Below are 144,179 nucleotides of genomic sequence, written 5' to 3' on the forward strand. Positions count from 1 at the left end.
CCTCAGGACCGCATCAATGAATGCTGTGAAACAGATAATGATAATTTAGATGAACTAATAGTACTGTATGTTGCTAGAATTGGAAATTGTTTGCCTAGCATAATTCTCTGCACATGCTGATACATACGTAACTGTGCCTCCATTGCGACTCTTGCCACCTGCATGGATGAATGGCCAACCATCATGAACGTCTGAATGTATTCCCAGCCTGGCATCCCTTGTAGAAAATCAAATGCTGTACTGCTTAATCCGAAGATTCTGTAGGAGGGAAATGATAAATGGGTTGGATTTTAGGAGAAATCAGATTCCTTTTTTCATTCAGATCTCAGATGAACCAGCAGGAAGTGTCAGTGATAATAAACTAAAAAAAAGCTGTACAAGAACCTACGTTTTTATGACAAATACATTTAGGCTATAAAATATCTTGTTACGCCAGCAGTAACATGCAACTGCACCATGTTTGTTTGTTTATTTAATGCCATGCCAGCTTCTGTTGCTATATTTGGGAAAAAAATATGGTAAACTACATTAAAATCTTATATTTTTTTAAATCTATTTTTGATAAAAACTACTAGGTGCTCTATGGTATTCAAGCACAAAAATCCCTTCATCAAACCAGATATGGCAGATGCCTTGCATGCCTTTATCCTAAAAAAACAACCAAAACTATGCAGTATGCAAGAGAAAATACAACCCACACCTACAATAAATACTGGTTAGATACTTTGATGGGTCATCCCGTGACTCCCACCTACATAAAATATGGATCCTGAAGTAAAACTATTTGTTAAAGAAAACAGACGAGTTTCTCATTTCATTACTGCATCTAACTCCCTCTAAATAGATGCAAAGTCGACTAGGTAGACATACAATTGTTCCACTAGGCTCTGTGGCTGGGCGTCACTGCTGCGCTGCGACCTGCTGTGTTTGAGAACAGCCTCCATGCTCGATGGAGAGACTAGGCCCAGCAAGCTGCTGAACACGTCCTTAGTAAAGGCCAGGTCTGATGAGGCAGAGGTCTGACTCCAGGCCAACAGCACCTGCAGGCAGATGAGACATGAACATTTTACCATATTAAAACATCATGCATAATTGACAATTATGCAAAAGACATATGCAAGTGGGTTTGTTCCAAATATATCATCAACATATATTTATTTGTATAGCGCTTTTTAACAATATGCTGCTTATGTTCAAGCAAACTTTATAGGAAGTTATTCGGTCAACAAAAGTAGGTCAACTAGCCTCAAAACGTGTCTGCAATATTATTTGAATCACTCTAAATTAACATGATTAATTTAAAGTCCTTCTAAATACTCAGCATGGCATTTGTTATATGAACATGTCACATGCCTTTTGAATGTAAAATCCTGGTGATAGGATATTGTTGTGGATTCCCCTCTGTGGTGAGGGGAATATCTAATTGGGGCTCCCTGGAGGCTCGCTCCATATACATGCTTTTCATGCAATCATTCTCAGCGCGGTTAATGTGCTGTTTTTTTGTTTAGACGGAGCTGGTTTCCTAGGTAACATGCGCAGCTGATGTTTTTGTGTTTTCCCACAAGATAACAGGTAAGCCGGAGGAACCACAACTGAGAATTTCTCATCCTACAACAGGTTAGTAAATTCCAAGAAGATTATTTTATTTCAAATGGCTGACTTCTGAAAATCGAAAAGCAGATATATAAGTATCTGAGAAATGTACCTGTTCAACAACCTTCCACGTATTTATCCCTTGAAATATCTGTCCCACTTCCCAACTCCAACAATAGGAGGCGAGAATTTTCTGGTCACACAAAAAGGTACGAAAGTCTTCCTCGTTGAGCAGCACTAGAATCTGAGAAGGTCAAAATATGTGTGATTATGAATGATTGTGTAGTTATTTGTGTGTATTTATATAAACTCATAATCTTCACACAAATTAAAACAGTTGGTCTCTCCCAAAACCTAGCCTATGTAAGCAACAGGAGGGAATGATACGAAACATCCCGATATGAAAGATGTTCCAAAAGACAGTATATTCACATAACTTTCTTTTGTACAAATTCCATGGCAGCATTATATTTATCCTTCGTAAAGCAGGTATACCCATAATGAACTGCGACATACTCAGTGAAAAAAAAATGTATGGATTAAACCCGTTTCAAGTTAAGGTGTGGTCACATTTACTGTTATTTGCGAATTTTTGTGAGTGAAATCCATTTTAATTGGAATCCATGCAATAGGAAATTTCACGTGAGGGCGCAAGATTTCCCCATGCAGATTTCACAAAAAGTTCAAGTTGATCACTCAAATTTGCCTGCTTTGACCAACAGAAAGTGGCTTCTGTGTGAGCTGTGCTTCATAGGTCACTACACTATTGGCATTAAACAAAAGACCTTATTTTGTCAAATTTTAGCTAATGTGACTGCATCTTTAGAGTGTCACGTTGTTGCTGGACTCCAAATTCTACTCAAACTGAAACACAAACTGAATAAAGATTTGTGCAAAGTTGTCAATTTATTAAAAAACTGTGAAATATCCATGAGATATGAATAAATACTAAAAAGTCATACAGAAGTTTCAAGATGAAACAAATTAAATACAAAATGATTAAGCATTACTTCTGTGCATAATTTATGCAAACAGTGTGAAAAAAAATGTATTCCAAAATTTTTTTAAATGTTATTTCAATCTCTGTCATTGCCACCACAGAATAACACACACATCATTTGAGATGTGGTGGACGGGACACTGTGGTGAAAATGTTCATAACTTCTAGAGGCAAAAATAAGACAATTCTCTTTTAATACATTCATATACAATGGAGACATTAGTGGACGAATTAAACATTAGTGTTCACAAGTGTTCTATAGAGATATATTTTCTAAAAGTCCACAGGGCTCTATGCCCATAGACAATCATATTTTGAACACAGAACCTGCATTGAGAAATTAAGAGAGGTCTACCTTGTCAAGAGGAATGTGGGTTTGGTTGATAAGGTCCTTTACGTCTGAGCTGACATTGCTGTTTGGGCTCAAAACATCACTCAATTTGACGTACACATCTATGTAAAACAAGAGAAATATGTGAATGCACTTTTTACCACTTTTTTGCGAGTAACATGCAGGCAGAAAAAACTTGAAAGTTGAACGTTAATCCACGTTTTGGGGAATATGCTGGTTCAAACATAGATTTGTAAAAATGTACTGTTTTCAAACAGGTTTCCTAAACATTCCTGCCAGTAGTCAAACAACCAAGCCCAAAACTCATGCCTTTGATGCCTTTCATACATTTGGATGGCTCTATCTGTGCATGTTAAACAGGGATCAAAATAATAAATTTTTCACTTAACTTCCTTCTATGACAACATAATTGTAACGTGATGAAAATGTATCACAATGCACTTTCACCTTTTTTTATGACAGGGTGTGGTGCACATACAACAAGCAGTCAAAACAGGTTTTGACAATAGGCCATTGGTCTCTAAATCCCCTAATAATCAACATCTCCCCCAAGATAGTAAGGAACCTGGCGGCAAGCAACCTGGGGTTATGTACCTTGCTCAATGGCACATTGGTAATAACCTTGCAATAGTTCAAACCAGCAAAATATTCTGTTTAACAACCTTTTCTGTTTATCCTTATCCAATGAAAAAACGAATCCAACCTTCTACAAATCTGACACGTACAGAGTCACTTTACTGGCATTTGATGTCAATGATACCAAATGCTGTGTATATATATTTACAGCCTGTGGATGTGAGTGCCAATACAAGCGGAAAAACATTTGAAACCACCTTCAACTTAAGTTATACTTTTATACTCACTATTAGCAGTTGTGCAAAGAGTACTACTTAAGAAATAATTTACTTGAGTGCAAGTAGCACTGAAAAATAATATGACCCAAGTAAGAGTAAAAACTACAAGTTACTACGTTACAAAGTAACTTTATTTTTCTATTTTTACCCAAAATGAGGTGATGTGAGCAATATGGAGTGTTAAATACTCTCATGTAATTTCTGTTTTATTCATACTTGAAGCCCTCGCGCAGAAGGTCCACAAGTGAGAGATTCATAGCATGTGTCGCATTTGAAGGCGGACTCATTTAAGAAAAGTAACCATTAGATTGCAAAAAAAGAAAGAAATTACAGTAGGCTATTTTACACCTCATGAGGAATAACATTCAATTTTATTACGATTACTTTTCTTCAATAAGACGCATTTAGCCTTCAAACGTGACCTCTGGAATGAGATGCAACTCAGAGAGTATTTTAATAGAAGTATTAATAATATCAATAATATTTAATAGAAGTATTAAACTTATGACTTTCCAGGAAATCCCTTATATGGACATCACATATGGCTACAGATGAATAACATGCAGATAGAGATATTTTTGATGAAACATGAAGACAATAAACACACAAATGCGATGATATATCTGTGTTTATCTGCAATTTTCAAACTATATTGGGCATTTTCATAAGAATGATGTATATGCTATCTTTAAAGCAATGCTAATTGACATAGCCTGTGTCATAGAATTGTATAAAATAATATATTTTTGTCTCACTTGGAACCACAATAGTTCATCAGAGTGACATATTTATAGTTATTTTGGAGCAAAATTTTGCATAAATTGCATTTTGCATTAAATAGGTTACCACTAATGTCATGCATGCAGCTCACAAAACATGTTCAGCATACCTCTCCCTTTCCAAGCACCCATGTAGTTCAGAAAGCCAATGCCTTTATTGATGACTGGGTTTGTGACAGCAGTAGAGATGTTGGCCTGTGGGAAAGTTCTCTGGAGGAATGTCAAGGCCCTAAATGGAAATAAATAAAGAGAGGCTGAGATTCTTTGAAACAAGTCAAGTCAAAACAACAAACATTACATGCACGTAAGTCACACATAGTGGGAACATGCAGTGATTTGGATATACACATCAAAATTAATTTCAAAATCTAGGCAGCACACCTACATATCAAAATAGATACGGAATTTCCAGAACCACAAAAAAAACAAAAACAAATTTGCACAAGAACACACTAATTGCATTCACAAATGCAAAACTGAATTCACTCATCCATTCTCACGTGTGGCATTAATATCATATATTGCCTAAACTAACATATTTTATCACTTGCAAAATGATGGTGAGTCTTAATTTACACAATCATTTGGGGTCAAATTTTGGGGAATTTATAGCCTGGATGCCAGCCGAACTTAGCCCCGCCCACAAAATTTTTACTTGGGCAGTTCGGTCTGGACTTGATCGGTAGAGAAGTTATTATGCCTGAACAGAAACTGTTCGGACCAATGAAATTGTCAGGGCGGGCTTTAGACGATGATGGACAGATGATCAACATTAACGTAATCAAAGGCGCTTGGGTTGAATTCGTTCTAATCCTAAACGGAGAACTTGTTCGGATATGCATTCACCTTTACTATTTCTGATGATGATCGTGTTGGTAAGTACTCTGTGTATCCTTAAATTCTTTTTTTACAACACCGGCAAAGATCGTTTACACTCATCTTTTTCTTCTAACGTTAGGCTACTTATTCCAGCGTACAGGGTTGCCAAGTTTTTACAACAAAACCCGCTCAATTGCTAACGTTCCTCAAAACTAGCCAAAAACAAGCCCAATAGCTTTCCAGGGGGGGGGGTTCTCTGGGAAAAAAAGGCATTTGGGGTAAAATAAGTGTTGTTTTGGCAGGGCTGGCAGCTAAAAATCGCATTCCTGGGTCTGTATATCACATAATTGGGGTCGCTTCAACCCGCGGACTTGGCAACACAGTGCTGTTGAGTTCTGTTGACATTTGACAACTAACGTTATGCGTCGCTCCGTTGCACTGATTGGTTGTAGGTCTATCCAATTGATGTCTTTCCTGGTTCGGTTGAAACACGCCCCATAATCACAGCCCAACGGAGCAGTATCAGACTCATATTCTGACTAGAATTGAGTATGACGACGTCAGGCTAGGGAATTTACAAAGGTTTGGGGTCGGTAAAAGTGTTAAATGCTTCAGAAAAAAGTCACTTATGCTCAATTAAATGCATCCTTGCTTAATAAAAGTATTAATATATTTAAAAATAGAAAGAAAGAAGAGTCTTGCTGTACTAATCCCAAACCTTTGAAAGAACTTATGTGCAATGTGAACACAGTTTTATTTGAAAACTAATTTCCTCAAAACTCACTTCTTAAGATTCTCCAATTCCCCTGCCCCGGATTTTAGTTTCTCTTCATCTGTGGGCTTCAGGAAAAGATCAGGCAGGCCAAGAAAGAAGTCCCAGACTGACGTCTCCTGTTGAAGTCCATCTAGGACCACCACAGTCCCTCCAATCATTTCCAAAAATTTTGCTGGGTTACTGAGCACCATTTCTGTCAGTACCTGGTGACAAGTAATCAGATAAACGTAAAAGCCATGATGTCTAATGATTCATTTAATGACATCATTAAATGATTCATTTAATGATGATTGATTTGTGGGCATAATGGGACTAGACTGATTATGAACCCCACCTGGTTAAGGGTTAGTAAGGATGCTTCTAGAACCGTGTCATTAGAGCTGCAGAAGTTTATCAAGCCTTGTTTGAAGGGATCCTGGGTATCGGCTGATGTGTTGATGGTAGTCATGGAGACGCTGCATAAGGATTTTTTCAGAATGTTCACTGACTCCCAAACAGATTCCATTGTCTACAATAAAAGAATGAAAAGAAAAAAGAAAGAAAGAAAGAAAAAAAAACAATAAGCAGCCATTTCCCTGGTTCTTGTTGCATGACTCAAGCCAAGATAACCATATTGCATGTAAAATATACAGAAACATATAAACTTTAATGATTACTTTTTAATGGACCATCACATAAAATAAGAAAAAAGGGAGGTTTAATTTTGCTTCATTTTGAGGCTTTCAGGTTTTAAATAACACAACAAACATTGAATATTACTTTTTTGTATAGACTGTATAGCTATAAAATACTAAAAGGTAATTAAACTTTTACATATTCTTTCAATAAAAAAAAATAATAAATGGATACACAAACCTGATCAGCCAGTACAGTGCTGTTAAAAGTTTGCACAACTGAAGTCACATTCGGAAAGTTTTGAAGGCTGGAATCTTTAAAAAAAATTGTTTAAACAATATAGTTAAAAATAGATATAAAATGATTAATAACCCATTTTATTTTTTAACTGAGTGGCATTGTATTAAAAGACTGAAGATACTGCACATACTGAGCATTCTGTCCCATATCTCCAAGAGCTCTGGATGATCTGATGTATCCCTTTTCAGGATTGAGTGAACCAGTCCTCCCTTCTGTAGATGGGCCAGTGGAGGTAAACCATGGAGCAGTCCTGGTAGACTGAAATAAAACGAGAACCATGGATATTTACGAGAACTATAATTCTTTTTGTTTTGTATAGGACAAACTATAGTTTTGTTACTAAAAGTGTAGCATTATATTATATTTTCCTATGATAAATGTTATATAACATCTGATTATGCACATTTAAGAAAGACAGCTTATGTAAATGCTGAAGTTTTTGCTCAAGCCTATACATAAAAGAAAGAGGATTGACATTTAAAAAGCACGTCATAGTGAGATAAGCACTAGGTGAAGGATCACACAAACAAGTCATATGAATTTAAACCCTCCTACAAAGTATGAGCTAATAATGAGTTTGTTGAGAGTACACAAAGAAATTCCATTAATAAAAGTAAGTAGAAAAAGAGGAACAGGAGTTTCTGCCCTACCTCCCTCTTTTTTTTAAATATATGGAATTTTTTTATTCACTCATGAAATCTTCTGTGGTTTATGTTAAGGAAAGTAGTGTCTTAGAGCCTTGTATACATTTCTTCAACTATGAACTAGCTAAACTATCAAACCTTATTGTTAAAGAGTATTTTATTTTACTTTATTGAGGCGTGCCACTGACAAATGTACGGTTTTTTTTTTCATTCTTTAACTTAATACTTGCTTTTAAATTCGATTCACTAACATGTATTATTTTTTTATCTGGAAGCAAGAGAACCAAATGTTAACTTACATGTATGGAAAAGAGCAGCTTTGACGTTTTTAATCCTTTTGTGTTTCACAGAAAACTTTTTATCAAAAATATTTTTAAGTAGCAGGATTCAAAAATCTAAAGAGGCACACTGTCTTTACAGTGTATTTTTGTGTTAAAGTAAAATAGCACGTAAAAATGTCCAGTTCACCAAACAAACATTTGCAACAATGACTCATATTTACTGACTGTAAATATTTTGACTGTTGACTCAACCTGGACATTATACACACTGCAACAAAGAACTGACGTGGAACAATGGGTTTAGTAAATATCCCTCCATTAAATACCCAAACACTTTTGCAAGTCATCTGAAAAAATAAGGGTATTCTTAGCTTTATGAATACTGAATACACTATACTTTATGAATACTGAGGTAAAGGGAACAGTGATGTCACAGGAGGTGCAGTGTTTTGCCATGAGATTCATTATTATTGCATCAATGATGCATTAAAAAACAGGTGAACATCTTTATCAGACATCTAAGGCATCTTTTTCAGACATCTAAGGCACATGGCATTAAGGTGCTGGGTCAGAAATATCACCATTAATGTACACATCTGATCATCATAACACACTCAATATGGAATTCAAAACAAAAACAGACTCAGACTTTCCAATAATGTGGTGCTACATGAAACAAAGTTGTTTGTTTCTGGAAAAGTGTTATTTTACACAGAAGCAAGACATGCATTACCTGTGAGATTCAACATCCCTGCGGCGACGATGACCTGTGTACCAGTTCGATTTGGACAGCGGTTGTGTAAGGTAGGATTTGCCGGTGCATGAACTGTCGGTGCTACACATGAGCGTCTGCAGGAAAGGGAAGAATCCGGTGCTCGGAAGGTTTTTCGGTGCCACATAGCCTGAAAGAAACAGAGCAGAGTTCAATTTCTCAGGGGTTTGTTATTTTCAATGTTAAGGATATCCCATGACATGGCTTGTTGAGCACAGTTTTACTACTTCAGGATTGGCTCGTCTGGCCTGTCATTTTCTCAAAGGCAGAGAAAGACAGCCAGAACTCGGGTTTACACCGATCAACATTTCTATCCACTTGGGGACAATATTCAGGCTAGGGGAACTCATATTAATGTTGAAAAACCTCATAAAATGAAAATTTCATGCCATGGGACCTTTAAGATATTTCCTACTGAAACAGGACATTTGGACAGGACATATCAAATTGCCACTTGCTATTGCTAGTCAATGGCAGGTGGTATACGTGGGGACACTCTTATTCTAGAAGACATTTAATTGGAGAGAAATGTGTATACGCCCCTGTGGACAAGATGAGTCATCAATATTTTTGGTCTGCTTTCCAGGAAGAGAAAGACTGTACATTTGAAATGCATCTATATGTGCCAAAAGTTTATTAAATCGACTTTTATAGGTACACTAGTACAGATGACCTCAAATCTAATAGGATTCGGACTAAAATGTTTCTCTTAAAATTCCTTAGGAGAAATAAAAATGTGATGAGACACTGACATTTGTAAGAATATAGACAATAAAATAAATGAATGCAGGTGGTATCCACCCTGCTTTGCAAAATGATGGGAGAAACTTCCATTCAAATGAAAACAATCAGTAACTACAATAAACTTGTTTAAAGGTTTGATCTATGAATGCAATAATAAGCATATCTATAAGCAATAGATAATCAAAATTAAACTTAAAAGTGTGAAAGTATTAAAAAATTACTATCAGCAGCCCATGAAATGATCCCCAAAAGCTCAAACGAATCTTTCTGCAGCATTGTTACAGCTATCCAGATAATACGGATTAAGAAAAATATATACTGTATTAATATATGTAAGTCTATATTACGTAACATACATGTATGTTGTGTCAATGACAATGGTAACATTTTAGTTTAGGGTCGGATTCTCACTATTAACTAGTTGTTTATAAGCATGCATATTACTAAGATATTGGCTGTTCATTAGTACTTATAAAGCACATTTGAATGCCTTATTCTGCATGACCATCTTCTACATCCCTTAATTCTATCCAGTGGATTAACAACTAACTATTAATTAGGAGTTTATTGAGGCAAAAGTCGTAGTTAGTAGTGAGAATTGGACCCTAATATAAAGTGTGACCCAAATATTGTATTTCTCTGCTTTAGAAACACTGCTGAAAAGAATTCATGGAATTGACACCAATAATTTAAAATGGAGTCTTTCGGAAAAAGGTTGATATTGATAGTGTAATATTTACTTGTGGGTGTTCTCTGGGCTTATTTAAACTTTTTCTCTCTTTATTAACTTATATTCACAAATATTCACAATATAACATCAGCTTTCATCTTTTACATAATGTGCTAAACTTTTACTCTTACAATAGCTCACATAATTTTGTCTTGAAGTAAAGCTCATATTGAAATATTTGATATCTTATATACGGTCTCTTGGCAACTCTGAGCAGAGATTGTGGCACTGTTTGTCCTCTGAAACTCTAAGAGGAGACACATTAATAGGTACTTTTTCTCAGGAGAAAAAATCCAGCAAACGTTCATTCTCAATTTAATCGCATTTCTGTCTGGGGGGAAGGAATTGAGATCTCAATCGTGTTTTTCTCAACCTGGGTTGGTTTTTCTTTTCCAGGGGAGGGAGAATGTTTGATTGTCCTGTCTGGTTTTATGGTATAGGTCTTTCAATGGCAATACCCCATGTTTGATTTAGTCCGTTTTTAGAAAGAAAAACACAATGCCATGAGACAAAACATACATTACTGTAGACTAAGAGTGACCACTTAAAAGGATTCGTACTGTAGGATTTTTGACCTTATGCAATGTTTGTCAAGCAAATAGTGTTTGAATGAACCAAAACCATAGAGAAACCATAGAGATTGATATAAAATAAACATGACAAGCTTGGGGTGTGACAAGCATGTTGTGTTTGATCACTGCAACTTCCTGAAATAGAAGAGAAAGTATTATTATAGGGTTAGTTCACCCAAAAAATTTTAATTAGCCCATGATTTACTTACCCTCAAGCCATCCTGGGTGTCTATGACATTCTTCTTTCAGACGAATACAATCTGAGTTATATTAAAAATGTCCTGGGCTGCGTTTCCCAAAAGCATCGTAAGCCTAAATTGATCGTAAAAACGATCGTACGAGTGATCTTAATATTAAGGTCTGTTTCCCAAAAGCATCGTAACTTAAGTAGCACTTGAAAATGATCGTAGATCTACGAGTGCTCTGGAGTAATCGTAAAGCTCTAAGTGTATCGTAAGAAGACAGAGTTATGAGGTCACCTACGGGACAACCGGCAGATTACACCTTTAACTTTATTCAAGTGCATTGGGATAATACTATAAGGTTTTGATTGTACTTTATTGTACACTTTTTTATTATTATTTTTATTTTAATATTCTCATTATTATCAATGTTGATAAAAAAAAAAAAACAGTTCTGCTGCTTAATATTTTTGTGGAAACTGACTTTATGATCACTGGAATTTTTTATTTTTTATTTAAGAGGGCAGGTAACAAACAAAAAAAATTATAAATACACATCTGAATTAAATGAGGATATTTATTTCGTCTTTTTGAAAGGTATCTTTTCTTGTTCAGCCATTTTGTCAGTGCCTCAGCCTGTAGGTAGTTGCTTTATATAGACGTGTTTTGATTGCTAATCCACATCAGATGACAATTATTAGGTGAAACGTTCAGAGGAAACGATTCCATATAAGGTTATATTTCAGCACTTCGCAAATGGACAGCGACTCTTAAGTAGCACTTAGAGCGCGTTCTCGCGCGTTCATGTTAAGTACATTTTTGGGAAACGCACGTGGAATTGCTGCGAGTGATCGTAACTTTGCTCGTAGAACATGCTCTTTAGAGCTAAGATACATCGTTATTGGGAAACCCGGCCCTGGTTCTTCCAAGCTTTAATATTGCGGTGACTGTTTTTGAAGTCGATAAAAGTGCATCTGTCCGTCATGGATACTGGGGGAGGGGGGGGGGGGTCAATAAAGGCCTTCTGAAGCGAATCGATGCGTTTGCATACGGATTCAACTTATGTAAAAATGTAGCGCCCGCGCCTCTCGCAGTTCACAGTCACTGGAAGAGCCAGGACATTTTTAATATAACTCTGATTGTGTTCGTCTGAAAGAAGAATGTCATATACCTAGGATGGCTTTAGGGTGAGTAAATCATGGGCTAATTTTCATTTTTGGGTGACCTAACCCTTTAAAGGGATAGTTCATCCAAAAATGAAAATGATGTCATCATTTACTCACCCTCAAGATGTTTCAACCCTGTATGAATTCCTTACTTCTACTTCTGAAGAATATGAGTATTGACTTCAGTTGACTTCCGTAGCCGTCAACTGTCTGGTTACTGACATTCTTTAAAATATATTCTTTTGTGTTCAACAGAAAAAAGGAGACTCATACATGTTTGGAACAACTTAAGGGTGAGTAAGTAATGACAACATTTTTGAGTGAACTATCCCTTTAACATGAGGAAATATTAACAAGGACTGTTGCATTAACCCTCTGGTGATGCTCGCATGGCGGTCAAAAATTCAGAATTTTTTTTTTTTTCAATTAAATAATTGTTTCACTATATTTCATCTGGTAAAGATTTTTTTTTAAATATTTTGTATTTCTAGGAAATGTTATGGTACTAAAATATATTTATGGAATAGTTATGATCAATTTATTACCTGTTAATCACTTTTTGGGCATGAATTTGAAAATTCTAAATAGTGGATTTTTTTTTTTATATATATATATATAGAAGTTTGAGTTTATTATTATGAAAAATGCATAAAAATACAATTTAACATTTTTATATGAAATATATATTTTCCAAAACATATTTTACTTAAACTGAGAAAATCAGCGTCATAAATATTAACAAGTTGTGTTTGTGTTGTGATTAGACCGTTAGCATCTCGCTCAAAAATGACCAAGGACTTTAGATATTTTTCCTATTTAAAACTTGACTCTTCTGTAGTTACATCTTGTACTAAGACTGACAGAAAATGAAAAGTTGTGATTTTCTAGGCCGATATGGCTAGAAACTATACTCTCATTCCTGCGTAATAATCAAGGAACTTTGAGCCGTCACATGAGTGCAGCGGCACAATGATATTACACAGCGCCTGAAAATAGTCCCCAGCATGCCCAGCAACTTTTCATTTTCCGTCATAGTACGCGATGTAACTACAGAAGAGTCAACAGATGTGATATTATATATTCAGCCATTACAGATTTTTACAGGTATACTATGCTTTGGCCAAAATGCATCATATTTCATTCATTTACTCTTTATATGGAAAAGAGTGGCCAGGATATACACCTAAATATGAATCTCATATTCAGACAGAATATTAGTTCGTTTTTCTTCTAACAATAAAAATATCACCTAAAAAATATATTGTTTTGTTTAATTATAATCCATATATCTCTCCTCTATTCAAAAATGAATGAAAACACACCAACTAGAATTAGTGGAGGTCAGAGTGTTTTACTGCTGAGATTAAGCACTTGTTTTCTCACATTATCAAATGAGTTTCTTATGGATGCATATACAATTAGACAGACACTTGAGTCTGCCTGTGCAGAACATTGCAAGGCATGAGGGAGCTACTTATGGGAAAGACCAGGCCTAACAACCCAATCCTCAAAAGAGAGATGTGAAATAACACAAAACTCCCAAAGGACAGTCAGCTTAGAGGGAAAGATTACATCAAAGTCAGAGAATATGTCTTTTTACCAGTTCATCCCATATCGTATTTAAAGGAACCTTGAGGCAGATGGATAATGTAAAACATTAAACAAGAATAATGTAGATTGAGAGATTAGCTGCTGGGCATCCATTACGTAAATATAAGACACTAGTCGAGAACATTCCCAAGCAAGACGTAGTGGATAACATCAAATGTTCTCAAGAGATCTGTAGCATCAGCCTGCTTAAGATCTGCATCATATTACACATATTTAAATAGGAAGTAAAATATTTTCAGCTGCATATCTCCATCAAACCATGAATCAAAGCATCAACCGTGCTACTGTTCCTTGCAGATGAGCAGACACGCTTCAAAGTATGGAAGTTACAGTACACTAAGTGCAATGACAGTCCCCATGGGCTAACCTGAGGATAAGTGTGTTTCTCAAGGACATAACAGTAATAAAGCAGGATTTTGATCTCTGTAACTCCACAACTTCTCAGGATTGAAACCACAACCCAGAACCTAAACTATCTTTAAACAACATATAATGCCTTCAATCACTGTCATGTCACTGATCCCCCTACAAACTGTATTTAGTTGACTTCCTTTTGCAATCTACATACATATACTGTAGGATGTTGTGCAATAGAGGTACATACAGGTATCTTTGAGTTTCGGAGGGAACTGTGAACGGGTGACCGCCAAGATGATAAAGATCACAAGTGGCCAGACAAGGAGAGCCAGTGACCAGGCCTGAAAACATCAACAAACAAATGTCCCGTCAGATTTCAGTGTTGGTTATATTGTACTGAACATATCATAAGACATGTATACTAAAATCTTCTGAAACATTTAAAAAACGATAATAAATAAAAACAATATTAAAGCAACAACGCACAGGTAATCTAAAAACTACTGTACAACACAGCAAGTAATTTCTCTGATAGAAATCACTCCATAGTTAAGTGTTTTTAACTTGATTTTTATAGCAATAATGCAACCAAATCAGCTAACAAGATGACAAAAGGTGTGTAGAACTTACTCTTACATTTTAACATTCAATATGCAAATACAGTATGTGTTATGCAAAGTCTGTATATTATATTTAGGCAGAAACCCACAGAACTCCACAGAATCTATGCTCAGTGCAGGCATCATTTAACTTTTTAATCCGGGCATCAAGTTTTTTTGGAAACCATAGATATAAATCAATTTAATTTACTTCTATAGACATAAATAAAGAATGAGAATCTCCAATTGCACAATTTGAGTTTACTCACTGGCTGCCGGATGACACCGAGGCCATTTTTCCAGAGAAGAAGTCTCAACTGTTGTACGAAGGAGGCCATCAGAGATGTTCTGATAGAAACAAAAGAAAAATGCAGATTATGTTAAAGATATTCAGGAATTCCAGCATTGATTCAGATGCAAAGTAGCCTATTTATGGGGTATATTAACATATTGTTATGACATGATAAGCAAAAGTGAGACATCAGGTAAAGAGGTAAAGCTACTGTATGTTTCAGGATCAATTGCACTTTAATATCAATAAGAAATCAAACATAAAAGGCATTAATAATTTCCCTAAAGTAACATCAACATCTAACTATCAACTGATCCTCTGCCAAATGAGAATGTCATTCTTTAACAGCCTCTGGTTCTGGTTTGTTGAGCAAAAATTCCAACTTTATAATATAATGACATTTTTTATTTAAATAGATTCTGTTTACATTAATATCAATACATTTAGTAAAATAACTAACAAATACACATAAACATAAACATATATTTTTAAAAGGCTGATTTAAAAAAAAAAAAAACCTAGTCCCTCCTGGCCCTTTACTTGCCCGCTTCTGGCTAGTACAACTGTTGAAAATAATTTTTCTTAACTAATCCCCACTGAATTCCATGTATACATCATATTTAATGGCAACTAATATTTCACTGCTGACATTTAGTCTATGATTGAATCTCAGTTACTCACTTTTATTATCGTAGCCTACAAAAGTGATAAATCTGTACCAGGTAGACTTCACTAGATCTATATCAGAAATGAATATAAATGGATATAAGTTATATAAATAGTTATATTTACCTTGTTTAGTCTGACTCTGGGTTGAATTTTGCGTATCGTTATTGGGTCCGATGCGTTTGATATAATGAAGGCATTTTGCTAGGTTTTTCCTAGCAAAGAGCTCTTTCCATGTGATATTCAACCAGCTGAATAAAAATTAATAATAACAACGTAAATCAAGTATATGCTGCTGTTAATGACGCGGCGAATAAGAACCGTTTTTTCCTCTCGGCCGGTGTACGTCAGTGATATCCAGTAATATACTTTCTCTCTGTTATGCTCACGACTCCACAGGTGAGAGGCGGGTGTTTCACACACAGCTTGTATGACCGGTTTGAAGATGCCGTGCCACTCCAGTGTGTGTGTGTGTGTGTGTACGTGCGTGTGTGTGTGTGTGTGTGTGGGCATGTTTTTGTGAAATATCAGGACACAAATGTGTATAATGACATGGGTATGACACAGGTATTACAAAAAGAGGGTGAAATATGAGGACGTTCCCCATGTCCTCACTTTTCAAAATGCTTATAAATCATACAGAACAAGTTTTTTTTCACAGAAAGTGAACTGCACAGTCTCCTGTGAGGGCTAGGTTTAGGGGCAGGGGCAGTGTAAGGGGATAGAAAATACGGTTTGTACGGACGGTATAAAAACCTTACGCCTATGGAATGTCCTCACATTTCACAAAAACAAACATGTGTGTGTGTGTGTGTGTGTGTGTGTGTGTGTGTGTGTGCGTGTTAGAGAGAGAGAGCAGAAATACACAATCGGGGAAAATTCATATTTGAGACTACAAGTAGGCCTAGATTGTAGATGTCTGAATGGATAACTCAACAATACCAGCGTTGCGCAATAGCGAAGGCATATCTTTAAAAATATATGAAAACTATTAATAAATGTCTCAGTGTAGATAGCGACTTTAAAAGTATGTAGCTAACTTAGTTGTTTAAACTTAGTATATTTCGCGAGGCGAGGTGGTAGCGCTATTTTTAAGTTATGCAGCTACGTTTTTAGTTGCGAGGCGGTATACCGTCGCTATTTTGTTAATCATGTATTTTTACAGTAATGAAAGTATTCCACATTTCTCAGTAGGGAGGTGGTGGGCACTGTTGGCGCTGTTAGTTTTTAAATCATGTGACTTTTCAGCAGATATTCTATTCGTTTTTAAAATGCAGCGAATAAATTATGATTCAACTCGAATCGGTTCTTTACAGTGAGGGTTTACAAATCAGTCGGAGTCATCATATCTGAATCGGTTTGCGATTCAGTTCGAATCAAAACCGCTTGGAAGAAGTCTCTCTCTACAACAGTACGGCATGTAGCCTAGGCACAGAGAACAAAAACATACTGTAAGTGGATCAAGGAAATAAATACCTACAGTGAATTGAAACAAGATATGAGTATTATTTCTATCGTTTGCCATTGATAAGCTCTTTATTTTAAAGTTCAACACTTGTGCAGCACTATTTAAACTGCAGGTCAAGACATTCCCCAAACAGAACAGAAGTCAACACACTAACAATTCACTAAAGCACATAAAGAACTATACAATTGAAGTAGGCTAGATCTACTCTTCCATAAAATAGCCTACATGAATAGGCATATGGTAAGCCTATTTCACATACAATTAGCCTATATCAATATTTACATTTACATTGAGTCATTTAGCAGGCACTTTTATCTAAAGTGACTTACAAATGAGAGCAATAGAAGCAACTAGAACAGTCAAGGGCAACAGTATGCAAGTGCTGTAACAAGTCTCAGTTAATCTAGCACAGAACACACAGAACAGAAGTTTTTTTTTTAATATAAATTAGACAGACAGAAAATGAATAGAAGGATAAGTGCTATTCTTGATTGGTCAGGTGCTGCTGGAAGAGATGTGTCTTTAGATATTTTTTGAAAATGGCTACAGACTCGGCCGCACGAACTGAGATAGGCAAATCATTCCACCAAGTGGGGGCGATCCAGGAAAAGGTCCGTGAGAGCGATTTCATGCCTCTCTGGTATGGCACCACAAGGTGTCGTTCACTGGCAGAACGTAAGCTCCTGGAGGGTGTGTAAGTCTGAACAAGCGAGTTTAGGTATATTGGTGCAGAGCCAGTGGTTGCTTTGAAGGCGAGCACCAGTGCCTTGAATTTGATGCGAGCGGCTACTGGCAGCCAGTGCAGACTGATGAAGAGAGGCGTGACGTGCGCTCTCTTCGGCTCGTTAAAGACCAGCCTCGCCGCTGCATTCTGGATCAGTTGCAAGGGTTTGATAGTGCATGCCGGAAGGCCCGCTAGAAGAGCATTACAGTAGTCCAGTCTGGAGAGAACAAGAGCTTGGACCAGGAGTTGTGTGGCCTGCTCTGATAGGAATGGTCTAATCTTCCTAATGTTGTATAATGCAAATCTGCAGGACCGGGTTGTTGCATTAATATGGTCAGGGAATTTTAGCTGATCATCAATCACAATTCCAAGGTTCCTGGCTGTCCTGGACGGAGTTATGGTTGATGATCCTAGCTGAATGGAGAGATTGTGATGAAGTTCTGGGTTGGCTGAGACCACAAGCAGTTCTGTCTTTGCAAGGTTGAGTTGCAGGTGATGTTCCTTCATCCAGGCAGAAATGTCTGTTAGGCAGGCAGCGATACGAACACCAACCGTGGGATCATCTGGTTGAAATGAGAAGTAGAGTTGAGTGTCATCAGCATAGCAGTGATAGGAAAAGCCATGTTTCTGAATGACAGATCCCAGTGATGAAATGTAGATGGAGAAGAGAAGTGGTCCAAGCACTGAGCCCTGGGGAACTCCAGTAGCTAGATGATGTGACTTAGACACTTCACCTCTCCATGACACCCTGAAGGACGAACCTGAGAGGTAAGACTTGAACCACTGGAGAGCAGTTCCTGAGATGCCCATCTTCATGAGAGTTGACAGGAGGATCTGGTGATTAACTGTGTCAAAAGCAGCAGACAAATCCAGTAAGATAAGTACTGTGGATTTGGAAGCTGCTCTTGCCTGTCTCAGTGCCTCCGTAACCGAGAGCAGGGCAGTCTCAGTTGAGTGGCCACTTTTGAAGCCAGATTGGTTGATGTCCAGGAGGTTGTTCTGTTCAAGAAACGTAGAGAGCTGGTTAAACACAACTCGCTGAAGTGTCTTTACAATTATCTATTTAAAAATGAAGTTGCTTAAATTAACTGTAAATGGACATAAATTAACTTGAATTCATTGAGTAAAGTTCCATGTAGCAGCAAGTAGCTTTCTTCCTCTAATTGGTAAACTTATTTACTTATTAATATTTCAGTAGAGTGGTTGGTATAGCTTAGCTAACTAGTAATGTTATAGCACTTGAGACTGGTCTCGAGACCATTTTTGGAAGGTGTTGGTCTTGTCTCAGTCTTGGGATTTTATTTCAAGACCGGTGAAGACCACAACTGTGGGAATATCACTAAATTGCTGGTGCTGGTCTTATTTGTTGTTAACATCATTAATGTGATTGAATGTAAAACTTCCTGCTTCGAATGCAAACAATAACTTGTTTCTAATTTGATTTCTTTAGAAACTGTTGTGCCGGGTCAGAAATCAGAGGGATTGTGTCAAACATGTCACCAAAGTTAACACAAATGCCCACAAAATTCCAGATATGCTTACAAAAAAGTATGAGATCTTGATTTTTATATTATAACATATGATATAATTAAGAAATATCACAAGAGAGCTGTTATATATATGCTAAATATATATATAAATATAAATAATAAAAAAAATATTAAAAAATTATAAATATATATATAATGTTAAATATAGGCATGACTGCAAATGGTTTCGTCTTGGACTGGGTGATCTTGACTACAATACTATTAACTAGTACCAAGTCTGAGACAGACAATAATACCTAACTAAAAATGTGACAATGCACGTCTTATCACTCTTGAGCTGTTCACATGGCTATTGTTATTAAGGAAATTAATATTCCTGTCAATCTGGGATGGTTTCATAAGAAGAGTGAAACCTAAAATTCCATGCTGTATCTTGAGTAGACAAGATTTTTTCGAACCATGTTCTCAGGTCGGTGTCAACAAATATTAATTACAATATTTAAAACAAAAAATTTGTAGCCAAAACTTGAAGTATGTGCCTCAAAGAAACTGAAGGGGGAAAAAAACCCTATCCTGAGAAATATTCACTTTAAAATGATCTTCTACAAAGGTTTTTTTCCCAGCCTATTCATGATTACATGAACGTAATGAAGGAACTGTGGTAAAGGACTGGTTGGAGAAAAACATATTTGATCTGGTTTCCATTGAAATGGAGATCACAGTCAGAGTTTTTGTGAAGTCATGATGGTTCTACAGATTAAGTTCATAAATATAAACCTTCCTTTGGTTAAACTCTAATAGGAAAAGGAAATAAATGTACATACATTATATTGTATATCACCTAACTTGTTATTCAGTTCCAAAGCTGATTGTAATTATAAACAGCCAAGATTAGGATTCACATAGCACGCTATTGTTATATTGACTTGGCTTGGATAGTTCCTTAAGTATCAACAGAACAAAAGACTGAAAAACACTTCATTCTGCCCTTTTTCTGTGAGAATAAGTAACAAAGCATTGTCTCCACCCACAAGTTGAGGTAAAATGATCGGTATAGCTTTGAGCTGGACAGATTGGCATCATATGAATCCAGATTCAACCCTCAGGAGAGAGATTGCAAAAAACAGTATGAATGAACAAAACTTACAGGAAGTTTACTAATGTATCTGGCGGATATATAATGGATTACAGTCCAAGGCACTGATTATAATTAAAATCCTTATAAGAAAACTCTGTTCACAGAGTTCATCAACTGATGTGATCATTACAATTTCATTTTAATTTAAAAAAAACTTCCAAGAAAACATTTATAGAAAGAGCACATATACAGTACATTTCAGCAAGGTAATGGTAAACATACATTTGTATTTCCAAACAACATAAAAAAAATACACAAACGAAAACCTACCAATGAAAAACTGTTTGCCATCAAGTGATGAAAACAAAGATAATGTTGCCATACCAGATGCTTACCAGATGGTTTTGTCATACATATGATTGAACACCTCCAGGTATCTTTCTTTATGAAAGTAAAAAGCATGATGTGGTATTCAAATGAATTAGAACACGAGAAAACGTCACTACTGTAGTGTAAAAATACTGTATGGCCAAAGTCTGTGAAAGCACAATTTTTGTCCCCCCAAATAGCAGACACAATACTGGCAGACATATCAAATAAACACTAATACTGTATGTTTATACATTTGTCAAAGGCAGAAAATGTGGTAAGACAAAAATAACTGGCAAGTATCACATTACACAAAAAGCTAGACTTCTGGAGCAGTGGTGAAATATCATGTTGAATATTTCTTTTAAACCGGTTTGATCACAGTGTTATACACAGTTCATCTTTAGTATCAACAATCCTAATGAAAGAACTGAGAGAACAGAGCAGCATCATTCACAAATTCCATATCTGACACAAGATATGAGATAAAAGCCATTTGATGTATTCCTCTTACGGCTGCCCTTATCTAACAAAGGACTTATCTACATTTTACACAATCGGAATCCATGGGCTCTGCCTTTAAAGTTTTTGTGTATTTTCAACATTGTCAGCAAAAACATTAAAAAATATAGAGATTCCTCTTAAATCAACGGCAGTCTGTGTGACCAGCATCATGTTTTCTATGGTTTCTGTGTTATTAGTAGACAATTTTCCAGTGTGTTGGTTGCTCACATTCGTTCTCATCGTCACCACAGAATCGGTTATAGGTGGCTTTAGGATCGAAACCCAGGATTTCTCTTTCCTCATGTATTCTGAAAGAGAAGGTTGAAACTGATGTCCCAATGAAGTACCTGGCAAGAGAGACAACAGATGTGAGTGGGTGATGCATTATTGTTTCACAAAAGAAATACTATGGTTGTTGGTTGGTTGTCAGATCAAACAAAGAGAATTTTTTCCGGAAAAGCAAGTGCTTGAGTTGATTGAAAGGATTGTCATGCAAGCCATGACGTCATGGGACATGTGCCTTTTGCTTTTAATAGAAAGAATCTTTCAGAGTCACACCCAATTCAATGAAACAGCAATTAATCAAATTAAATTAGCAAGGATCCTTCTTCCGAAATAAACTTTTAAAATTAAGTTGATATTAAAATGCCAAGAGAAAAAAAGTGCAAAACAACACCTTTTGTCATTATTTTATTCTAAGTTCCCAACACTAAGTTTAAATAGAAACAAAATTCAAGTATTGTCTCTAATACTGACACTCTGTCAACTTAATAATCTAGGGACAGATTTAAAATTAAGCTATAGAAAGAAAGAATATAGCCAAAGAAAGAGATAAAGGAAAAAAGGACTAAAAGAAAAAAATCTTAACTGGCTTGAAAAGCTACTAAGTCTGACTTAAATTGGAGTAGATGATTCATTATTTAACAGTTGATAAAGAAGGTTTTGTACACGTACAGCATAAAAAATGCAATGTCATTTCATAACCTATTTGTTGCGACGGAAAAAAGCACAGCAGAGGGTGTGGTGGTTAGATACCTTGCATGGGCACAGATCCACTGGTCTATGATAGCCACCCCTCCATCTTTCAGGAGCTCAATGTCCTCCCAGGTGGGCTCGTAGCGAACCATCTCAGGAAGCATCCTTTTCAGTTTAGCAAGCTCTAAAAGAAGAAAAGGCCTGATGTCACATACAAATCCACAAACATACATACATACATACATAAAGTCTCTTATGCTCACCAGGCTGTATGAATTAATTAAAAAAAAATATATTATATTTATTCACTTATAATCTCTATGGAGCCCATAAAGGAATAGTTCACCCAAAAAGGAAAATTGTCATTATTTACTCACCCTCATGTTGTTCAAAACCTGTATGAGTTTTTTCTGCGGAACATTAAAAAAGATCTTTTAAAGATTTTCGGTAACCAGACAGTTAATAACCCATTTTTTTTTCCTACTATGGAAATCAATGGCTACCGTCAACTGTCTGGCTACCGACATTCTTTAAAGTATCTTCTTTTGTGTCCAACAGAAAAAAGAAACTCGTATAGGTTTGGAACAACTTGAGAGTGAGCAAGTAATGACAAAATTTTCATTTTTGGGTGAACTATTCCTTTAAGGACTCCATAGAGAAAATTACAAGTGAATAAATATAATAAAAAACCTTATACAAAGCTATCAAATGGCTAATATAATTGTAATATAAATAGCGCACAAGTCATATTAAAGGTAGGGCAGGACATTTTTTCTTAACACTTTTTGTTATTCTGGTTGAAACTCTCTTCACATCCTGATAATCAATAATAGAAGTGGTCTAAGTATTAAAAAATGTAATATATCGTCTATGGAAGTCTCAGGACCAAAAAGTGTCATTCGGTCCGAATTACCTGCCTGTCTACGTACTTATTTCCATACCTCCGCACACGCTACTCGCGCAGACATCACACATCATCAGTGTGTTCCGTAAGGCTATGCAGAGTTGTGGACAGACAGTCACTGGGCGCCGTAAACAAACAGCAGCCACCTTTTAGTTCCTCCTGAACCAAAACAACAAGCTTATGCTGCGTTCACACCATGTCATAAACGTAATTGACCTATCGGTAAGCCCCTCCCCTCGAACACAGATGAGCCAATAGCAGTTGAGTATCAGTTGCGCTGGGACCGGAACTCGGACATCTTTAGGTGTCAGCGCCATAGAGAAACATTGGAAGCTCTCATCGGTTTGATGGTGTTTATGCTACAAAAATGCTAAAACGTAGTGCCTGAGGTACTGTAACACTGACTCCAGGGATCCTGAGAGGATTTTCTGTTTGTCATACTCTCGTTAAGTTACGATTAAAGTCCCTGCTAATATACAAACCGAAATAACTAACTGTTCTCACGTCATGTAACGTTAACACTGTAGGTCAAAAACACGAAGGTCTACATTTCAGTGCCACTCCATATTAAACTGGTTATATGTAAATTAATTTAATTTTAGATATGTTTAAAGTCTACATTATCTGTCCTACTAAGGAGGACTCATATTTTGATGGGTATTATAGTCTCCGGGTAGTGAAAGGAAAGAGCTTGCACGCAGTTTATCGGAGTTGCAGATACAAAGTTTACCAGTTATTAACTGCACCCCCGAAAAGGCATACGGTCTGTGTATATGTTTGTTTACTGTTAGTTGTTTGAGTGTTTTTGTGAAATTTGCTGTTTATGTTAATGGTAATGCAACGGAGAGAGAGAGTTTGCGTATGAGACGTTAATGCGCACTTCTTATGCTTTGTTTGTTCAGCTCTTACGATGATTTTTTGGAGTGAAAAACGATGCAATAAACTTGATAAACCATCAGTTAAGTTTGGCCATCATTCAGACGGGATATACGCTACAATCTGTGTCCAAAAACATCTTGGGATAAGGTTTTCACACTGACAGCTGTACATTGTAAGATATAGCAACTCCGTTTGTTTGTCCGAGTTAACAACAGTAACTAAGGGGGGCGGGGCTTACCGATAGGTCAATTACGAGAAGGCTACCCGTCACGGAGCTGTTCACGTCCTCAGACTCGGATTTATGCCTTTCTATGTCAACACTATCAACGCCGAAATTAATCTGCAGCAGTCAAGAAAGAGAGCTCTGAAGGGAGGGTGAGATCTCATGCTTTCAAAGCTAGCTTGCTATTGCTAGCCACTCTGAAATTGCCTACCCTTCCTTTAACTACTTTTATGTCCTCTTTGAAGCTTGAGAGACATGCATGAATATTCTTTAAAATCGTATATTGTGCTGAACAACAAAACAAATCAGGTTTTGGAATGACATGAAGTTGAGTAAAAAATAACAAATATCAGAATTTTTTTTTGTAAATATTCCTTAAAACACCACAATATCATGTATGTTGCTGATTGGCGGGAAGTATGACCTCTACCTCTATTCAGTTAAAGTTTTGTAAAAAAGAAAACATCTCTGAATGGAAGCTTAAATCCGCTGTACGTTATTGATGTTTTACTCTTCTTCTTTTGATCTGTACCTTCTTCGTCTGCATCGGTGGCAACAAAGACTTGCTGAAGCTTGTGCTTCTTCATGAGGCTATAGATCTTCTTTACGGCACCTTTAAGGCTAGGCACATCTTCTCTGTGACCCCAGATGAAGTCCTTCCTACGTAAGTGGACTCCCAGGTAAGGGCCTCCCTTAGCACTGCCCAACCTGTTCTGGGTCCAAGAATTTACAAAAGTTACAAATATGACTGCTGTCACAATGAAATTAGTGTGGGTGTAAAGCACATTTCAAACATTCTAGAAACCCATTGTCTTGACATGTGATCTCAGATCCTTCATCTTGTTGCATAAATACCAGTTTGACTCTATCTATCATGCAGACAGCAGTGACACCAGCACTTTTTGTATTTGAACAATGAGAAGGGAGCATTAATGTACAGTAAACATACTTTTGTTCGGGTCCAGTCCTCGTTGTATGGTGTCTGGTCCTGTTTATCTGTGGAGTTGAGATACTTGGCCCTAAACTCGTCTCCTATGATACGCAAGTGTTTGGCAAACACCATACTTCGCCGTGTCTGTTATAAAAAAATGCAATCGAATCAAATATTTGGTTCAAATCAGGTTTCACAAATATTAATTACTACAATACTTAAGCTAAATTATTTCTAAAACATGAAAATATTTGTTGATGGACTTACATCCCAGTAGTCCTTCCCAGCATAGTGATCATGAAGGACAGTCTCAGCTCTGTCCAGCATTACTGACCTGTGGTTCAATGACAACAAATGTACAACACTCCCATTTGCCTTTCAAAGCAATTTTATTGCAAACTTATTTACAAAGTGACTTACGTGGCTGTTAAGTTGTTTTGTAGGGCAGAGGCCAAGATAGAGGCATGTCCTTGAGCAGATAAACAGGTGACATTCAATGCTCTGGTCTCCTCATAACCCCAAAACCAACCTCTGGAGAAAGAGAAACTATATTAAATTAGGGAAATAGTTTGAAAATTAAACTTCTGGCATCATTTACTTTGTTCAAGTCCTTTGCATTTCTTTCTTCTGTGGAACACAAAAGAAGGTCCCGTGTTGTATTGTTTGGACTTTTATTGTATGGACAAAACGGTTTAAAATATATTCTTTTGAAATCACACACTAGAACAGCATGAGGGCGAGTAAATGATGTCCCAAACTATCCCTTTTATTTCAGTTTGTTCCTCACACAAAGGCACTGTGTGGCTTCAGAAGTCTTGGAATATAAGACACAAGTTGTATGGACATACCATTCAAAAGAATCAATGCTTTAAAAATGTAACACTTTTATTCAGAAAGGATGCATTAAATTAATCAAAAAAGACAGTAAATACTTTATAATATTACAAAAGCTTTCTATTTCAAATAAGTGCTGTTCTTTTGAACTTTCCATTCATCAAAGAATTCTAAAAAACATGATTAATGGTTTCCCACAACAATATTAAGCAGTACAACTTTTATTAATAGTTAAATGTTTTTGAGCACCAAATCAACATGTGAGATTGACTTCTGAAGGCGCTAATTTGCGCTGCTCCCATCTGTGTTTTGGAATTGGGCTCTCATGCTAATTGCGGTAAAATGCGGTTATATGGAAAAGAGCTGCATTAAAATTTCTCATTTTGTGTTCCACAGAGAAAAAAAAAGAATTTGGAATGACATGACTGGGAGTCTAAAAATGACCGTAATTTAAAAAAAATAAAATAATAAAATAATAATAATAATAATAATAATAATATAATTTTTAAAGATCATTTTAAACCTTTACAAATGCCTTTTTATTAAAATTAATACATTTGAATACATTTAGAATATATTATATATTAAACGTATGGCTTAAAAAGACGCATAAACATTCCTTGCATCCTCCTTTTATGTCAAGAACACCTAAATTGGATGAACCTCTGAATTTAAAGCAGTACCTGTAATAGCCCTGTTTGTCTTTTGAGTACATCAGTCTTTCAATGCATGGTCGTTCATCCACCTTCTCCTCCCATTTCCCATCTGTCCAGCCCTCTGCATAGCTCTGCAGCACAAGGATCTGGTCAATAAAGGGACCCCCAGCCTCTGAGACCAATAATAGAGACAGAATGGGAATTATAATTCAGTCTCAGCTTTTATTGTTTGGAAATGCAATGTTCCTACTTATATTTAAATACAATATGACTAACTCGACAGTTACGCAAGACTGAGTCACCATATGGAATTGCAAATATTTTTAACCCTTACGCTGTGTTGACACCCTGTAACACCTCTGGTGTTCCCGGTCAAAAATGACGGTCCTTTTAAGAATTGCTTGTAAATCACTCGCTTTGCTATATTATCACCAAATATTGGATTCAATATTTTTGTCAATTTGTTTTCATATCAGTTAAAACATTTTTTGTATTTATTTTGGGAACTGATTGATCGTAGCCCTCATTGGTCTGAGGGGGGGGTTATCTTATCCAAGTTGTCTGCAGTCAGCTGGATCCGGGCCGTATCCAGATGGTGGACCTGCGCCTAGACATGACCAATGCATCCCTGAAGTGTCAGCAGAGGCCGTGTCAATTAGACTCCCCCTGAAATTGCCTCATCGACACGTCATCCTCAATAAACCCGTCTCCGGCGTGATGACTGTGATCTTTCGAATATTCCTATTTAATAATTGTTTAAATCGACACGTCATCCTCAATAAACCCGTCTCCGGAGTGATGACTCTGATCTTTCGAATATTCCTATTTAATAGGGGTGTAACGATTCGTTTTAACAACGATACGATTCATATCACGATTTGAGGTTGTCGATACGATTCAAGGACGATATTGGTTCATTTAGAACGATACGATCCGAAACGATTCAGTGACTTGAAATCGATTCAGTAACTTTTTAGCCTAAAATTGTGTGACTGAAATAAATATCTGGATACTGGTCAGTGCAGGCGAAGTTTCCTAGATTCCTGTTGTTTCTTGTAAGGGAATCCGGTATATCAATTAATTATGGATATAAACAAACAAGTAAACAACAATTAATGGCAAATGCATTCAAATTTTATTTGAATAAAGTGCAACCAACAGTTTAGGTTGAATTAACAGGAAGTTAACCTTTTCTGCTCTCATTTTCAATATTCAATACATTTTCAATAAAAGCACAGTAAGTGCAACCAACATTTCAACAGTAGGTTAACCTGCTACTTCTGCTTTTGTTATCCAACATAATAATATTACAATATTAATATCAAAAATAAAGTGCAACTAACTTCTCTTCAGGTTTAATTAATTGTAGGTTTACCTGATACTTTTGCTGTTGTTTTTCAACATTAAAATAATACAAATACAATATTAATATCAAAAATAAAGTGTAACTAACTTCTCTTCAGATTTAATTAATAGTAGGTTTACCTGCTACTTTTGCTGTTGTTTTTCAACATTAAAATAATACAAATACAATATTAATATCAAAAATAAAGTGCAACCAACATTTCTTCAGGTTGAATAAACTGGCTGAACCTGCTACTACTCTCAGTTTAATAAACAAACAATATTTAACAAAAGATAAAATGTAACCAACTACTCTTCAATGACTCTACAGATTTCTTTTTCAACAATATCAACCTGATCTGACCGCAGAACACTTCTCTGTGCGTTCACTATGTCGCCAGCAGTACTAAAAACTCGCTCTGCTGGCACACTGGTCTCAGGAATGCACAGGTAACAAGCAAGGGTTGAAAGTACAGGTAGCTCTTTCTCTTGGTGGCTTGATAATTTCTCGCTCGTTGGCTTCTCCTCTGCCATGCGCCATGCTATGTTTTGTTTTCTCAAGCCCCGTTCACACCGCCAGCGACACGCAGCGACAAAGCGACACAATCCCATTCATTTCAATGAGCGCTGCTGCTGGTGCGTTGCGATGATGTCACAGATAGGCAGACTGAATCGAGTAACGTTTAACGCCTTTATCATTAAAAGTGCTAAGAAAAAACATCCATATAAAGTCTGACGTGCTTAAATCCAATGCGTTATTTTCTATGATCGATACAATCGATTGATTACCTTTTAAAACGATGTTAGATCGATATATGTCGTCCGGAAGGCCAACTTGCCGAGCACAGATCGATGTAGTTAGATCATAAGAAAATAAATCGATACATCGATGTAGTAGATGAATCGTTACACCCCTACTATTTAATAATTGTTTAATCGACACGTCATCCTCAATAAACCCGTCTCCGGCGTGATGACTCTGATCTTTCGTATATTCCGATCTAATATGACCTCTGACCTGTAAAGTTGGCAGAATAATAATCATACACTGTTTGTTAATTGGAGAACTGGCACCCCAACTGAGCCTGGTTTCTCCCAAGGTTTATTTTTCTCCATTAGGACACCTGATGGAGTTTTGGTTCCTTGCCACTGTCGCCTTTGGCTTGGCTTGCTCAGTTAGGGACACTAAATTTTCAACTAAATATCCAAATAAATGTAATTACTAAACTAAATTAAATACATCAACTAAATAACTGATCTGCCCACATTGTCACTGTATGATAATTGAAATGAGCTGATGACATCACCGTTTTCTCCAGAGAGGCTGCACGGCCAAATCAAATTCTGTTGCATTATTTTCCTGTTTAACACTGTGAAGCTGCTTTGAAACAATCTGCATTGTAAAAAGCGCTATATAAATAAAGGTGACCTGACTTGACTTATCCGTCAACCATACATATTAACCCAAAACATACTTTTTGTTTAATAATCTTTAAAGTGTTTGTTTGGTGCTATTTATATAATTTAAAAAAAGACTGATTAAACTAAATAACAGTCTGTGCTTGCTTGCAAAGATAACATGGCTATAAATTAGTGGTGGGTCGTTATCGGCGTTAACGTGCTGCGTTAACTCTTGACTCTTATCGGGCGATAAAAAAATATCGCCGTTAATCTATTCTCAAAGTTGGGTTGGGAGCTGGGTCTATACTACGCAAGCTATGATGACTTTCACCTTGATATTTTAGCGCGGATGTATACCTAGCCGAATTGCACTGTGGGGGCGCGAACCTGTGTGTATGCCTACTAGTGTTGTCAAAAATATCGATATTTCGCTATGTATCGATACTGAAACGATACAAAAGGCCTACTCATTTTCTACAGAATCGATATCAGCTGTGCTCTCCTCTCCGACCGACAGCGAGTTGACACGCACCCGCCTCCTCTCATTCAGTCCGTTTAAAGCAGCACTAGGTAACTTTTCAACCTTCATAATATATTTTCAAAACTCTTGTGATGATACATCGACTTACAATAGGTTGAATGACACGTCTGCCATAGCCTGACGGGGTCTGTATCGTTTTTAATCGTACTTTTAAACTTCGGGTTTCGGGTAGTAACCCGAGAACAAAAAGAACTACAAAATTAGACTGCTTTACGGCATATACGTCACTTCCACCACCATCCCCACTTCCTTAAATTCGGACGTGCGTGAAAAAAAATCGCTCGCAAATCATTTGTTTGCCGAATGTTATAGTCATGGCCGAAGCAGCACAGAAAAATAAGAAAGCAAAGGTTTTGTCTGAGGAAAGCAAAAAGAGAAAACGAGAAAGTGATCGGATTAAAGGCAGGACGAGGATCAACATTGGGCCAGCGTTTGCTCGTTGGCGTAAGCTGAAGGAGGAGGGGCTACATTCTTGCAAGTAAATACGTAATACATACAAAATCATATTTTAGGATACCTAACATGTCTGTGATATTGGTTTATTTGTCTTTCCTCAAGCTTTAATGCAAATCGATTTTTCAAATTTGCAGATTCATCTATGGTAGCTTGATATTATAATATTGACGATATATGGTTATTACCTACCACTCAAACATTGAATTGAAGTATCATATAGATTCTGTAAAACGGGAACCAATAGACTAGGCTACTATAATGACGCTGGCTTGTAAACGTGAGCATCGCGATCATTTGGCGTTTGAAAAAAATAAAACCCATGAAATTGTATTCATATGACATGCTGAAACATATGCCACTGTACCTGGGATGAAGACATTTCACACGCGACGCAAGCAGAACACCTGCATGTGAACTCCTGCAGTGTTCAGGGCTATCATAGTTGTCATGTCAACAAATGCACGTGCGATGCATCCCCTGATGTAGAGTGACCGTTTACGACAGTAGTAGAGGACAATACTGTTTCACAACTGTAGGGGGAGCCCGAGAGCAAAAGTTACCTAGTGCGGCTTTAATCCTCAGAACATTGCGAACGGGTGTTCTGCTGGAATTTTGTTAGTATTGGTGTGACCGGTCTGAATTTCACGTGGGGTTGCACATAACGTTAATTCTACTAATTCCCGCAGATTTCACGCTCGCATCTGAAGTGCACACACACATACCGTAATAAAGCTGCCTCTGACATTCAAGTGCAAAAATGAGCTCCTTTTTCCAGCTTATTGATGGTCAAATACACTCAAAAATGTCTCAATGCCCATCTTGGTCGTAACCAGCTCACAGGAATAGTGGGATCCATGCATGCGTCCGGTCTTAAAGGGACAGAAGTTATTTATTATTCAAACTACAAAAAGACACACGATCACTTACGAGCATACATATTCTGAATGCCTTCGGCAGAATTCAAATGAGCCATTTTAATCTAGATTAATCTTGGAATTAAAATAGAGATAAAAAATGAATCTATGCCCACCACTACTATAAATGTTTATTTTTTATGTTTAAGAATTTTGCTTCCACATTGCTTGAAAGGTAATATACATCACAAATGTTTTTTTTAATCATAGAAATACATTATAGCATAGAAAACGTCCTGTTAATTATAATAAATGAATGCAGATCAACGATGTGTGAGATGATAATTTACACACACACACACACACACACACACACACACACACACACACACACACACACACACACACACACACACACACACACACACACACACACACACACACACACACACACACACACACACACACACACACACACACACACTCCATAGATGTAATGGTTTTTATACTGTACAAACTGTACATTCTATCCCCTTACACTAACCCTACCCCTAAACCTACCCAATGCACAAAACTTTCTGCATTTTTAATTTAGAATTTAGTCCCCACCGGAATAGAAAAACATGTACACACACACACACACACACACACACACACGCATATATATAACATATGTAATACACATACTGTATATAATAAAATAAACATATACTTGTTTTAATAGTGCTTTAGCCTATATATCGATATAACTATACAGTATAGGCCTATAATATTGTGCAAAAGCTGTCACACCCACTGGAGCCTCATTAATTGGGCACGCATGCGCTGAACACCTCTGAAGTAAATTAACCTTGGACAAGAACCTGCTCTGGAGCAGGTTATGTTCAGAGAATAAGTTGCTATGGCTACTTACATACCGTGAAATGACCTCCATTACCTAAACATACCTGGGTATGTCACATAACCTGCTTTCTGGAATACACCCCAGGGATTTTGTTTTGAAATGCTTTTGTTTTGTACAAAATAAAAAAGTCACACTTCTCTAAATCACTATAAATCACTTATTATGTGCTATATTTTTCACCAAATATTGGAATCAATCTTTTTGTCAACTTCTTTTCTATCAATAAGGGCAGGTTTAGTATTTATTTTTGAAACTGATTGATTGTAGGCTTCATTAATCTGAGGATAAAGTTGAAAGTAAAAGGTTACGTGTGGCCAAGTATAGTGACACATACTTGGAATTTGTGCTCTGCATTTAACCCATCCAAGTGCACACACACAGTAGTGAACACACACACACACACACACACACACACACACACCGTGAACACACACCCGGAGCAGTGGGCAGCCATATTACTGTGGCGCCCGGGGAGCAGTTGGGGGTTCAGTGCCTTGCTCAACGGTCTCACCTCAGGTGTGGTATTGAGGGTGGAGGAGGGCGCTGGTTATTCACTCCCTCCACTGACAATTCCTGCCGGACCTGAGTATCGAAACCCGCAACTTTCAGGTTACAAGTCCGACTCTCTAACCATTAGGCCACGACTGTGTTTGTCTGTGTACATAAACATATGCGAGTATGTGCAGTAGTGCAAGTGTGCATGCATCTACGCATGCATAGGCCAAGGCCTTTATCTTTGCAAGCACACATGAACATATGTAAGGGAAAATGTATGTACCGCTGGATGTACATTATCCCGCTTATTGCACGGCTAAGTTACTTGTCTCAAGTAAATTAGACACGAAATATTGTCTCGAGTTTAAATATTTTATTAGCTCTTCTGCAAAGAAAAACAGTTCCAAACTGCTTTGAGCCTTTATCCGCTGCTGAAAAGATTTGTTTTTACAATATATGTTGAAATTAATGCTGAAGTCTTCCATTGTGGTTAAGTGGTGCAAGACAGTCGACGACAGCGGAGTGACACGTTAAGCATATAAGTAGTACCTGTAAAGATAACTTGTTTTACCCGGATGAGCGGTGTGTTATTCACTTTGGCGGTTGTTATCTGGGAATAACATACCGCTGGAATGCGCGATTGACCAATCAGAATCAAGTATTCCACAGAGCCGTGAAATAAGTGAAGATGAACGTAATGAACATGCTCCTGAACACTATATTTTCAATGGATGGTCCTACAATCAGTCAGTTTAAAAAATAAATACAAAACATGTCCTAATCGAAAGAAATCAAGCTGACAAAAAGATTTAATCCAATATACACAACATTCCCAAAAGTATTGGGACACCGCTCCACTGAAAACATAGTTATGTATATTATATTACATTTCTGTCAGATCCTCATAAATACTACACACTGCACCTTTAATAACGTTTTTACTACCTTTCTGGGCCTTGAAAGTGTTAATTAAATAGCTGTCTATGGAGGCGCCAGAGAGCTCTCGGATTTCATCAAAAATATCTTCATATGTGTTCCGAAGATGAAGGTCTTATGGGTTTGGAACGACATGAGGGTGAGGAATTAATGACAGAATTTTCCTTTTTGAGTGAACTAACCCATTAAGCATGTTTCTCCTGGTCTGTGACTGCCATGAAAAATCCTCAGGACCTCAGCAGTAGTGGGTGAAGCAAAGAAAGACCACAATGATCCATCCAAATCCATTCATAACTATGTTTGGAAACCTTAAGACTGATGTTAACTACACACATCCATTTCATACTTATTAAGAGAAATAAGTATTCTCAGTGACAGCTATTTGTAATGCAACATCTTACACAGATTCAGCTGATAATGAACAAATGAATGAATGCATGACAGTCCAATCTTTTTCCATCGTGTTTGGTGTCTATTTGTTTAGAATAGTGCCAAGGGTATTCTGATGGTGGTTTGGAAAGTGAGAAATGCATTGGTAAACTTTAAAGACACTTTAAAGACTTATAACTGTGTACAGTATTCAAATGAGTTCCACAGGGGAAAGAAGGGTGGGCCACACTGTGTGCCCTCTCTGATGCCAGCAGCCAATCGCAACACTGGAATGGAGAAGCGCCAAATTGCAATCTCCTCCTCATCGGAAAGGGATAAATGTACCCTTTCAACAGACACTCCTTGTTCTGAGTCTCACTTCAAGAGAGACAAACAGATCAACCAAGTTCTCGGCCTCTCCTCGAGAGAGACAAACAGTTCACCAAGTTCTGAGTCTGTCCACCAAGGATGAGACATATCATAATACACCCCAGGGATTTTGTTTTGAAATGCTTTTGTTTTGAACAAAATGGAAAAAGTCACACTTCTCTAAATCACTATAAATCACTTATTATGTGCTATATTTTCACCAAATATTGGAATCAATCTTTTTGTCAACTTCTTTTCTATCAATAAGGGCAGGTTTGGTATTTATTTTTGAAACTGATTGATTGTAGGCTTCATTAATCTGTGGATAAAGTTGAAAGTAAAAGGTTACGTGTGGCCAAGTATAGTGACACATACTTGGAATTTGTGCTCTGCATTTAACCCATCCAAGTGCACACACACAGTAGTGAACACACACACCGTGAACACACACCCGGAGCAGTGGGCAGCCATATTGCTGCGGCGCCCGGGGAGCAGTTGGGGGTTCGGTGCCTTGCTCAAGGGTCTCACCTCAGTCGTGGTATTGAGGGTGGAGGAGGGCGCTGGTTATTCACTCCCCCCACTGACAATTCCTGCCGGACCTGAGACTCGAACCCGCAACTTTCAGGTTACAAGTCCTCTCCTCATCGGAAAGGGATAAAGGTACCCTTTCAACAGACACTCCTTGTTCTGAGTCTCCCTTCAAGAGAGACAAACAGATCAACCAAGTTCTCGGCCTCTCCTCGAGAGAGACAAACAGTTCACCAAGTTCTGAGTCTGTCCACCAAGGATGAGACATATCAGATACACCGTAACATTCTGAGCCTCTGGTTAATCCAGAGAGACAATAAAAGATCCGAGGATCTGAGTCTACAGCTTGTGAGGCAGCAACAGATCCGACCATGTTCTGAGCCTCCAGTCTGTGAGGAAAGAGACATTAACAACCACTACGTTCAGAGTTTTAGTCCAGCGAGACGACTACAGCACGTCCCGAGTCTCCATGCCGGAGAGACCAAAGCGGATTGACCAAGTCCTGAGTGTCTGACCCAGAGAGGTAGAAGACACAGAGACATTTGCAACAAGGTTAAGCTCAGGAGAGCAAAACCTTCACTTCAAGGTTCCTTTGTCTGCGTGTTCCAGATTAAGGACCTTCTGCACCTACTTCCGGGCCTCATCTGCGTGTTCCAGGTTTTAGGACCCTTTGGTGCTCCAGGAGATCAGCATCCCACATATCTTCGTGTTCAAGACTGTTGAAACGGACTCCAGCTCCTTTCCCACTGCATTGTCACCCAGCACAACCAGTGGAAGAAGTCACCGCCATCGGACTGCTTACTCAACCAATTGGAACGTAAATATCACTTAACCAAACCTCTTTCCAGAAACCTTGGCATTATTGTATATTATCAGTATATGATTTTCTAATTTACATTAGAGGTGCTAGTTGATGCTAGTTCATAACAAATACTCTTTTGTTTATTTGTTTGATGCATAATAAGGTTCTTAACCTTAGTTTCAGAGAAAGAACAGTTTCTCTTTTCATAAGATAACGCAAATCATTCAACTTGATCACATGTATTTTATGCATCGTATGCACTTTATTCCTTTAGACTGCGTGTCCACCAAAGCGTTTTTTATCCAGCTGATAACGCTAGACGCTCTGCTGAAAACGCTAGGCGCTCTGCTGAAAACGCCTCGCTGTGGGCGCTTGAGAGCGTTTTGACAGCGCAGCGGGTTTTTTTCAGTTGAGACTCTTTGCTTGTTATTATACCGAATATCCGCGGAAGTGTTACTAGCATCTCATTTTACAGATAGTTTGTTTCTGTATTGATTCTATATAAAAATGCCAATTCAATGTAAAATATTTCTTCTGGCTCGTTTTAAATTATTTTGTTCCGTTATAATTCTTGTTGTTTTCATCTGTTGACGTTGTACAAGCAGAATGTGGCGGTTGGTCTGTCGGTGTTGTATTTGTCCCGCCCCTCCTCCACTCTGATTGGACAGCTGGGTGAAAAGTGACAGTGATGAGTGCTGCGTTTTACTCAAAGTTGAACATTCTTCAACTCTCTGCGACCAATAAAAAATGTGGCGCTCTCATTGAAAACAATTGGATACGACTTTTACTTGCGGCCTTATCGTTCATTGTATTCATTTAGTAGTTGTGTTAGTTATTTCTTGTTTATCTGTGTTAATAAAATGTAACACAGTCATAGTCTTCCTTGTGCTGATAATACAGAAGAGGCTCTACAAATTTCACCAGTCTTTCAGATAAATCAGCAGACCAACTCTCCCCACTTTACATTCATTATAAATGATTATATCCTGTTTGGAGTGTTCTCATATTACAGCCATGGTAAAAGGCCTTGACTAGTGTCCCAAACTAAGAGATGGGGAAGGTGGCCATCTGATGTCCTCATAACCTTAAGTGAAGTGTGATCCAAAAATCACAACATCAGCGGTGTACCAATCACTACCTTACTTAGCGTCCTTGGATGGACGAACGTAAAATCACTACACCCCTGTCTGAACAAATGAATGAAAGGCTAAATAAAAATGTGCATTTGCAAAACAACATTGCTCACCAGCAAGAAATTCCTCATACTCGATGACTGGTATGTTAGCCTGCAGGCTGGTGACGCTGAAGAATTCCCCCCAGGGGATGCGGACCTGATGTATATCAGGGCTCTGCCAGTGATACAGACGACCCCATGGAGGCAACACTAGCACCCAGTCGTTCTCTTTCCTCAGTGTCTTCAGCAACGAGGCCATGCGAATGTACACGAATATCCGCGGAAGTGTTACTAGCATCTCATTTTACAGATAGTTTGTTTCTGTATTGATTCTTTATAAAAATGCCAATTCAATGTAAAATATTTCTTCTGGCTCGTTTTAAATTATTTTGTTCCGTTATAATTCTTGTTGTTTTCATCTGTTGACGTTGTACAAGCAGAATGTGGCGGTTGGTCTGTCGGTGTTGTATTTGTCCCGCCCCTCCTCCACTCTGATTGGACAGCTGGGTGAAAAGTGACAGTGATGAGTGCTGCGTTTTACTCAAAGTTGAACATTCTTCAACTCTCTGCGACCAATAAAAAATGCGGCGCTCTCATTGAAAACAATTGGATACGACAGCCAGCCGCGTGAAAAAACGCTTTGGTGGACTTGCGGCCTTATCGTTCATTGTATTCATTTAGTAGTTGTGTTAGTTATTTCTTGTTTATCTGTGTTAATAAAATGTAACACAGTCATAGTCTTCCTTGTGCTGATAATACAGAAGAGGCTCTACAAATTTCACCAGTCTTTCAGATAAATCAGCAGACCAACTCTCCCCACTTTACATTCATTATAAATGATTCTATCCTGTTTGGAGTGTTCTCATATTACAGCCATGGTAAAAGGCCTTGACTAGTGTCCCAAACTAAGAGATGGGGAAGGTGGCCATCTGATGTCCTCATAACCTTAAGTGAAGTGTGATCCAAAAATCACAACATCAGCGGTGTACCAATCACTACCTTACTTAGCGTCCTTGGATGGACGAACGTAAAATCACTACACCCCTGTCTGAACAAATGAATGAAAGGCTAAATAAAAATGTGCATTTGCAAAACAACATTGCTCACCAGCAAGAAATTCCTCATACTCGATGACTGGTATGTTAGCCTGCAGGCTGGTGACGCTGAAGAATTCCCCCCAGGGGATGCGGACCTGATGTATATCAGGGCTCTGCCAGTGATACAGACGACCCCATGGAGGCAACACTAGCACCCAGTCGTTCTCTTTCCTCAGTGTCTTCAGCAACGAGGCCATGCGAATGTACACATCCCGTCGGAGATTAAATCCCTCAGGTGGATTCACATCATACAGGAGGTATCTGAGTATTACATAAAAACGATACTCGGTTACTTAACGTAACCTCGGTTCTCTCTAGAAGAGGGAACGAGTATTGCGTAAGTTTCCTTACGCATCGGGAAAGTATTCTTTCTTCGAGATTTCTGAAAAACCCAAAATTATCCTTAATTTTGTAACATTGTCAACGCAGTGCGGCAGCCTGGCAGACCATAGCAGGCTATTCCAGCGTGCTATTGGCTGCTCTGCTGGCAACTGCAGCAGCCTATCGGTGAGCCCGCGTGACGTGACGACCATTGAGGGCGCTTCGCGCCCACCTGGCTTCATTTGCCTACAGGTGGGGCGTGGCCACGTGTATATAAGCGGGGCTCACAGGCTGCGTATTCGGTTTTCGTAGTTCTGAAGCGTAAAAGACCGCGGGGCGCACGGCAAGGAACGCAATACTCGTTCCCTCTTCTAGAGAGAACCGAGGTTACGTTAAGTAACCGAGTATCGTTCTCTTACGAGAGGTTCTCTCGTATTGCGTAAGTTTCCTTACGCATCGGGAACACATTGTCAACGCCGTGCGCGCCTCACGTACAGCATATGTATCCCAGGGAACCGGGGACCATAACACTGCTCGGGCAGGGTGGCCGGTAAGGAAAACGGGCCACCACATATACAGACACTTCATTCGAACTGACGGGTGGTTACAACGGGTGGTTACAACACCCTGTCCTATGAATGAGGGAACGGCACCTGCCGGTCTCCTTCAAATTCGCCACACCTTGTCTCATGAATGAGGGAACGGCAACGCCGGTCGCCTTCAAATTCACAATATCTTGTTATATGAGTGAGGTAACGGCACCACCGGTCACCTTCAAACTCACAACAGCTTGTCTCGTAAATGAGGGAACGGCACCGCCGGTCTCCTTCAAATTCACATAAGCCTAGTACCGAACTTACTACCAGTATGTGAGCTATGTCTGCGCAGAATCACTGGGCAGAACCAACAGCCCTATTGAACTGATAACACTTTCGCCTGTAAGGCAGGAACTTCCAGATTGTAAAATCTCACGAACGTAGACGGGGAGGCCCAGCCTGCCGCCATACAGATATCGTGGATGGAAATCCCTCTGGCCCAAGCCCACGAAGAGGCCATGCCTCTAGTGGAGTGTGCTCTGACACCTAGCGGGCACTGCAGGTGTTTGGAAGCGTAAGCTGCTGCAATCGCGTCCACTATCCACCTGGACAGGGTCTGTTTCGAGGAGGCGAGACCTTTAGTGCGCCCTCCAAACGAAACAAATAGCTGCTCAGAGCGCCTGAAGGCGGCGGAGCGTGTGACGCAAATCCTCAATGCCCTGACAGGGCAGAGGACATTGCCACCGTCCCCCTCATCGGATGCTGGCAGAGCCGAGAGGGAGACAATCTGCGCCCTGAAGGGAGTGCCTATCGCTTTGGGGACATAACCATGCCTCGGCCTAAGAATGACCTTGGAGTCATTCAGGCCGAACTCCATACACGTCGGGCTCACTGAGAGCGCGTGTAGATCCCCCACGCGTTTTACTGAAGCCAGAGCTATCAGGAACGCGTTTTTTAGCGAAAGGAACCTTGGTTCCACAGTCTCGAGCGGTTCAAAGGGATGAGCCTTCAGGGCCTCTAGGACCAAGGCCAGATCCCATATAGGAACTGATGGGGGCCGCGGGGGATTCATCCGTCTGGCTCCTCTGAGGAAACGGATGATGAGCTCGTTCCTTCCTAGCGTGCTACCTAGCGTCGTCTGAGCGAACGCTGCTATAGCCGCCACATACACTTTGAGCGTGGAAGGGGACCTGCCCAGTTCCAACAGCTCCTAGAGGAAGGAGAGCACCCGCTGGACCCCACATTGCTGTGGGTCCAATCCCTTGGAAACACACCACTCAGTGAACACCGACCACTTACAACTATATAACCGCCTCGTCGAGGGGGCTCTAGAGTGTGAAATCGTGTTCATAACCCCTTTGGGCAGGTCAACGGGTATCCGTTGGTCACCCATACATGCAGAGACCATCGCTCTGGATGGGGATGCCAAACTGACCCTCCTGCTTGAGAGAGGAGGTCTGCTCTCAGCGGAACTGGCCAGGGGGGTGAGTGCGACAGCTTCACCAGCTCTGGGTACCAAATCTGGTTCTCCCAGCGCGGCGCTATAAGGAGCACCGGGCGGCGCGTCTCCCTGATTTTCGCTATGACCTGGGGCAATAGGGAAATCAGCGGGAAAGCATACAGCGGGAGGCTGGGCCAAGATTGGGACAGCGCATCCTCGCTTTTGGACAGAAACCTCGGGCAGCGGGCGTTCTCTTTTGTTGCAAAGAGGTCGAGCTCCTCTCTGCCGACTAGGCGCCATACCAGCTGGACTGTCTGAGGGTGCAGGGACCATTCTCCTGGGAGAATGAGGCCCCTGGACAGCTTGTCCGGGCCCACATTGAGGTGGCCCGGTACGTGCGCAGCTCTCAGCGAGCGCAGCGAGCTGTGTGCCCACACGAGCAGGCGTTCTGTCAGATTGCCCAGACACCTGGACCTGACACCGCCCTGCCGGTTCACGTAGGACACCACTGTGGTATTGTCCGACCGGACCAACACGTGGTGTCCTCGTATAAGCGGGAGAAACTGCTTGAGCGCGTTCTCTACCGCTATCATCTCCAAACAGTTTATGTGTAGGAGCTTTTCTCCGCTCGACCAGAGGCCCGAAGCCAATCTGCCCTCGAAAACGGCGCCCCAACCCGAGGTGGAGGCGTCCGTCGAGATGACCTTGCGGTGTGAGATGGCTCCCATCGTCACTCCCCGCTGGTACCAGTCGGCTACTAACCAGGGCTCTAGGGCTGAAACGCAGCCCTGAGTCACTCTGATCCTGAAGCCTCCGGACGCCCAGGCTCTGTGAGGCACTCGGGCGTTTAACCAGCATTGCAGCGGGCGCATGCGCATTAAGCCCAGCTGGAGCACAGCTGCAGCTGAGGCCATACGTCCCAGCATCCTCTGAAAGAGCTTGAGAGGTGCGATTTTGCCCGGCCGGAAGTACGCAGCCATGCGCCGAACTTGGCGCGCGCGTTGGGGTGACAGGCGGGCTGACATTGCCACAGTGTCCAGATTCAAACCCAGAAATGAGGTTGATTGCGTGGGCACTAATGAGCCCAGGCTGTCCAGATGGCTGAGCAGCATTGCCCTGTGGGCGAGGAGCTCGGCCTCTGACTGCGCCAGGATGAGCCAATCGTCCAGATAGTTCAATACTCGCATCCCTCGACTTCTCAGGGGAGCGAGGGCCGCGTCCATGCACTTCGTAAATGTACGGGGTGCTAGTGACAGGCCGAACGGAAGGACGGTGTATTGATAAGCCTGGCCGTCGAAGGCGAATCGTAAGAATGGCCTGTGACGCGGCGTTATCTTGATTTGAAAATATGCATCTTTCAAATCTAGGGAGATTAGCCAGTCTCTCGGGCGAATATGTGCGAGGATCTGCTTGGTCGTGAGCATCTTGAACGATCTTCTCATAAGAGCTTTGTTCAGACGCCTCAGATCCAGAATCGGTCTGAGCGACCCATCCCTTTTTGGCACGAGAAAATACCGGCTGTAAAAGCCTGACTCGCTCATAGAATGGGGAACCGGTTCTATAGCCCCTTTGCACAGCAGCGTGGCTATCTCTGCTCGAAGTAGATGTGCTACTTCCTCGCTCACTCTCGTCTCTGTACGTGCACAGAAGCGCGGAGGGCGGCGAGCGAACTGCAGAGTGTAGCCGTGCTTCACTGTTTTCAGCACCCATTCTGATACACCTGGAATGGCTTCCCACGCTCTCGCATGTGCCACACGGGATAGAACGGCCTCCGGGCTCAAAACGCCGCGCTTCGCGGGTTTGACGGCCTGTATAGGAGGGGCGGGCGCAGTGCGCGCGCTCTCTGTGCTGTGGGCCAGCCGATCGCTCGCGATGGCTGGCCGCCCTACACACTGTATCTCTGCCGCTTCGAGCGGGGAGTGGCTTGTGTGTGGCCCTACACTCATCGCTCCGGCCACCCTGGGCGGAGAACAAATGGTGTGTGGCGCGGCACGTGGCGCCTGAGGCATAATGTTCGGGAAAATGTGTGAGCGCGTTTGAGCGGGCACAACTCTTACGCGTGGAACATGGCCGGTTAAGAGTGGCTGTGTGACAGCGCGTGTGGTGGTTAGGCGTGGACGCAAACAAGCGGACACGTGACCTAACTCTAGCACTCGAGCGGCCGGTGGCCGCTTTATGTGAGTGAGAGACACGGGGTTTATAGTGCTTGTGTGCAGGGGTGAACACAGAAAAGTGGGCACATTTACTGCATTTGAAACACCTACGGCGTGAGCCGTGCAACCAGAAATAATGCAACTTTTGTGATTTCTCTGGTTCGCCGTAAAAACGGCGGTTATTGACAGGCGAGAGGGCAGTTTTGATGGCTCGTTGGCTGTGTGAAATCCATCTGCAGCAGCCACAGTGGTGGGGGCTGACAGGAAAGAGAGTTTTGACGGTGGTCCGGCCGCGGCGGGACTTAACCGTCGTTTCTCGCCTCTGGCTAGGAGGACTTTGAAGGCTCGGACTTCAGCGCGATCCTAGGCCGGGGACCCCGAGGGGGAGGCGGCTTACCACGGCTGGAAGAGTGCGATTTGGGGCGGCCGCTCGGTCATCGCTGAGACGAAGGGGGCCGCGCTGGGCGCTGCGCGGAGCTCGGTGCTGGCTGGTCACGAGGACGGCGAGCAACGGAGCTATTGCTAGCGCCGGGGCGTCGAGGCAGGAAGAGGTTCATGGCCTGAGTCGTCTTCTGCACTTCAGAGAAACGATCGACGATCCCCTTGACCGCTGGTCCGAAGAGCCCAGACGGGGAGAGCGGGGCGTTTAGAAAGGCCGCGCGCTCTGTTTCTCGCATATCCGCGAGCGTGAGCCAGAGGTGGCGCTCAGCTACCGTGAGGGAGGCCATAGAGCGTCCGAGGGCCTGTGCTGCGGTCTTGGTAGCGCGAAGGGCGAGATCCGTCGCGCTTCGCAAATCCGTGACCAACTCAGTGTCATAGCTTTTCTCGTCCAGGTCGCGGAGATTAGCTTGGAGGATTTGCAGCACGGCCATAGAGTGCAGAGCAGATGCCGCTTGACCGGAGGCAGCGAAAGCGCGGCCGATCAGCGATGACGTCACTCTGCAGGCCTTAGATGGGAGGGCAGCCTTTGAGCGCCAACCAGAAGGCGGGCAAAGGTGCGCTGCGACCGCCTCTTCCACCGGAGGGATAGCATTGTAGCCTTTCTCAGCGACGCCGTCAACTTGCGAGAGCGCCGAAGAAGCCTGAGACGAGACCCTCGCGGAGAATGGCGCGTTCCAGGACTTCGCGAGCTCCTCGTGAAGCTCTGGCAGAAAAGGTGCAGTCCTGGAGGTGGGCGCACGGCAGCGACTGTTTAGGAAGCATCCGTCAAGTCAATTCGGCGCTGCCACCTTGGGCAGGGCCCATTCGAGGCCTAGCTGCTCGACAGCCCGGGTGAGAAGGCGCAACAGTTCCGCGTCCTCACTCGCTCGAGAGCGTCCGGAGGCCCGGACTGAAGAGGTCGTGGAAGACCAGTCCTCGCTGTCGGAAGCCATGATGGAGCAGCTGTCGGTGCGTTCCGCGGCCACATCATCCCCGGAGGCGGCAACAGAAATGGCGGCCTGGGGTGGGGGCGGGGAAGGCGAGAGTGAAGCCTGCGGTAAGGGTTCCGGCGAGCTTCTCTCTGCGAACTCCGGAGTCCGCTGCGAGTGGCGCTTCTTTCTGCGCGGCTTAGCAGGGACTGGAGGGATGTCGTCATCGAACTGATTGAGTCGAGCCCGCAGGGTCGACATCGTCAGTTCCTCACACTCCGGGCATCCGCCGGCGAGTAGTGCGGCGGCGGCATGATCACGGCCCAGGCAGAGAGCGCAGATCACATGGCGGTCCCCGGAACTGAGCTGCGCGTGACACGAGCCGCAGGTGGAACGAGACATTTTGTATCAAACGCTCGGCTCTTTTTGAGAAAGTGTGACGCAGCGGCGACAACATTTGAGCGTAAAAGGATATGGGCTGCCGGATAGCAGAGCAGGCACGGATGGCTGAAGGTGGCGCGAAGCTGCCGGCTTCTTCAGGCGCTGTACTCTGCTTGCTCGTCTGCACGATCACGGCGGCGGGTTCCAGATCCAGCGATGCGAAGGGCTTCGCTGAAGAAAAGAAAATCGAATACGCAGCCCGTGAGCCCCGCTTATATACACGTGGCCACGCCCCACCTGTAGGCAAATGAAGCCAGGTGGGCGCGAAGCGCCCTCATTGGTCGCCACGTCACGCGGGCTCACCGATAGGCTGCTGCAGTTGCCAGCAGAGCAGCCAATAGCACGCTGGAATAGCCTGCTATGGTCTGCCAGGCTGTCGCACTGCGTTGATAATGTTACAAAATTAAGGATAATTTTGGGTTTTTCAGAAATCTCGAAGAAAGAATACTTTCCCGATGCGTAAGGAAACTTACGCAATACGAGAGAACCTCTCGTAAGAGAACATGGTCGTTCCTACAGTGCAGTATATTTATTTTTAGGCATTAATGTGTTGGTTAAAATGTTATATTGTATTTATAAGTATTTATTAATAATGTTTAATTAATCAAACTTTCAATACTTTGTTTTGCGCATTTATGCCTAAAATTAAATTTTTTAAATAAAATTAAGTGTGAAATATTCTGTGTTTTTCTTTTTTGTCCTCTCTCCAATTAAAATGCTTCAAACAAGGCATGTTTTATTATACAATTGTAATAATTTTTTCCAACTTTTCACTGCATATCAAACCAATACCAAACTAAATGCTTTTATAAAATAGCAGATTTCTTAGATTGCTATCACAAAGAAGTTAATAAAAATGAATGAAATGAACTTTCAATAAATTAGTTTGAACAATTTTGAGCAATTACATATTTCATTAAATTTGGTGTGAAATATTCCAGGGGATTTTTCTTTTTTTTTTTGTTTCAAAAAGGACAAGAATGATCAAAATGTTTAAAACAATACATTTTTATTGTACACTTATCTGTAAAAATTAGTTGTGCTTTTCCCTACTTGGAAATCAAATCATTTATAAAATGATTCAGTTTGAGAGAAACATACTTTTCGGTTTCTCACAGTATTGTTTGTTTTTATTTTAAAAGTGAATCATTGTAATAATAGATATTTTAATAATATATTAATGGTAACATAGTATAATGGTGACAAGTATAATAGTCAATATAAAACATTTCTGGTTGGGTGTTAATAAAGAGGTTATTGATGGTGGAGGTACACAAGACAAAAAGGAGAAGCCAAGTGCTTTACTTCTGAAAGTCTCTTATAACTCCATAATCATATTCGTTTATTTTAAAATTATGGGGTTCAAAGGGTACTACACAACATAAACAAACCAACACATGTGAATTTCGCAGCTGTGGACATTAGCAATGTAACGTATACGAGTCCTACCGAACATCCCGTGATGCTGCAGCCACCGGAGACAGCATCGACTGCCCGGCACGAAATGCATCGTCCTCTGAGGCCGAAGTTAATTTATAGGATAAAACAGTGAGAATTAACACTGAAATATATCGTAAAATTTGATGGAAGAGGACAGGCACAGCTGTTCCCCTCTTGTTCGCCATGTCTCTCACAGCCACGTACTTCCGGCGTTGGTACAGTTGCCTAGCAACTCAGGCTAGTGTTGGGCGCTCTCCAAAGACGCTTCGTGAAACTTCGAAACCTTTGTGAATCGTTTGTTTCGAACTAGTGATTCGGAGGGCGTAGTCCCGTGATTTCAATAAACGAGTCTTCGTTACGTCATAACTATGTTACGAAACGTTTCGAAATTTAACCAGAAACTGTACCTCATATTTTTTGGCATTGTCAATTTTCGAAGAGGTTATGGTGGGAAGTTTCTAAATGTATTAATGATACATTGGATTGCAATTTTCTTTTGTTATACGAACATGTAATATTTGTTTTTCTCAAATATGAAAATGAAAATATGAAATTAAGCTTATATTATTAATCTTGTGATTATATTTGTTAAGTTTCAAATTCATCTGTGTAAATTTAGTAATCAGAAACCTCTTTTTTTCTGTGGTATTGAAAGAATTAGATAATGATATGGTTTCAGTACAAACAAAAAAGCTGTTAAAACCATTCATTTATTGGATACATTTAAGATTTTGTGAAATGTCAAAGCCTTTTATTGTTTGTTTGGTCTATTATGTTTTTATTCACTTTCTTGTATTTTATATTTTTGTATCCTTAAACCTGGCATTTTATTTTATTAAAAAAAAAAAATTAGGTTTTTTTTTTGTTTTTGTCTTGTTTTATTTTATTTGTTCATGTTCTGTAAAAAATATATATGTATATTAGGAATCCATGAACAACATGTATACATTTGTAGACATTTTAATAACAGTATGAAAAAAGGGTTTTAGTTAATAGTTTTTTATTGGCCTGATAAATCAAGCTCTCCATAAAAAGTCCCACAATACAAAAAAACATATTATACAGACATTTAATATATAATGGTATTAGATGATTTGTTACTTGCATTTAATAGATAGACTTTCAATAAAGCTTTTGTAAATAGTTTATAAAAGGTATAGTTTATATGCATTTACAGTTTTGCCCAGCAGGCGGAACCAGCGGGTGTGGTTTCGAGCGCTTCGAAACAGTGAATCATTTTGTGAAGCAATTGATTCAATTGATTCAAAGTTTCGAAAAGCTTCGTTTCTCCCACGTTCTCCCATCACTAGTCACCTCTGTACGGAACCGGTTTATGTCGGTGTTTACTTTTCGTTATTATCAAAACCAGTAATTTAAAATTAATTATAATCTGAGTAATACGACAATTAATTAAACATCTCTAATCAAAAAAGAACATGTTGAATGACAAGACGCGGATGAAACTGTAGTGGGCAGTGTAGAAACTTTGATACATCGCGAGATTTCCTCGATGGTGTCGCGCCATCATGACATCATGAAGGAGAGCTAATGAACAGTGTGGATAGGGTGAAAGCGCTGTGTGTACATTGATCCAGAACATCAGCTGAATTGTCTGAGTTTTAGCCATGTCATTAATAATCTTAACATCAGCGCACAGGTGAGTGTTTCTGAAGTGTCACAGGTTTGATGCTATCATGCATTTCTTCCACGTATAGACTCCAGAGGTGAAATATTGCATACAATTTGATGTGCAGGACATTTGCAGACAGTGCAATACTATGGGTCACTTTTCCAAAATGAATGATTGAGAAAAAGTTTGGACGTTGTCTCTTAAGTATATAATATCTAATAATTTAAGAAAAAAGTAATTGAAATGACTGTAGAACGTATAGAAACAAACCAAACGTTTCTAATGCATCTACACTGTATGTCTTTGGGGATAGTCCATTTATTTGAAAAAAAAAAATGTTTATTTAAGAAAGTTGTGCGTTGTGTTCCATTTATTTATTTATTTATTTGTGTGTGTGTGTGTGTGTGTGTGTGTGTGTGTGTGTGTGTGTGTGAGAGAGAGAGAGAGACTTGATATATATTGTAGTGTGTTGTTATCTTGCCAATAATGAAATACCTACACGTTGATAAATTTAACTGAGGTTTCAGTTTCAAAATGTTCTGTTGCCTTTATTTTAAGAGATTAATTTTAATAGCAATAATACCCAGCAATATGTACTGTTTAACAATTCGATGTTATAAAAAACAGTAACACAAATATTGCTTGTATCCCATACAGACTACGATCAATCTTTAGATTGCAGAGAATACAAGGACACATGGTAAGTTTGATTTCTAAGCAGGGATGATGTGTGTGTGTGTGTGTATATATATATATATATATATATATGAGAGAGAGAGAGAGAGAGAGAGAGAAGATTAGAGAAGAGAAAAATCTTCTCTATGCTTAAATGCCCACAATTAGTTTGGCTGACACGTAAATTGTGCTTTGTTTTTGTTATGTTTTTTAATTAACTGAATGAGCTTCACTTGATAGAGAGAAAAAAAAAACAGCCAACAACTGTCAGCATACCAGTAAAATTATTTAGTTATAATAAAGATATGTGTATGTCTGTGTTTGCAAGCCTTGACTGTTAATGTACATGTTTTAGTGTAATAACATTTTGTTCTATATTTCTTCCATTAAATATTGTTCTATTACTGTATGTCTCTTTCCAGATGTCCAGTAAAGCTGGGTCTGAAGTTCTGTTTGAGAAAGTAGGGAATGCAGGTGTCATCACACTAAACAGACCCAAAGCTCTCAATGCTCTGAATCTCACCATGATCAGACACATCTACCCTCAGCTCAAGGTTAGGGGAAACTGGAAACATTTCTCACTCAACATCACTAAACCCTGAATTATTGGTATTCACCCAGTCTAACTCTAAATGATCATCTCTGATTGTTGACCTGTTTTGATCATTGTGGGTTTTTTTGTAGAAATGGGACAAAGACTCAGAAACAGATATTGTGATCATTAAAGGAGCGGGAGAGAAAGCATTCTGTGCTGGTGGGGATATCAGAGGTAATTATGTAAGATCGTTTTAATCGATAACTTTTATGGACCCGTGCACAGATCTGCCATTCACACTGAAATGCTAAAATTATTTCCCCAGCTGTCACAGAGGCTGGAAAATCAGGCGATTCCCTTGCTCAAGACTTTTTCCGCGAGGAATACATTCTGAACAACACTATTGGTATGTTTTCACACTTTTGTTGCCAGTTTTTTGGTTTGATAAACAGATTTATCTATTTATTATTTATTTTAACTTTTTAGGTACATATCAGAAACCTTACGTGGCCCTAATTGATGGAATTACAATGGGAGGAGTAAGTATTTATCTAAAGTTGTCGGCTTGCTGCACAAGTACACCAGCAGATGGTGCTGTCTGTTCTAATTTAGCAGAATATGGCATCAAAGGAACTAAGTCCAGAGGCAATGTGGGCCAGATTACCTTTGTGTTTACAAAATACAAAAAATAGATGAAGGACAAAGTGTCCTTCTCTATATTCTGTAAAGCTATACAGATAGCTGTGCTATTCATTTCACAGTGTCAACTTATGAATGTGTGCACTCACATTGCCATTAGTCTAGTGCTTAATTCAGAAACATATACTAGCATACTACTCCTACTATTTGTGCCATAGAAGGATATAGTAAAAGTAGTTAGAGTAGTATACTTGTATGTGTGGTTCCGAATTCAACATAAGTGTTCTCATTTGTGAACAAATGCATACAAATCCTAATTATAATCACAAGAACGCATGAGCTATTATCATATGTATTTTTAGTGCAATTTTTAATATCTTGCAGTCATGTTTGACTGTACGAGCTGCAAGAAAGCCGTGACGCACTATGAGTCATAAATCCCTCTTTTAATCCTCTTAATTAATCTATCCTGCACTGTGTATTTTATCCAGTAGGTGTCCGCAATGAGCTGCTCTTGCAAACTATCTTTGGGTTTCTTGTGAATCAGTTCTTTCCATTGTCTGTCCATTGATTAGTCTTGGATTGAGTAACACTTTATATCATTGTGTCCATGTTGCACGTATTAGATGTAGGCTTAAATGTCATTCATTTAATCAGTAATTAGCAATGCATCACAAACGATTTTTAATCAATCCACAAAAATTCATACTGAGGTGCTGATTATGGTGCTTAAAGGTGCTGTGTGTAGTTTTTTGGCTGTATAAAGCATAATAATACAGTAATATGTTCATAGATATTTAGGAAACATGTTAAAGGGATAGTTCACCCAAAAATTAAATTTATCCCATGATTTACTCACCTTCAAGCCATCTTAGGTGTATATTAGGGATGCAAGCGAAATAAAAATTCTGGGCTGAGACCGAAAATTCTGGATTCATTGTAACATTGGCTGAAAACCGAAAATGGCTTTTAAAATACGCACACACACACTGAGCAGTCGCTTCGAAGCTGTGCATCTTCGGAAGCAGAGCTGCTTGCAAAGTTACAAAACATCCTGCAGGAGAGTGAAACCTGATCATTGAACACAGAGGGGCAGAGCGGCATATTTTCTGCTCATATTTTCTGCCTTTTTTGTCTTTCGGCCAAAAACCGAAAATGCGATTTTCGGTCGATAATTTTCGTCGGCCGAAATTTCGGTGCATCCCTAGTATATATGGCTTTGTTCTTTCAGACGAACACAATCGGAGTTATATTTAAAAATATCCTGGCTCTTCCAAGCTTTATAATGCCGGTAAATGGTAAATGAGACAAGGTCAAAATAGCAAATCCATCCATTCTAAAAGTACTCCACAACAACACAAACGCAAATGACAACATCCAGAATCGACGCTGTTCATATACCGCAGGGTTAGAATAAATTCATTTACATTTCACCAGTTTAATATGGAGAGAGGCACTGAAATGTAGACCTTCATTTATGTGTTTTTGACCTACACTGTTACATGATGTGAGAACAGTTAGCTATTTTGGTTTGTACGTTAGCATGGATTCATTAACATTAATTGTAGTATAACAACCAGAAAATCCTCTCAGGATACCTGGAATCAGTGTTACAGTACCCCAGACACATCGTTTTACCTTTTTTGTAGCATAAACACCATCAAAACGATGAGAGCTTTGGATTTTCCAGTGTTTCTCAATGGCACTGAAACCTAAAGATGTCCGAGTTCTGGTCCCAGCACAACTGATACTCAACTGCCATTGGCTCATCTGCGTTTGAGGGGAGGGGCTTACCGATAGCTAAATTTCGCTTGTCCCTGTTGTGTTTCCTAAATCTGGCAACCTGTGGAGTCTGAGGAGGAGGGAGCCGGGAAACAACCCTCTCCAATATTTTGAATTTGGACTGCAGTACCCATTTCAACCACTAGCTGTCAATATTACATTAGATTAGATTAGATTCAACTTTATTGTCATTACACAAGTACAAGTACAAGGCAACGAAATGCAGTTTAGGTCTAACCAGAAGTGCAATAGCAGCAAGTGCAGGATATACAATGGATGCGTAAGTGCAGGACATGGATATGTACTGAATATGTATAAATATGTATAAATAGAGAGACGTTATTACTATAAACAGAACTGAATTTACAGGTGAATATGTACAGTGAATAAATATACAGATGGCTATTACTATAAACAGAATTTACAGGTGAATATGAACTATGAATACAATATACAGATGGCTATTACTATAAACAGAATTTTACAGATAGAGGTATACAATAATATGTTGTACATACTGCACCCAATGTTGTTTCCTGCGTAATTGGGCTACTTTTACACTGTTGCTGCGAATTGTTTAGTGCGTTTTTACTGGGGAACCCCCAGCGCCACCCCCGGAACACGATTCGGCTATAGTTTTGGCCGTGATTGGCAGGGTTTTGAATAGCAATTGGGCTGGTTTTGTTACGCAAACCTGACAACCCTGACTGCACCTTTAAGCAGCATATTCAGTAGATGTGGTTAATTTGTATCATAGTACTTTTAATTTAACATGAATGTATTCATGTACTAACGTTTTCAGTGCTTAACTGTAAACATATTTTAAACACTCTTTTACCATCTTAACGGTAAAGCAGTTGAAGCTGTTGAAATATTACTTGTGAAAAACTCATAGTTTCATGAGGTTCTGGCAGTAGGAAAGCAATGTCACGAGGTGAATCTGTTTGGTTAGTCAGGTCGAGGTACGTGGGTCGACCTCAGTGCCATCAATGTTTTGGTCATTTGATGCAGAGCTGCTGCGTGATGCGTGTCAGATGAGGACACTGGACTGTTATTTAAGAATAGAATGACCACGCAAGTTCACTGAGCCCATGCTGACGTCAGATGTCTCTAAGGTTTAGAAATGGATTTTTCCATTTACTCAGATATTTGAGAAAAAGAAATGGACAGTAGCTGCAGAAGCACAAATAATGTCATTATAGCGCTTGCAGGGAAGCCCTGTATTGATATTCCACTACCATTCTCGTTTTTTTTTTCTTCATCATTAAAGGGATTAAATCAAAAATGAAAAATGACTATACTATGACTATAAATGACTACTATATATTATTCAATGGAATAAAAAAAGGGGAAATTTTGTCATAATTTTTAAAACCTCTTTTATGTCTGTTTTCCCATGGTGGCTATGAGCTAGTTTTTGTTATTTTTGGTTCATTTCTTTTCTTTGCAGACTCTATTATGTTCAATATTTGTAGCGGTTTCTACTTTTTAATACATTTAATAAAAAACATTTACAATGCACCGATGTATCAGACGATTTTTGATCAATTTAAAACCAGCGCATTATCGGCTATAGCATGAAAAAGGCTGATATAATAAACTGATGGTTTATTAATTAACTGTGTAAAGGCACTGAGTTGTATTGCACAATCCAACGTTTTTCTCTTGGTAAAATAATGAAATGCTTGCTTAAACAAAAATAAATCTGTACAAAATACAGCAGGGCTTGACAACACGGATTGTCCGGTGCTGGCGTGAACGAAACTCCATTTACGGAACTATCACTGATCAGGCCAGTGCTACATCTTCACGAAAGTTTATCCTTTGCACATGTTTTTAAGGCTGGCGAAATAAAATATTCAAGCGCAAGAAGATGCAAAAGAGAACTCAATTCTACTCCCTGTGTGGGAAGTTTTGTGTGGGCACACATCCAAAGAATGCGCCCAGGAAAAACGCGTTTTAGACCGCCTGAATACTGAATACTGGTTTGGCGAGTATCCTTGTAAACATTGTCAGTTTTATCTAAAATAAATGTAAACAGTTTAGAAATAAAATGCTTGTATACCAGTATATTGGATCCGTGCATCTTTTAAAGTGACAGCAGCCTAATATTCCTGCTGCTCTGCTGTCTGTGTTTTTAATGTTAATCAAACAAAAAAATTGCTCACTACTCTTGACTAAAATACTTTCGTAACTTTTTAATATGAATTCATGTATATTAAATTATACAATGGAGAATATATTTTACATTTGATTAATTTATTTCTGTACCTGATAACTGTTATGGTGCGTTCACACCAGATGCGACTTGCACGAATAAATTGCGTTATTCACGCATAGTTGGGATTGAACATTTTGAGTTTACTTGCTCCATTCGCGCGTGAAATTCACTACACAACAGATGCGATTTCGCGTCATGGGAGGGGCATCTGCCAGCCGGCTACTCTCGTTGCGAATTGGCTGACATGGATTGTTTTAAAATGCGGCGAATAAGCTCAATTTGCTGTCTTTAACTAGCTTGTAGTCTTAATAGGGTGAATTCAGGGTGATTGGGACACTTTTTCCAAGTCATCTCAATGGCAACAAGTGTCCCAATCACCCTGAAATCACTAGCCTGGCGTGGCCATACTCAATTCTAGTCTGAATATGAGTCTGGTACCGCTCCATTGAGCTTTGATTATGGGGCGTGTTTCAACCGAGCCAGGAAAGACCAGGAAGATAGACCCACAGCCAATCAGAGCAACGGAGCGACGTGTAACGTTAGTTGTCAAATGTCAACAGAACTCAACTGCACTGTGTTGCCAAGTCCGTGTTTTTCTCCATGTCCGCGGGTTGAAGCGACCCCAATTATGTGATTATATAAACCCAGGAATGCGAATTTTAGCAGGCAACCTTGCCAAATAACATATTTTGCCAACCAAATGCCATTTTTTTTTCCGGAGAACCCCCCGGAAAGTTATTGTTTTGGGCTATAGTTTTGAGTAGCAATTGTGCGCGACATTGCAAAAACACTTGGCAACCCTATCTGCACGCACGCTGGATTAAGTAACGTTACAAGAAAAAGATGAGTGTAAACGATCTTTGCCAGTAATAAAAGAATTTAAGGATACACAGAGTACTTACCAACACGATCATCGTTTCTGAGAGAAATAGTGAAGGTGAATGCATATACGAACAAGTTCTCCGTTTAGGATAAGAGCAAATTGAACCCAAGAGCCTTCGATGACATGGATGATTACGTTACTGTTGATCATCTGTCCATCATCGTCTAAAGCCCGTCCTGACAATTTCATTGGTCCGAACAGTTTCTGTTCGGGCATAATTACTCCTCTATGGAGCGAGTCCAGACCGAATTGCCCGAGCAAACATTTTTGTGGGCGGGGCTAAATTCGGCTGGCATCCAGGCTATGAAATCACCCTATATATAGCTCAAATTGAGTAAAGAACTTTTTTACAACTTACCAGATTGTCTGACCTCCTCACTCACTTTCTTCCAAGCAAGATCCTTTTTATTCCCGTTTCTATAAAGTCGTACAGCTCCGGGTATCCACATATGATTTTGTCCTCATTGTTGTCACTACTAGAGCAAGCTCCTGATTGGTTAAAGCGGTGTGAATATCCGCCAAAGTTCATATTTTTCAACTCGCGCTAATCGCACCGTTCGTGCCGCAGAATGTCTTTTCGCGTTTTTACATTGACTTAACATGTAAATCACTCGCGCAAAACGCTTAATTCGAGTCTGGTGTGAACGCACCATTGACCCACCTGAAAAGCACTGTTTATTTCATATGTATCTTTGCTCTATAGTATTTATACGCACAAACGGCGCAACATCATAGAATGTCTCTGAACAGATTCACGCCCACTTTTAGGGGAAAATAAACTAGACGGCACAAAACAACGTCCGTACACAGCCGGCAGGCGTGAATAACTTAAGAAATCACTAAGATTAAACATGTCAAGTAATTATATGTCCAGCTTGCCTGCCAAGAGCGTGAAAGATACATCCACAAACTTAATTTGGTCAATTTAAAAAATAGACAGTTAAGTTCCCGGATGTGTCGGTAGTCCGTATGTTGGCCTGCTAAATGTTGAGTTGAGTTGGTTGAGTATTTTGTGCCAAATACACTCCTTCAGGATTCGTACACGTTTCAGAAAGAGTATGGCCCTGTATGAGGTCATAAAGGGCGGAATTCCTTATATGGGCACTTCTCCACGAGTTCGGCTGTTTTCAGAAAAAGAATCAGTACAGCGTATCTGTCTTTTATAAATATGATAAAACTAAAGACTCTTCAGAGATATGAAGGATGCAAAACTACTCTATAGGTACTCAAGATTACCATGAGACTTGCAGAAACTGTGTGTTATGTACCCTTTAAAATTTAATCACTAGCAAAGACGCAAGTATAATATTTGTGTACTTTTTTGTGATGGGTTCTCTTTCTTGCATTTTTTGTTTGTTGTCTTCATTTGTGGTTCTTACCGACTCCAAACGTTTGAACAGTAGTGTACGTCTACCTAAAAAATTTACCCAAACCTGTAATACTATTCTTTTGCTGCCTTGTAAGCACTGGTATTTCCTGAAATTTCAAATCTAGTTTTAGAAATGACACCATGAAGTGTCTAAATGCGATTCCCTCTCATGTACGTCTACCTAAAAAATGTACCCAAACCTGTAATACTATTCTTTTGCTGCCTTGTAAGCACTGGTATTTCCTGAAATTTCAAATCTAGTTTTAGAAATGACACCATGAAGTGTCTAAATGCGATTCCCTCTCATACTTTGTCTGAAGCAGCCTTCCAGAATCCCTATTTAGAGATGCACGGAAGATGACATATCATCCCGTCAACATAAGTGGTAGTAGATTATCCAATAAATCATCATGAACATCAAAATGATTTTCTTCAGTGGTCCAGCTGAATGGAACACATTTAGTAATGGAACAAATATGCAATCACTCACGATGGGCGTAACATAGCTCACACCTGCAGTGTCTCAGTGTGATCTATGAGCATCTCTTTGATCCCACACACTGGCCTGTCAGAGGGTGGCTGCGCCGCACCTTTAATACCTTCCTGACCGTCGTTCCTTTATCATTTATTCCTTGTATTTTTCTTCTCTGTATTTCCAGTATTTGTAAGAATGTTTTCTTTTTGCTTGGATTATATAGTCAGCATTTGTGGATCACTATAACAATGATCTTAGACTTTTGGACTCCACAGAATTCACATTATTATTAACTGATTATCTTGTGTCTGTGTTTAGTCCTTAAGCACTGCTTGTCTTTGGGACAGAGTTAAGTTGCAGTCACAGCAGCATGCAAACTTATTTTGGACCTGGCAACAAATATGGGCAGCAGGATGTGATGCCACACTTTTGGGCATCTGTTATGAATAAATCATACATTATAAATTACAAATAATACATTCAGTGTTACAGATGTTGGGAGAGCAGTTGGAATTAGGTCAGTTCAACTCAGATTCATTAAAGATCATTAAACACACAAAAAATATATTTTGTATGCCCTCTGTTGAGTTAATTTTGACCATCTCATTTATGTAATGAAAAAACACGCCTTTAGTACTTCTGTAGGTTGATTCTCACCATATGGTAAATCATAAGCAGGGCCACAGGACAGATGCAGTAATACAGAGGACCAGAAAGAGAAGGACAACTGTTATATAAAAAGACAGCTTGAATGCTTTAAGCTAAACAGAATTTTGGCATTGTTGCATTCTGAAACACAATTTATAATGCAAATGTGTAAACTTTGTATTCTCAATTGTGAACATGAGCATGAACTTCAGAAGGCTGGGGTCTATAAAATGTTGTGATGATTTCGAAAAAAAAGTACATTATGCTCACAGCAAAACTGCAAAATAGTAGTGTTGTAGTACTTAAGACCATTTTTTGAAGGTCTTGTCTCGGTCTCGACTGCATTTCTCCTCAGTCTTGTCTTGGTCTCAGACTAAGAGGACTCTGGATTTTATCTCAAGACCAGTAAAGACCACAACTGCAAGGATATCACTAAATTGCCGGTGCATTGTCTGATTTAACATCATTAATGTAATTTTATGTAAAACTTACTGCTTAATATGCAATAAATAACTTCTTTGTAATGTGATTTCTTTTGTTGCTGTGCTGCCGGGTTCAAAATCAATGCAGCATTGTCTCAAAAATGCCCAAAATGAATATGAATGCCCACAAAATTCTGAGATTTTGTTTTTTTTATAGAACATATAATTAAACAATATCACAAGAGCAAGAGAGCTGTTTTCATGAATATAAGCGTGATTGCAAATGATATTGATTTATACAAACGTTCAATAAACAAGAAGTTAATATTAAATGACAAGTCTCTTTGCTAATTCAGCAACGTTTCGTTATTAAATTAATCAGCTGCTTTGAACAAATCGGCTGAATAAATGATTCCATGACTGTTAAATAGTCTTTATGTTTTAATGTTAAATTAATCTGAACATTATTTATGGAGGTGTAATGTGTACCAATTCAGATGCAACTTCTGTGCCATAAATTGTATTGTTAGTGATTTGATTGGTGACAACGCTATAGTGTCTTACTGTTCTAATTTCTAAGACATTTCCCAGACAGTAGATAGGGATCTTTTAGATGAATTTAAGGAGTGCTGGTCTGGTCTTGGTCTTGTCTTGGTCTCAACCCCTGAACCCCACAAAGTCTTGGTCTCGGCACACGCTGGTCTTGGTCTTGGTCATGGTCTTGGTCATGACTACAACACTACAAAATGGTATACAATTCAAAAACAGTTTTCTATTTTATTACATTTTAAAATATAATTTATTCCTGTGAAACTGACAAAAGTAATAGGCATCCACTATTGTTTAGTCCATATTTAATAGAAATCAGACTTTGCTTTTGCTTTTTTATTTAACATAATATTGTAAATAATAAAACAATTGAAAATGCCATGGACAAAAATGATGGGACCCCTAACCTAATATTTTGTTGCACAACCTTTAGAGGCAATCACTGCAATCAAACGTTTTCTGTAGCTCTCAATGAGACTTCTGCGCCTGTTAACAGGTCGTTTGGCCCACTCTTTCCGAGCAAACTGCTCCAGCTGTCTCAGGTTTGATGGGTGCCTTCTCCAGACTGGAAGTTTCAGCTTTTTCCATAGATGTTCGATAGGATTCCGATCAGGACTCATAGAAGGCCACTTCAGAATAGTCCAATGTTTTGTTCTTATCCATTTTTGGGTGATATTAGCTGTGTGTTTTGGGTCATTATCTTGTTGGAGGACCCATGACCTGCGACTGGGACAGATATTTCTGACATTGGGCAGTACGTTTCACTCCAGAATGCCTTGATAGTCTTGAGATTTCATTGTGCCCTGCACAGATTTAAGGCACCCTGTGCCAGATGCAGCAAAGCAGCCCCAAAACATAACCAAGCCTCCTCCATGTTTCACTGTAGGTATGATGTTCTTTTCTTTGAAAGCTTGATTTTTTTCATCTGTGAACATAGAGCTGATGTGACTTGCCAAAAAGCTCCAGTTTTGACTCATCTGTCCACAGGACATTCTCCCAGAAGGATTGTGGCTTGTCAATATGTATTTTAGCAAATTCCAGTCTGGCTTTTTTATGTTTTTCTTTCAAAAGTGGAGTCCTCCTCGGTCTTCTTCCCACTTTTGCTCAAAAAGCGACGGATGGTGCGATCAGAAACTGATGTAACTTCACCTTGGAGTTCAGCTTGTATCTCTTTGGCAGTTATCCTTGGTTCTTTTTCTACCATTCGCACTATCCTTCTGTTCAATCTGGGGTCAATTTTCCTCTTGCGGCCATGCCCAGTGAGGTTGGCTACAGTTCCATGGACCTTAAACTTAATAATAATATTTGCAACTGTTGTCAGAGGAACATCAAGCTGCTTGGAGATGGTCTTGTAGCCTTTACCTTTACCATGCTTGTCTATTATTTTCTTTGAGCTCCTCAGACAACTCCTTTCCTTTGCTTTCTCTGGTCCATGTTCATTGTGGTGCACACAATGATACCAAACAGCACAATGACTACTTTTTCTCAATTTAAATAGACTTAATGACTGATTACAAGTTTGGAGACATGTGTGATACTAAATAAACAAATTAGTTTGAAATATCACTATAATCCAATTATTTATCATCTTTTCTTAGAGGTACCAACAATTGTGTCTAGGCCATTTTATAATATCTTTGTAGAATAAGCAATAATTTTTGCTTTATTCTATGACATACCAAAGAAATGCACATATACATGATAAAATAGCTTTTAATTTCATTACTTTTCTGGAGGAATGAAGCATTATTTCAATGAGCTGTAAGGGTACCAACACATTTGAGCACGTCTGTACATTAGATTAGAAGTTATTAAAAAAACAAAAAACAAAACTGTACTTTTACCTGTAGCTGCCTATGTTTAAGCGTGACATTGCTCTTTTAAGTTAACAGGAACTTTTATTTTTCCACCACTGGTGTTTTTAGATTCAGTGGTTTGCCAAATACTTTCAATAGTGCTTTCATGTCAGAAAACTACCAGTTTAAAAATGGTCTTTAAACATTCTTGGCTAAATTTATGTTCCATATTAGTCTCCTAAATTGGGGTTGATGCTGTTTTTGATAGGTACTGTTTTTCATCCTGGAGTTGATTTCTAAATTTAGATGCTGCCTACATTGCCTGCAAGTTTTCTGTCAGATTCCAGCCAAACATTTTGGAGAATGGATGAGAGTTTCCACCACTTCTTGGTAATTGATTTGATGCCTCCAGCTACACATGCTTCCCGTTTGAATACTTAAAAATTTGCCAAACGATTCCGGCAGCTTATTCCTATTGCTGCTTCTACCCTGACTATGTGATCGTTTGAGATAATCAACCTAATGAGTTTTCATGTAGGGACAAATGTGCTGCTCTGATCACAACAAGCTTCTCAAATCCTCCAGGAGAAGCTCATCATTATTGTATTTTAATGAGCAGCCCGTTGAGAATGCAGTCCCCAGGTGGTTTCGTAATAACTGATTTTATGATATGTATTTTGTTAAACTAGACAAGTCCATGTCAGTCATGTGCTGTGATCTGATGAGCCACATCCGCTAAATTTAATCAAGTGATGAAGACGATGCTTTGGATCTTCTTTATGCTTCATAACCCGTTATTAAGTTTTTGAGGATGATTCATCACTAGTGCTAATTAGTGGCAAATACTTAAGATATACAAAGATGGTGAATCTATGAATAAAGGGCAACCCACAATATGGTGGAATAAGTCCCACCTTCTGTATCAAAGAGCCAGTTGCTGATTGGTAAAGTATTTGCGTCACTGCAGCTGCTGTTAGATCAGGTTGCTGTAAAAACAGTCAGTGGCTGCATCCGAAAACTTAGGCAGCTGATATTTAATTACTTCAGTAGTAATTTCTCACTATAAATGACATCAGAAGTGGAAAACGTTGGTCAAAAACGTACATATACACACAAACTGCCCAGCAACCACAACTTTCAGATGCCATCTCTTTTTTTCTAGCTTAACTGTCACCGAATGGAACACATAGGATTGAGAGATATCAAAGGCAGTGAAGCCTTCAAAACTCGATCAAACAGATGAACTACTGTAGCTCAAATTGCTCAAGAAGTTAATGCAGCGGATGCAGTGTGATGCTTTGGGCAATGTTCTGCTGGGAAACCTTGGGTCCTGCCATCCATGTGGATGTTACTTTGACACGTACCACCTACCTAAGCATTGTTGCAGACCATGTACACCCTTTCATGGAAACTGTATTCCCTGGTGTCTGTGGCCTCTTTCAGCAGGATAATGCGCCCTGCCACAAAGCAAAGCGGGTCAGGGCTGTTTTGGCAGCAAAAGGGGGACCAACACAATATTATGAATATATAAGGTCATAATGTTATGCCTAATCATACACACACACACACACACACACACACACACACACTCACTCACGCACGCGCACACATCTATATTATATATTTACGAACTTTTATGTTAGGTGTGATTAATTGCAATTCATCGATTTGACAGTACTATTTTTTTAATGCTATTTGAGCATGAGAAACAACAAGATTTCATTGGTCAAATATGAAATTTAATCATAAGCTTGGTGAACAGCTTTGGAGAATTTGATGTTTCCCCATTCAAAGAGACAAGAGCTGTACTTGCATGACTGAAATAGCTGCCCAGGAGGCATTTCAAATATGGCCACCTAGTGAAATTACTTACCTTAAAAGGACTTGGTGTTAGTGGCCAACTACGGATATGATTTAAAATGTAGCAAAGTACAATACTTCAAACAAAACAATTCAGTAAAAATACAGATTTTAAAAACTTAAGTAGAAGTACACAAAAAAACCTACTCAATTACAGTAACACGAGTAAATGTTAATTTTTTTCTGTGGTGATGCCGATATTTAAAGCAAGGCAGTTAACGGTTGATATAATGCTAATATAGACTATCGTTCAAAAGTTTGGGGTCAGTATTTTATTTCTTTTTCTTTTTCTTTATTTTTGGAAATAAATTAATACTTTATCTATTCACAGTGCTGTCTAGTGATTTGGAACTGATAGACTGGCAGAAAGATATTCGGCCAGTTTCGGTAATCTAAACATTTCGGCCGATTAATTGGTCCGTCATTAGTGCTAAAATACCTGATAATCATTTAGCTGTGTCTGCAATGCACCAACAGTATCAGCTGTGTGCTAAGGTTTCCATTTGTTTCTAATCCTATGCGGTGTGTGAACAAGCTGTGGAGTTTCAGAGCACATAATGATACAGTGCGGTGTACATCAGTGTACTGTTTGTTATTCCGCTTCTGCATGAAGTCATGATGCATGGTCTCAAACACTACTAAATCACTAAACATGTTGTTGGTGCTTCACTATGGCAACAGTGCTTAGGGAGAGGCTTAAGTTCTGACACTGTGCATATGGTGCACAACGTTCCAAATTGACTTTGTCCACTCTTTTTCCACTGCTAAGTTCAGGAGTAGTTGCTCATTTCTGTTGTTGCAAACAAAGGTTTTTGACATCCTCACAGATCTTTTCCATAAAATGACAGTTTATAGTAACCATGTCAGTCTTCAAAAAACACTAAAATAAGTCTATATGAATTGTGCACTACACTCCCATTCAAAAGTGTCAGTAAGATAAAAAAAAATGTTTTAAGGAAATTAAAGGGATACTTCACCGCTGGAAAGATGAATGTGTATTTAAAATGGGTCATTTATGTAGTAGAAATGTGAAATTATTTTAAAAGTTGGTGCCTTCTAGACTGAGAAAGCCAGACAATGTATTTTTGGCTCATATAAAGACAACAAACCCCAGAATGCACTTGCTTCGCTGCCCTACGAGGCCACTCCCAAGCCACGCCTAGCGGTTACACCGTTTGTCCACCGCGGTACTGCCCCCACCGTCATTTTCCTTTTTATAGTCATAAAATAATTTAGTTCAGTTAGAGAACAGACACTACAATGAAAAACTGAACGTGTCTGACTAATACAGCATGAGCTGAACGAGAGTCGCAGCACAAACGAATCAGGAGTCGGATTTCATTCATCATGAGAGCAAACAGCTGACATTTGGTTTCAAAGTGAAATGCGCCTATTTAAGTGAGTTTGTCATTGTACCATTTTGTTGTTGTGTTTTTTAGAATAATAGGCACCCACAATTCAAGCAACCTGCCCCCGAATTGGCGCTAATTTTAAACCGAAACTAGAATGAGCACGGCCGCCCGGCATTCATTCACGGCCGCACAGTCATTCACGGTGCGTGTCCAGTCTGTGCGTTTTCAGTTCATGCCTATGGAAGCTTAACTTTCATAGGAATTCATTGAAAACACTCGCTTTGCTCCGCACCGCTCCGTTATGAATGCTCGAGCGACCGTGCGCATTTTATATTCTGGGTGTGAGATCCCACCACCCCCTATGGGCGGGTTGAAAACATGTGGAACTAGCTCCTACTACTGGCTGTAGTCTCTAGCCTCTGGCCAAAAAAGCCTCAGGTGAAGCTAAATGACGATTATTGCGTCATCTGAGTTTTTTTTCCAGACAAAAAATACAGAAATCTCTCGTCTCAGGGGTACATGAGGGAGGGAAGCACGGTCATTCGAATATACTACTGGGTTTCTACTGATACAAAGTTTAATGCTAATCTAATTTAGCAAGGATGCTTTAAATCATCAAGAGAAAAAGCCATTTATAAATTTTTTGCAATGACAATGGTTTGAAGATAGTTTTAGTGGCATTTGGTTGTACCAAATTTGATAACCAGAAAAACAGTATGTTTTGTCTTCATCTTGAAAAGATTTTTATTTTTATTTATTACAACCTTACAAATTTGGTAATTTGAGCTTATACTAATTATTTAAAACAAACTGTCTTTTACACTTTATCTAATGCAATTAATGTCCACATTTGTGTTTCTCACACAAAGGTATTGGATGGCTTTAGAAGTCTTGTAATATAGCATACAAGTCATATTGACCACACATACAGATTTGGTATGGCATGAGGATGAGTAATAAATAAAATATTTTTGAGTGAACTGTTCCTGCAGTAGATGGGTGTGAAGACTTTAACCCTCATTCTATAGCTTTTTTCATCTGGTCTGTGAGCATGGTATTGATCTGTACTGTTTTCTCTGTTTCTGCAGGGCGTGGGTCTTTCAGTTCATGGACGGTTTCGTGTGGCCACTGAGAAGACACTGTTTGCCATGCCAGAGACGGGCATCGGTAAGAGGCAGCCAGTGTTCCTCTCTCTCTCCCTGTGGGCTGTAACTGGGTTATAATCTGAGTTTTCATTAATAATGCAAGATGGCTTTGGTTTCACAGGAATCAATAGTACTTTGTCCCAAAAAATGGATGTAAAAAGTGAATGTGAAGCATCGTTTGCCAAAAAAGAAACTGTAATTTTGGCACATCTATTTAAGCAGCATTTATTTCCCTGGGGTTCACATGTAATTACAGAAAAGTTGTGTGTTTTGTTTTTTTCCTAAAAATTTTACACACTTAAAGGCAGGGTAGGCGATTTGTTCCAGAATTTTTTGTTATTCTGGTTGAAAGTCTTTCACATCCTGATAGTCACTAAGTCACAATCACTAAGTGATCTGAATGCATTTTATATATTTATTCATTAGGGATGCCACAATTCTCAATATAATATTGAACCGTTCGGTACGGCATTCACGGTTCAATACGCGCTTGTGAATTGCGTTTTTTTCGGTTTTGCATTTAATTAATTGTTTTTTTACAAATTCTATAATTTGCCTCCATCCCAATACTGAACAAGGTGACATACATTCACATCACACGTTAGTAGTAGAGTTATACTCACGGAACACTATAGTTATTCACAATCACGAAAGTTCATTATTTGCATGCGTTTTAAAGCCTTGCCGGTCTCATTCGCGTGCACGGTTTTAACATGTGCTTTTCAGAGCGCGCGCACTAAACGCCTGTCAAACACGTGATTGCAGGACTAAACAGTCGTCTTACTGCGCTAATACTGTCAAATACACACAAGGTTAACATAAACACAGTCGGTTATGTCTAAAGTGAAAGTAAAATCGTGTGTGTCTGTATATTAGATGCACGCAGGTCTTAAATTGACAACAGCGCAGTTGTGAACACGCTGTCCTTAAAGCTACACTGTGTAACTTTTTTAGTTTATTCTTAGCTAAAAACACTTAGTTCTTTAAAAAATATATGTGCTCATTAATGTATATTTACTTCTTTATAAAGTAATAAAGTATCCTCGTAAGTTTATAATATACCATTGAAAATACATACGGGTAAGGGGTTTGAATGCGGGTTGCCATGTTGCCCCTCCATCTTGAAAGTACATTAGCCAAAGAGGGACATACCCGTAAATTCAAGCTTCGCCTTTCGCGTTTTAACACTCGATGGCACCGTGTCGAATGTGGACGAGGTCGAACTGGAAGCCATATTAATCTTGGACTAAATCGGCCACCGTAGGAGTTAAAACGAAATCGGAATTGAGAGGAAGAGAAACTAATATTCACTGGATGGTCATATACCTTTTAACCGCTAGATGGGGGAAAATATCACAGTGTAGCTTTAAAGGGACAGTTCACCTCTAAAAGGATGTCATTATTTACTCACTCTATTATTGTTTCAAACCTGTATGCATTTCGATGACAGAATTTTCTTTTTTGAATGAACTATCCCTTTAATGTTAATACAACAACAAAAGACAAAGAGAAAATCACTCCCTGCTCTTGACTGAAAAACTAATACAGTAGCTAAGAATCAATGTATATTTTATAGTGAAGTCTATGTAGTGTTTTATTTTTACATTCATTCATTCAATTTCATACTTTAATGGTGCTGCACAGCTCTGAGCTGCCAGTGTAAATCTTTATATATTTATTTTATATTATGCAATACACTAGGAATACAAGTAAAGTTTAAGGTAGGTTTTTCAATTCTTTTAAGTAAAATAAAGAAAGAGTATTGCAATAAAAAATACTCTTTTTTTCTCCTTAACCTCTTGCTGTTCCCGTCGCCTACGAATAGAATAACAAAAAATTTATATGACAAGCCATCAGAACGTGGTTAAAAACCGATGTATGTATTGAACCGTGGACTAACTGTATTGTTGCATCCTTAAATTCATAGTTTTTACGTGACGTCACACCATTATAGGAACGCCTGGAGGCTTTCCTCCATTGCCCACCAGTCATTTTTACCAGGTTTGTAGTAAGTTTTAATGTAGTAAGACAGTGATATTACAAGACCAAATTCAATATACACATTATTGATGTTGCATACTTTGTACAGGCAAGCAAATGAACACATAATATTAATGCAACATGAGGTTTCTCGTTAAGTGTTTTCCCATTGAAAATAAATCTGCTTGCCTGTATATAGCATCATCATCAAAAAGGTGTAAACTGAATTTAATCTTTTATTATCACTGTTATAGTACATTAAGGCACTTTAAGGGTGGGTTGCACTAATAAGAATTCTTTAGCCTGGTGTCGGTTCATCCCGATCAGCCCTTTAATTCTAACAGTTTTACAGTCTACAGTTAATCTGTGTTTAAGTGGTGCAACACAACTCAATGTAAAATAAAACCCAGATCAACAAATAAATCCTTGATTACTGTTAAACGTAGCTTAATTTAATCCTTATTGGTGCAACCCTAAGTGTTTTTACGTTAAGCGTTTTAAAAACATCCCGCTGTTTTTAGTGATTGAAATACTGCAGCAGGTGCTGTATATGGATCACAAGTACCCAAAACTTGCATCTTGTTGTTCACTTATTTTTTTTAAATTGAGCTACAGTTCTATGGCTGTTTTGCCCTCCGGGGCTCCGCGACAGTCACGTGATCATTCATCATGTGTCCAATCATTGCATTCGGTCCGATGTCCTACTTGTCTGGCAAAGTATGTACTTTCATACATCCGCGCTCCCTGCTCGTGCAGACGTGACATCACACATCATCAGCGGGTTTCATGCTATGCAGAGTTAGCCATACGTCAGTCACCGAGCACCGCAACTGAAACGGCAGCCACCTTTTACGCTTCCTCCTGAACCAAAACAACAAGCTTATGCTGCGTTCACGCCATAACAACTGTAATTTGGAAGAGATGGAAACCTGTGACTTATACTCTGAGCGGTTCGTAGCTCGAATTTATACGTTTCAATGGCAACACTATCAACACTGAAATTAATCTGCATCAGTCATGGTACAGGTTAGTGCTCTTTAAGTTGTTTACGTTCATTATTATTGTAATGTTCTGTGCTTTTGAGACATGAGGTAGTTTAACGCCGTCTCTTGTCTCGTAACGCTTAGCAGACTCTGCTGTGTGAGTTCATGTGTTTTGAAGGAGGCGTGGCTTTGGAGAGAGAGCTCTGTACGGAGGATGGGATCTCATGCGTTCAAAGCTAGCTTGCTGTTGCTCGCCGCTCTGAAAATTGCCAGAAAATGTTACTTTGCATTTTGACTGGAAAATCGTGTCCTAACCAGATGTTATGCAATAAAAGGTATTTTTCCCATGTTAATCAGAGTTTTTGTCCTAACCAGTCGCGACGGGATTATATTATAGAAACGGTTTCAATTTCTGTGGCGTTGTGGCTGAAATAGCATGCAAACGGTTACAATGATAATCTTATATAATGATTATGTGCTCTATTTAATCTTAAAGTGTCTAATAATACCATACTGAAAGCGATGATAATTCACCTCAGATCTTGAAAATATATTATAGGGTTAGTTCACCGAAAAATGAAAATTCTGTCATTAATTACTCACCTTTGTGTCGTTCCAAAGCCGTTAGACCTTCGTTAATCTTCAGAATACAAATGAGAGCTTTCTGACCCCATAGACTGCAATGTTATTACTACTTTCAAGGCCTAGAAAGGTAGTAAAGACATCGTTAAAATAGTCCATGTGACTCCAGTGTTTCAACCTTAATGTTATGAAGTGACAAGAATACTTTTTTTGCGCAAACCCCCCCAAAAATAATGACTTTATACAACAATTTCTTCTCCTACACTGTTCACGTTGTAAACACAGTGCATCGCTTCCGGGTTCTACGTCAGAATACCGGCTCAGTATTGGCCAGCTCCTGTGTCAGCACCACACGTATGCATCATGGTGCTCATGTGAACCGTGTCAGAGACTGACACTGAGGAGAAGAAATGGTTGAATAATGGTGAAATGTTTTTTGTGCACAAAAAGTTTTCTCGTCGTAAAAGTAACGTTGCAGTCTATGGAGAGTTAGAAAGTTCTCGGATTTCATCAAAAACATCTTAATTTGTGTTCTAAGATGAACGAAGGGTAATGACAGAATTTTCATTTTTGGGTGAACTAACCCTTTAAAAGAAACAAGAATATTCAAACTGTGAACTCAATGAGAACAAACAACTGTACTGTATTCTGTGACAAAGATTGTTTCAGTCACTTAATGTTTATTTTTTCATAATGTTAATATGGTGAAAAATTTAATAATTAGATTATGTACTTATCCATTTCATTGCAAGCGCAGTGTGCCTGCAGAGCTCTTTCCACACACTCTTCTGATTGGCTGTGTGATATTTAATTGATTTTGTCACATCAAGCTGTGTCGCATCTAATTTGGACAGTCATATAACTTGTAGCATCGCATCTGGTTAAGGCAGGGTGTTAGATATACTACATAAATCTTTAAACTCATGACCAGCCAAACTGCAAGCAAGCCAACGTGAGCTGAAGATGTTACGTCTGCCTCTGAAACGACACAGCACTCACCTTTTATAACAAAAAAAAAAACATTAGGCCCAGCAATCTTTCATAGCAGATTGTTCAGATCATCAGCGTGAACCTCAGTTTCGCTCATGGAAGGAATTCTGGCGATGCAGGCGGCGTCCGATCAATCTGCCGCTGATATGTAAGTGAGTGGATCTTGTTCCAGTCGTGGAGCCAACAGATGATTCTTGCACTGCAGTATGCAGATTTAATTCCCTAAACTCTCATCTGGTCTAGGTTTGGTGGAACTCAAATGTGGACAGCTCAGTTCATGGTGACATTAATTGCATTTGATAACCAAGTATAAAAGCCAGTTTGTTTTAAATAACAAGTACAAGCACAAATTGCCATGTTGCACTAAATTTCAAACGTTTGGGGTCGGCACAATTTTTTTTATGTTTCTGAAATAAGTCAAGTGATACATTTTCCCAGGATATTTTGATGAATCGAAAGCTCAAAATAACAGCATTTATTTCAAATAGAAATATTTTGTGACATTTTAAATGGGCCAGCCCCTATCATACACCTGGTGCAATGCCTTGTTTAAATAGCGAATGCACTCGTACGCATCTGTTTGCCCACGGGCGTACTGGTCTGAAAACGAGGGGTGTTCAGGCGCGTTGTTGGCGCGTTGCTATTTTCAGGCAACTGAAAAAGACTGCGCCATTGACCAACAAAAACCTGGTCTAAAGTCAATAGCGCCGTATTTTTTTTGTTATTTAAAGGGTGGGTTAGTAATATGTGCCTATAGGTGGGTTCACAACGAGCGTACACTCGGCTTATTACACACACGGACATGCAGCAGCACAAAAACATTTTTAAAAATTACAAATGATTCCTTTCTGGAGAAGCGTTCAGTCTTTCCGCTTGCAAATTCCACCATGTTGCAAGCGCAACTGGCTTTTCACCTCTTAAGATCTGGGACCATTTTTGGGACTTCCGCCTGGATTTGGCCTACCCAAATTGAAAAGCAGACGGAAATTACATAAAAAAGGTCATATTCCTCCATTCAGATTCATTTGAATAAATCTTGCATGCATGATCCACACAAAAATCTATTTTACCAGTCTTTTCTGGAATCTAGTGGAAACATCCCAAACTGTCTGTAAGTGTTAAAAAGGCCCATTGGGACTTGTATTTTGAAAGTTGTGTCTGAGAGACTTGCTCTGGCAATCAGCCAATGTCAGAGCGCACTGTCTGAGCAGCAGACACTTTGCTCCGCCCATCTCCAGCAGGTGGCATTGATTAATGTTAGTGAATAGCTCAGCATGGCATGAGTGTTTCAAACAGACTCTGTGCTTGCTTCACCTTTGATGTGTGCGTATATAGTATGAAACCACACACATAGACCAACATATGGAACCAGCAATGTGCTGGAAATAAAGAGCAAAGAAATTGAACCCCTATTGCTTCTTCATGTCTCTAACCGGACATCAGTGGTGAACTAGTCCCCAACTGGCAACCCCAAACTGATTGAAATTAACAGTTTACTATATGGTCCTTCGAGCCGGAGCCAGAGTTTTCCACAGTTATGGAGAAGCAACCATCAGCTGAAGTCCTTGAGCGGCCCAGGAGACAATCATCTCTTCCAGCACACTTGCAGGATTATGACTTGACTGGTTATAACCTACCTAAACCCTTAACACCACCCAGCTATTCCCGAAATTCACCTTGTGCTCCATCAGCCGAAGAGGATGCCAGCATGGAGACCCCACAGGCAGCAGCATATCATGGTGATTATCACAGTCCACAAGGATGGTTTACTACAGATCGGTGGGACCAGCATGTGGAAGCACTACGTGAGGAAAATGCTGATTTAAGGAAACTCCATAGTGACCTGATTACCACAGTTCAGCAGCTGAAGGAGGAAAGAGATGATTTCAAGCAGGTCAACAGTAAGTTCACGTCACAGATGTCTCAACTACAAGCAGAGGTAAAACAGTTGTTAAGTTGGCAAACTCAGCAGCCACAACTCCCTCAAAGATTAATTTCACTTCCTGTACCCGGTCCATCAAAGACCCTAGACCGCCCTAAACCAGTACCAGCCCCACGGAGGCCAAAAGTAACGGGCCCGGGGTCGAATCCAAGCGATGCACAAGCCTCTCATGATACATCACAATGTAGTAGCTCAGTGGAAAGTTGGGGAAGCTCTGAGGATTCAAGCAGTCAAGAAAGTATTTTTTCTTCTATCGATGATGGCATGAGAAACCTGCACCTGAGCTCAACCAGGCAACAAAAGGTTAACCCCGGTCCACCAACTGGAAGAACGATTAGTAGGAGGCAGGATGGGGGACATGAAGCCAACATGGTTCAGAGAAGTCATGTCCGATCTCCGCCTCAACAATCTTCCTCCAGAAAACAGCATAAGCTATCATCTAAGAGTAGGAGAAGGCACCACCACTCTCCAAGTTCATTGGTTGACCAAGAAAGAGTATATCGTGGACCTACTCCTACGATTCCCGACCTGATTCACCCAAACCCCAGAGAGTTTGCAAGGCTTAAGATTGCTTTGGAAAACATTCTGCCAGCTGATACCACAGAGCGCTTCAAATTCCATATTCTGCTAGAACATCTGAAGCTTGAGGAAGCACAGCTAATTGCTGAATCATACAGCAGTTCACGTCATCCTTATACCCACACCATGGATGCCCTCAATAAGCAGTATGGCCAGCCACATCAATTGGCGTTACAGCGCATAGTGGAATTGATGGAGGGACCGAGCATCAACACTGGAGACATCAAAACTTTCCGGATGTTTGCTCTGAGGGTGAGATCCTTGGTGGGAATGTTGCGACAATTAGGTAAGCCTGGCAAAGTGGAATTAAGATGTGGATCTCATGTGTCCAGACTACTGAGTAAATTGCCACATGATCTGCGAAGCAGTTTCAGAAGATTCATCTATCCCTTGAATGTGAAGATTCCTAACCTCCTTGACTTCTCAGACTGGTTAGAATATGAAATCCAAGTGCAAGAAGATTCCACAAGATATACAAGCCGCTCCGGTAGAGGGTACTCAACCAGATCATCTTGGGACCCACCAAGGAAGGTAAACCCATTCCACAAAGGGACCGAAGTCCTACTCAGCACTGAGAAATACCCTTCTGCACCTCCATCACCTGTCACAGTTAAGACCACAATGGCAAATCCTTACTGTCCTTACTGTGATAACAACAAACACTCTTTGAATAACTGCGCCAATTTCTCTCAACTCTCCAAATCTCAGAGGCAAAATTGGATAAAGGGGCACAACAGATGCTGGCGCTGTGGACGGGGCCATAGATCATCAGAGTGTAACCTCAAGATGCGCTGCAAATCATGTAATGGCCGCCACTTGCTTGTTCTTCATGAGGTTAATGTTAGGAACAAGGACAAAGTAGTGGAAGGAGAGGATTCATCTGCAAACCCTATCATGGGGGAGGCCGCCAACGATGTATTATTCATTGACAAGCCCCTAGGAAGTCAGAAGGTACTGTTGAAAATGTGTAAAGTCATTCTGAGAAATGGAGATCGATCCATAAATGCTTATGCCATTCTTGATGATGGCTCAGAAAGGAGCATCTTGTTGCACGCTGCAGCTAACCAGCTGAAATTGAAAGGGAAGCCAGAGGACCTGCCCCTGCGCACAGTCAGGCAAGAGTTAAAGGTCCTGCATGGGGCGGCTGTTTCCTTCAACCTTTCACCAGCCTGTCAACCAAACAAGGTATATCCAATCAGTGGAGCTTTCACTGCATCAGAGCTGGGGCTTGGAGTACATTGTCATCCTGTTAAGGCTCTACGGGAAAGGTACCGTCACCTTAAAGGACTTCCCCTCCAAAACATTGAAGCAGCTCATCCAGTTTTGCTCATTGGATCAGACTGCCCTCATTTAATTACCCCAGTTGAACCGGTTCGCTTGGGACCACCAGGTGGTCCTGCTGCAATTAGAACTCTCCTTGGATGGACTTTACAAGGACCAGTTCAAGCTTTGCAACATCGCTTCACAGAGCAGCAATGTCTGTTCACAAGTTTGTCACCTTCTGCTACTTTGCATGAACAAGTCGAAAGACTCTGGCAAATGGATGTCCTTCCATGGAGGGATGCGAAGACGAGTACTCGATCAGTACAAGACCAGCAGTCACTAAAATTGCTGGAACAAAAAACGATCAGAGTTGAAGTCGATGGGATTCAGCGATATGCTACCCCACTGCTCAGAGTTAAAAATATGCCCCCTCTTCATGCACCTAAAGCAGCAGTAATGCCTCATCTTAGAAGCCTAGAGCGTCGCCTCAGTAAGTCTGTTGATCAAGCAGCTATCTACCAGGCTGAAATTAAACGACTGGAGCAGGCGGGTTACATTGCTGAACTACAGTCAGGAGCAGAAGACACTCCAGTGAGTTGGTATATCCCACACCATATGGTTGAACATAACGGGAAACATAGGGTGGTTTTCAATTGTTCATTCCAGTTCCAAGGAAACAATCTTAATGAACTGCTACTTCCAGGACCTACTCTGACTTCCTCGTTACTGGCTGTGCTACTAAGATTCAGAGAATATTCAATCGCCATCAGCAGCGACATTAAAGGAATGTTCCACCAGATAAGACTCCTTCCCGAAGATCGACCCCTTCTCCGTTTCTTATGGAGAGATCAAGAAAGAGAAGTGCAGCCCAGAGTCTATGAATGGCAAGTCCTTCCCTTTGGGACCACTAGTAGTCCATGTTGCGCTGTCTTTGCTTTGCAAAAGAATGTCCTGGACAACAGTCAGCCTGGTGAAAAGGTACATGATGCTGTACACAAGGCATTTTATGTCGACAATTACCTGCAAAGTCTGCCCTCTGTAGATGAAGCAAGGCACATGGTAGACCAGTTGCAGAGTGTCTTGGCAAAAGGAGGATTCGAACTTAGGCAATGGGCCAGTAATGCACCTTCCACCATCAGTCACTTACCAGTGGCATCCAGGTCTGACAGTGCTGAGCAATGGATCGCCATGGGTAATGTTTCAAATCATGAATCAGTGCTTGGACTCCAGTGGAACTGTCAAAATGATACCTTGTCATATAAGCTCCGTGCTATAGAGTGCCATAAAGTTACGATGCGTAACATCTATAAAGTGATCGCCAGCCAATATGATCCTCTTGGGTACATCATCCCATACATCACACGTGCCAAGGTAATAGTGCAGCGACTATGGGACAAAAAGAGAGATTGGGATGATCCCATGTTACCTGAGGATTTAGTGAATGCTTGGAACAGATGGGCAGAGGAGCTCGGTAATCTACAAACGATAGTTTTATCCAGATGCTATTGCAGTGCACCAAAGGATGATGTATCCAGCCAACGAGATATCCATATCTTCTGTGACGCATCAGAGTCAGCTTATGGGTCGGTCGCTTATCTTCGAACAGAAGACCAGCAGGGAGAAGTGGAAGTCACATTCATTGTGGCCAGATCAAGAGTGGCTCCCAAAAAACGTCTGTCAATCCCTCGTCTAGAACTATCCGCAGCCCTAACAGGTGCCCAGTTGGCCAGGATCCTGCAGAATGAACTGACTTTGCCCATTCGACAAGTTTTCCTTTGGACTGATTCCACCACAGTTTTAACTTGGATTAAATCAGAATCCTGTCGTTTCAAGGTTTTCGTTGGTACACGAGTTACTGAGATTCAGGAGCTTACCAGCCACTGTGAATGGCGCTATGTGGACTCCGATAGTAACCCGGCAGATGATATCACCAGAGGTAAAAGGCTGGCAGAACTAGGGCCACAAAGTCGATGGAATACAGGGCCACCATTCATTCATCTCTCACCTGACCAGTGGCCGGTTACACCCACATCCTCTCTTATTGACAGTGATGAACTAAGAAACTCTACATTCTGTGGTCTGATGAATACTGCACGTCGCTTGTCCATACCAGATCCAAGCAAGTTTCTGACCTTTCAAGAGTTACTGACAGCCACTGCAGAATCTCTCAAGGAAAATGGGGCCAATCTCTCAGCTGAAGACTTTCGACGGGCTGAAATAGCTATCTTTCAGCAAGCTCAATGGGAAAGCTTTCCCTCCGATGTGACACAGCTGACAGCGGGAAACAACTGCATAACCACAGTCGACTCCTTAGCCTCGCTCCTGAACTTGACTCTGCAAATCAACTCCTTAAGATAGGAGGGCGCCTTCGTCGTTGTGAAGAGATTGAGCCTGAGTTTATGCATCCTATTGTGCTTGACCCCCATCATCCTGTCACTTCTCATTAAGGACTATGATGCAAAGCTGCTTCACCCAGGACCTGAGAGAGTACTAGCGGAAATGCGTAGAAAATACTGGATCCTTCGGGGTAGGGAAGCAATCCGACGTTATCAACGCAAAGATTGTCCAGAATGTCAGAAATTTCGTAAAAATCCACAGATACCCAGAATGGCCGATCTGCCTCCAGCCAGGCTACGTCTATTCAAACCGGCCTTTTATTCTACTGGCATTGACTGTTTTGGGCCATACTTGGTAAAGATTGGGCGCAGAAGTGAAAAGCGATGGGGTATTCTGTTCAAGTGCATGACTACACGTGCAGTGTACATTGACCTCCTGCCTAGACTTGATACAGACTCCTTCCTTATGGCCCTCAGGCGTTTTATAGCCCGACGTGGGAGACCTATGGAAATTTTATCTGATCAGGGTACCAATTTTAAAGGAGGGGAAAGGGAGCTGCAACAGACATTTGCTGAACTAGTTCCAGAGCTTCGGGAACAGCTTGCCAGCCAGCAGATTATCTTCCGCTTCAACCCACCTCATGCCCCACATTTTGGTGGGTGCTGGGAAAGGGAGATCCGGTCCCTGAAACAAGCTCTACAGGTCACTCTGGGAACTCAGCCGATACCAGAGGAAACTCTTCTCACTACACTCATTGAGATTGAAGGGATCTTAAATTCTAAACCCCTAGGGTATATCTCCTCTAATGCCTCTGATCCAGATCCTATCACTCCTAATTCGCTCCTTATGGGGCGGCCTGATTCGTCCCTTCCTCAAGTGATATACCCTCAAAGTGAACTATTGAGTCGACGTAGGTGGCGTCATAGCCAAGTCCTAGCAGATCACTTTTGGAAGCGGTTTATCAAGTTTTATTTGCCTGGTCTTCAGACTCGTAGCAAGTGGCAGGTAGAGTCACCCGATATAAAGGTGGGAACTACAGTTATGATTGTGGACCCTCAATTCACCAGGGCCCTGTGGCCCATTGGGCAGATCTCTCAAGTATTCCCTGGGGTGGATAACAGAATCAGGACTGTTGAAGTGAGAATTAAGGACAAGTTTTATGTGCGACCTGTGGCTAAGGTGATACAGCTACCTGAGATTCCAGACTAAAATTGGACTTTGACCTTTTTATAATGGGCAGATTTCCTCAGTCTTTAGAAATCTGGGGGCGGCTGTTAAAAAGGCCCATTGGGACTTGTATTTTGAAAGTTGTGTCTGAGAGACTTGCTCTGGCAATCAGCCAATGTCAGAGCGCACTGTCTGAGCAGCAGACACTTTGCTCCGCCCATCTCCAGCAGGTGGCATTGATTAATGTTAGTGAATAGCTCAGCATGGCATGAGTGTTTCAAACAGACTCTGTGCTTGCTTCACCTTTGATGTGTGCGTATATAGTATGAAACCACACACATAGACCAACATATGGAACCAGCAATGTGCTGGAAATAAAGAGCAAAGAAATTGAACCCCTATTGCTTCTTCATGTCTCTAACCGGACATCAGTGGTGAACTAGTCCCCAACTGGCAACCCCAAACTGATTGAAATTAACAGTTTACTATAGTAAGGTTCTAGAGCACACAGTGCCTGAGTTACACACTTTCAAAAATGAATTTATAACCAAAGAAAATCAAAAAGCGTCTCTTTTTTTTGGGGGGGGGGGGGTTATTACAGCTCAGACAACATTTATGTAACCTCAAAGGGTTTTGCTGTAAAATGACACCAAAATTGTGTATTTAGACCACTGTATGTGGGTATAGGAAGCTTTTCAATTTGGGTAGGGCAAATCCAAACGGAAATGGTACCAGAGTAATTTAGTGTAAATAAGTTACTTTGTGTAAAACAAATGCCAAAGTGATGCATGTCTCCAGAAAGTAGAGACTCTAAGCTTTCAAATGCTACCACATGAGGTCAGAGCTCCTCCACAGACATTTAAAATTGAAAGTATATACATGATGATGTCATTCCGGGCAGGGTCCGTGGACTTTAAGTGGTTAAAGGGAAGGGGAGATGAGACTCTTGATTGGTTAATTGCACATTATGCCCAAACACACCCATGACTCATTATTAGCCTAGGTACAACCCTTTTGGACTATGCGCATGGTGCACCGAACGTTTTTCCCGTCATTAAACTATCAAAAGTGGATTCGGACACACCCTAAGTGCACCTGCATCATGCGCTTCAGACCATGCACTTAGAATGTTAAAATAGGGCCTCAATGTCTTTGTTACTTTTGATCAGTTTAATATATCCTTGCTTAAAAGTATTGATTTCTTTATAATAAAAAAAAAGTCTTTAGAGAAACTGAACTTGCCATAGCAAAGTTTAGATCTTAAATGTTCTCATCACTTACTCACCCTGACAATACAAGGTTAGAAGGACATGAGGGTGAGAAAATGAAGACAAAATGTTCATTTTTGGGTCCAAAGTAAATGTTTCCACATCCATCTTTTATAACCATTCCCTCGGAATATATCCATGTGTGCTGCTGTCTCACTTTTATTGCACATGCTTTAGATTTTTCGTGCTGCTTTTCATTCCACGTTGTAATCACACCCCGTGAATGGTATGTTTGGAGCCTTGATGCGATGTAAATCAGATTGTCTGTGATGAATACTCTGCCCTTGTCCCTATCACATGCTCCTACACATGTAGGCAGAAGTCTGCCTTGGCTATTGTAAATCATTCTGGACTCTTAATGAGGGCGCTTTACAGCATTTCCTCTCGAGCTGCACAGCGTCCTTCACTCTTGCGAGCCTTGGGCAAAGACTCCCTGCAGAACTGTTAGAGTGGCAGGAAGTAGTGCTAATCACGGTCTGTGACACATCTGTTAAGCGTCTGAGCAATTGCATGTATGTGTGTGTGTATTTGATTCAGTGAACGCACAGCGTCTGTGTGCCATCACCCGCTAATTCCATTAAGAGCCTGTGTTTCTCAACCCTAGATGAATGAATAATCCTCTTTGGGTTAGCACTTGTCTTAATGGTTTATTCTGCGGTAAGGCGGCCAGCCTCATTTGTCTCGTACCCGGTACTCCCTTATAGTTCTTCCTCCTTGACATGAGGTGGTTAAACAAGTACTACATCATCATATGCACGTGGGATTTATGTGGATGTTTCCTTTGCACCTTTGGTTTAAAGAATGCTGTCAAATCCTGGTCAGTTTGAAGTGTGACCCAGTTATACGGGTGTATCCTCCAGGCAAAAAAGGTGATTGGCCTTACTTACATGCATCTCCCCCTCCTTGGCTCTAGTCCCACCCCATCATGCACAAGGAGAGCATTTGGATAATCTCCAATTATCTTGAATGAGGTACAAGAACCCAACCCACACTGTATTTGCAGACTTTTTTTTTTTGGCGCATGCCGATTTTGAAAATAAAAATGTGCAAAAAAATGTATTTAAAAAATGCACTCAAATTATTCTTTATATTTAGTTTCACACTTAAATGTATGGAAGCCCGTTTCCGCCACTAAATAAAAAAATAAAAACAGTAATTGCGCTCTCAGAATTCTGACTTTTTTTCTCACAATTGCGAGTTATAAAGTCAGAATTCTGAGATAAAGTGTCACAATTGCGAGTTATAAAGTCAGAATTCTGAGATATAAACTCACAATTGCATGATATATAGTCAGAATTCTGAGATGTAACTAGCGAGTTATAAGTTCTGGGGATCATATTTCCATGATAACACATCATGTTAAATGAACGTTGCCACCTCACATCCGTTCTGTTGTTTCTGCGCCAAAGCTTGCGCTTAAAATCCCCTCGAGCGCGTTTGCTCAGAGATATTAATGCCGTTCAGATAATAAGACAATAATTCCATCATTAGCAGCTAAAACTACAGCTAAAATACTCATTAATGTGTTCACAAATCATGTGTCGCGGCAGATCAATGACTTTATAACTCGCAATTGCGACTTTTTATCTCAGAATTCTGACTTTATAACTCGCAATTGCGACTTTGTATCTCAGAATTCTGACTTTATAACTCGCAATTGTGAGAAAAAAAGTCAGAATTCTGAGATAAAAAGTCGCAATTACTCTTATTTTTTTATTTAGTGGCGGAAACGGGCTTCCATACATATAAATGAGAAATACTTTTGAAAAATGTTTAGAATGATGCTTCTCACAAACTACTAATAAAAAAAGTACATATTTTTTATTGTATTGTTTATTTCAGATGAGACTCCAGTCATATAAGCAGCGTAATTAAGGTTTCTGTGGAAATATGCATAAATAATAATTATTTTAAACTGGTTTAACACCCAACAGGTCTCAAATATGTTTGCCTTTTTGCTATAGGTTAGACAAACTGACTCACACCAGTTTTATTTTAGTTTTATCATTAATATACCATTACATTTTTTGTTAAAATTTTGAATTAGATTATTATCAATATTATTTTCAGTTTTCACTTTATTTTTAGTTTAAGTGTTAGTAATTTTTGTGTGTGTTTTTGTCATTTTTATTCTATAGTTAATTTTTATTTATTCGTTTTAGTTATTTTAATACTACCTTTAGCCTTGGCACTTAGCTGGAATAAATATGTTTAGGTTTTTTATATTTTATTTTATTTCAGTTAAATTGTTATTGTTTAATGTAACAAAAGTTTTTATGGTTTTAGTTTTAGATAATAACGATAATAATAACCCTGACTCGTGTTATCGGTTGAGACAGTTTTTCTATGTACGGTCATTCAATAACAGGGTAACAATATTTTGATAGTTCTACTGTGTATATGCTTTTCGGGGAAAGTTTCACATATAAATTAGTACTTTAGAAAAGTATGTTTAAAATGAGTCAAGTTACTCTTTTGTAAAAGTACCTAAACCACAAGCCATCAATAGCCAAATACATACATGCGTGCATACATACACATTTATTTATGTAATTATTAAATGAGACTCCAGTCATATCAGCAGAGTAATACAAGTTTCAGAGGAAATCTGCATACATATTGATTGATTTGAATGAATGTTTTAAGCAGATTTGCCGTACCCACCCCGACGCGCCACTGCTACGTTGGGTTGCTCATACAAACAACATTTAATCTGGTTTAAAGAACTTTTTTTCCATGATTTTTTTTTTGTTGTGGTATGCTATAAATGCTCCAGACGAAGTGGGATTTCAGAAGGAAAGCACCAGGAACAGCATGGTAGCAGTAGCCTTGAGCCGTTTGTGCTGAGCTGTGCCATTCACCCATGGTGGCACCTTCTCTGACAATGTGCCAGCCATCTGTGCTCTGAAAATGCAACCCCCCAGCCTGAACCCCTCCTTTTCACCCCCTTCTGCTTATGGATTAAGGGGCAATATGGGTCTTAAAACTGTGCGGCCATAAGACAAAGCGACTGGGTGAATGGCAAACGTAATCTGCATTTATGATATTACATTTGCCTTCTGGAATCAGGTCAGGAGACTTAATCCTGTCGCGCCTTATTCAGAATTGTACCTCATACTGAGTGTGTGTGAGGGAAGTGATGTAATTTTCTCAGCCCTTGCTACTAAAAAAAAAGCACATCAGGTTAATAAGATCGAAGCACAGCACTGTGCCATTTCACAACCACATCCAACAGACTGAACAGTGCATTTGATAACTGTTAGCAACTTTATGCTTGGGATTTATAAACTAAAGGCCAGGGACACCTTTGCAGATTAATCATGATTTATTATTATTTATTTATTTTTACGATTATGTTTCTCTTCAGGTTTATATGTCTAACATAACTCTGATAAAGGGTAGATATAGATATATTTTCCAAGTATTTTTTAATCACATCTTTTGGCTTTCGTGTAATGACGATATAAAATCCAAATATTTATTTTGGAAACACGTTGTCTTTATACTTTACTACTTTTCTTACACATTATAAATGGGTCTTTTATACATGGAAATATAAAGCTCCATTTATATTTTAGGATGGGGGTCCCTTGGCATTATCATATTTGTTGGGTCGTTGGCATCTACAATTTGAACGGTCCCTGTTTTATGTGACTTTTACTATGAAATACACTATATTGCCAAAAGTATTGGGACACCCCTCCAAATCATTTAATTCAGGTGTTCCAATCACTTCCATGGCCACAGGTGTATAAAATCAAGCACCTAGAATGTGAAAGAATGGGTCGCTCAGTGAATTCAAGCGCGGTACCGTGATAGGTTGATACCTGTGCAATAAGGCCTTGTCCACACGCACACGGGTATTTTTTTTAAACAGAGTTTTTCCTCTGTTTAAAAAAAAAATGTCCACATGAAAACACAAAAACACGCTTTGAAGAGCTGTCAAGAGCATGCCAAACCAACAGGTGGCAATATAACCCTAACCATAAAGCCATGTTGGCCAATCAGAAGCCTGGAAAAAGGTTATTGCTGTAAGTTTTTTCGTAACAAGCCAAAATCTCCGGTTTCACTGTTCACACGACTACACTAAAATAAAAATAAAAATGTTCACCCTGGCAGGAGTTTTCAGAAAAGTTCGATTTCAGTGTCCGGATGCTGCGTTTGAGTGTGGACAAACGGCCAAACCGCATAGAAAAGGCTGCGGTTTTGAAAATACCCATGTTCGTGTGGACAGGGCCTAACTCACCCACAAAGTGTTAGGCCACGTAAAATCACAGAGCGGGGTCAGCACATGCTGAGGCACACAGTGTGCAGAAGTCGCCAACTTTCTGCAGAGTCAATGGCTACAGACCTACAAACTTTGTGTGGCCTTCTGATTAGCTCAAGAACAGTGTGTAGAGAGCTTCATGGAATGGGTTTCCATGGCCGAGCAGCTGCGTCGGATACAGTGGTGTAAAGCACACTGCCACTGGACTCTAGAGTGACCAATCACGCTTCTCTGTCTGGCAATCCGATGGACAAGTCTGGGTTTGGCAGTTGCCAGGAGAATGGTACTTGCCTGACTGCATTGTGCTAAGTGTACATTTTGGTAGAGGGGGTGGGGGTTTTGGATTTGTTTTTCGGGGGTTGGGCTTGGCCCCTTATGCTGAGTTCAGACTGCACGATTTTCAAACTCGTCCGATCACTGCTCTTTTCAGACTGCATGATTATTACCCCTTTTCCACCAGAATGAACCGGGTGCTAGTTCAGAGCCAGTGCTAGTCCCAGTTCATTGTTGGTTCAACTGAGGAGCCTTCTAAGAACCGTTTGCTTTTCCACATGCTGAGAGCCACAACAGAGCCAGGTCTTACATCACTGTAAACATCCCATCTTTCTCAGCAATGCTAGAAAGGCAGCGGGAAACACAAACACTGAAACACACCAGGCTTGATCGAAATGCATCGGCACTGCGCAGACCGATCCACGTATGATATCAAAAAACCGCATGAGTGAATCAAAAGCATAAGGAGTCATATGCTCTCGTTGACATACGGCGATCGGTCTGCACAGCACCGCTGCGAACAAGCCTTCCATCAACAATGCAAACGTTGCGTTACTATTGATTCACATGGCTTTACGATCCTACATCGGCATCAAAACACAGCGAAAACACAGCAAATCCAACGCATTCATGCAGTTCGCCGTAATTTGTATAGGCGGAGATTACAAACGAGCAGCAGCTGTTAGCTCCATTAGCTGCTATTTCAAACATGGTGGATCTCAAGTTTGTGTTGGTCTTGTTGACCCCGCCCCCAGCGCCTGACGTAATCGGTTCTTACTTCTAGCCCTGTTCTAGCCCAGCAATGTTTTGGTGCTACTTAAGAACCACTTTTCCTGGCTCTGAGCTGGGGCTTTGTGTGTGGAAACACAAAGAACCGATTTGAAACTAGACTCTGGCTCCGATCTAGCTCTGGCTCTGCTTTGGTGGAAAAGGGGTAAAAGAACCGATTTGAAACTAGGCTCTGGCTCCGAACTAGCACCAGCACTGCCTTGGTGGAAAAGGGATATATCTGGGCCAGCATTCAGTCGCTGCTGTGTTCACACTACACGATGGATCGGAAACAGGGGGTTTCACAATGCATGACCGACAGTCTCGTCCGCAAACTACGTTTCACAACCAAACACGCGCGTGCATCAGACCGGAGTTCTCACGCAAGATCTGGTTTTGTTATTAAAAATGATAGACTCTAGAAAGCTTGCTATCCAAATTGATTGTGTGCTGATTTGCAGCGAAAAGGAGAAAAAGTTTATGGCAGAGGAAAGTGTTGGGGAGATGCGGGGAGCAAGGATTGTGTTCTGCAAAGAGAGTTTGAGGTAAATAAATCATTTTGCAACGTGCTGCTGTTGCGGCTGGTCAAGAAAATGTTTGCTTTGTTTCTGTTTGATATAATTGTGAATATATCTATTAAAATAATGATATTCTGGTCTATAACTCCTCGCCGAACTTCCCTCTGCCCTGTATCTTGCTCTCTCATTGGCTGTAGGTCATCGCAGATGTAATTTTCAGTCAGAACTCATTTCACACAGCAGGTCCAGATATTTAGCATGCCAAATATCTCACGGGCATCGGCAACACGTTGGCGATTCTCTCAGATCACGTCTTTGATAATTCACACTGAGTGATTGTCACTTGCGTGAACAAGCACTGATTTGCCTATGAGTTCGGGCATTTGTCTACGATTTTGCAAAACCTGTTGGCAAGTCAAAATCTGGGCTAAAATCGGGCAGTGTGAACTGCATTAGTTCCAGTGAAAGGAACTCCTAATGCTTAAGCATACCAAGAAATTTTGGACAATTTCATGCTTCCAACTTTGTGGGAACAGTTTGGGGATGGCCCCTTCCAGTTTCAACATGACTGCGCACCAGTGCACAAAGCAAGGTCCATAAAGACATGGATGAGCGAGTTTGGTGTGGAGGAACTTGACTGGCCTGACCTCAACCCTATAGAACACCTTTTGGATTAGAGCGGAGACTGCGAGCCAGGCCTTCTCGTCCAACATCAGTCCCAGCGCTTCTCAAAGAATGGTCAAAAATTCCCATAAACACACTCTTAAACCTTATGGAAAGCCTTCCCAGAAGAGTTGAAGCTGTTATAGCTGCAAAGGGTGGGCCAACTCCATAATAAACCCTACAGATTAAGAATGGGATGTCATTAAAGTTCATGTGCATGTAAAGCCAGGCGTCCCAAAACTTTTGGCAACATAGTGTAGCTCATAATCAAAGTCATTTTGTTTATTCAATTATTTCCTCAGTCACAGTTCTGATATTACTTATGAAATCACTTGAGTAATTGTAATAATTCGCTAACAAGTTTTTCTTTCTCCTGTGGCCTGAAATTGATCTTTAAAAGTCATGTCTCATTGCAGATTTTTTGACTTCAGCTCATGCTCTAAATGGCTTTTGTTTTGTATGTTTTGTTTCTATAGGTCTGTTCCCTGATGTTGGTGGTGGCTACTTCTTGCCTAGACTTCCTGGCAAGCTGGGCCTTTTTCTCGCCCTGACAGGGTTTCGCCTCAAAGGAAGAGATGTTCAAAGAGTCGGGGTGGCTACTCACTTTGTGCAGTCTGAGAAGGTAATTGACAGATACATATTGGCTACTTCATATGCAATATTTGGCATAAATATATCATGTCAATTTGTCATAGTCTACTGATACGAACTGATGTGAATAGATATTGCACTTTCTGTTGACACAATTTTTTGTGAACTGAGTAAATATTGTAAAATATTAGTGTTCACTTCATTTCAGCAATGTCTAATTTGCTTTCGTTAATTTGATATATTTTAATATATTATATTATAAAATATAAACAATAGCCTATATACAAATGTGTAGTTTATAATTTAGTATTTCAATGTATTTATAATATATATATATATATAATAAAACATTGTATGTTTTATACTATACATTGTTTCACAATGTGTATTGTGAAAAGCGCTATACAAAATAAATTTGAATTGAATTGTAGTAAGTTTGTTTATTTATTAATATGTGCATCAATAACTACATTTACATGCACCCTTTTAATGCGATTATAACTAAATTAAGGCAATATTGCGATTAAACTTTACCTCGGGTAAACACAATATTTCAAAGTGATGCACTTAAGCTCCTAATTGTAGCAACCATGATTGTAGTAATATGTGCATTAATAAATAATTGCAATAATTAAATAATTGCATATGATTTTAATTGTAATAAATATATTTAATTGTAATATATAATATAATTGTAATTGACATGCACGGATGACGTTGTCATGCGCAGATAAGTAAACATAGCGGTAAAGATGTGAGTTAATCATTTGTGATGTGCTTCATTGGGGTATGTGAAATAATGGCGGGAAAAATAACCAATGTAACGAAAAACAATGTAATGATGACCTCCTGGGCTTTTGGGCTGCAGTTCTTTCATTTGATGGTGAAATGAGAGAAGGTACTGAAAGAAGAAGACTTACTCAGCGTTTCTCAGGCTTGCCAGCGAACTTTCGGCAGCAGGGGGCGACTGAGCTCTGACACTGTGCCCAGTTCATGTGCCAGAGGTGAAAATGAGGACCAGGGCTTGGCACTGCTGGAGAGAGAGGGGCATACAAGCCTGCGCGCACATACACATCCCCTGGCCAAGGACAGACGACCAGCAGGATCTGACATGCACACAGCACACAGAAGTGACTTGTGATAAAAATAACCACTAAAGGGCTCTGAGGACAGGGCGTTCGTTCGTACAGCAGAACTAGTTGTAAGCTAATTCACTTTAAATTATGAGCTTTGTAAAATAAAGCAGAAAATAATACAGCTCTGGAAAAAATTAAGAGAACACTTAACATTGATTTCTCAATGTTAAGTGGTCTCTTAATTTTTTTCCAGAGCTGTATTTTGAGTCAGGCTGTGTTATCATTCAACCATGTTTTAAGGCCTAGAAAGCTTATGGAACATGGCATTTCTATAGTGAATATGCATTTTCTAGTCCCCCAAAATCAGCTAGATATTGCTCTTTCCGAGTCTAATCTCTGTAAAATTATTTAATTGTATAATATTTATTGACATGGTCTCTTTTATATCTTGGGGTAATACATTATATTCTCTTCAATTCTTTGATTTTGCTTAATAGACTGTTGATTTTTCTAATGGCTGGTGTGATGGTTAATATACATACATATATGCATGATTGTATCAGACAATAGTATCGCATGAGATGTCTTTCTCTTGGCCTCTCTTGCTCTCTTGTGTTAGTGTTTCTCTCTCCCAAGATGTGTCCCAATTTGCATACTTGTCCAAAAAGAAAAAGTGCACTTTAAATTCCTGGATGATGTACTTATTTAACCAAAAAAACTAAACAAATGTGGAATGTTTGGATTTCATGCACCAAACTGTCAGATTGCCTTACGTAGTGGAAGGGAAGGGCTATCTGACTGTGATGACAAAAAAACCTTATAAGCCTCATACACTGCATGGTAGAATAGTCATAGTGTATATTACGTCATTTGGAGCGCAACTCCTCTTAGTTACAGGATAGTTCTGTACCAATAGTGAACTCATAGACCGTAAAAAAAATGGACGACGCACATTCACTCTCTTCCACTGAAGTAAGTGAAGCCGCCAGTGTCCAAATATGGTACTGACTAGGGCTGCACGAATAATCGAAATCGAACCACAATCGCAATTTGGGTTATGTGCGATTATGAAAGTGCAAAGGCTGCGATTTTTATAAATAATAATAATATGGCTCTGTGATCAGTAAACGCTGCTCTGTCTGAAAGACTGCGAGTTTGAGTCGCTTATAACATAACGTGCGTTTGAAAAAGCAACACGTGTCAATTCAAACATCTTCACAAATTAGAAGTGTGAAGTGTTCATAACCCTGTTGTCCAACAAAATACGTTTAATAACACGTTTTAACTAACTTCATATCGTCAGTCGAGCTGATGTGGCTTCTTATCACAGAATGTCAATCAGCACTGCAGACTTTATTATTATGAAAATACCAGAGAAGGCTTGAAAAACTCAAATACACCATATCTTGTCGCAGAAGTATTATCTTCATGTTTATTATTAATCAGTCAAAGCGTTTCTATCTTCGTTTTACTCAGCCTACAGCGCCACCTTCACTTTAGGGATTTCTCCCATAGGGAATGGATTTTCTGAAAACGAACGAGTACTTCTTCTGAGGCAAATGTGAAGTTTCTGCTCGAGGGCACCCTCTGGCTTCCAGTATGAATTAAACATTTATTTAGAAGTATTTCTTCTTATTAATTTCTATTCTATTGTTTTTCTTCAATGTACAGGAGTTTTAATCCACACAGTGGATGCATAAGAGGCTCATATTTCATTTTAAAGACATAGACTAATGATTAATGATTTTTAGTCATTCTAGTAAAATATAATTATAATTATTATTATTATACTGTTATATTTATTCTTAAATGCTATTTGACATTTTTAATAATGAAAATGTTATTGTAATAGTATTATTTCTTATTTTTACTAAGCAATAATAATAATCATAATAATTATTATTAGCCATATTAATATATAAACACAAAATGTTATATACACACTTTTCATTTGTAAAAAATAAATAAATAATAATAATAATCGCATTTTAAATCGCAATCGCAATTTTAACCAGAATAATCGCAATTAGATATTTTCCCCAATCGGAAAATCGTGTAGCCCTAGTACTGACATCTTTGGTCTTGAGTCTGTGCAGTACCAACTTGGAGCCCAAAACTGAGCAGTAATGAGCGTGAAGTGGAGCAGTGATAAAGGTCCCGCCCACACTCACACCTAATCAATAACTTTTTTTGTGAAATAAACAGTTATGGGAATGTAGAGATTAAAGTTAAAGCTCCAATCTCCTCCCGAAGTTCCCGAAAATGTCTGTTGGTGCCTCAGTGACTACTTTGCTCAGAGAAGCTGTCAATCTCAGCTGTCAATCATAACGTCACACCCCCGTATTTATAGCATCAAATAACTAACTAAAACCAAACCAAACATCAGTGTGATAAAAACTGCCTAAATTTGTAATTTGATTGTTAAGTTTTTCTATGTCCCATTACATTTCATGGAAAGGGTGGGGTTTATGACCAATAAACCTGGTCACCAGGGGGCGATCAAGATGCGTTGGCTTAATTTTTCAGGACTCGTGTGGCACACTTGAGTGAACTTCATAAATGATCTATTTCGAAAACTACATTGGGAGCAACTCAAAAATAGCGCTCCTGAAGTGCACTAGAAACTCCATTCACAATTGATTTCAGTAGAGATTAGTGTTTGTATGTTGCTAGCATGTTAGCTAATAAATAATGCTCTAAAAAGCAACCATATACAAATATTGTGTTATAGTCCATTTTTAATTAGACAGAATTTGGTGTTTGTTATGTGGCTTAAAATCAATTCACACCACACTGAGCTTGTTTTAATTGGTACACTCCGTTATTGAAATGAAATACAGTTATTTCCCATCTTAGATGGGATTTTTCACAAACATTGTCGCAGTGCATTTACTGTTGCTCTGCAAAATTTTGTGAAAATCATTCTATTAGAAAAGATTCGCTTGAAGGCAAAAAGTATTGAATTTGACCAGAAGGTATCCTAACTTTTGCTGCGTTACAGGCAGGTTTTTGAGCCCGTAAGTTACAACTTCAAACTACCACTCACGACTTTATAGCGTTGCAGGCAAAGTCACGCCAAACTGTCTGAGCCCAAGGAATTGTGTGGTAGCTAGATGTAAACAAAGCATGGCGGACCGTATGGGGTGTATGCTCATTTACAATCATTTCTATCACCAAAGGTGCTTACTCCTTGCTTATTTGAGGGAAACGGGGGAGAAAAACGCTGCATACGGCAAGAAAAGCTGTTATACCTTTTATTTTACGTTATTTGTATATTTGTTTCCTAAACACCGCATCCGTAAGGGGCTGCCATTGTTGCTTCGCGGGCTATGTGACGTCAGAGCTCGTAACTGGGAGTACATCGATCTAGTACGAGTTCACGGGTGGGAAGTCACAGGTTTGACTGCCGTTCAAGTGCACTTTCACGGGTAGAAGGTTGGAAAAACACGGATTACCTGGAACGCGGCATCTTTCCCCACCAAACACGGAATTTTCCGGGTTTCTGTGTTTTCACTGTTATACGCTAGGGGGCGCTATTACACATCTTTTGAATGAGATCTCCTGATCAAAACACAGTCGCAAAAAAACAAGTGATTGTATGCAAGCAGATGCATATATAAAATAACGTGATCATTAACATTAAACATCATATAAATCAAAACTATCTATTGTTACTGAATGAAATGTCAACACGGGACGAGCTATAGGACTGTGCAAGCATTAGGGGTGCTGATGGACTTGATCTACTCCATCTGTGTTTGACCATCGCTCTGAATCTGATCTGGATGTAGTCTTTGACAAAAACGTGATTTTTTTTTTTCAGCTTTTTGTTCAAAATGTTGCTTTTTTTTAATGAAACTTACCCATATTTGATACCCGTGTTGATAAAAAAAGGAATGCATGAAGCTAGAATAAAACTGGGTTTTTGTTTAAAAGCATAGGGTCTGCTCTTTCTTTTGATATATTGCATGATACTCAGATATTCATACAACAAAATATTCTATGGGCCATTACATTTTTGCAAAAATGATCAAAAACCCTGGCGGTGGCTGGCAACTTTTTGGCAACTTTGGCGGGGAAAGAGCTAATGTTGAGAACTCGCTTGTGGTTATATTAGGCTATCCTGCAAGGCAGCAAACTATATTTTGGATCAGAGCTGTTGTTTTATATTGTTTCTCTGTGCCCCTCCAGTTACCATCAGGAAACGCCTTGTAAAAAAGTCCTGTTGTAAACAACAAATTCCCTTCTCTGCTCTTCAGTATCTGATTTTAGACCCACTAGATTTTTTTCTACTATGAGGTTGAGAATTTTCCCGTTTTTTTCTCTCCTATCAGATTGCATCTCTTGAGAAAGATCTTGTTGACATGAAGTCTCCATCTATCAGCGACGTGGCCCAATTACTGGATTCTTATCAAAAACAGGTATGTGGCAGAGACAGACGTGACTTTTTTCTGTGCAGACTTTTATAGCCTCAGTGCCTGCAGTTACTCTACAGAGGTGGGCTTGTATAATCGGTTACCATAGTCACATTATACAACACTGATGGATCTGCTTTTAGTGGAGCTTTATATGGTTAAAATGAAATGCCATGTGGCGACACGTGGAAGATTTTCTCTCATTAAATGGATAGTTCACCAAAATAATGAACAGCCTTGTGTAGTTCCAAACCGGTCCGGTATCACTTTCTGTCTTCTGTGAAACACAAGAAGAACATTGAACCCCATTGAATTGCACAGTATGTCATTTTTTGTGTTCCACAGAAGAATGTCATGCAACTATATTAATAATTATTACAATAATACAACTAATATTACATGTTACAATACACAAAAATAAAATAATTAATATAGAAAATGTGTTCTGTGAGACTAGGCCTGTTGTAATTATTGATTAATCGTCTGATCATGGTTATTCGATCTAATAACAATTATTTTTGATAACCGCAATTATTTAAAGAAGTACCGTCAAAATATGGTGTGTGGTAGGGAGAAGTGGAGTTATAATCTGGCTGGGAGTAAAGAATGAAGAATACAAAAAAAGGTCTTCCCTCATACAAAATTAAGGTTTGTGGGTTTAATTATATTATACCATGGCCTGTCTGAATAGCCGATTCTGATTGTCTGGAAGGTATGCAATAAAACTGTTTAATGCACAGTTCCAAGTCTGTTTAATCACCGTTCTATATACATTTTCATTGAAGTCACTCGCATACAGAGAGCGGAGATCGTGCTGCGCCTACGCACACACAGAAACATTCAGGAGCACAGAAACTTGTTATTAACGCTGCCCTGCGACTTTCAGTAATAAAATAGCTTTGCTACTGAATTGCTACATTATATTTCTCAGCAACGAGGGGATTACATCACTATTTTGAAGTAATTAAACTTACAGACACTGAACAGACACAGATATGAATCTCTCTCTCTAATTCAATTAAATTCAAAAGAGCTTCATTGGCATGCCAAATTGCACATTGTATTGCCAAAGCATTTATATGAGCATGAAAATATAAATAAAATAAAAATGAACAAAGTAGAAGTATTGAACAAGTGTGGAAAAAGTGGGGGGGGGGGGGGTACATACACAAAAAGTGTATGTACATTACGTGGTGTGTGTGTTTGCATTAGGGCTGTCTAAAGATTAACCGCGATTAATCGCATCCAAAATAAAAGTTTGTGTTTACATAATATATGTGTGTGTACTCTGTTAATTATTATTTATATATAAATACACACACAAGCATGTATATATTTAAGAAAAAAATATTATTTTTATATATAAAACATTTATATTTATATATATTATAGATTATATAAATGTATATACAGTATATACATGCAAATATTTCTTAAATATATACATGAATGTGTGTTTTTATATATAAATAATAATTAACAGAGTACACACACATTATGTAAACACAAACTTTTATTTTGGATGCGATTAATCGCGATTAATCTTTTGACAGCCCTAGTTTGCATATGTGTGTGTATAAGAGTTTGTGTGAGTTCATGTGTGTCAGTGTGTGTGTGTATGTGTGTGTGTGTGTGAGTAAATGGGCGCACCACTGTTTGGTCGACTCTTCCCTCTTTTTGTGGCAGCAATTGATGTATTTTGCTAGTGAAATGCAGTCTCTCTTTTCGCCAAGTAAATATTGAGCTTGTGCATCATTCTTCAACATTTTGAAGTTGGGACAAATATTTTCAAATTTGGGAAAGAAGTGTTTTGAATGTCATTATAATTAGGGCAGGTGGTTATGACGTGCAGCTGTTTCAATTTCTCCTTGGCTACAGTACAGGCATAACCATCTCTCTCTCTCAATAATTCATTCAAATGAATGCTATAATTCATTCATTTAAATAAATGTAATCTTACACACTACTTTATCTCTGTGTCTGATTCAAAGCAGGGAGAATACTAGATTTAACGAGCCATAACTGACGAAAATAACCGTCAGTTTTACTCTTCTGGTCAAATATTGTATTGCAAACATCCATAACCGCTTTAAGTTGTCAACGCTGGCAAATGACCGTGGTATAAGAGGGATAATCCACGGCTAGCTGTGCATTAAATGATTTTAATGCACTTTGTGGAGGCAACCAAGGTTCTTTGCCTCCACATTGTGCATTAAAATAGTTTTATTATATTATATTAATACAATTATATTAATACAATTATATAATTTATTACAGCAATTTTTGTAAGACATTTAATCGTCAGCACAAAATTCATGATTGTGACAGGCCTATCTGAGAGTATTCCTGAGCCTCTCCGAAAGCTCAAAGTCCCCTGCTGTGTTTTACTATACTCATTGCACTCATAATGGTTTGTTGGTATGGATTTATGGCCACCTGTGGTTAATGCTGTGAAGTTGTGTGTGCCGAACAGGAGTGTGTAAGTGAGAATTATTATGACTCATGTAGTCTTTACATCACAAAGCTTTCCAGAGATCCTCGGGAGAGAGGGACTGATGATGACACGACTTTCAAGCTCCAGACAAACATGTTAGATTTTACAGTCCCATCCCAGACCCCTTTTTGTTCATTTATTTTATTTTATTTTATTCTGTTATCAACAAATCTTGATAGTAGCCAGAGCCATAGAGAGAGAGAGTTGCGACAACGGAAGTTCAAAACGCTTGATAGTCACGTGATTCATGTAGACCTCGAATAGTTCCAGGAAGTGCTTTGACGGGCAATTCAAATTGATAGTCACAGTGACAGAACTGCGCTTTTTGGTAATTAATAGTCAATAAATGCATTGATTTTCAATAATTTTATTACACATCGACTTGTGTATGTAGCATGAGTATGTAGTTACAGCGATGTTGTTTTTAAAATATATATATTTTTAATGATGAATAATCTACACAAGCAGGCTTTAATGTACAAGTTATTTTGATTAAAATGTGCTGATCATTTAAAATCTTACTGATTAAACGTCTTACCTTTTAAAAGTGCATCACAAACGGTCTGTTCTGCTGTTCTCTATGGCGCGGCTGCTACTTCCGGGAACTATTGAGAGTCTCCGTGAGCCGCCATTGCTGTAAAAAAAACCGTTCCATTGGAGTCTATGGAGTTGTCGCAACTCTCTCTCTATATGGCTCTGATAGTAGCCTAATCAAAAATCCAAACGTTGTGAATTATTTAGTTAGACTTTGCATTATGGTATGGCACTAATAGACCATGCCCTGGAAGTTATTTACATCTGGCAATGCTCCTGCTTCAAAGAGAGTTTTATCTACAGCATCCGTCACTAAACCATAAAACCACACACTTATATCAACTTTGTTCATCAAGGTTGCACTTTAAAGCCTGTAGATTGTTTGATGCTAAAGATTAGTTAGGGTGTATCCAGACCTGAGCAGATAAGAAAGGAATATAGACACTTCCATTCTGTATTCAGATTGTTCTAATAGTGAATTACCGAATGCCATGGATTCTGTGAGAATGTATTGAAATGGAGATGTTCATGTCTGTGTATCTCTAGAGCAGCAGGCATAAAATGAAATGTCACTGGGATTCATGTCACAGCTTTTAAGCACTAGGAGCCGAGTAAATTAGTTCAACCATCCACACACACCTACACAGAAGATAAAATGATAGATGGGCCGGATCTGAAACAGTCTGTAAACAGTGTGTCAGTTTGAAGTGTGTTTATATATTTAATTCCACTCTGAGCAGTGCGAGTAGGACCAGTTACATTGGTGCCGTGACCCATATGGGAGTGGGGGTTAGGAGAACAGTGTAACAGAAGCCAGCTAGTAAAGAGCTGTGTACGTAAACCTCAGGTGCACAGGCAACTGATGCTAGAGACTGGAGGCTGTATATTTACTTCTTTAAAGTACTATTTCTATGGATAGAAGAAGCATCTATGTTGCATCTAAATCTGCAAAAACTGATCAGATGAAGGCATTTTAGTAGTCTGAATGTGACACAAACATTGAATTCAGACTTGCCTTGATACCTTCCTGTCTCTGTAAACTGCCTGATGAGCATTTTTCAGCTGTCAGACACAGCCATGGTTTCTGACAGGACAATTGCGGCAAACATACTCACACACAGGATCTGAAACAGTCTGTAAACAGTGTGTTAGTTTGAAGTGTGTTTATATATTTAATTCCGCTCTGAGCAGTGCGAGTAGGACCAGTTACATTGGTGCCATGACCCAGATGGGAGTGGGGGTTAGGGGTTGAGTCCAACAGAAGCCAGTAAAGAGCTGTGTAAGGCCCCGATCAGACAGAACGCGTTTTTGCAGCGAGAGGCACCTTTTTTGAATAGATTTCTGTTGGCAGAGAGCGTTATGCGCGCTGCTAATGCGTTTTAACCGCCTGCTGCGCCTCGTGTTTTCGAACCTGAAAAACGCATTCTGTCTGATCGGGGCCTAAGTAAACCTCACTCCCCTGGCCTCAAGAGGTGCAATAGCGACTAATGCTAGAGGCTGTATATTTACTTCTTTAAAGTACCATTTCTATGGATAGAAGAAGCATCTATGTTGCATCTAAATCTGTAAAAACTGATCAGATGAAGGCATTTTAGTAGTCTGAATGTGACACAAACATTGAATTCAGACTTGCCTTGATACCTTCCTGTCTCTGTAAACTGCCTGATGAGCATTTTTCAGCTGTCAGACACAGCCATGGTTTCTGACAGGACAATTGCGGCAAACATACTCACACACAGGATCTGAAACAGTCTGTAAACAGTGTGTTAGTTTGAAGTGTGTTTATATATTTAATTCCGCTCTGAGCAGTGCGAGTAGGACCAGTTACATTGGTGCCATGACCAAGATGGGAGTGGGGGCGAATCCCACTCTTAGCGGTGCGAGTAGGACCAGTTACATTGGTGCCGTGACCCAGATGGGAGTGGGGGTTATCGGTTGAGTCTAACAGAAGCCAGCTAGTAAAGAGCTGTGTAAGGCCCCGATCAGACAGAACGCGTTTTTGCAGCGAGAGGCACCTTTTTTGAATAGATTTCTGTTGACAGAGAGCGTTATGCGCGCTGCTAATGCGTTTTAACCGCCTGCTGCGCCTCGCGTTTTCGAACCTGAAAAACGCATTCTGTCTGATCGGGGCCTAAGTAAATCTCACTCCCCTGGCCTCAAGAGGTGCAATAGCGAATAATGCTAGAGGCTGTATATTTACTTCTTTAAAGTACCATTTCTATGGATAGAAGAAGCATCTATGTTGCATCTAAATCTGTAAAAACTGATCAGATGAATGCATTTTAGTAGTCTGGATGTGAAACAAACATTGAATTCAGATTTGCCTTGATACCTTCCTGTCTCTGTAAACTGCCTGATGAGCATTTTCAGCTGTCAGACACAGCCATGGTTTCTGACAGGACAACAATTGCGTCAAACATACTCACACACAGACAGTTGGGGATTGCAGTTGTCTAAGTTGAAATACAGCACTGTGTATGTGTTTCAGCTGATGTCTAAACACAAGCTGCTGTTATGTCTCCTCAGAGCAGTCTGGATGCTGAGAAACCTTTTGTGCTGCAAGAACAGAGAGAGGCCATCGACAGGTAAACCTAAACATAAACCATTTCCTGTACTGTCATATGCCTATCCCAGAATAGAATGAAACTAAAGATCCCCCTCTGAATCTGAGATTTGAAATAAGGGACAGAGGTATTAGGTTTTAAGTATAATTTTCAGCCTGATGTTGTTTTGAACTGGCCATGTGTGGTTATTAAAGGGCCTGCTAAAGTCAATTGACTATTAAAATTGGGGACTAGGACTTCTGACTTATTTTGATTTGGGCCTGTAAACAATTACTGTACCTAGGAACACCCTACCAACCACCCACAATACTCTAGCATCATGCCAGCAAGGACAAGCACACATTTTCACATTTATTTATTTTTCAGGAGTTTTTCAAACGTAGTTTAAATATTGTAGGAATATTTATTTTTGAGGAATTATCTTTTATTATAAGAATATTCTGGGTTGAATACAGCTTTAGCTCTTTTCAAATGTGCATGGAACAAAATATAGAGTAAAAACAGTTAATATTGTTAAATACTATTACAATTGAAAACACATTTTTAAACATTTTAAAATATAATTTATTTCTGTTAAATTTTCATCATCATTACTCCAGTCTTCAGTGTCACATGATTTTAATATGCTGATTTGGTGCTCAAGAAACATTTATGATTATTATCAATGATGAATAGAAAGTTCAAAAGAACAGCAAACATGACTCTCTATTTTCTTCCACTCCAGATAAGGGTGATTCAAGTTATATTTTTATTTCTTATGAATACTTTGAATTACTACTGTGTGTGAAATGTGCTATATAAATAAACCTGCCTTGCCTTTTTAAAATAGAAATAGTTTGTAACATTATAAATGCCGAACTGTCACTTTTGATTAATTAATCTATTATAAATCGATTTATTTCATCAACAACAAAAAATTACTATATCTATAGCTATATCTCCCAGCCCTAGTATTAATCATCATTGAATTTAAGCTGTAATATTTAAGTATGAATGATTATGTATCACACTACACTGTTTTGCATACAGAGACTGTGACAGCGTGGTCACTCTGTCTAAATCACCTGCAGGAACCGTGCTGGCTTGACATCAGTAGACTTCACACTTTTGGAACCGATTAGTTATACTTCTGGGTTTGTGTCTGTTTCACTGGATAAGCTTTAGCCTTCAGGTGCTGGTAAAACTTTGAAAGTTTGAAAGTACTCTGAAAGGCCCATAATTTAATGTGCAGGGGAAAAGTTGGGTATGTTGATCAAAGGCCTGAAATGATCAAACTGATAAACACTGGACACGCTTCAAAACGTGGTTTCCACCGTGACCCGAGCGTGTGCAGCATTGTCTTTGCATTTTCTTTCCTTCCGGGGACTTTAGTGTTTAGTGGAACAAATTATTAATGAGCCTGAACCCCTTGTTTACCTGTTTTTATGGAGTTTGACTGCATTGCATATGAGCCTTATGTAACCTCAGTGGATTGCTGCACTAATCTGCTGTTCCAGGATTAAATTTGATGGCTAATTTGGCTTGCCTGTTTGAAAATGATGCAAGAACTGACCCTGTATATTTCGTTATTGTTCTATTGTTTCAGGCTCTTTTCAGCTGGAAGTGTGGAGGAGATCATGGAGAATCTTAAGAAAGATGGCTCTGCTTTTGCACTCAAACAGACTCAGGTAAATCCAGGGATGGTGACTAAACACATTATTAAAAAAAAAAAAAAATCAATGAAAATCATTTACTCACCCCAATGTCATTTCCAAACCCTTAAGAATTTTTATATTCTGGTCTTGTCCTCGCACAAAACTTAAGAATTCGGAGGTCTATGGAATATAGTGCATACATTTCATTTAGACCACTTTTATGATAGTTTTATGATGTCTTTTGTTACTAAGTTTTACAGCCCCAGTCCTCATTCACTTTCATTATATGGAAAAGAATGGCCAGGATATTCTTACCATTTGTGTTTTACAGAAAAAAGAAAGGTTATTTGACACCACATGAGGCGAATAAATTGACAATTTTCACATTTTCTTATTTGAACCAATTGATTCCGAATAATTAGAATACAGACAAGACCTGAACCGATTTTTTCCCACTTATTTTTTCAAGTGTCATAAATGTAATATTAAAATCTGTTTTAAAGTCCTCATGAAATCAAAATCGATCTTATTTACTTTGTTAGCCCACATTACATGTCTTAGGGTGAACAACTAATCCTTGCAAGTTCAGGGCTCTACATAGCGACCATTTTGGGCGCATTTGCGCCTGAAAATTACTGCGTGCGACTGTGAAAAAATATTTAGGCGCACTGGTGCGAGTGACCCGATCGATTCTCATGAATAAATGTAGCCTATAATACAATCGGAATAAAAACTACAACTGCCAAAGTGCATCAACACTGACTGAGCAACAGTTGCGTTTCGTTCTGCGATCGACTGCTTGTCATGCCTTCTGTCAGCAGAGCAAGTGCAAAAAACGTGTGCGACGGACTACACTTCATAGATTGTTTACCAGGTGAAACGGGTGTGACGCGGCCATGCACACTTACAAGACACCTCACGCTGATGTTTATTTGCAGCCAAATCCAAATTAACTAGAAATACCAAATAAACAAGGTCGGAAATTAACGGGGGCTTGGGGCAAAAATGCCACCAAAAATGAATAACTAAATAATAATTTAAAAAATCCCCTGTATCAGTTCTTGATTTAATATTTAGGGTATCAACTTCAGTCCACAACTTTTCTCGTGTTTAAAAATTACTAGATGTATATATGAGTGAGTACATCATGAATCCATTTTCCAAACCATGTTTTTATCTTACCCTGAATGAATCACTACGGTACACATATAAAACGTGTTTATATTCTGACTATTTTATTCCAGTTTGGTTTGCAGCGCTGCGGAGGAGCACAGTCCCTGTGTGACTCGCCATAGACACACACAGAGAGAAGTAGATCCGGCTGCAATGTTCTTCCGCGAGACGCATGCAGTTCTGTTTATAAAACCCTGCCCTCAATTCAATAATCCGTTTCGCTTGGAAAAAAATTTGTCACCGCACTGAAATAAAATCAGTTGCAACTTCCGGTTCACTGGGACTTTAAGAGCTGAATTGGTTCATATATTCGACAATGATGCAACACCTTGAACAAAAGCGATTCATATTTCATATAAATGCTGTTATTTTGAACTTTGAACTTTATATTGTATGATGGTTTAATAAGTAGATATTTCATAAAAAAAATGTTGCAGCACAACTTTTTCAACACTGATAATAATAAATGTTACTTGAGCACTGAAGAATCATGTGACACTGAAGACTGGAGTAATGGCCTCTAAAAAAATCAGTTTGCCATCACTGGAATAAATTACATTTTAAAATAGAAAACAGTCAATTGTAATGATATTTGACAGTATTACTGTTTTTGCTGTTTTTATGATCAAATAAATGCAGCCTGGATGAACATAAGAGACTTATCAAAAATGGGCGATATCTTATCCGTTGCGATATACCAGTAAAAATTCCTCCCACGATAAGAACTAATCTTCCCGCGATAATAACGATAAAGCCTAGTTGATGACGCAACCCATTCGCAGCTCAGACAGAGCGAAAACAGCTATGGCGGAAGCTGTGGAGGAGTTTATAGCTAAACGAGGAGCTACCTCTACAATCTGAAACCTGTACACACAGATCTTTTTTCACTCGCTGAGCACTTGGACTGAGCGCTTGAGAGATTCGCTCTTTGTCAAGCGATCCGTAAAGCACACTATTTCAGTTGTGGTTCATATTCATAACCCCAGCAGTTCGATCATTAAAGCATTATTTGCAACAAAAACAAATTGTAATCTGAAGACATGGTGGAGATTATTACTTTGCTGTTTGCACTATTTTTGCCAGTGTTTGCACCATGAGAATATGAATAAATACAAAATCTATTTTTACATTTCAAACTTGTCATTGATTTGAATTATTATTGTTTGTATTGTGCAATGTTTTTCAGCACAGTTGCACTATTTAAACATTACCTGCACTTTTACAGAAGACAAAACATTTCCATTTCTGAAATGGCTGGTGTTTTTTGTACAGTTTTTTTTATTATTTTATGTACTTTGTATATTAGAGGCCTATTGATGATGGGTATGTTTTAATTTAGATCAAGGTTTGTTTTTCTGAGGCTCTCTAGAATGCATGCAGCTCTCACTTGTAGCCAAAAACTTGGGGAATGGTACTAAATTAATATCGTCATCGCAATAAATACCAGAAACTATTGTGATATATTTTTATGTACATATCGCCCATCCCTATCAAAAACATAAAAAAATCTTATTGAAGATAAGTATGAAGGCGAGCCGTTTATTCCATCTAAGGCTGCGTTCACACTGCAGGGCTTAATGCTCAATTCCGATTTTTTGAAAAAATTTGATTTTTTTGCAAGGCCGTTCACATTTCCAATTAAATGTGACCTTTTGTGATCTCCTGTGTGAACGTGAAATGACCCAGAAGTGACCCGCATGCGCAGAAGAGTACTCAACGGTCAACAACGTCACTTGTTTCGCCATTTCGCTGGAAATGTTTTCAAAAACCGCCCGGTTCCGATAAGAGCCCTCGAGTTTGGCCTGAATAGAGCTGTCCCCCCAAATATTAATTAACTCCGAAATCTCGCTTCCCTTCCACTGATTGGTCTCAGCATCGTCCGCCCTAGTTGTTTATCTTCTCATTCCCGCCTACTTCAACGTACAATGATGACGTTTGTCGCGTATCAACGACGTGCGGGTCGGATACATGTGACCTGGCAGTTCAGACTGAAGACGCATTTCAAAAGATCGGATATGTATCGGATTTGGACCACATATCCAAGTGGCCTGGGTCGCATTTGAAAAGATCGGATCTGTGTCGTTCAGACTGTCATGAAAAGATCAGACACAGGTCGCATAAGGGCAAAAAAATCGGAATTGGGTCGTTTCAGCCTGCAGTGTAAACGCAGCCTAAGTCCCAAGTGCAAGTGATATTTTTATGAACTTCATAAAATGACCCTGCAATGAATAGGGAAGGCTGTGGCAGTGTTTGGCTTGTTATTCTTTATACAGGAGTGTTTCCACATCCTGTTCATGCAGCTGGATAAAAGAGTGTGATGGTTTCCGGGATATTTAGCGAGATAAACAAAATGAGCGTGTATGGGTTCTCGTTTGAGGTCTGCATGCTCTCTGCTGCATGCAAACCCTCTCTCGTATTACGTAATGGGCCCTGAATCATATTATACCTCATTAGTATTTCAAAGCCATTCTGTTTTTCCTCCCATAGCGCTACTTTGCCATGCATCACTTTGTTTAGAGTGAGCCGTAGAAAGGAAATTGATGTTTGACATTGTGACGTTTCATTGTTGAAAATGTACATTTGCTGTTGCTCAGTAAATGTGTGGACTGCTATTTTTTTACTGAAATTTTGTTTCCTGTATTGTCCTTTCATCAACTAAACAAAGTTACAATACAAATAATCCACAATACTTGACACTGATATAAACAGAAGAACATGCTGTTTGCATTGAATGTGAGGTTTTACGTCAGAGCAGGTCATGTCAGGTTCTCTCTAACCACGAGGCTGTTCATGGTCTGGTCCTCTGCTCACATGGGGCCGCTTTTTCTCAACAGTACACTTGGCTATTACACTTATGTAACCTCCCTGTTTGTACCTAAAGATCTTGTGTGGACCATTTCATGTCCTTCCTGGCTCACAGCGCACTATATACAGTGGGAAGAACAAGTATTTGATACACTGACGATTTTGCAGGTTTTCCTACTTACAAAGCATGTAGAGGTCTGTAATTTTTATCATAGGTACACTTCAACTGTGAGAGACGGAATCTAAAACAAAAACCTGTTCGTTTTTCTTTAAGAAGCCCTCCTGTTCTCCACTCATTACCTGTATTAACTGCACCTGTTTGAACTTGTTACCTGTATACAAGACACCTGTCCACACACTCAATCAAACAGACTCCAACCTCTCCACAATGGCCAAGACCAGAGAGCTGTGTAAGGACATCAGGGATAAAATTGTAGACCAGCACAAGGCTGGGATGGGCTACAGGACAATAGGCAAGCCGCTTGGTGAGAAGGCAACAACTGTTGGCGCAATTATTAGAAAATGGAAGAAGTTCAAGATGACGGTCATCGACGGAGAATCTCCCTCGGTCTAGGGCACCATGCAAGATCTCACCTCGTGGGGCATCAATGATCATGAGGAAGGTGAGGTATCAGCCCAGAAATACATGGCAGGACCCGGTCAATGACCTGAAGAGAGCTGGGACCACAGTCTCAAAGAAAACAATTAGTAACACACTACGGCGTCATGGATTCAAATCCTGCAGCACGCAAGGTCCCCCTGCTCAAGCCAGCACATGTCCAGGCCCGTCTGAAGTTTACCAATGACCATTTGGATGATCCAGAGGAGGAAAGGGAGAAGGTCATGTGGTCTGATGAGACAAAAATAGAGCTTTTTGGTCTAAACTCCACTCGCCGTGTTTGGAGGAAGAAAAAGCATGAGTACAAACCCAAGAACACCATCCCAACCGTGAAGCATGGGGGTGGAAACATCATTCTTTGGGGATGCTTTTCTGCAAAGGGGACAGTACGACTGCACAGTATTGAGGGGAGGATGGATGGGGCAATGTATCGCGAGATCTTGGCCAACAACCTCCTTCCCTCAGTAAGAGCATTGAAGATGGGTCGTGGCTGGGTCTTCCAACATGACAACGACCCGAAACACACAGCCTGGGCAACTAAGGAGTGGCTCCGTAAGAAGCATCTCAAGGTCCTGGAGTGGCCTAGCCAGTCTCCAGACCTGAACCCAATAGAAAATCTTTGGAGGGAGCTGAAAGTCTGTATTGCCCAGCGACAGCCCCGAAACCTGAAGGATCTGGAGAAGGTCTGTATGGAGGAGTGGGCCAAAATCCCTGCTGCAGTGTGTGCAAACCTGGTCAAGAACTACAGGAAACCTATGATCTCGTAATTGCAAACAAAAGTTTCTGTACCAAATATTAAGTTCTGCTTTTCTGATGTATTAAATACTTATGTCATGCAATAAAATGTAAATGAATTACTTAAAAAAATCATACAATGTTATTTTCTGGATTTTTGTTGTTGAAGTGTACCTATGATAAAAATGACAGACTTCTACATGCTTTGTAAGTGGGCAAACCTGCAAAATTGGCAGTGTATCAAATACTTGTTCTCCCCACTGTATTTTCCCAGCGTTATTCCCGCTCATTCGCAGGGATCGCTTCATTGGAATTATCAACACACACACATTCGATATGGCACAGGTTCTACGCCGGATGCCCTTCCTGACGGAACCCAGCACTGAGAGTGCTGGAACACACTCACACGCTCCTGCGGCCAATTTGGCATATCCAATCCACCTAACCTGCATGTCTTTGGACTGTGTGGGGGGAAACCGGAGCACCCGGAGGAAACCCACTCTGACACAGGGAGAACATGCAAACTCTATGCAACATGCAAATTAAATTTTTCATTAATGAGATATGGATTTTTCTATTGAATTTTACAGATTCTGGCCAAAATGTCACCAACCTCTCTGAAGTTAACTTTGAGGCAAATTCAGGAAGGAGCGAGAATGAGTTTGCAGGAGGTGCTGGTGATGGAGTATAGACTCAGTCAGGCCTGTATGGTATGTAATGCAATTTTATGCATGCCGTGCTTTATCATTACCTAAATCAAATCAGCTACAGCTGTGTTTGTGCTTTTTATGCCACTTATTTGTTTAGGGGAAGTATTTGTGTTATTCATGTCATGAGTTTTTACTCTTTCTTTGCAGAGAGGCCATGATTTTTATGAAGGAGTCAGAGCGGGTAAGATGGACGTTTCTTAAGAAATTCACATATTAGTAAATGTGTTCCTATCGATAAACAGTATATAAGGTGTATCAAATCTGTTAAAGGGTTGGACCAAATTTAATTTTAAGAATTGACTCCCTTTCAAGTCATGGTTTGAAATTTGAATGGAATTGGCCACACCCACAGGATGTTGTGTGGAGAGAGTTTAAATTTGAATTTGTAACAGTAAATTCGTCGGTGTCATTCAAATTCGAAGACATTACATTTTTGTAAATTAAAGCATTCTGGGAAATAGTGTTCCCCCACAGTAATCCATAATATTAAAGTTTTGTAATTTACTAAATGTAACTCTTACTGTACACACACATACATACACTATATATAAAAGGTGTGTGTGTGTGGTTTGAATTTGAATGACAATCTGCTTACACAGGGAGCGTGCTGAGGACTATTTTCAGGCGCTGCGTAATATCATTGCGCCGCAAAGTTCCTTGATTTTTACGCAGGAATGAGAGTATAGTTCCTAGCCATATCTGCCTAGAAAATCACAACTTTTCATTTTCCGTCGGTCTTAGTTCACGATGTAACTACAGAAGTGTCCAGTTTTAAATAGGAAAAATAATCAAAACTCTTTGGTAATTTTTGAGCAAGATGCTAATGGTCTAATCAGATTCAATGATCTATGCTAAGCTATGCTAAAAGTGATACCGCCAGACCCGGAATTCGGCTGAACGGATTCGAAAACAGTAAAACTCAACTGTTTAACTCTAGGGGAGTTGGAAAATGAGCCTATTTTCAAAAACAGTGGAGTGTTCCTTTAAAATTAAAGTGCCTCATGTGCTCTTACTTGTATAACATTATTGGCCACCACCACTCACCTGACTATTTTTTTCCCCAGAACAACCCCAGAGAAAGGTCAGTGCATAACTGACAGATTTCTTTTTTTTCCCTCTCTCTATTCGCAGTTCTAATCGATAAAGACCAGAGTCCAAAGTGGAAACCTTCTACCCTGTCTGAGGTCTCAGAGCAGGCTGTAGAAGATTGCTTCAGCTCCTTGGGTGAAAGAGAACTCAAACTATAGAAACTCCTCTCAAAAATCCTGCAAGTTGTTTTCAAACTCCTCTGAAATGTATCAAAGAAATCGGCATTGTTATTTCTGTCAGCATAACCGAGACGAATGCAAAAATATTTCTGCTGCTTACAGCTAAAGCAAACGTTTTTTCTGAGACTTCTGCACAGATCCGCTGATCCTTGTTGAAATGAACAATGCTGGTTTCTTGCGGAAATTCAGAGGTTTAGGGGTTTTCTCCTCCACTGGGAAATGTCATTTAAAATAAGCTAACAATTGAGAGCAGCCTAGTCATATTTTAAAGAAAAAGTTTTGGTGAGGTATTGAGAATTATATCTTGCCTACTCCATTCTTAGAGGTGTCAGTTTCCTCCATACTGTATAATCATTTTTGTAAACCCTGTGGAAAGAGAATGGCGGACAATTATTTTTGCACATTCTGCAATCCGTGATAAACCTTGACAACCTTAACACATACCCGAGCAATGATTCAGTTTGGCGGGATTAAAGTATCGTCATGTGGTGCATGACTGCCATTAACCACAGTGTTTACTACACAAGCAGTTCCACTGGCTTAGACTATAGACATATCAAGCCTGACAGAATAAATCTGAATAATGTCAAAACAACTGTGATGCCTTGAATTCAAATGATTTGGTTCTCTTCTGCTTTGCTCATACAACTGTGTGGATGTTCATAAAAGGTGTGACCTATATTTGTGCTAAAACAAAACATAAGATTGTTTTTGATTTTGTTAGCAGATATGTTTTGTTATTTTGTTATATTTAACATGCCCACAGAACCTCTCAATAAAACCAACAGTGTAAATAAATCAGGTTTTCTGCATTTATTGAGCCATTTAGCAAATTGACTGACATACTCAATAACATGGCAGCAATGGTGTTTGTTAAAGGGATAGGTCACCCAAAAATGAAAACGATCCCATAATTTACTCCCCCTCAAGCCATCTTAAGGCGGGCGTACAAGGTGCGAATTCTGACGGTCGGAAGATCGTATGTCCACGCACGCGTCACGGGCGAGTTCATCTGAAAATCGGATGGACGCAGTGATATACGACACGATTTTACTACCTGCCGATTTTCAGAAGCAATCACACAAAGTATTTACTGTTTACTACAAATGCAGGTTCATTTTCAGCACCGGAAAGTGCGCGTGCATGTGTGTGAGAGACGGACAGACAGGCTGAATCCGAAACCGTCCCGGCCACTATTTGAGGGGACATCCATTTGTAGTGGACGTTATTGAGTGCACTCATTCAATCCCACATTGCACCGCAATAACGAGTGTAAAGCTGATGTACACACAGCGGCTGTCTGAATTCGCTCACTTGTTTTCATTCACTCCTTCAAGTGAACTGTATAGTGAACTAAAGTAGGTAATAGTGATTGAGGGTTTAGGGGGCCATTTCGGATTCGGCCACAGAGAGCATTAAAAAGCCAAGTAAAGTTACACACTATAGCTAGCAAGACCTAACGTTATACCTAGCAAGACCTATACATACTGCTCATTGAACCGCACACACGGTACGAATTCAAGCCGACAGCTCCCAAACTTTTTCGACATGTTTAAAAATGATCGTGAGGTCGGGAGGTGCTCTTAACGAGGTCGGCTCGTCTCGTAATTCCTCTCACACGCTGCGAGCCGCGTCCATACGAGCATCAACGATTTACACGCGATTGAAAAAAAATCGCCTGCGAGCTCGTACGACAGCAAAAATCGCACTGTGTACGCCCAGCTGTAGGTGTATAGGACATTATATTAAAAATGATCTTGGCTAATCCAAGCATTATAATGGCAGCCCTAAATTTTAAGGCCAAAAAAGTGTATCCATCCATTATAAAAGTACTCCACATGGCTCCGGGAGGTTAATAGAGGCGAAGAAAGTGTAGCACCTCTTGCAGTTCAAAGCGTATGCGCTACGTCTTCCGTCATACACGGTTTTTTTGTCTGGTGGAAGTTATATATTTTACTTTATAACGTGTTAAATATTGATCTTTTTCTTACACAAACCCATTGATTCACTTCAGAAGGCCTTTATTAACCCCCCGGAGCCGTGTGGAGCACTTTTATAATGGATGGATGCGCTTTTTTGGGCTTCAAAATTTGGGCTGCCATTCACTGCCATTATAATGCTTGGATTAGCAAGAAAAAATGTTTTATATAATAACAAGAAGAATGTCATATATACACCTAGGATGGCTTGAGGGTGAGTAAATCATGGGCTGATTCTCATTTTTTGGTGAACTATCCCTTTACGGCATTGCTCATACTTAGGGACAGAGGTCTGCCCAAACCCGGCATGCCGTTTGAGAATACAGACATGAATGTTACCTCAAATTGTATGACATTTTGCAGAGAGGTTTGCTATTACTTTTCAAAGCAATCAGACTTACGATTTTCACCTGGTGGATGCTAAAACAATAGAAGTCCCATAGGCTTGCACTGAAGGAGGGACCGAAGGACCATATGATAAAGGGCATCATTCTGTCATGTTACAGTGTTATATAATAAATATGACACAGAAAAAACCTGAAAGAAGGTAGCAGCTGAGGTATCGAGAAAGGCTGTGGTTTTATTTATTGGCGTAGCAGTGTTTTTTCCCTTTTCTTTATGTTACAGAACTGAGATTGCACAGATTACAGGTAAAACATCTGTCTGACATATACACTGAAATATGAAAGACGACCATTTTGGTAAGAATCATCAGCACCTCATCAAACATTTATGAGATGGAGATCTCAGGAGAAATCAGCTTGACAGAACAAGCTGGTACAAATGTAGTCTGACTGCAGTGTATTTATTTATTTACTTTTTTGAAGCACTTTTTCCTGTGATACACGGTCACACACTTTTGGTCGTTCATCCTAAACCAAATATAACCTAGTTCTATTTGGCCTAGTATAAGTAAGGAAGATAAGGAGAGTAATGAACACCATGAATCCTGTGCTGATTTGAGATGCTGAGATATGCTGAAGTTCTACTCGGAGCACATTCAGTGATGTGCTGAAAGGCCTCGTAAAATACGACTTTCAGTCCTTCTTTCATATCTTAAGATTTCACTCTGCATTTATGACTTTCTATGCCAAAGTTTAATAGTCAAAGTGCAGTCCTTGCTTAATTGTCTTTGCAAAAGGCCGCAACAGTGACCACCCACTTCTTCAGTGGCCTTGGTTCCGGAAAAAATTTTCTCATTCATTTTCTCTACAGGGATTTAAAAAAGTTCCTCATTAAAGAGTTTAAAGACATTAACCAAACCAGCCAGCTCCAACAAACCTTTCATTTGAAGCAACAACAAAAAAAGGTGTTTGACGATCTGAAAAACAAGGCAAATCTACAAACTAATATAACTCATAAATATAAAATAAGTTAATCTCAAAATGTTCTGATGTATATAAAAATACAAGTAGTTTGAGAGATTTATTTGATTACAGGACAATGCACAATGCTTTATGGGAGAGGGTCACTGGTGAGTTCCCTCAGAATAGGTTTTCATGGTAACTATATGATTATAAATGGATAATTTTTAAATGCAGCTGAAATCACACTGACTTGTGAAGAAGCATACATCACCACCTCAGAGCTAATGGTAAGTAGGTCTTAAAAGGTGTATACATTATCATTAAAAATCATTATCTATGGAAAAAAAGAATGTGATTTTTACTTCCGGAACCCAGCTGTTGCACTCTATTGATCTGGAATTCTGGATACCTGACAGCATGGCACAAGACCCAGAAGTGCCAATATATCCGTCAATAAAAAGCATTGGTGAGCAGCTGTTAAAACACTACCAGAAGAGTAATTGTGCTTGTATTAATGATCATTAAGGACATTGGCGTGTTTGGTCCCTACACAGTCTGATTTGTCTCTTAGTGAGGGGTTCGGCAGTCTTGTTGGCAATATGTAAATTTCAGTTTCTTTTTAAAACTTCTTAGCCTTTAAGAATTGCATATTTGAGCTGCACAGAAGAAAACATCTATTAACAAAAATGACTTAATACACAATATTTGAATGTATTCTCCATCATGAGGATACAGGATGATTCACATCTTTAAACATCTCTATATCTAAGAATATGTCATTGCTAAACAATATCTGGCCACAAGGTAGTTGATTTTGTACCAGGAATTGCAGTTGACACAGCTGTCATGTCAAAAAAAGGTTACCGGTGAAGAAATGTACACTTATTGATCCCTAGAAGCCAGCACTGGCTCCTTAAAGAGAAACCGTGACCCCTGAGTGGATTCTCTGTAAATGTGCTATAGCATTTACTGTTGCTCAGCGAAATCCATGGGGGAAATCCAGTCATTTAAATAGGTGATTGGGAATTTCACCTGAGGGCGATAGATTTCGCCACAGGTACAGGTTGGACCACTCAAATTTGCTATGTTGACCAACAGAAAGCTGCTTGGTTTGAAGTGGCAAAGGACAATGAGCCTTTTTTCCCAGTGAAATTTCACAGAAAGCCAATGTGACCAGTGACCACACCTATCGATGGATGGATGGAAGGAAAATGGAAATGAGGTACTGTCTGATGTGCTGAGCCGCATAAACATTAAAAGGCAAAAAGTCTATAATGGCTGGGTTGATTGTGGCCTTTGGACAATTTCAGAGACTCTCCAATTAAACAACTGCGCTTTGAGGGTAAACAACAGACATAAAAAGATGCAGTCTTGCATTATAACAGCTCCATGGTCATTTGTTAAGAAAACGGGGGAAAGAAATGGCTGAATATTTCATGTGAATCCTAAAGAGATTTTCAGAGCCAAAGAACATTTTCTCGAAAGGACTCCACTGGCCTTAATATGTCGGTCTGAAAGCTCTCCAATCGAATCTTATCCCACACAGTTAAAAACCTATGGCACATCACACTCAATGTAGGGGATGTCGCTGTACCGGCTGTCCACCTCCGCCCATTGTTGTACTGCCCGGGCCACAATTTCCTCTGAGAGTCTCTGGGCATAGTCCATTAACACCGGATTGACTTGGACTGGGTCCTCCATGGAGCCGATCTCTGAGAAAACTAGAACGGCTTTCTCTCCTTGCTTTCCTGTCTTGCCATCCACTTTCTCTGTTGAGCTGGAATTCTGAGTAGGGTCGCGGTGCTTGGATTTCATGCATCCCATGATATAAATAATGTAGCATTGGTTTGAAAGCAGTGAGGGGAAGAGATGCAAAGATGGCGTGATACAAAAGGTTATATTCCCTTGGTTGGCAGTTTAAAGGGTTTTGTATGGGGGAGATGTAGAGGTATTTCTGTACAAAGTGTAGTTGAGACACTCCACATGGTCAGTCATGATGTATAGCGTCCTCACACTTCCCCTGTGTGAAGAAGACGCATTTTCAGTGAGTTATTGCTTGTCCTTGCCTGGCTAAATATATTTTTTCATGATGTCTTGGCAACCTTGTCCGTGACAATGTAATGACTTGATTTTCACAGGAATGAGGATCTCCTTAAGAGGCAGTATAAATAAAAATATAAAACTGCATGTGCCTAAATAGGGTACTTAAATAACATGTAGTACGTTGACTAGATAGATATTATTTATTAGTGATGGCAAGTGCAACTCATTTCCGTGAATCCACTGAATCTTTTTTTGTTTTAAAGAACCATTAAAAAAATTAAGTGGTTCTTTACACGAACACGTAATAACGTCATAAAGGGGACAGAAGGATCGCGTTGTGGGATATTTTCTGATAGCATTTCAGTTAAATCCACGATATGTATTTTTTGCCGCTAGAGGTCGCTTATTCAAAACAGGCGTAGCTTGATGATGCCTGGATTTCGGAGCTTTTAATATGCTGCAGGCGTCCCCTTCTTCTGGTCGCGTATGTAGGGTAACGCATCGCTGTTTATCATATTTGATACATTATTTTACTGTGTTGAAAGTTATGTTATAATGCTACTCTGTGCGTTCGCTCAGCGGCTACTGTGAGACACTTGTTGCACACTGGAGTAAGCCAGATCAATATTAGGCATGGTAAAACATGATATTTGCGGTAAATCATGAAAACGAGTTGAGCTATATAACAATGATTAGTTTTCTGTCGATTAATGTATTAAAGGGTTAGTTCACCCAAAAATGAAAATTCTGTCATTAATTACTTACCCTCATGTCGTTCGACACCCGTAAGACCTCCGTTCATCTTCGGAACAGAAATGAAGATATTTTAGTTGAAATATGAACAAAACAAGGCATCATGAAGCTTCGAAGCGTTATGAATCAGCGAGTCGAATCAGCGGTTTGAATCGCCAAATTTCAGCAGTTTGGTGGTTTGACACGCGATCCGAATCATGATTCGGCTCACTGATTCATAACGCTTCGAAGCTTCATGATGCCTTGTTTTGAAATCGTCATCACTATGCAAGTCGTTATTTAGGGTTTTTTTGCGCACAAAAACTATTCTCGCCGATTCATAAAGTTATTTTAGAACCACTGTAGTGAGATGGACTTTGTAACGACGTCTTTAGTACCTTTTAAGGGTCTTGAGAGTGTAAAGTGCCATTGTGCCAATGGAGGCCTTTCAGAGCCATCAGATTTCAACTAAAATATCTTCATTTCTGTTCCGAAGATGAACGGAGGTCTTACGTGTCTCGAACGACATGAGGGTAAGTAATTAATGACAGAATTTTCATTTTTGGGTGAACTAACCCTTTAAAACAGTTGCTCTAATAAAGCACATAATATATTAAAGCGTCTTTGGTGTTTCCATGGTTTCAACAAAATAAAATCGAGGGTAAAGGCCTTTGCACACTGAGTCCGAAATTTTCGCATGCGTTTTTCCGTATTCGTGATCCGATAAATTTGTCACGCACAGAGACCTTGCACACAGAGTCCGATGCGTATTATTGAATGCGTTACGGGAAGAAAAAAAAACGCAAAACACAAAATGTCGTCAAGTAGTTAGGATGATTTTTTTTTTGTCCTCCCTCTTAAAAAATGAAAAAGAGGAAATATTGAGTCCATCCACTCCTGCGATCGCGTAGAGAGGAAGGAGAGTTCCACCTCCTTATCAAGGAGCGATTCAAAGTTTACTTTAGACTGTCAGTGGCTCAGTTTGATGCTTCGCTAGCGATACTGGAGCCACATATTAAGAAGAAGACCACCAATCTCCGTGAATCAATTGATCCGGAACAGAGACTGGCAGTAGCTATGTCTAAGGTATTGATCCGCGCGCGCACACACACACACACACACACGGTTTACAGGGACTTGGTGTGCTATAATTATATTTGTAGTATTTCTGATACAATAATATTTGTATATGTAATTGTAGGTATCTGAGCACTGGCGATTCATTCACCACCATTGCCAACAGTTTTAGGTTGGGCATCGGCACTGTAGATGGGAAAAACGGATGCGAAAAATGCAGAAAATCGAACCTGTTAAGATTGTTTTTTTGACGGACGAAATTTTCGGAGGCAGTGTGCAAGCGTGATTGACATAACGTGAGGTCGAATTTATTTTTTGACCTGCTAAAATTTCGAATGCGAATTTCGGACAGTGTGCAAAGGCCTTAACGCGGCCTGTAATATGATGTAATTTATAGGCGACGCACAGACACGGTCTGTGTCCTGGTTAAAATTGCTTATTTCTCTGGATTTAAACATTCTTGGAAGCGGATAATGTAAGTGCACAAGTCAACAAAATATGCAACATATTACAGAGGTTTTTGAATATTGTAATCCAAAAATCATACATATTGTGCCTTTAAGTCAAATTTCTAGTAATAAGCTTATTTAGCCCAGTTCAGATTCAACTCATTACGTAATTTAAAATCTTAAATAGGCTAACTGTATTTTAATATTTAGAAGAATTGTATTTATGAAAATGCGCATAAACATAGCATATGAATAGCGATAACGTTGTAGTATGTTATATCTGAAACACGTCAACTAAATCTGCTTTTCTCCACATCAGCGACACCGGTTCATTTGCTTCACACTAAAATGATCTTCCACCGGTTGACTTGAAAACCGATTTTCGAACGCATCGTTCAGACCGATCAACCCAATCATTCAAATGATCCGACTCAAACGAACGATTCGTTCACGATTCGGACGTCTATAACAGTTGGCCATTTAGGCAATCTTGTGCTGCCTGCCTCACGAAACGCTTCTCCTGAGGACAGCTAATGACTAACAGACTTCTCCTCCACGAAAGTGGTGATTCACTCCATTTGCTGCAATTACACAGATGCCAACATCAATAATGTCTCATTTAAATATAAATCGCATTCTGTGAGAAATATTGTGGATTCTAATTCTACAAGCTCTTCTGGCCGTCTGTTAATATTGTATATCTAATAATGTTATTATTCCTCTCGGCAGTTATTCTTGAATGACATTACTCCGGTTCTAAACATCATATGCATATCAGCCAAGGACAACAGACAATCACTGTCTGCAAATCTGAAGTGATCAACAGCTTAAAAACAGCATGATGGATTATATCCTGGTTGCAATGCTATACAGACAAAAATTGCAGTTTTGTAATTTTTCTAGTAAATTCCATTTCCGTACTATTTGTGTCAAGAAAGCTTCAAGGTCAAGTCAAAATGATATTTCAGATTTTAAAAATCCGTTTTTGTAATGTAATGTCAAAAGTGCACATTCCAGTGATATTATCAGTGCGGGTACATACCCCTTCGGACTGCAGGCTGTGAGCGTCAATATTATATAAAAATCGAAGAAATCGTTTAATCCAAACCGAGACGCGTTATTTAAGAGGATAAATCCACACTCATATCCTTCCTCTTCACCCGTCTCGGTTACTCCACAGGAGAATGGGAGAGCGTGTTGATGAACTTGCTCTTGTAGGCTAACTCGGGTCAGAATTCAGCATGTGCGTCCGGAGTCCACATATAATGATGATGATAACGTTTCAGTTTCAGGACAGCGATGGAGCTCGATAGCGCATTAATCCGTGTTGTTTATGAATTCCTCCCTGCCCATTCAGCCATGGCCATATGACTGAATTTGCAGCTGGGAAATTCTTTCTGTTTCACGTACACACTTAGTTCACTTCACGTGCACACTTAGTGCTATCCTCGCCTAAACATTTGTTTGTAAACTGGGTGAAATAGGTTACTGCAACACACGAAGACACAGGTTGCGCCTCGTTGTCTTTTTCAATACAATGTCGCCACCTAGTGAGTGTTTTCTTTAATAATATATATAGTTTCCAAAACTTTTTGATGCTAGGACCTATAGAGATGTATAATGCAGAGCAGACCCACCAGAAACTGGAATATGTAGCCTATTTGTTATTTTGTGATATAGCATAGCTACAGAGAGATAATAGTTGTGTCTTAGCCTATAGGCTATGATTCAGTAGGCTAGTTAATTCAGTTAATGTTTCATCAGACTGGTAAGGTGTTTTATCCCCATAGAAATTATCATAGCATAATATGCATTTAAATATAAATCAAGAAAAATTTCTGGTCATTGTTTCCGTTTGAGTTCTTTCCGTCATTATCTTACTTTCTAGATTGAACTTGAACATATATTGCGATATTAAGTGATATTACGTAAAGGATAATGCCTTGTCATCGGCTAATTATCGCTAAATGTTTCCTGACAGGGTGATCAGTCGCCAGGCACAGTCTTGTATGACCCTAAAAGAGTTTATTTTGCGATAATGACCGGATGACCGCACATTATCCCGTTAATCATAGGCTACTAAACGAAATATTGATTTGGGTTAAAATAATTTTATTATGTGAGAAGGAGAAACTGTGTAATGCATGGGAAATCGATTTTCATGGCCAACAGTTAATATTCCCTTTTCTTTTCTTTTTTTTTAAAACAGTCAATTCTACAGCTTAGAATTTTCATCGATTGGCCAATCGGAATAAAGTATTCCAAAGCGCCGTCGTTTTTAATTAGTCCTACATATTTTCTTATGTCATTTTTTGTTTATTTGTTTTTTATTTGGATCCCCATTAGCTATGCCCAAGAGCACAGCTTTCCTGGGGTCCACACAACACATAAAAACACACATTATTTATTATGACACATACAAAAGACATTTAAAGACATGTCATGATCCAACACATTTGTGTTTTCCGATTAATATTTGTGTAGACCATTTCTTTATATTTGTTTATGATGTTTGCGTGCTAACTATCCTTATGTATCATTACTAATATATGCTCGCACAGTGCAAAGACCTGGTTAACGCGCAAGTCTTTCCACAAGATGGCGTTATGCATCTTATCCACGGACGCCACGGATCTAAAAAAATGAAATGAGCTGTAACTATAAAGGAGTGCAAGCAAACAAGATGAATTGTGATTTTTCAATATGCTACTTTTAAGAATACGTAGTGAAATTGCGTTGCACTGACATTACACAAATGCCTCTTTTTCAAATACCATAAGAAAAATGAGAAGGGGAAATGTAATGTCACAAAGGCAGTGTTTAAGAACACACTGTCATTTTAGCAATAGTTATTCACATAGCCTATATAAATGAGCAGATGAACCCACGTTAAGGCTGCCAATCACCTTTTTACCTACAATATAAAGCATTCTGCTCAATTGTAAATGTCAAGTAGTGTAGAACATCAAGGTGCCTTATATTGCAATGCACTGTTTTTAATATTAAAACAAATATTCTGTTGCGTATGATTTTATATTAATAAATATCAAACGTAGCCTTTACGTTATGGGTCAGTTGCGTTTGACGACGCACAGTGAGCGCCCTGGATGCACGCTCTGAAATATTATAATAAACGTGCGTATTTTTTCAAATACATGTGCATAATTTGCCTTCAAGTTCAACTGGTTCCTCCACGAGTCCTCGAAGATGTGTCATACCTCTTTAAGAACTGCGAAAGAAGTCCAGCTCTGTCCATTAGGTTTATTGTTGCCAGCTCAGCCAATCATTGAATCTTACGACACAATAGAGTGGCCAAAGTTGCAGTATAAAAAGCCTTGCCGAATTTAAGCATGACATCTACTTGTCCGGTGCGTGGTGAGGTTCATTTCCATTGCAAATCAGATCAAACATAGCAAACATCCTTTAGCACGCTTTGGAACATGCATTTTACGCAGGTTTTAATTTCTCTAAGTGTATTAATTGCATGTGGTCCAGTGGGTAATGGAGATATAACGGCGCACCAGCAGCCTTCCACAGCCACGGAGGAAAGCGAGCAGTGTTCCACATGTGAGTTCAGACAACACAGCAAGCTGATGAGACTGCATGCCATCAAGTCCCAAATTCTTAGCAAACTCCGACTCAAACAGGCTCCAAACATCAGCCGGGACGTGGTCAAGCAGCTGTTACCCAAAGCACCGCCTTTGCAACAACTTCTGGATCAGTACGATGTTCTGGGGGATGACAGTAAGGATGGAGCTATGGAAGAGGATGATGAACATGCCACCACAGAGACCATCATGACCATGGCCACAGAGCGTAAGGATCATCTATTTCAAAGATTCATTCATGTAAATGTATCCTCTTAATACGGACAAAGAATCTAGGGAATAGCCTACTTGGAGAGGCTCTTTACGCAGGCTTTACGCCCAAGCCAGTTGCACTCACAAGGCAGATATTGTGCATGAAATGCACAGTTAAGATGTATAATTCTTGTTTCCTGCCTTTTTAAGGCTTTCTGCACCTCTTTTTCAGCCTTGCTAATGCAATTTTACGCACGCTGAACATGGAAGCGCAACAAAAGCGCACCAGCGTCGGTCAGAAGAAAATGTTTTCACCTTTACCACACGTGATATCAACTATAAACTGTAGTTTAAATTGGTTCATATCTTAGTACACGTTTAACCTTTAACCCAAAAGATTGGCTATGTGCAATGCCTTTTATGTAATGTCTAAATATAGATAGCAAATCTGTAGCCGATCCATGCGTTTTTAAAGGTATACATATTTCCTTCTGCAATGCCGTATGTATATAACGTATATACAAGCTAGATAGTCATTCTAAGTTTAACATACAAAATGTCTCCTTTTTGTCTGTAGCCTAATATATTTAATTTTGTGGGTTTAGTCGACGTTATTTTATTCAAGTTACATTTGTATTTTTTCCCCAATTATATCAGTGCGTCGTTTTATGGATCGCTTTAATAATTAAACCGTCACTGAAAACCAGTAGATCCCGTATAATCACTCTGATTTATTTTCTCTTCCTTTTCTTCCAGCTGACCCCATCGTTCAAGTAGATCGGAAACCGAAGTGTTGCTTTTTCTCCTTCAGTCCGAAAATCCAAGCGAGCCGGATCGTAAGAGCGCAGCTCTGGGTTCATCTGAGACCGGCGGAAAAAGCGACCACCGTCTTCTTACAGATATCACGGCTGATGCCCGTTACGGACGGAGGAAGACACATACGAATACGATCCCTGAAGATCGACGTGAACGCAGGAGTCACGTCTTGGCAGAGTATAGATGTAAAGCAGGTGCTCACGGTGTGGTTAAGACAACCGGAGACCAACTGGGGCATCGAGATAAACGCGTATGACGCGAAGGGAAACGACTTGGCCGTCACCTCAGCTGAGGCTGGAGAGGATGGACTGGTGAGTTGAGCTGTTACCAAATGTGCGTTTTTACACAATGCAACCGCTTTTAAACAGAGCTCCGCCAACAGTAATTGTGAATGACAATATCAAGAAAGTATTGATATGGTTTAGTTATACAGCATTTTGTTTTAAACCAGCAAAATTGGTGCCAGTTGCTCGAATGTTTAGGAGCGCGCAACATCGCTACAGAATTTACAGTGCGAAACATTCAGTGGTCAGAGAAGTCCTGAATGTTTTTGTGAATCAAAATCAATAGGCGCGATAAAATGTAGTCCGATTCCTGAACGAATGATTCTTTCAAACCGGTTCTTTTTAGTGAATCAAAAACGAACCACGCGACCACTGTAACTCGGTTTTAGAACTAACGATTTTTTTTGTTGTTGACCTAGTTCTTGTAATGAATAAACATCGCCTTAGTACAGTCCCGAACGAATTACTCTTATTGGCCAGTTCTATATTGTGAAAAACACTTATGAATCAATCGAAATGGTTACAGAATTAAACTGACTCAATGAATCGCAAGTTACTTTTACCATATCTGACTCAAAACAAACTATTGAAAAAATGATGTTAAGGCTCCTGAAACCTGAATCAGAGTTGGGTCAGCTTGTGTTGTAATCAGTTTTAGTATTTAAATAGAATACAAAATGTGAGAAAAATTGTATTACTTGTATTTCTGTATATTGATTCTGCTGAAATCTAAAACGATCTCATGATTTGCTGGGGGCAGTAAATGCAGTATCAATTAAATTTTTTTACTAGAAGAATCCTTAATGGCAGCGTTAAGGAACGGGAATTGTTAAGTGGTATCGGACCCAGAATCATTAAATCCATTCCCTTTCCTAATCATATCCGAATTGGCTAGCTGAAGCATTGTCCGTGGTTGGACAATGCGATTTCAAGGTCAGACTGAGAGTTGTCTTGTCGATAGCCCATAGATATGAAAGGCTCTTTGGGTTCTTTCTCTCACAGCTCCCCTTCATGGAGGTGAAAATCTCAGAGGGCCCGAAGCGAATCCGGAGGGACTCTGGACTGGACTGCGACGAGAATTCCTCAGAGTCTCGATGCTGCAGATACCCCCTCACTGTGGACTTCGAGGACTTCGGCTGGGACTGGATTATTGCTCCAAAACGCTATAAGGCGAATTACTGTTCGGGAGAATGCGACTACATGCACCTGCAGAAGTATCCCCACACCCATCTGGTGAACAAGGCCAATCCGCGAGGCACCGCCGGGCCCTGCTGCACCCCCACCAAGATGTCTCCCATCAACATGCTTTACTTCAACGGCAAAGAGCAGATCATCTACGGCAAGATCCCCTCAATGGTAGTAGACCGTTGTGGCTGCTCGTGAACCGGTGCCCAGACAGGACTTGATCCATCTCAAAGACCCGGACATCTGATCATCACACCACCCGCCATTCATTATCAGTGCTTTCCGCAAGACACTGTGCAATAGAAGGACGCTCACTCACTCTCTGGGCACCGCTTCATTTGACTATGTTTTTTGTCATTTTCCTCTAAATCAGTATCTCTACCACAGGAGTCCAATGTCACATGGATATACTAAAGGAATGTCTACTGGCTTGACTTGGGAATGGACACTATTGAAATGGACGACATTCTCTGCTTTATTTCATGTTTTCACCTTTTCAGAATACTCTCGTTAGGATACGCAGACAACATACAAAAATTGTATTACACAACCGCTCCAAAACGCATTCATTTAGATCTCTACTGTAACAGCTGTAACCAGTGAGCTTGTTTGAGAAGAGTATCCAAGAGAAACAGAGCGCGACTCTCGAACATTGAACCGAGCTTGAATACAGTTATCCGACGCAAACTTCCACATACACTGCAATAAACACACAGTTAACCATAGCTTTTGTCCACTACTCATCTGTCCAACAGCCCTACACACTTGAAGTATTATTGAGATCGGCATTAGGGGAGAGAAGGACTTGAAGCAGAGGCACTGTGAATGCGGTCTACACATTGAAACGTGTTCGAGACAGAGACATCGGAACTGTAAGAATGAATGTTAATATCACGCTAACACTCTGTCTTCAAACCACACAGTTTGCACTATGGCAGACCAATAGAAAGAATTGGTTGCTAAAAATGTTGTAAAAACTGATTTTGATATGTTTGCTAATTGTATTGTATACTTGCCATTGTTTCCATTAACAGTTGCCTTTTTTTAACCACGGTTAGTACATGTATAAGAACACAAAATAGCAAAAAAGTGTACGATATAAATCTATGTATCTGTTCAAACAAATAAAGGTGCTTGCTTTATATGTTTAACTCTATTATTTCAAACTGCTTCACACAAAAGGTTATTGAGTTTTAGAATATCTGGAAATGAGAATCGGTTGTATGGTATGGTCCCTGATCAGAGCGTTTAAAGAGGAAATCGCTCCCCGTTGTGTCTTTTTATGCACAATGTGTTTGTCCTAAGCGAAGGTGGATGAAGGGTGTTGTCCGAACGGTGTTCCTTTTAGGTTGGATTCACTATCATTTGACCTTTTCATTTGTTATTCCCGTAATGGCAGCAAGCTGCAGCGTTACATAAGTCCAAATTAACAAATCTCCCCTCGGAATAGTTCAGCATGAGCATGCAGCAGAGTTTTCTAAAAGGACTTGTGCAGAAGTGTTTTGACAGCATGGCTAATTAGTCCAAGGCTTATTGGAGCCCTCATTTCCGTCCAGAAGAGGGCGAACTCAGCACTGCCGAGATCTGCTTCCTTTCCTGCTGTGAGTTGGACAGATGCCATGGAAACCAGGTGGGAGCTGCTCTGAAATGAACAGAGGGTTGTGGGAGATTAAAAGTCCCTGAGCAATAACATTTCTTTCCACATTTGGGTTGAGATAACGCGCCATGGATTCTGGATCATTTGCCACATACAATTAAATGTGGGCTCTGAGAAGCCCGAACGCCTCGCATGAACGTTCTTGAAACCATCGAGAAGCGTTTTAACATCTGAATGCGCACCGATAATCAGGTGCATCCCTCCGTAATTCATCCTGTTCTACATGCAGGAGCGCTCGTGCTATGAATCACGCTCTGTGATTGATTTGTTTTCTTGTACATCTTGACTTGCAGCGCCGTCCTTTGTGCCAGGTAACGGTGTATGATAAACAGGAACAGTAATGGTTTCCCCGAGTTGTTATGTCTGTCACATGGGAAAAGTTTTCCTGGTCTCCGTGGCTTGACGGCTGCCAGCACATTCCCAGGTTGACAGGAGAGGAAATGACTGTGAGAAAATGGGAAGGCAGCGTGGCTCCTCGGGGGACAGGAGACTCCGGGGGGAACACATAGCTCATCTCAGTCACCAGGATTCCCCATATCCGCACGAGCTGCAGGGGAGCCGGGTAGAGCTGCACGCGCTCGGACAGGAGGGAAGCACCGTGTACAAGGAGGAAGAGGGACAGCTGCCAGGTGTGGTCAAACATCTGCATCTTCACACTAACGTGCACAGTCTCTGGAGCAGCTGGGGAAACGCTTGGTTTGAGTGATGAGCTGAAAGTACATGCTGCCATGAGGCATTAGGTCGAATATTGATGGTGAGGTTGAAGACAGGTGATCGATGATGCATGTTATGCTATTGACATCTCACCTGGTCCGTTGCTGTGGTAAACAGGCACTTTTCTATAACCGGTCTGCCAAAAAGCCATCAAACAATGACAATTTTTCATGTCAGGTTGACAGATGTCCTTCAGGTTTTGAACAAGAGACAAAGAGACAAAATGTGTTTGTTTATAAATATCAATCAAATTAAAATGGTTCCAAGGATTTTTATTCTGGTCCGGTAGATTTATACATGCACTGCTGATATTTTAATGGCTCACCGTAAATTAATAAACATACACTATTAATCAAAATTTCGGGATAAGTACGAATACTTGTATTACTCAAGGATGTATTCAATTCATCGAAAGTGACAGTAGAGATTTATAATGTTACAAAATGTTATTATTTCAAATAAATGCTGTCCTTTTGAGCTTTCTATTCATCAAGTATCATCCGTTTTTTTTACTTTCTATTCATCAAGCACAGCTTCCATATAAATATTAACGGGATAGTTCACCCAAAAATGAAAATCACCCCATGATTTACTCACCCTCGGGCCATCCTAGGTGTATATGACATTCTTCTTTCAGATCACAGACTGTAAAAAAACATGGACGACGCGCCTTCACTCTCTTCCATTGACGTAAGTGAAGCCGCCAGTGTTCAAGTATGGCGCTGACATTTTTGGTCTTGAGTCTGCGCAGTAGCAACTTGGAGCCCAAAACTGAGCAGTAATGAGAGCAAAGTGGAGGCGCGATATCAAGGTCCCGCCTAATCTCTCAACAACTTTTTGTGAAATAAACAGTTATGGGAATGTAGAGATTAAAGTTAAAGCTTCAATCTCCTCCCAAAGTTCCAGTAAAATGTCCGTTGGAGCCTCAGTGACTACTTCGCTCAGAGAAGCTGTCAATCTCAGCTGTCAATCACAACGTCACACCCCCGTATTTATAGCATCAAATAACTAACTAAAACTTATTTAAAGAATGAACACTTGAACTAACATCAGCGTGATAAAAACTGCCTAAAATGACAAAAACCATCTTTGAAAAATATATATTTGAAGTGTAATTTGATTGTTTAGTTTGTTTATGTCTCATTACATTTCATGGAGAGGGTGGGGTTTATGACCTACACTGCATCCAGTCACCTGGTTGGCTTCACTTTTCAGGACCCGTCTAGTTGGACGCTTGAAAATTTTGAATCCATTCGCACGTCCACAGCAAATTGGACGCGCGTAAAAATCGAGCGTTTGAAGCTAAATAGGAGAAATATGTCATAAAACACCACTCTGCCTCTTTTCATTTTCATTAAAATATATATATTAAGCATTAATAGCCACACAAATGTGGTCCAGGCAACTCCTACATTATCTTCAATGCATGTATATTTAAATATCCTTAAAAAAAAAAAGTTATGAAACTTCTCTTTGCCCTCAGTCAAAACGATTTGGCAGACAACAAATGATAGATTCATGAGAGCAAAGATCGCCCGTTAGATCCACACAAGACGAACCACTACAGGACATCAGAGCCAGCGGCAAACGTCAGACGGACTAGCCGAGGAAAGGCTGCTCTCGCTGGGGTTAATAAGCGCTGAGTGCCCGGTGATCGCCTGGATCTCACAACTCCAAAAACGTAAAGACAATTTTTTGTAAATAGGCGCTCTCTTTATAAATAAACCACAGATTTGAGCTTTAAACAACTACATTCTCACCTGAAAAAGTCTTAAAACCTCATTTTGTGACACAATAGTAGTATTTTTAAATTATGCAGGGTTTCTCATCACGTCACTTTACCAAGTGACCGCAGCGAGCAGGCTCCTGACTGGTTAATGCGGCGCGAATTGACGCCAAAGTTAAAATTTTTCAACTCGGGCTTCAGATGCGAATTCGCTTCAAACGTGTGAATGCACAAAATCACCACTCACGTGTAACGCGCATATCGCACAAGACGCTCAATTCGCGCGAACTGGACGCACAAATGAGGTGGAATCGCATCCATCGCGCCGCACGAAACGCATCTATCGCGCCGCAGGACCTCCAGACGCGCGTCAACGTGCCTTTCCATTGACTTAACATGGAAATCACTCGCACCAGACACTCTATTCGCGTTCGGTGACCGCAGCATTAAGAAAAAAGCCAAACTGGCAGGACGTATGACGTTGGGCGTAGCGTAAGCATTTGAACTGCAAGAGGTGTTACACTTTCTTTGTAAGTTGAATAAGGAAGGTGGTATTTTATACAGTGTTAAATATGGATATTTTTCTTACACAAATGCATCGATTCGCCCCAAACCCTTATAGATTACCTTTATAATGGATGGATGCACTTTTTTGGGCTTCAAATTTTGGGCTCCGATTCACTGATGTTATAATGCTTGGATTAGCCAGGACATTTTTTAATATAACTCCAATTTTATGTCATATACACCTAGGATGGCTTGAGGGTAAGTAAATCAAGGGGTAATTTTATTTTTTGGGGTGAACTATCCCTTTAAGCGGCACATCTGTTTTTAACCTTGAGCAGCAATCAGCATATTAAAATTATTTCTGAAGGATCATGTGACACTGAGGATTTGAGTAATGGCTGCTGAAATAAATTAGATTTTAAAATATATTAAAATACAAAACAGTTATTTTAAATTGCAATCATTTTTTACAATAATTACAGTTTTTACTGTATTTTTGATTGAATAAATTAGCCTTGGTGAGCATAAGAGACTTCTTTCAAAAACATAAAAAATCGTACAGACTCTAAACTTTTGAATCTGTAATTTGGCTCAAAAAACATGGGATAGCGTGATTTGTTTATAATTAAAATGGATCTAAATTATGCTGCTTGCAATTTTGACAAACCGAAATCTAAACCAACTTTACCATGGTGTCGTATTTAAATCAGCTGAATTTGCATCAACAATCGAATGTTCAGGTTTGTAACGTACATAAAACAAAACTCAAATGCACATTAAATGAGACCTAATGACAATACATTTACATCAACTGGCCCAATACTCTCACATCAGCCATGCTTAATGTTGAGCTCTGCACTGAGCTCTTCTAACTCAGTCAACAATCAGGTTCTCTCAATGATCACAAGCTAAAGAACTTTTAATTTAATGATTAATCTAACATTGTGCAATGTAATAATCGCCTCAGTTTCCAAGGGATGTGAGATTCAGTTGCAGTGAACTTCTGCTCTCATCTGAAGAAAGCAATGAAAAGCAATAAAAGACACGAGCCTCGGGCAGATGGGCGCAGATGTGCAGCCACTGACGGCTGGTTGTCAGCGCCCCTGATGGATTTATCCAGCGCATCCACACTGGGCCTTGCCTTCAACACCACTTGTTTTTTCACTTAGCTGAGAAATCGACATCCGTCTCTCCCGCCACTCTATTGACCCTTGTGGAATCAACATTTGATTAATTACATCGTAAAGCTTCCGGACGTCGAAGACGGGAATGTGTCCTGTTTTAGCAATGTGCAACTCAAGATCACATTTGGGCTGGAATGAGACATTCAGCAAGATGTGTCCATAAGTCTAAGTTCATTTACAAGGCACCCTAATGACTGAAGTGGAAAAGGTCTGTGGCAGTAAACCATATGCCCCCAGGAGACCAATGACTGACAGTGATGGAGGATAGATGCTCCTCTGAGGACACTGCGAGATGTCTGGATCATTTGGAAAAATGGAAACATGTCCCCTCTTGTGTCATCACAGTGCCTGTCAAACAGCTGGATATGCAGGAATCGGAGGTGTCTTGTCATATGGAGAAGCAGTTCTGCTTTGTTTTGCAATCAAGGCAATAATGTTTCTATCAAATATTGCCCATTGAAATCTATCTATCTATCATCTATGTATCTATCTATCTGTCATTCGATGCATTGTTCATCCTAACAACCTTTCAGAACACCCTACAAACCGACCAGCAGAACCCTAGCAACCACTTAGTAAGCAATGAGGCTTACCTTGTTCCCTGAGATTCTTCAGATCCTTTTTGACAGTCAGTTCTAGAAGACACATAACAGACTATGTTAATTTGCATACACAAAACTGTAACACCAATTACATACAGGTAGGATAGGGAATAAGCAACGGTAACCCCCATTCCAGCACATAAATCTAACATTTATAAAGTCTCTAAGGACAACATGAAAACCGCAGTCGGTCATTATACAGTGGATGCTGCCAAGTACCACAAGCCTCATAGCGAGAGCATTAAAGGGTACATAACATACACAGTTTCTGATGTTAATATTGAGTACCTATAACGTAGTACTGCATCCTTTAGATCTCCGAAGAGTCTTTAGTTTTATCATATTTATAAAAGACAGATACGCAGTGCCGATTCATTCCAAAAACAGCCAAACTCGTGGCATGCAGTGGGTGGAGCTAAAGAGTCACGAGCACACACACACACACACACACACATTATCCCTGGATAACTTTTGATTCACTATACGTTTGTGTTGTTTACACTATATGCACTTACATGCACCGGGAACAAACAAACACACTTGCAGAACTCCGTTGCTGCATCCACTGTTTCCTTAACGCTGGGTTATTTGGGAAGCTGAACAAAGTTATCTTTCCCTCACAACCAAAAACACACTTCTTTAGTGACATTGTTGATTTTGTGGTCTAAAAACAAAATGACAGCGCTGCCAATGGCTTCTGTAACCCGAACAAAGCTTGTTGATGATGGTGCTCTTGCTCTGGATGATGTGCGCATGAGCTAATCCTGGAGAAGTGCCCATATAAGGAATTCCGCCCTTTATGACGTCATACAGGGCCATAATCGGAAAAAAACTTTCAAAAACTTGTTCAAATCCTGAATGAGTGTATTTGGCACAGAAATACGGGCCATGTTTAGCATAAGAATCCAGCTCTATAACAGTGCAAACAAGTCAGAATGCATGAAATAGCATTGGACCCCTTAACGTGGACAGTATCAAATCCACCAATGTAAGCAGCGACAAGTAATATGCATGTTTACGAGAGTGGATCCACCTACTGTGATCACCATATGGTGACACATTTAAGTTAAAAGTTATAATGGTGCTGCATGGGTAAAAATGTGCTTTATCTGCGAGCTAAAATTTGACAGAAAATGTGGACTCTTCAATGTGCAGGTGATTTCAGCTCTCAAGCAGAATGATAATATCTACCCGGGCCACATGGACATCTGTCTTCTGAGCCACAATGTTTCTTAACCTTCGACCCCTGTTGCAGAGGCACTGGAATGGCATTTGGCACGCTCCCTGACCACGATGTGCAGTCCATCTCATGCCAGACCCTCCTACAGTACTCTGCTTCTACCAGTGCCAGCTGCTCGGTCTTCAATTAATGGGTGCCATTTGACAGCTAATTGCATATACTATTAATGTACAGCATGTTCTGGAGATTTGCACTTTGTCTGAGTGCAAAACGTTTGGTTGAAAGAATAAAAATGGCATCTGAATAAACAGTTGAAAGCAGTGGAAAAAAGTTCTACAGCAGCTGTCGAATTAACACATTAACACTATATTAACACATTAATATAGTGTGATTAATTTTATATAAAAAAAAAAAAATCTTGAAACTGCATCCGACGCTGAAAGCCAGATTTCTTCAAAGGGGCTCTTGATTATGATTTCATTTTTTAACTTTAGTAAGTTTGTAATGTTGCTGTTTGAGCATAAACAACATCTGCAAAGTTACGATGCTCAAAGTTCAAAGCAAAGGGAGATATTTTCTTTCACAGAATGGACTACAACAAACGGCTGGTAGGGACTAAAACAAGCTTCTTCCCGGGTTGGTGACATCACAAACCCTAAAATTTACATAAACCCTGCCCAACACATTGTTGTAGTAGAGCACATTTAGGAGTCTGCTCAAGCTGTCGCATCCGGCTTTTCACATTTATTGCAATATAGTACGTAACACAAATGCAACATCATGTCATAAAAGCAAGATGACAACATAAGTTATAACCGTAATTAAACAAAACTACACTTGTTCTATCTCCACGCAGCATATATTATCTGGCTCTGAAGGCATCTTACAACAGTTCCCACATGAGCGATTTATAGATTACCATGACAGAACATGCTAATCAATGACTTGAAGATAGTTAACTCCACATCAGCTACATAAATTCATCAACTAACCATTCAGAAACATCTTGTTGCATGTTGTCACTTAGTGAGTCTCTCCATCATTGTCTGACTCCGGTTTGAACATAAAAGGCTGAACAGTTTCTGACATTTTCCGTGCATGTCTGAGTGAGGTTATCGGAGCTTCAAACGCAAGCTCTTGAAGCCCCGCCCTCTACCTTAAAGGGGGCAGGGAGCAGCAGCTCATTTGCATTTAAAGAGACACACACAAAAACTGTTTTTGCTCACCCTGAAAAAAGGTTCTTGTAAAAAGGGGCATAATATGACCCCTTTAAAAGCTGCCTTTCCACTGCACACTATGGCCGGGATTCGCCTCCTAGTGGCAGTTGTAATGAACTTTCATTATGATCGGCAACATGGGTTAACTGACGCTGTCTCAGAAATCCTCCCTGTTAAGGCGCATCTCTTGCACTAAATACTCGAGCTTGTGTTTTGCCCACATTTACTTATTTCCACATATTTATTTTATCGTCTTCAATAAAGAACTGCAAAAGCAAGAGCCTTTATCCTCCGAACTCTCTATGCAAACATTATCACATTATCAATAACCATGTATTTAAAAAAAAAAAAAAAAAATTCTCTGATAAAGTTAAACAAAAAGTATGAATAACTCTCACACCAATCCAATAAAAAACAAATTTATTTATATATATATATATATATATATATTTGCATTATAAGTATCTATTTGTATTAAATATAGCTACATTATTAAATAAATGTATTAAATGTATTACAGTGGTCAGGCTCTTTTTTTAATGAACATAAGCACATTTATTTCAATTAATGTTAGGTTATATAGACCTATACATTTAAATAAGATTAATTGCAGATAATTCACTTTATCACAATAAAATGTTAATTCAATATTTTAATGATTAACAGCACTATAATTTTTAGATGTCTATTTTTTCCACTTATGATTTCTACTGCAAAATATGCATTTATCATTAAATATAAACTTTTATAGCTAATACTCACTTGAATTTTTCTAGCTAATTTGACATTGGATTAGGGCACTACAGTTCCCAACATGTTTTGCTTTACCAGAAACGTTTTTTCAAAATTGTGTTGGCTTGCATTTCCATCTTAAGTTAATGGCTTAATGATAAAGCTGGGCTGGTGCAGATTTCACTGCTCCCAAGAGCCTTAAAATCTAATACAGTTTTTCTCAATTGCTTTGGCACATTTTTCAAAACGGTCTTAACATTCACTAAACTATCACAACTGTTTTCTGGAACATCAGAACTTTATTGCATGTCTGCAAAATGTATTAACTCACCCAAAATATTTAACTCATACTTCAAAACCCAAGTGATTGTGTCAAATTGGCCAATGCCACCAATATAAAGTGTTTTTGTCATTGTCAAATGTTTAGATGTAGTTTTTTCACCATGGAAATATACATATTTCATGTTTTCTATTCTTTATATAGGCTACTATACGACAAGTTATACAAGAATGTCCGTTTTGTCTGTGTGTATATCACACTGAGCAGATTTTAACAGTAAGTAAACATAATTTACTCACTCTATTATGTCTTCCACTAACCACCAACACCACACATTCTTATCGTCCTATTGCTTTCCATATGCTCTTGATTGGTTGATTGGTAAGATTGTGATTCCGATTTCATTACAATGGCCGGCCATTTGCCAACTAAGTGGACATTACAAACATTCCATATCAGATATTTATGAAACAGATTTTGATAAGTGAATCATTTTGCATTTTAGGGCTCACACTATGAAAGAATGTTTAGACGATGTAAAGTTTCACAATTTCACTGAGAATCAGCTCATCAATTTTGATAGACATGCAATGTGCATTTAGTTATTGTGCAAAATTGTACTTAGGCCTGCTCTTTTGCACACGTGTGCCAAAACACATGCGATTCGGCTAAATCAACGTTCACAGTACAGCAGCAGAATATGGTTGTCAGCGAGTCCTGTATTTGAGCCCTTAATGCGGTTACGTTCACAGTTCACACACCGTACGGTTATTTACGGGAGTGATAACTGCATTCTATAACCGAACTCACACCCGTACATTTTCAGGACTCAGTGTCGTGTGAACGGAACCGCACTGGGCAGCTAGTTGACTGCACGTCATAGTGCGAGAGAGTCGTTCTGCTAAGGGGTTTCGTGTGTTGTTTCAGTAACTTACAGGGACGGAGATAAGAGCTGTGTTTCATCTGAAGTTTAGATCCACTCACTGTTTTCCACCGGAGCGGCTCCCGTCAGTGTTGTGTTCTATGTATGTGCGACTGAAATGCGCGCGAGAGGCTGCAAAGGACGTGTGACGCGAGTGCAACGGTTAAAGGATCCGGCTAGCGTATTTATGAAGCTTCTGTTGGTTAACGAATATTTGACAGATAAACTCGGGCTCAAATGGACTCTTGTCGTGTCAAAAGTGATAAGACTTTTGAGTTTTATGGACTTGAAAGTCGCCATCTTTTATATTGCTTTGGTCACTGTCGCTATGGTTATTGGTAACAATACAGGCTTGACTCCGTTCATACTAGGGGTAGGAATCACAGGTCAACACACCATACGATAATATCACGATATTTTGCCCACGATAACGATGTATCACGATACCAGCGATTCTGTGACAGACGATATATTGCAAGAAAATCACCCACGATATATCACAATATCATTTTGTAAATGGGAAAAAAGCATCAAAAAGTCATATGATCATGTATTTAATTTATTAAAACTTCATCTTTTTTGAAATAGCATTAAAGTACAGTAAGTGCATATAAAGCTATCAAACAGCCATGAGAGAACAGTTTCTGTGACTAAATGATTTATAATAAAGAAAGGTCGCATCACTAACTTATTCATAGCAGCAACATTTCATATTTAGAAATTGCAAAATGCACACATTACTAAAAATTTACAAAAACACACCCAGTATAAAACCTTATATAATAAAATATGGTCACATTTGAGTACCAAGCGGTACAATAATAAACTTGTATTTTAAACATGTACACTGTCAGAGTCCTGCACGGGTGAAAAACATCCTACTGTGTCGGATACGGGTGCAGGTCGGGTAGGACAAGGGAGAAACACGGGTCTAAACACAGGTTTTAAACAGTCACGTGCAAACGAATATATATATATATATATATATATATATATATATATATATATATATATATATATATATATATATATATATATATATATATATATATATATATATATGCGCATGTATATTGTAGAAACATATGCATATTTTAAGGAACAGATCTACAAAAATATGCCTGTATTTCAAGTTGATAAAATAATTTCAAATCCATATCAGTTCATTTGTGGCCGCGCGGCGCGCGCTCTCCCAGGAGAATCACAACCGCGCGAGCGAACTGCCTGCACTGCAGTCGTCGAGATGGATCCTGAGGAGTTGAAGAAAAGATAGCTGCGAATGTTAAACTTCATCGCTGAGGAAGCACACCATAGTACACAGATAACTGTGGTAACAAACCAAGCACAAGCAGTTCTATCAAAAAAGGTAGCTTTGCCATACAAATGTCACCCAGCGTAGGCTGATTCACTGATGGCGCACAAGGTGGGAATGCATGTTGGTTGTGTTGCCATTGTATTTTATTTTTCCGAGACAGTTCTTGCCGATTACATAGTCTTTAGTGAGCTTTTTTGTATCGTCACTACAAAATCCAAAATGGAAAATCTTCACTGTTCCGTTCATCTGATCATCTGCAATCTGGGAAGCGCCACGCCGCCACCACAGGAAGTCTGGGGGTACTGCCACTCCGGTAAGCCAAAGCGGTAACCAGCCACATTGTAGACATTAATTTAAATATTCAGTTTTTAAAAATATCGATACTTGGAGCCAGAGTATCGATAACGTCTCGCGGCCGGGAATATCGCGATAAAAAAATTGACTGTGAACTTTTATATTTTTTTATATTTTTTTTAGAAATTAAAATCTGATGTGAGCGAGAAACTAATTGTTCAGAGATCTGAACATAGCCTATTCACTGATCAGGCATAACATTATATCCTAATATAATGTTGGTCCCCCTTTTGCTGCCAAAACACCCCTGACCCGTCGAGGCATGGACTCCATTAGACCCCTGAAGGTGTGCTGTGGTATCTGGCACCAATATGTTAGCAGCAGATCCTTTAAATCCTGTAAGTTACGAGGTGGGGCCTCCATGGATTGGACTTGTTTGTTCAGCACATCCCACAGATGCTCGATTGGATTGAGATCTGGGGAATTTGGAGGCCAAGTCAACACCTCAAAATTGTTGTTGTGTTCCTCAAACAATTCCTGAACCATTTTAGCTTTGTGGCAGGGCGCATTATCCTGCTGAAAGAGACCACAGCCACCAGGGGATACCCTTTCCATGAAAGGGTGTACATGGTCTGCAACAAGGCACATGGATGCCACATGGATGGCAGGACCCAAGGTTTCCCAGCAGAACATTGCCCAAAGCAATGCCTCCACCAGCTTGCCTTCTTCCCATAGTGCATCCCCAGGTAAGCGACACACAGACACCCAGCCATCCACATGATGTAAAAGAAAACGTGATTCATCAGAACAGGCCACCTTCTTCCATTGCTCTGTTGTCCAGTTCTGATGCTCACGTGCCCACTGTTGTTGCTTTCAGCGGTGGACTGGGGTCAGCATGGGCACCCTGACTGGTCTGCGGCTATGCAGTCCCATACGCAACAAACTGTGATGCACTGTGTATTCTGACACATTTCTATCAGAACCAGCATTAACTTCTTGAGCAATCTGAGCTACAGTAGCTTGTCTGGTTGATCGGACCACACAGGCCAGCCTTTGCTCCCCACGTGAATCAATGAGCCTTGGTCTCCCACGACGCTGTCTTGGACCACTTTTGATGCTCTGACCCAGTCATCTAGCCATCACAATTTGGCCCTTGTCAAACTCGCTCAAATCATTAAACTTGCCCATTTTTCCTGTTTCTAACACATCAACTTTGAGGACAAAATTTTCACTTGCTGCCTAATATATCCCACTAACAGGTGCCGTGATGAAGAGATAATCAGTGTTATTCATTTCACCTGTCAAAAAATCTAATTTTAAAAGCGATCAAAGCGATTGAGAAATGTTCTTTCCTCAATATTTGACAAAAAGCATAATTGCCCTGGACGTACGTACACCTATAAAACGACTAGACTAAAATAATAAACTAAAATGAATTAAAATTGTTTTGCGTATACCAGCTGGCATGCTATACTAGCACTAATGAGCTCACATGTGCTGAACCTGAGCGCAGAGCCCACGTGGCAGTGAATCTGATCATGCAACGGCACTGCAACTCGATAGCACGTCTTATGATAATATTGTATTTAACATAGGGAAAGGTCAAACCACAGCACACGGTTTAGTTTTCACGGCCCTGTGCTGCGACTTCAGCACTCGCTCTCGTATAGCTGCAGGGTGCAAATTCTAAAAGCAGGGGAGAGGTGAGGCAGCACTCAGGAGCCTCATTTCTCACTGACCCTTGTTGGAGACTTCCATTAAAAAAGTTGGCCGTATGTGTGCCTGCTCTCTCGAAACAGTCAGGACAGCAGAACGGATCGGGCTATACCATATATATGCTTTGGATATGAATATCAGCCTGATTAGTCGGGATGATCTTCTCAAGAACATTTGACCCTTCACTTAAAGGTCATGCTGGATTCATTTTACCAGCTGTCATCTGTTTTAGGCCAAAAATCAGTTTCTTTCAGAATACTGCAAATGCAACAGGTTTGCACGTTGCATGATGAACTGTGGTGTTAAAAACAGATCACATGGGTTATTCCGTAGTGTTCATTGCCTTAAGCTCCTCTACTTGTGCTCCTCTCTAGCTTTACGTACAGTAACGGTGCACATTTTTCACATCTAAAATGAAACGACACATGCTACGTGCGTCTACTCCTAGCTATCCTAGCTATTTTTAGTTCAGTGATGAGGATTGAGAAAGGCCAGAGAAAGGAACCCAGCACCACACCCACCTGTTTTAATTTAGCAAACGTAAACATGGCGTAGTGCATGACTGAGCGAAATTTGCTGGGACAATGTAGACCACAAATAATAACGTCATGCTCATAATCTCGTGCTGAGTCAATAAGTATTGATGCGTTCAAAAGAGTCTGTAATCACTATAATTAAAAAATTAAAAAACTTTGCAGGAAATATATATTTTTGCATCTGGTAAAACCTGTACTTCTGTGGCTGATCAACTAAATGCCAACTTAGAGAAAATCATCTTGGCTGACCTCATCTTGTTTAATCTTAAACACCAAAAAAATCTAACTCTAACACAGGTACTGAATGTACAAATAAATGGGGAGCTTATTGAACAAGTACCAGAAGTAAAGTATCTGAGAAATAATCATAGACTATCTGTTGAATTTTAAAAGTTATATCAAGAAAATCAGTAAAACCATTAAGGCCAACCTGGGCTGTTTTAGGATGATAGGTAACTGTGACTCTTATTTTTAAGACTCTGATTTTTTTTCTCACACATATCGTATGGCTTAACCACATGGTCCCAAGCTCACCAGTCAACAGTTAAGTCTATAGAGTGTCTTTATAACCGAGCCTTGAAAATCCTGGACAAGAAGAGAATAAGGTATCATCATTGCCAAATTCTTAGCAAATATAAGATTTTAAGTTTTGCTAATTTTATATATATATATATATATATATATATATATATATATATATATATATATATATATATATATATATATATATATATATATATATATATATATATATATATATATATATATATATATATATATATATATATATATATATATATATTTATTTACACACACACACACACACACAGTGGGGAGAACAAGTATTTGATACACCGCTGATTTTGCAGGTTTGCCGACTTACAAGGCATGTAGAAGTCTGTAATTTTTATCATAGGTACTCTTCAACAGTGACGGAATCTAAAACAAAAATCCAGAAAATCACATTGTATGATTTTAAGTAGTTAATTTGCATTTTATTGCATGACATAAGTATTTGATACATCAGAAAAGCAGAACTTAATATTTGGTACAGAAACCTTTGTTTGCAATTTCAGAGATCATAGGTTTCCTGTAGTTCTTGACCAGGTTTGCACACACTGCAGCAGGGATTTTGGCCCACTCCTCCATACAGACCTTCTCCAGATCCTTCAGGTTTCGGGGCTGTCGCTGGGCAATACGGACTTTCAGCTCCCTCCAAAAATGTTCTATTGGGTTCAGGTCTGGAGACTGGCTAGGCCACTCCAGGACCTTGAGATGCTTCTTACGGAGCCACTCTTAAGTTGCCCAGGCTGTGTGTTTCGGGTCGTTGTCATGCTGGAAGACCCAGCCACAACCCATCTTCAATGCTTTTACTGAGGGAAGGAGGTTGTTGGCCAAGATCTTGCGATACATGGCCCCATCCATCCTCCCCTCAATACGGTGCAGTCGTCCTGTCCCCTTTGCAGAAAAGTAGTGATGGCAAAGTGAAGCTTTCTGAACCAGTTAAGCTTTCAGCACAATTGTATTAGAAAAAGGTTCACTACTCGAAGCTTTTCAAATCAGAGCTCGGCGAGGACCTCTGCTGGTGAAAGTGAGGGAAAACTTTGTCGCAAAATGTTTTGCAATCATTATCTTAAAAGCAAAAAATAATTAATGGATAGATGAATGAATGAATTAATCAATAAATTAAATACATGACAACAATCTGTTCCATTGCATACCCCTAGTAACTCAAACCAATAAAGATAACATTTTGTATTGTGAATGTGGACATTTTTCCTGTATGTGAACAAATAAAACTCATGAATAAATAAATGCAGGTGCATGCACACAAAGAAACACACACACACATATATATATATATATATATATATATACACACATATACACACACATATATATATATATATATATATATATATATATATATATATATATATATATATATATATATATATATATATATATATATATATATATATATATATATATATATATATATTTCTTTGAGACTGTGGGGGATTTTAATCCATGACGGCGTAGTGTGTTACTATTGGTTTTCTTTGAGATTGTGGTCCCAGCTCTCTTCAGGTCATTGACCAGGTCCTGCCGTGTAGTTTTGAGCTGATCCCTCACTTTCCTCATGATCATTGATGCCCCTGAGATCTTGCATGGTGCCCCAGACCGAGGGAGATTGACCGTCATCTTGAACTTCTTCCATTTTTGAATAATTGCGCCAACAGTTGTTGCCTTTTCACCAAGCTGCTTGCCTATTGTCCAGTAGGGCTGTCAAATTTGCTCAAAAATTACGTTCGAATATTCCCTCTAAAAAAAGCATGAATATTCGAACTATTCGAACATCTGGTTGCGCATTTTATCAATGACGCGCATTACGTCAATAACAGGACAAATGAATACAAAGAGACATAACTACTTATATAGGTAGTCTATTTAAGTTTAAACATATTTGACAACGTATTACCTACACAAAAACAAGTAAATCAACTAATGCCTAAGACCGCAGACCTCACTCTCTCTCGCCCTCACGCTCTCTGCGTATAACGGTTTAAATGAACAAACACATTTTGAGAGCTGATCAAGAGTTTTGTGCAAGCAATTTAAGGTTGCGACTCTTGTCCCAAATATAGCAGGCTTCATTCAGTGATTGAAACAAATATTAATATAAGTTTTACAGCATATTATTGAACGCTCCGAGCGTGCTGTGCTGTGCTGTGGTAAACATGGAACTTTTCCTTGACATGAAAGTGAAACGGTAAATAATCAAACCAGTGGAAGCAGTGCATTTATCCTTTATTCATGCAATATCTATTCAGTCAGTACCTCGGTTCCATTGCTTGACAGAACTCCATGAAGCCTGCCCCATCCACGACACTGATCGCTCTCATGTCCTTACAAATGAACTAAATTAATTTCTCCGTTATGGCCTCTTGTCGTGTTGCAGACACAGAGCTTATGGCGGGCGATGCAAAGTAAGGGTGGTCCAGTTTGCACATACAAATTAGTTGCTTATATTTACAAAACGAGCCTACAAAAGCATAAAAAAGCCCGTTTAATAAAGAAAAGTTCACGAAACTAAGTGAAAACTCACTAAAGTGTTTAGTGAAATTAGGAAACATTTAGATATCATAAATTGAGTTGTATAAGTTAACGTTACATTTCTACATACATTTTGTTCTCATGTCACAAGTAATATCAAGGTTTATTTTGATCTGTTTTACATGATTCTTTTGTAGTGTGGTTTTCGGTGAAGTGTACTAAAATAAATATCGTCACCTGTGTACATTAGCCCACTTCTTCTCTACGCTTTTTCCTGATAGTTTATAGAACAATTACTCCGAGTCGCCATCTGTCGTTTCAAAGAAAAGCACAACGGCGAGAGCGTCAAGTATAAACACCTCGTCCGTTTGGGGAGGAGCGCGCGCAGTCAGCGTGGGCTCGCGCTCTGGAGACAGGCCAAAGTACACAAGGCTTCAGGCGCGCTAGCGCCCACTCGCAAAGCAGACAGCCACGCCTCTACTACCGCGGGCGTTTTTTCCCCCATATTTTTTTATTTATTCGAATATTAATTTTCACCTTCGAAATTCGTTTTTTAAAAACTATTCGAATATATATTCGAATTTAGAATATTCGTTGACAGCCCTATTGTCCAGTAGCCCATCTCAGCCTTGTGAAGGTCTACAATTTTATCCCTGATGTCCTTACACAGCTCTCTGGTCTTGGCCATTGTGGAGAGGTTGGAGTCTGTTTGATTGAGTGTGTGGACAGGTGTCCTTTATACAGGTAACAAGTTCAAACAGGTGCCGTTAATACAGGTAATGAGTGGAGAACAGGAGAGCTTCTCAAAGAAAAACTAACAGGTCTGTGAGAGCCAGAATTCTTACTGGTTGGTAGGTGATCAAATACTTATGTAATGCAATAAAATGCAAATTTATTATTTAAAAATCATACAATGTGATTTTCTGGATTGTCTGGATGTTTTAGATTCCGTCTCTCACAGTTGAAGTGTACCTATGATAAAAATTTCAGACCTCTACATGCTTTGTAAGTAGGAAAACCTGCAAAATCGGCAGTGTATCAAATACTTGTTCTCCCCACTGTATATAATATATATGTATAAAATCTAAATCTGTTTCTATTTCTGGGTTTAAATAAAAAATGGTTTTATAACCATATACGTACTTTTATAAACGTGCCTTAGAAAAAAAAAACATTATTAATGTGAATCTTGAGACAAAACAAGTTGCTTTCAGTTACGATAACTCAAACATGCACTTTATTCTGGGACTTGACTTAAACCTCGTCTGTGAAGCCGGGCATAAATCCCAGATGTTCTGGGCCGAGCTTAACCTTGAGACACCAGAGACCTGTTTCAAAAGGCTTTTAGGAGCTTAAGTGACAATAAAGACTAACATGTTTTCACAGCAGTGATATTTAACACAGCGCACATGTTTCTTGAGTCCCTGAGTTAAGGAGTGCAAGGTAATTGCTTTACAGCAGCCGATTGGCAAAATTATGGGGACATGTGTCAGAGTAATTTAGCTCTGCATTAGAAGCTGAACTCAATAGCTCCGTTAATTACGTCTAACATTTACTCTCTCCTATAACCAACCACTTGCTGCCATAATTAATGCTGTACGAGAATCACTTTGAAACCAATACTGTGACACTGTGGACACCAAGGGGGACTGCAAGCAACAGGTTGGACATTCTGAATTAATATATAATGGCTTTGTGAGCTCTTAACCGCTGCAACCTCATCACTGTGTCAGTGAGTAGAGCTCGACAACTAGATCATTCTGATTAGAGAGTGGATCCTCGGACTGAATCAAAAGGATTAAGCAATTCATTAAAAAAAAAGATTGATGAATGAATCAGACATTTTATTCTTTTCATGTCAACATTTTCAGTGACTAAATCTTTTGGTCTGTTCCTCACAAAAAGATAATATGAGTATTATGGAATATAGTACTTAGAGTCTTAAAGGATTAAAAATTTCAAAATATTCGTTTCAAAATGAAAATGAAAATGTCCTGATATTTTACTCACCCCCATCTCATCCAAGATGTTCATGTCTTTCTTTCTTCAGTCGAAAAGAAAATACGTTTTTTGAGGAAAACATTCCAGGATTTTCTCCACACCATTGACTTCCATGACAACCAAAATCTTGAAGGTCCAAATCAATGCAGTTTCGATGGGCTTCAGATGCTCTGTGCGATCCCAGACGAGGAATAGGGTCTTATCTAGCGAAATGATCGGTCATAAAAAAAAAATAAAAAAAAATGAATATACTTTTTAACCTAAACTGCTCATCTTGCGCTGCTCTGCTGCTCGCCAGTGAATGCGCAATCACGTCAGAAACGTCACACTATAGACGTAGGCGGAAGTACCGCCCCTAGCGAACGTGCAATGACTAATACAAACATCCTTTACAAAAAAACACTATCTTCAACTTCAAAATCGTCCGACATTATTGTTTTACCTTTTTTTTGCTAAAAAAAAAGTCTTCGCATGTGCGTTTTGTAAACACAGGGGCGGTACTTCTGCCTACGTCTAGTGTGACGTTTTCCACGTGATTGCGCAATCACTGGCGGCCGCAGAGTAGCACAAGATGAGCAATTTAGGTTAAAAAGTATATTGATTTTTTTAATTATATTTTTTAAATGACAGACGGTTTCGCTATTTAAGACCCTATTCCTCGTCTGGCATCGTGCAGAGCCTCTGAAGCCCTTCAAAACTGCCTTGATTTGAACCTTCAACATTTTAGTTGCCAATCCAAACTAATCCTTTAAAAGGTAAAGTGTGTGAATTCTAGCGACATCTAGTTGTGAGGTTGTGAACTGCAATTACCTATCGCTCACCCCTCCCTTTCGAAGCTCATAGAGAAGCTACGGGGGCCGACACAGGACAAAAATGTTGTCGTCGGAGAGAGCAGAGAATGACTAGCACTCTGTAGAGAAGTGTGCTGTAGAGAATTTTATAATGTATAAATATTTTATACTTCATGGTGCCTTTTCATCCTTTTCATATGTGAAGCTTGAAAGCTCCAGTTCCCCTCCTAAAATTTTCTTTAGATTTTTTTTTTTTTTCACAAGAAACAATTGGAACATCAAATATATTACCGTTCAAAAGTTTGGGGTTTTATTTAAAGATTCTTTAAAATGTTTTTAAAGAAGACTATTATGCTGTATCTCATTACTTCAGTCTTCAGTGTCACATGATCCTTCAGAAATCATTCTAATATGCTGATTTGCTGCTCAAGAAACACTTCTTATTACACAATGCTTTTGTGTAAACCGTGATTAAAAAAAAAAATTCAGGATTCTTTAGCCGTTTTATCTCATTACTTCAGTCTTCAGTGTCACATGATCCTTCAGAAATCATTCTAATATGCTGATTTGCTGCTCAAGAAACACTTCTTATTACACAATGCTTTTGTGTAAACCGTGATTAAAAAAAAAATTCAGGATTCTTTAGCCGTTTCCACTTAAATTAACCGGAACAATTTGTACCAGGAACTTTTTTTACAGGAACTTTTTCCCCCAGACCTGCTACTGTCTGCATGTCCACACTCTAAAAAAAAAAAGGTTCTATATGGCACCAAAAATGGTTCTTCGTCGTAATCATAGAGGAACCACTTTTGGTGCTATAAAGCACCATATCATAACATGTTCTGTATGGTAGCGGTGCTATATAGCACCTTAGTCAAAGAACCGGTAAAGAACCTCTGAAGAACCGCTGAAGAACCACTGAAGCACCAAAATTGGTGCTAAATAGCACTTAAAAAGGTTCCCCTATGATTACGAGCCAAGAACCATTTTTGGTGCCATATAGAACCTTTTTTTTTTAAGAGTGCACTGCGGTCTAAAGTACCGTGAAGATTAGACAAATTAGTCCGGTGACATAGGACAGCAGCAGCGCTGCTTTTGCTGGTTATGTATTGGTTTACTAAAGAGGTAATTAACAAAACGGCGGAAAAGAGACGAGCACTGATACTAAAGCGTATTCTGAAAGCTCGTAAAGCTAGATTTAAAATGACAACATATGTTATCAGCTGGACATTGACTGTGAGATGGCTGAGACAAAGCGCGCCATCAGACAGAAAGAGCACGGCTGATATTTGCTGAACGCAGAACGATCCTGGCAAAAGACTTTTAAAAATGCCAGTTTAAATAAAATGCTGCGTGAGCTCAACCAATCAGCATGTTTAGCGCCCATGTCCCACCCCCGAAAGTTCCTGAACTTTGAAAAAGTACTACCTCGCAAGCAGGGACTTTCGGAGGGGGAGATTTTTACCTGGAACTTCATTTAGACCCTGGTTCCTGCGGTCGAAACACACATAGTACCACCCCAAAGTTCCTAGGGTAAGTTCCTGCGGTGGAAAGGCAAATGAATAGAAAGTTCAAAAGAACCGCATTTATTTGAAATTGAAATCTTCTGTAACATTATATAAGTCTTTACTGTCACTTTTGATAAATTTAACATGTAAATCGTAATTCCTTAAAAACAAAAATCTTACTGACCCTAAACGGTTGAGCGGTAATGTAAATAAAACTTTTTAAATACAATCTTTTAGAACTATGGTGTCATTCAAAACCAATGAGAGGATGTTGTCATATGCAAACCTCTAAACATTTTAATATCTCAGAAGAACTCAAAAATTGTGAACTCATGTCTTCTATAGAGGACAAAAATGAATTGCTGGGTCCCCAGAGGTTAAAATGCAGTTCGTGGAACTGATCAAACACTGGAAAACCACAAACCATATGTCTACAGGGGAGCAACTGTTAAAACTTCACAGCATCTGAGCCTTATTTTCAGCTGGTAATTGGAGGTCCCTGACTGCGACTGCACAATTTTCGGCAAACCCCAGAGCCCATCTCTTTTAGCTTTATGGGCCCCTAGTGCCGGGTTTTATGATCAACATTTAAGGTGCTGATTTTTGGGCAAGAGTGAATTTACAACCACACTGCATTCAATTTTGTGGTTCACTGGCATCTGCTGTGGGGTCAGTAGTTCTGGCTTGTTTTCTTTTCTAATCAGAAGTCAACAAGGCAAACTTTTAAAGTTGGGTGCTTGACCTTTCCTTTATTACCAGTGATGCCAAAACAATTTCCCCATAATAAATTAAGTCAGCGAATCTAAATATATTAACACCACAAAAAAATGTGTTATAGCTCATATTCAAAAATTCATAGCTTTGCCCTCATAAAATAGTTCATAAAAATTAACATCATTCATGACCTGCCAAATCTGGACTGAAGCAGCTTTATAATGCATTATACTTACTGTGGCCAATTTTATTTGCATATGGTGTTATTAAAAATAATACTGAGATATTGTATTAGAAGCTACCAATGCTGGGGAAAATTACTTTTAAAAGTAATGCATTACAATATTGTGTTATTCCCTAAAAATGTAACTGCATTACTAATTGTGTAATGTTGTGTTACAACCCCAAATCAGAAAAAGTTGGGACAGTATGGAAAACGCCAAAAAAAAAAGAAAAAAAGAAGTGATTTCTAAATTTACTTTGACTTGTATTTCATTGCAGACAATATGAACAAAACATATTTCATGTTTTGTCTGGTCAACTTCATGTCATTTGTAAATATGCATCCTTTCCTGTCATTCAGACCTGCAACACATTTCAAAAAAAGTTGGGACAGTAAAGCATTTACCACTTTGTAATGTTGCCATTCCTTTTCACAACACTTAAAAGACGTTTAGGGACTGAAGACACCAAGTGATGAAGTGTTTCAGGTGTAATTTTGTCCCATTCTTCCTGCAAACAAGTCTTAAGGTGGGCAACAGTACGGGGTCTTCGTTGTCGCATTTTGCGCCACACATTCTCTATTGGAGACAGGTTGGGACTGCAGGCAGGCCAGTCAAGTACCCGTACCCTCTTCCTCCGCAGCCAGGACTTTGTAATGTGTGCAGAATGTGGTTTTGCATTGTCTTGTTGAAATATGCATGGACGTCCCTGGAAAAGATGGCAGCATATTATGCTCCAAAATCTCTATGTACTTTTCAGCATTAATGGTGCCTTCACAGAAGTGCAAGTTACCTTTGCCAAGGGCACTGACACAACCCCATACCATGACAGACTCTGGCTTTTGGACTTGTTGCTGGTAACAGTCTGGATGATCCTTTTCTTCTTTGGTCCGGAGCACACGGCGTCCATTCCTCCCAAAAAAATACCTGAAATACTGATTCATCTGACCACAGTACACGTTTCCACTGTGTGATGGTCCATCCCAGATGCCTCCGAGCCCAGAGAAGTCGACGGCGCTTCTGGACACTGTTAACATAGGGCTTCCTTTTGGCACAGTACAGTTTTAACTGGCATTTGTGGATGTAACTACGTATTGTGGTACTTGACAAAGGTTTGCCAAAGTAGTCCTGAGCCCATGTGGTGATATCGCTTATAGATGAATGATAATTCTTGATGCAGTGCCGCCTGAGGGATCGGAGATCACGGTTGTTCAGCTTAGGCTTGCGCCCTTGTCCTTTACGCACTGAAATTCCTCCAGATTCCTTGAATCTTTTAATTATGTTATGCACTGTTGAATGTGAAATATCCAAATCTCTTCCTATCTTTCTTTGAGGAACATTATTTTTAAACATTTCAATAATTTTCTCACGTATTTGTTGGCAAACTGGCGATCCTCTGCCCATCTTTGATCCTAAAGGATTAGACCTTTCTTGGATGCTGCTTTTGTACCAAATCATAATTACAATCACCTGTTGCCATCACCTGTTTCAAATCACATCATTATTTAACCATTTTACCTCATTACTAGCCCTAAATTGCTCCTGTCCCAACTTTTTTTAAATGTGTTGCAGGTCTGAATGACAGGAAAGGATGCATATTTACAAATGACATGAAGTTGACCAGACAAAACATGAAATATTTTGTGTTCATATTGTCTGCAATGAAATACAAGTCAAAGTAAATTTAGAAATCACTTCTTTTTTTTTTTTTGCGTTTTCCATACTGTCCCAACTTTTTCTGATTTGGGGTTGTACTTTTTCTCACCTGGCCTGGACTTGTTTGGTTTTTAGTAACAAAAACAAAAAAGTTTACCAATAAACTTTACCTCAAAAATGTTTGGTAATTATAAAGGCCCTTTCACACCAAAAGTGAAACAAATAAGCCTTAGGCTGAAGGAAATGCAAAGTCATGCCTGTACAGTAGAGGGTGCAGCTCAAACAAATCTTTCAGCTGTGCTCCCATTCTGGATCGCAGAAGAAGAAAGATCAACTCTTTCTTTAGGAATAAAAACAAAAAAAATGTGATGTTTAACTTTAGTCATTTTTGCTTAGTATAATAGAATTAGGTCATTGAAGGTTAGCAGCACAGACATTGGTGATAAAGTGAGATTAAATACATAAAGTATATTTGTGGTGTAATTTAACATTGAATTATTGCAGGTTTGTGTAATATTTGTGTTTTTATTAATTTTAAAGAATACTGAATATGCTTTTGTGCAAGTGAGATGAGTAAATGCCTGCAGCCATTTAGTCTAGAACTGCAATAACCATCATGTTTACACAGCGCACACAACACCTCTGCACCTTACTCCCGATTTCTCTCAACATGGGGACTGGAGAGGTGTCAGTCTACAAATGGGAAAACAATGTAACTTGCGTAACTTATTTAAACAAAGTAACTTTGTTGTAAATTTAAAAGTAATGCGTTACTTTACTAGTTACTTGGAAAAAAGTAATACATTTTTTTTTTTGATTACATAACTCACATTACTTGTAATGCGTTACCTCCAACACTGGAATCGAAAGTGATTTGTGTGCATAGATCTTGCACAACTTTCTGAGCTGAATCCTCATAATTAAAGGTGCACTATGTAAAAAAAAAAATCTGTAAAATATCCAAAAACCCCTAGGCCAGTGTTATATATTTTGTTCAGTTGAGTACTTATAATATCGCAAATGTTTCCAACTATTTGTAAATCGTGACAAAATGAGGGAGTCTCCTGTCAATGCGTCATGTGTTACCCTTGGTTTCCTGTTTCATTTTGCAGAAACGCTTTACTCTTACTGCAGTGTGCAACAAGTGTCATAGCAGCCGCCGAGCGAACACACAGAGTAACGTCATATAATTTTCAACACACTCAGATGTATCTAATATGGTAAACAGAGCTGCGTTACCTCATACTCATGACCGGAAAAGAGACTGTGGCATAATAAAAGTCCCGCTGCTCGCGAGGCGTGTGTTCAGCTCTTCTTAATAATATTCGCTCCTGTGGCCTTGCTCAGCACCCACAGCACTCTGCTTCATACTACAGTAACGTTAATAATCGCATCTATGAACATGATTTATGCCCGAGTCCCATCACGATTCTTTTCCACCGGCTGTGAAGTAAAGACCACATGTCCCAAGATTCTGCGCTCAAGCTTGGCATCATCAAACTACACCTTTGTCTTGAATAGGCAACCTCTAGTGGACGGAAAAGTTACATAGTGCAGCTTTAACACACATGCATCTTGATTAAACACTCAGAACCCAGTTTGATGAGAAATCAGGCCTCAAATCATGAATGAAAACGATCTACAAAAACATTTATTATTCCAAATGACAACTTTCATACCTCTATATGGTACAGTAAATGTTAGTGTGTAACAATTTCGACTAATACTGAAGTCCTTGAAATCCTTAGCAAGAACTAGACATGATTTGCAGAGCTTCCTGCTCGGTTTCAGGAATGGTAACCAGGTCGTGAAAAAATGGTCGTCCATGAATGCAGACCCGACTTTCCTCTTCAAGTTCCTTTTTCATTCGGCAAAGCGTGTTTGTAACATCAGCTCTGGAGAGGTTTAGAGGTAACTGTCTAGCTAGTCTCACAGCCTCACTCTGAAAGCAAAAGTGGGAGAAAGAGTTTATAATGCATAAAAGTCAGCTAAAAAAATTTATTCACCAAAAAGCCAAGGTATGGCAGACCCTGATTTATCTGTGCACTTCGTAATATTTTTTTAAATTCATGTGCCGTCATAATCTTTAATCAAAAATGTTAACTCCCC

At 39.5% G+C, this 144,179-nt stretch overlaps 4 protein-coding genes across 6 annotated transcripts in view; 2 read left to right on the forward strand and 2 right to left on the reverse strand.

Moving 5' to 3' along the window:
- Positions 1–20,519: 20,519 nt before the first annotated feature.
- pofut2 (protein O-fucosyltransferase 2) lies at positions 20,520–45,891 on the reverse strand (the record flags this gene model as incomplete). 2 transcript variants are annotated; one of them, XM_079821331.1, is made up of 10 exons in its annotated part: positions 20,633–21,683; positions 22,372–22,495; positions 24,850–25,030; positions 25,267–25,392; positions 25,516–25,582; positions 25,669–25,779; positions 26,766–26,910; positions 36,984–37,182; positions 38,218–38,269; positions 45,699–45,874. In XM_079821331.1, 10 exons carry the CDS (start codon positions 45,872–45,874, stop codon positions 21,530–21,532), a joined length of 1,335 nt encoding a protein of 444 aa, XP_079677457.1. In that variant the 3' UTR covers positions 20,633–21,529. The 2 variants fall into 2 exon arrangements, with proteins under 2 accessions (XP_079677456.1, XP_079677457.1); XM_079821330.1 differs by lacking the exon at positions 36,984–37,182 and having other exon boundaries at positions 20,520–21,683; positions 38,019–38,269; positions 45,699–45,891.
- A 1,049-nt stretch (positions 45,892–46,940) lies between these two features.
- On the forward strand, positions 46,941–104,659 carry hibch (3-hydroxyisobutyryl-CoA hydrolase). The gene is made up of 14 exons (XM_079822037.1): positions 46,941–47,346; positions 47,977–48,019; positions 48,417–48,548; positions 48,679–48,763; positions 48,855–48,935; positions 49,016–49,068; positions 63,614–63,692; positions 83,727–83,872; positions 89,252–89,338; positions 94,887–94,945; positions 96,510–96,591; positions 102,481–102,600; positions 102,748–102,781; positions 103,732–104,659. Exons 1-14 carry the CDS (start codon positions 47,315–47,317, stop codon positions 103,845–103,847), a joined length of 1,149 nt encoding a protein of 382 aa, XP_079678163.1. The 5' UTR covers positions 46,941–47,314; the 3' UTR covers positions 103,848–104,659.
- Positions 104,660–114,809: 10,150 nt separating this feature from the next.
- On the forward strand, positions 114,810–118,683 carry mstnb (myostatin b). The gene is made up of 3 exons (XM_079822270.1): positions 114,810–115,271; positions 116,012–116,382; positions 117,358–118,683. Exons 1-3 carry the CDS (start codon positions 114,896–114,898, stop codon positions 117,736–117,738), a joined length of 1,128 nt encoding a protein of 375 aa, XP_079678396.1. The 5' UTR covers positions 114,810–114,895; the 3' UTR covers positions 117,739–118,683.
- Positions 118,684–143,694: 25,011 nt separating this feature from the next.
- The window catches only part of pms1 (PMS1 homolog 1, mismatch repair system component), a 43,048-nt gene continuing 42,563 nt past the window's right edge, over positions 143,695–144,179 (reverse strand). For both annotated transcript variants that reach the window (XM_079821509.1, XM_079821510.1), the window contains exon 13: positions 143,695–144,012. In XM_079821509.1, coding sequence (XP_079677635.1) covers positions 143,815–144,012 — 198 coding nt within the window. In that variant the 3' untranslated portion in view covers positions 143,695–143,814. The remainder of the gene's footprint in view (positions 144,013–144,179) is intronic.

Source organism: Gobio gobio (genome assembly GCF_949357685.1).
Source record: "Gobio gobio genome assembly, chromosome: 7".
Lineage (NCBI taxonomy): Eukaryota > Metazoa > Chordata > Actinopteri > Cypriniformes > Gobionidae > Gobio > Gobio gobio.

What these genes read in the sequence shown, in the direction of transcription:
- mstnb (XM_079822270.1), top strand. Translation starts at nt 114,896, where the DNA reads ATGCATTTTACGCAGGTTTTAATTTCTCTAAGTGTATTAATTGCATGT. An exon ending in CATGACCATGGCCACAGAGC is followed by an intron (nt 115,272 to 116,011) that starts GTAAGGATCATC and finishes CTTTTCTTCCAG; the next exon opens with CTGACCCCATCGTTCAAGTA. An exon ending in AGGCTGGAGAGGATGGACTG is followed by an intron (nt 116,383 to 117,357) that starts GTGAGTTGAGCT and finishes TTTCTCTCACAG; the next exon opens with CTCCCCTTCATGGAGGTGAA.
- hibch (XM_079822037.1), top strand. Translation starts at nt 47,315, where the DNA reads ATGTCATTAATAATCTTAACATCAGCGCACAG. An exon ending in ATCTTAACATCAGCGCACAG is followed by an intron (nt 47,347 to 47,976) that starts GTGAGTGTTTCT and finishes TATCCCATACAG; the next exon opens with ACTACGATCAATCTTTAGAT. An exon ending in CATGCCAGAGACGGGCATCG is followed by an intron (nt 63,693 to 83,726) that starts GTAAGAGGCAGC and finishes TTGTTTCTATAG; the next exon opens with GTCTGTTCCCTGATGTTGGT.